Source organism: Microcaecilia unicolor, unplaced genomic scaffold (genome assembly GCF_901765095.1).
Source record: "Microcaecilia unicolor unplaced genomic scaffold, aMicUni1.1, whole genome shotgun sequence".
Lineage (NCBI taxonomy): Eukaryota > Metazoa > Chordata > Amphibia > Gymnophiona > Siphonopidae > Microcaecilia > Microcaecilia unicolor.
The window spans coordinates 98283-221602 of NW_021963096.1; the positions used below are offsets into that span (position 1 = coordinate 98283).

The following is a 123320-nucleotide window of genomic DNA, read 5'->3' on the forward strand; positions in this document are numbered from 1 at the left end:
TACATGGTGATATTGTGGTAGAATGAGGTACATGTATGGTAGGTACAGTTGGGGGGAACTTAGAGGGGGAAAGGGGGAAGAAGAGTTAGGTAATGTCCGTTACGGTCTTTGGTTACATTGTGTCGCAAGTGAAGAGGCATTTTTATGTTGGGTCGGTGGGGTATGCTCTTCTGAACAGGTCTGTCTTTAGTGCTTTCCGAAAATTTAGGTGGTCGAACGTAGTTTTTATTGCTTTTGGCAATTGCCGTTCCATAGTTGTGCGCTTAGGTAGGAAAAGCTGGTTGCATAGGTGGATTTATCCACTCCTAGACTAGGTAAGATAACGTTCAAGCACCTTTCTGACCTCTCTTCAACTAATCCCTTATTTTCTTACACCTGTTAACTCTGTCTTATCTGTCTATATGTTCCATCTTCGCTTACACCCTATGCTGTCTATTAAAATGTTTTATTGTGTATTTTGTTGGCATTATAATGTCGCATACTATGCCATACTTTGTATTGTCATTTGAATATTTTTACTGCTGTAACTGTCTTTTGCTTATGTTTCACTTATTCTTGCTGTACATCGCCTTGAGGGGCCCTTTTACTAAGCCGCGTAGGTGCCTACGTGCGCCCAATGTGCACCCAATTGGAGTTACTGCCCGGTTACCATGTGTCCCTTGTGGTAATTTCAATTTTGGCGTGCATCCGTTACGCGCGTCTGCAAATTGTTTTTATTTTCTGACGCGCGGCAGCTACGTGCGTCAAGTGGAATTTGATGCACGTAGACCCTTACCTTACCGCTAGGTCAATGGCTTGCGATAAGGTCTCAGACCCAAAATGGACACGTGTCATTTTACCACATGTCCATTTTCGGCCCCCCCCCCAAAAGGGCATTTTTTGTAGGTACGCTAAAAAATAATTCTGTGCACACCCTACCCAATCCAACATAAATGCCTGATAGCTGCAACACAACAAAACTAAAGTACATAATGGACATAACACAACTCTTCCGTTGTACGATGTCCTAATGTGGCTGTGCCACATATACATAGTAACATAGTAGATGACGGCAGAAAAAGACCTGCACGGTCCATCCAGTCTGCCCAACAAGATAAACTCATATGTGCTACTTTATGTGTATACCTGACCTTGATTTGTATCTGCCATTTTCAGGGCACAGACCGTAGAAGTCTGCCCAGCACTAGCCCCGCCTCCCACCACTGGCTCCGCCACCCAATCTCGGCTAAGCTTCTGAGGATCCCTTCCTTCTGAACAGGATTCCTTTATGTTTATCCCACGCATGTTTGAATTCTGTTACCGTTTTCATCTCCACCACCTCCCGCGGGAGGGCATTCCAAGTATCCACCACTCTCTCCGTGAAAAAATACTTCCTGACATTTTTCTTGAGTCTGCCCCCCCCCCCCCCCCCCTTCAATCTCATTTCATGTCCTTGTCCTCTCCTGACTTCCCTCTGTCAGCACCTTTCCTTGGTGGTTTCGCAGCCATCCTTTCACCCAATTTGGCCAGATATTTGTCCATACAATACTCTCACGTTGAGATATTCACCAGCAAGTTTTTTTTTTTTTTGTTACATTTGTACCCCATGCTTTCCCACTCATGGCAGGCTCAATGTGGCTTACATGGGGCAATGGAGGGTTAAGTGACTTGCCCAGAGTCACAAGGAGCTGCCTGTGCCTGAAGTGGGAATCCAACTCAGTTCCTCAGGACCAAAGTCCACCACCCTAACCACTAGGCCACTCCTCCACTGTTGCTACTATTTGAGATTCTACATGGAATGTTGCTATTCCACTAGCAGCAACATTCCATGTGGAAGTCGGCCCTTGCAGATCACCAATGTGGCCGCACAGGCTTCTGCTTCTGTGAGTCTGACGTCCTGCACGTACGTACTTGCAGGACGTCAGACTCACAGAAACAGAAGCCTGCGCAGCCTTCTACATGGAATGTTGCTAGTGGAATACTACTACTATTTAGCATTTCTATAGCGCTACAAGGCATACGCAGCGCTGCACAAACATAGAAGAAAGAATGGAATAGCAACATTCCATGTAGAATCTCCAATAGTATCTATTTTATTTTTGTTACATTTGTACCCCGTGCTTTCCCACTCCTGGCAAGCTCAATGCGGCTTACATGGGGCAATGGAGGGTTAAGTGACTTGCCCAGAGTCACAAGGAGCTGCCTGTGCCTGAAGTGGGAATTGAACTCAGTTCCCCAGGACCAAAGTCCACCACCCTAACCACTAGGCCACTCCTGGTGCTTTTATTCCATTAATATGGGGGGAGACAAGAGGGGCCTCCAAGCAGATCAGGCTAACATAACCGCCCTGCTCAGCTTACCATCTGATGTGACCCTCCCTCCAAAGAAAAACTGGTGCTCTCTCCATAAAACAAAAGGGGAATCAACTCAGAAAAATTAATTTACTGACAATTTGAAAGTGCTGTTGCATAGTAACATAGTAACATAGTAGATGACGGCAGAAAAAGACCTGCACGGTCCATCTAGTCTGCCCACGATAAACTCATATGTGTATACCTTACCTTGATTTGTACCTGTCTTTTCCAGGGCACAGACTGTATAAGTCTGTCCAGCAGTATTTCCCGCCTCCCAACCACCAGCCCCGCCTCCCACCACTGGCTCTGGCACAGACTGTATAAGTCTGCCCAGCACCATCCCCGCCTCCCACCACCGGCTCTGCCACCCAATCTCGGCTAAGCTCCTTAGGATCCATTTCTTCTGAACAGGATTCCTTTATGTTTATCCCACTCATGTTTGAATTCCGTTACCATTTTCATTTCCACCACCTCCCGCGGGAGGGCATTCCAAGCATCCACTACTCTCGCCGTGAAAAAATACTTCCTGACATTTTTCTTGAGTCTGCCCCCCTTCAATCTCGTATCTAGTTCTACCGCCTTCCCATCTACGGAAAAGGTTCGTTTGCGGATTAATACCTTTCAAATATTTGAACGTCTGTATCATATCACCCCTGTTTCTCCTTTCCTCCAAGGTATACATGTTCAGGTCATCAAGTCTCTCCTCATAAGTCTTGTAACGCAAATCCCATACCATTTTCGTAGCTTTTCTTTGTACCGCTTCCATTTTTTTAACATCCTTCGCAAAGTACGGCCTCCAAAACTGAACACGGGGGGAGGGCAGACTGTTGTACATGGCGCTTCAAAATTTTGCAAATATTAGTTGATTTACCTTTTTGTTTTGTGTACAGGAGACCGTTTTTTTCTAAAAAAAAAAAAAAAGAAAGAAAAGAGGCAAATGACTTATTTTCAATACTGTTGCTATGAGAAAGAAAAACATTGGCTCTTCCAATGCATAACGCACGATTAATGCTTTTATGAAAAAGGGTTAAACAACCTGAAAAGCTCATGTACTACATTTTTATAGTAAAATGCCCAAATATAAACATAAGTACAATAAATGAGAGAACTTGAAAATGTCACAATATAAACAACTAACCATTAAGCCCGTTAAAACAGGCGAGTTTTTTGTTTTCCTATGGCCTCCCTCCGTCCACCAACCCTGCTCTCTCCCCTGCCCTCCCCCCCCATGTCCAGCAGCCCTCCTCTCTCCCCTGGCCCCCCTGTCCACCAACCCTCCTCTGTCCCCTGCCCTCCCCCCATGTCCAGCAACCCTCCTCTGTCCCCTGCCCTCCCCTCATGTCCAGCAACCCTCCTCTTTCCTATGGCCTCCCCCCATCCACCAACCCCGCTCTCTCCCCTGCCCTCCCCCCCCATGTCCATCAGCCCTCCTCTCTCCCCTGCCCCCCCCCGTCCACCAACCCTCCTCTCTCCCTTGCCCTCCTCCCATGTCCAGCAACCCTCCTCTGTCCCCTGCCCCCCCCGTCCACCAACCCTCCTCTTTCCTATGGCCTCCCCCCATCCACCAACCCCGCTCTCTCCCCTGCCCTCCCCCCCATGTCCAGCAACCCTCCTCTGTCCCCTGCCCTCCCGCCATGTCCAGCAACCCTCCTCTTTCCTATGGCCTCCCCCCATCCACCAACCCCGCTCTCTCCCCTGCCCTCCCCCCCCCATGTCCAGCAACCCTCCTCTTTCCTATGGCCTCCCCCCATCCACCAACCCCGCTCTCTCCCCTGCCCTCCCCCCCCCATGTCCAGCAACCCTCCTCTTTCCTATGGCCTCCCCCCATCCACCAACCCCGCTCTCTCCCCTGCCCTCCCCCCATGTCCAGCAACCCTCCTCTTTCCTATGGCCTCCCCCCATCCACCAACCCCGCTCTCTCCCCTGCCCTCCCCCCATGTCTAGCAACCCTCCTCTTTCCTATGGCCTCCCCCCATCCACCAACCCCGCTCTCTCCCCTGCCCTCCCCCCCCATGTCCATCAGCCCTCCTCTCTCCCCTGCCCCCCCCCCGTCCACCAACCCTCCTCTCTCCCTTGCCCTCCTCCCATGTCCAGCAACCCTCCTCTGTCCCCTGCCCTCCCGCCATGTCCAGCAACCCTCCTCTTTCCTATGGCCTCCCCCCATCCACCAACCCCGCTCTCTCCCCTGCCCTCCCCCCCCCATGTCCAGCAGCCCTCCTCTCTCCCCTGGCCCCCCCATCCACCAACCCTCCTCTCTCCCCTGCCCTCCCCCCATGTCCAGCAACCCTCCTCTGTCCCCTGCCCTCCCCCCATGTCCAGCAACCCTCCTCTTTCCTATGGCCTCCCCCCATCCACCAACCCCGCTCTCTCCCCTGCCCTCCCCCCCCCCCCCATGTCCAGCAGCCCTCCTCTCTCCCCTGGACCCCCGTCCACCAACCCTCCTCTCTCCCCTGCCCTCCCCCCATGTCCAGCAGCCCTCCTCTCTCCCCTGGCCCCCCCATCCACCAACCCTCCTCTCTCCCCTGCCCTCCCCCCATGTCCAGCAACCCTCCTCTGTCCCCTGCCCTCCCCCCATGTCCAGCAACCCTCCTCTTTCCTATGGCCTCCCCCCATCCACCAACCCCGCTCTCTCCCCTGCCCTCCCCCCCCCCATGTCCAGCAGCCCTCCTCTCTCCCCTGGCCCCCCATCCACCAACCCTCCTCTCTCCCCTGCCCTCCCCCCATGTCCAGCAACCCTCCTCGCCGCCGCTCCCGCCCCCCTCCATGCCGGGCCCTCTGCACTGACATGACAGCGTCTCTCACCTCCGTGTGAAAGCGCCGCAGGCAGCAGAAGATCGATCTTCTGCTGCCTGCAGCGCTTTCACACGGAGGTGAGAGGCGCTGTCATGTCAGTGCAAGGGGCCCGGCACAGAGGGAAGCGGCGGCAACGTCGGGGAGGGGGGGCCTTCAATCGTTCCTCCTGCCCCCTCCGATTCCCAAGCCCCGTCCTCTCCACGTACGTTCAGGCTGTTTTGTGTACTCTCCGCCCCTCTCCCCGCCTCTGACTCCTCCTCCTTTCTGATTCTGGAGCTGGTGGAGGCGGGGCTTGGACGCATTTGTGGGTGAGTGGGTCACCTCTCATTTATATAGATTGATACCATAATAGACAGCATAGAATATTCAAACAACAGATATAATATGATGTCTGCATAATACCAGTGAAACATTCAAATAACAGATATGATGTTAATGCTCTATTAAAATTAAGTTGATTAACAAGTGCTTCCTTTGTAAACAGCAGAATAATCAGTTACTCAAGTTTATACCCTGTTTCCCCGAAAGTAAGACATCCCCCGAAAATAAGACCTAGTAGAGGTTTTCCTGAATTGCTAGATACAAGGCCTCCCCTGAAAGTAAGACCTAGCAAATTTTTGTTTGAAAGCAGGGCCGCCGAGAGCTGGACAAGGCCGCCCCACCCGCCCTCCGTCGCTCCCGGAACTAACCTTAAACTCCTCCTTTCACCTTCGCAGCAAGCAGCAGCAGGACAGACCTCTCCTTCTTTCCGTGCCCCGCCCTCGCGGACGTTACATCAGGCGAGGGCGGGACAAGGAAGGAAGGAGTGGCCTGCCCTGCTGTTGCTTGCTGCGAAGGTGAAAGGAGGCGTTTAAGGTTAGTTCCGGGAGCGACGGAGGGCGGGCAGGCCAACCCCGATGTTTCCCCGAAAAATAAGACAGCCCCTGAAATAAGACCTAGCGCATTTCGGGGGGCAAAAATTAATATAAAACAGTGTCTTATTTTCAGGGAAACACGGTAGTTATAGTTGATATACTGCTAATGCAAAACAAATTGATCAATGTGGTTAACAATAAAAAATACTTTATCTTACCACAATATCACTTTGTATTAATTTGTTTACACAGGAGTCTGCAAACGCCTCTCCGGTACTATGTAAGCCACATTGAGCCTACAAATAGGTGGGAAAATGTGGGACACAAATGTAACAAATAAAATTAAATAAATAAATAAAAACACGTGTCTACACTACCACAGACAATTCTTCAGCGCACCTTAGTAAAAGGACCCCTGAGTGAATTCCTTCAAAAAGGCTGTAAATAAATCCTAATCAATAAATGAGCATAAATCTCTGTTTTATTTTATGGCTCCCAGTCCCTTTCTCCAGGTTGTAAAATGAAACTGGAGCAGAAATACCCCCATGCACTGACACGTAGGTTCAAAACCCCTCCCATTCCCTCCTTTTGCCCAGCACAAGATGGCCACCCAGCTGACGTGCTGTGAGCAGGAGCTGCTGCCCTTCCCCTCTGGCTGTCACTGAGGGAGTCCCTGGCCAGCTTCATCATTCCTCTGCCAGCTCCCCGCCTGATCCAGCAGCAGGCAACAGCAGCAGGAAAGCAAAGATCATGGGCACCAAACAGGACGTGGTGGTGATCGGAGGAGGCATCTCAGGTCTGTCCCTTTGCAAGGCTGCTCTGTGTGCTCGCTTTGGGGCTGGTTTAGCTCCTCAGTGGCTGGAGTTTAGGTTCAGTCATGGGAACTGCAAACACACTGTGCAATTCAGGGCAAACTGCAAGTGACAGAGCCCCGGGGAGTGTAGCTGGCATAGTGAGCACGGCAGTGATAATAGCTAATAGCAAGTTTTTCTTTTCTGTGAATTATTGAGCATTGCTAATGTATTAAGGATATTAGGGACTCGGGCAGCCAGGATTTGCCCCCCTCTTTAATTTTAGGTGGTGGAGACTGCAGGGGAAGGAAGGATCCTGTTTTGGGACTATGAAAAGTGCCTGGATTTCCACTGGAAACCTCTCTGGTTACTGCCTGGACGTAGTCCTGCGGTGCAGAAACGTTTGCAACCTTGATAATAAGTCAGTGTCCCCCTTATCAGAATTCAGAAAATTGTGTTTAAAGCAGATATGGGCGAGTCTCTTTGGGACAGATCCAAAGTTCACTGCTTAGAAGAGCCCGGGTGGGGGAGGGACTGCCTCTGCCAGGGAAGACAAAAAAAAACCTCTTTGAGTGTAATATGACAAAGTCCAGATGCAGTCTGTAACCGTACCTGGGAAGTAATAAGGTTACAAATGTCTGACTCCCATTCCTTAACCTCGTTTTCGGGAGACAGATGTGCTGTGTGACCTTGGCTCAGTGTCTCTGGCTCAAGCCACAGGGGTCTCTAGCAGTGCACTCTCTAGTGCAAGGCTTCCGAGCTGTCTCAGGGACCCTACAGCCAGTAAATATGCATGAGATATAAGTCTGCATCTCCGAGTCTTCAATATAGGTAAATTTATCCTCGGCATATTCTTCGGGGATACTGATCAAATGTAGCCCCTCCTCCCCCCCCCCCCCCCCCCCCCCAGAGCACTAGTTGAAGAAAGACTAAGGAGGCTAGGGCTTTTCAGCTTGGAGAAGAGATGGCTGAGGGGAGACATGATAGAGGTATATAAAATAATGAGTGGAGTGGAACAGGTGGATGTGAAGCGTCTGTTCACGCTTTCCTAAAATACTAGGACTAGGGGGCATGCGATGAAACTACAGTGTAGTAAATTTAAAACAAATTGGAGAAACGTTTTCTTCACCCAACGCGTAATTAAACTCTGGAATTCGTTGCCGGAGAACGTGGTAAAGGCGGTTAGCTTGGCAGAGTTTAAAAACGGGTTAGACGGTTTCCTAAAGGACAAGTCCATAAACCACTACTAAATGGACTTGGGAAAGATCCACAATTCCAGGAATAACATGTATAGAATGTTTGTACGTTTGGGAAGCTTGCCAGGTGTCCTTGGCCTGGATTGGCCGCTGTCGTGGACAGGATGCTGGGCTCGAAGGACCCTTGGTCTTTTCCCAGTGTGGCATTACTTATGTACTTATATCTGAGTCTTAGGATGGGATGTTAGCAGGACAAGTGGTAGTGAGTCTGTTGAGGACAGATTTATAAAGCTACACCACTGAGGGCTAATTCATGGTGGAACTGGATCTACTGGATCTGAATGACAAGCTGGGGTTTTTTGTTTCTTTGTTTTTTTTGCAGAGGCACTCCCTGGCACAGAATAAGCGACTTGCTTGCAGGGCCTTGGGATGCTTCTCTTGTATCCTGTACAGGCGACTTATTCCCAGGGGCAAAGAAAATGTTGAGAATTTTGGCCCTAAATAGCAAACTGTGCCACTGTGGATTAATAGTTAACCAGTAGTTATGTGCACAGATAAAGTTTCTTGGCATCGGAACCTCGAAATAATCTTAAACCTTTGTCCTGTCACTACTCGATTTTGCCCTGACTCTCAGAGACGTTCGGGGTCATTTTAAACGGTTGGGGGGGGGGGGGGGGTTCCCTTGGGAGGTGGATGTGCACTGAACTGGGTACCAAACGTGAGATTAAGCCAGGGAGTCATTCAGCCACAAGGAGATTACCCTGTAAACTTGTCAGTTTCTTACAATAACTGTTTCCTTCCCCTTTTTAAAATATTCTGTTATGTAGATATACAATATATTAAAAACTAGTACAAAAAAGGCCCGTTTCTGACACAAATGAAACGGGCGCTAGCAAGGGTTTCCTCGGAGTGTGTATGTTTGAGAGAGTGTGTGTGAGAGTGACTTTGTGAGAGAGAGAGTGAATGTGTGAGTGTGTGTGTGTGACAGAGAGAGAGTGAGTGTGGGTGCGAGTGTGTCTGTGAGAGAGAGAGAGAGTGTGTGGGATAGATAGAGTGTGAGAGTATGTGTGCGATACTGTGAGACCGAGAGAGTGTATGAGATCGAGAGAGTGTTTGAGAGTGACTGTGTGACACATAGAGAGTGAATGTGATACAGTGTGAGACTGTGTGAGAGACAGTGTGTGAGAGTAAGAGAGAGAAAGACACTGACTGTGTGTGTGTGTGAGAGAGAGAGAGTGTGTGTGAAACAATTGTAAGGACACAGCTGTTCTAATAGTTGTACTTTGAATATCCTTTTCAGCTGTCAGTGCTTTATTCATGCTTTATGTGCATGTGTGATGCAAAGATTTGCTCTCCAGCTGTCTGTGCTGTGTTCGTACACACGTGTATTAGTATTATGCCTGCTTGGGGTTCTGATGGGAGATCTGTTTTTCAGCTCTATCTGCTGTATTTATGCTTTACATATATCAATGTGATGCCTATATGGAGCGTAGATTTCAAACGCTTTCAGTAACGTTAAATATTTATATTGCCCAGGAAGAGGAAGTATAACCATTTTAGCAGAGGCTCTAACTTGTTGCAACTCATTGAAGGCAGTGATTTGGAAAAGTTTTGGAGACTGGTGCAAACATGGGATTGTATTTTTATTTGCACATAATCCGACAGAAATGGTTCCATCCACCATAAAATCTGGTTTCTTTCAGTATACATTAAGCATCTTATTCTGTTTACTGCAAGATCTGCAAATGATCCAGATTCTCAAGGAAGACTTCCATCTTGAGTAGAGAGATGTGGTAGCCGTGCTAGTCCGCTTTTTAAGGTAATCAATAGAAATAGAATAAAATCAAAACAAACCAGATGCTAAAGAAGAGATTTAATTTACATAGACATCATATGAAAAATGCCAGATCCAATCAGGATGTCACCTCTGTGGGGCAGCACTTTACAAAACCAGAACACTGTACCAGTGATTTTCTGGTGAGAATACTAAAAGGGAACTTTAAAACAATACAGGAAGGTAAGACACCCACCAGGCAGGATTTAACAAAGATCTGGGGTTTCTAGCCCATTATAAACCATAAAATTCTACTGCTTTGTCACCCTCTTATCACCACCCAGCTCTCCCTGTCCCTCACCTAACCCACCCTCATCCTGTTACACTGTCACTGAAATGCTTTGATGTTTCACTTATATATACTGTCATCTATCAACATTTGCTTATTTCTGATCTGACCAAGAAGGGCAACCTTCGAAAGCTAATCAAGAAATGTTTTAAGTTAGTCCAATAAAAAAGGTATCATCTTATTTTCTTTTCCATGTTTTATTTTATTCTATTTCTATTGATTACCATCAAGGAAGACTGGTTTTATGCATCCCTTCCTAGCACTACACTCTCACAGGTGAAGCACGGATGTATGCCCAGTGCTAGGATACAATCAAATTTTGCTGGCTGCCGTGTTGATGGCTACACAGAGGTCCTTATGATTACAGCCTCCCTTCTTTCTACGGTTCTGTCTGGCATTGTAGAATATATATATTTTTTTGTTGTAGCAGGTATAAAAGTTTTCTGTCTCACTCTGATTCTTCATAGGTTTGTTTTGCTGACAAATCAGATACTGCAGTATCCAGGGTTCCTTAGCATGGAGATAAGGAGGACAGGTTTTCTATTCTGTGTACGTTTTTCACAAATTCTCTTGTACACTACAAGCACAATGAGAATGAAATGGAAGTGAAGATTCTGTCAGGTGCACAGTATTCCCAGGCTGTGATGTTCACTGGGGTCAGGCGTAGTCCTGCCTGAGGTACATTAGTCCTGGGTTGCAACATTTTCCGTGCTCAAGATTGGTCCTGCTTGGTGACATTATTCCTAGGTTGGTTGTGATATTCTCTGGGGTGACATTATTCCTCAGTTATGACACTCCTTGGTTCCAGGAGTGATCCAGCCTTGGTGACATTATTCCTCAGTTGTGACACTCTCAGGTTTTAGGAGTGATCCAGTCTGGTGACATTATTCCTCAGTTGTGACACTCCTTGGTTCCAGGAGTGATCCAGCCTTGGTGACATTATTCCTCAGTTGTGCACTCTCTGGTTCTAGGAGTGATCCAGTCTGGTGACATTATTCCTCAGTTGTGACACTCTCTGGTTTTAGGAGTGATCCAGCCTGGTGACATTACTTCTCAGTTGTGACATTCTCTGTTTCTAGGAGTGATCCAGTCTGGTGACATTATTCCTCAGTTGTGACACTCCTTGGTTCCAGGAGTGATCCAGCCTTGGTGACATTATTCCTCAGTTGTGACACTCTCTGGTTTTAGGAGTGATCCAGTCTGGTGACATTATTCCTCAGTTATGACACTCCTTGGTTCCAGGAGTGATCCAGTCTGGTGACATTATTCCTCAGTTGTGACACTCCTTGGTTCCAAGAGTGATCCAGCCTTGGTGACATTATTCCTCAGTTGTGACACTCTCTGGTTTTAGGAGTGATCCAGCCTGGTGACATTATTCCTGGGTTGTGACACTCGGTAGGAGGACCTTTGCACTGTGTCCGTTGAAACCATCAAACACATCTTGCCCCTGATCTCTGGGAATGCCCTTAGATGTCACTAGAGGAAGTTCTGTGCAGCTCCTTTGTGGAGCGTGAAACTATTCTTTTGCTGTGAAATCCAGCTGTCCCCTGTCACTCTATTCTAACATTTCAAGTCTTTATAAATGCACCAAGTCATATTGAGCCTGCTGTGGTTAATATTTGAAACAATGACTGCCATATTACAGTTGCGTATTCAGTGCCAGCCCTTATCTGGGTGTTTGGTGGGGCCCAGATATTAGCCAGATACCGCCAATATTCAGGGTGACACCCAGTAACTGTCCAGGCATAGTTTGGAGGAGTAGCCTAGTCGCAAGTCACTTAGCCCTCCATTGCCCCAGGTACAAATAAATACCTGTAAATACTATGTAAAAAGGCAGTGTATCGTCCCATTTCCCAAGATTCTACATGGAATGTTGCTAGTGGAGGAGTAGCCTAGTGGTTAGCACAGCGGCCGTTGATCCTGGGGAACTGGGTTTGATTCTTACTGCATCTCCTTGTGACTCTGGGCAAGTCATTTAATCCTCCATTGTAAACTGCTTTGAATGTAGTTGCAAAGACCACAGAAAGGCAGTATATCAAGTCCCATTTCCCTTTCCCTATTTCAGATTCTAAATGGAATGTTGCTACTATCTAAGATTCTAAATGGAATGTTGCTACTGTTTGAGATATTGCATGGAATGTTGGCTACTGTTTGAGATTCTGTTGTTACTATTTGAGATTCTAGACGGAATGTTGCTAGTGGAGGAGTAGCCTAGTGGTTAGCACAGTGGCCCTTGATCCTGGGGAACTGGATTCAATTCCCACTGCAGCTCCTTGTGTGACTCTGGGTAAATCACTTAACCCTCCATTGCCCCAGGTACAAATATGTACCTGTATATTCTATGTAAACCCTTTGAATGTAGTTGCAAAAAACAAAAAACCCAGATAAAGGCAGTATATCAAGTCCCATTCCCTTTATATATGGTCCTACTCTCCAGGTAACTTATTCAGGCATTGCCCTATACTATGTGGTTCTGCTAAGTTAAAAAAAAAGATTCTAAGCAGATTACAAACAAGAATTCCTTCATTCAGGAGAATTACAATTAAAAAAAATACATCATACAAACTAGCTTAAATTGTAATCCTAAGTACACAGGAAGCCAGTGTAGCTCCCTTATTAAGGGGGATGCTCTTGCATACTTTCCCAAACCATAAATCTTGTAGCTGTATTCTGCAAGAATGGAAGAGTGGCCTAGTGGTTAGAGCACTGGTCTTGCAATCCAGAGGTGGCTGGTTCAAATCCCACTGCTGCTCCTTGTGATCTTGGGCACATTGCCTCAGGTACAAACTTAGATTGTGAGCCCTCCTTGGACTGAGAAATATCCTGAGTACCTGAATGTAACTCACCTTGAGCTACTACTGAAAAAGGTGTGAGCAAAATCTAAATAAATCTTTGCTCCAAATACTTTGTAGCAAGACCCCCCCAGAGAGCAGTTGCAGTAATCAAAACTGCCAGAGTCACTGTTCTAAAATGATTTGGGTGGAGCTTAGAGCAAATCACTCTTCACTGCCGTAATCAGAAACAAACTTTTTTTTATAAGGTCTTCACTTGTAATTCAAAAGTTAAACCTGAATCGATGATAACTCCCAACACTTTTGAACGACCTTCAATCACTACTATCTCACCTGTTCCCAATTCCAAACTCTTCGCTGGCAACGTCTCATAATCTCCAAACCAGACAACCCTAGTCTTTAGTCTATTCAGTTTTAAAAAAACGAACCTTGGCTCAATTATCGGTCTTAATAACGATTTCCTTCAAAAATATCATAGTGACTTCAGACTTTTCCCGAGCTTCACGTAAGAGAAAAATATCATCAGCATATGAAGAGAACATTACTCCCAAAGTAGGCAGTACAGTTTCCATTGTACTCCAGTAGATATTAAACCGAGAGGGTGATAACAGTGACCCCTGGGGGACTCCGCAATCTGCATTCTACTGTGCGAGTAACTTAAGAGTCCTTTCTTACTCTGCCAAAACTCACTAAATCATTTTAATTCTGTCCCGTTCACGCCAATCTAAGCCTTCTCAGCAATTGATCATGATTCGCCTCATCAAAGGTGGTTGAAATATCAAATTGTAACAGAATCATTTGCTTTCCCTTATCAAGAGTCAGCCTAATTTCTGTCACCATTTTCAGCTGCAAAGTTTCGGTACTGTGAAACGTCTAAAGCACTTGGAGTATTGTGTTCAGTTTTGGAAGCTGTATCTTGCTAAAGATGTAAAAAGACTGGAAGTGGTGCAAAGAAAAGCTACGAAAATGGTATGGGATTTGTGTTGCAAACTGTACGAGGAGAGACTTGCTGACATGAACACGTATACCTTGGAGGAAAGGATACGAGATAGACGTTCAAATATTTGAAAGGTATTAATCCGCAAACGAACCTTTTCTGGAGACGGGAAGGCGATAGAACTAGAGGACATGAATTGAGGTGGAAGGGGGGCAGACTCAGGACTAATGTCAGGAAGTATTTTTTCACAGAGAGGGTGGTGGATATGTGAAATGCCCTCCCGCGGGAGGTGGTGGAGATGAAAATGGTAATGGAATTCAAACATGGGTGGGATAAACACAAAGGAATCCTGTTTAGAAGGATCTATGGAATCTTAGCGAACATTGGGTGGCGAAGGGAGCTGGGCAGACTTCTACAGTCTACGCCCTGATTGTGACTGAATAGATAGGGATGGGCTGGAGTGTAAATTTTAAGGAGCTTCGATGTTAGCTTCAGAACTTAGTACAAGAACAGTGCTGGGCGGACTTCTACAGTCTGTGCCCTGAGAAAGGCAAGGACAAATCAAACTCAGGTCTACATATAAAGTATCACATACCATGTAAAATGAGTTTATCTTGGGCAGACTGGATGGACCATTCAGGTCTTTATCTGCTGTCATTTACTATGTTACTATGTTACTTTTTGGGGTTCTACATGGAATGTTGCTACTAGCTGGGATTCCAGAATCTTGTAACTCTTTAGGATTCCAGAATCTTCAGAACTTTTCGTATAAGAACAGTGCTGGGCAGACTTTTACAGTCTATGCCCTGAGAATGGCAAGGACAAATCAAACCCGGATCTAAAGTATCACATACCATGTAAAATGAGTTTATCTTGTTGGGCAGACTGGATGGACCGTACAGGTCTTTATCTGCCGTCATTTACTATGTTACTATGTGAAGAACATCAAATCTACTCAAGTAATCACAAAGTTGAGTATTCACCACAAATTCAATAAGTTTAGCAAACGATGGTATGCTTACCTCTGGTCTATAATTCTTGGGTTTAGACAAATCTACCCCATTGAATATCAGACCCAGTTTTGCCCCTGACTGCCCTGGCACTAACTGGATGTTGCCATAGTGGGTCTGCATGGATATTCAGAGGCAATATTGGGTATGTGCCGCTTGGTCCAGTCAGCATGATTTGCTTGGTTAAACGGCTTTGAATACCAACCCTGTCGTTTCCAAACTCTGGGTAACTGCACAGTGGCGTAGCCAGAAAAGTTTAACAGGAGGTGTATCTCCTGCCCCCTGGGCGTAGCCAGACAACAGATTTTGGGTGGGCCTAGGCAAGAAGTGGGTGGGAACCAAGTGTTCCCCCTCCCCTTCATCCACCAAAAAATATCTCAGCTGGCAGGAAAACGCTTCTTTCCACCTTGGAAGTCTGCAGCAGACATGCCCTGAAAACTGAGCATGCGCAGGTGCCGGTATCATGGAGAGTAGCGTTTTCGTTACCATCAGGGGGAAGTCTTCAGCTGGTGGAGCTTGGGATCCCCACCAGATACCACTAAACGTGTGCTACTGTTGGGTTGGCCTGAACCCTAAGAGAGTGGGCCGTGGCCCACCCAGGCCCACCCTTGGCTACACCACTGCTCCTGCCCCCCCTCATTCCTCTATACCTTAAAATCACCTCTGCTCCTGTCTTCACTCTTCACCTGGGCAACTGACACACTGGGACTTTCTCACCCTTCACAAAAAAGGAAGTTGCATCAGAAGGGGCGGGATGGTTCAAAGAGAAAGTCCTGGTGCAGGCTGCAAGTGAAGGTGATTTTAAAGCATGGGGGTGGGGGGACAGAAAGGTGAATGTAGATCAACTGTCTGGCAGAGGGTGCATCGTGGCCCCTGGGTCCGGGGCAAAAAATGCACCCTACCATTGCTGCTGCCACCTGCCCACCGCTGACTCCTTCACCACCTGCCGCTGCTACTACCGCACCCCGCCTGGTTCAATATTTCTTTTCTTTCCCTCCTCCCCTTGGCAGCGATCCGGCTGCAGGCAGCATCAACAAAGAAATAACTTACCTCTGGCTGTCCTCCGACATGTTTCCTCTGCTGTGTGTCCCGCCTGTGCGGACACAGGAAGTTGTGTCAGAGGAAGCCGGACAAAGCAGAGGGGAGACGTCCGAGGTCAGCTGGAGGCAGGTTGCTTTCTTTTTTGATGCTGCCAATAGCTTGCAGGAACACTGCCGAGGAGAGGACGCTTGGAGGTCAGGCCCAGGGGAATTTTGCCCTCCCTGCCCCACTTCTCGACGGCCCTGGAGTGCGTATGCAACATACACACACACCTTGAATGGATCGCCACTGGAGCTGCAGATTTTCAGATTATTTCTTTTATTTATTTACTAGTAAAAAAGGCCCGTTTCTGACACAAATGAAACGGGTGCTAGCAAGGTTTTCCTCGGCTCCCCTGCAGCCACCCATGTCCAGCGACCCTCCTCTCCCCCTGCGCCCACTGCAGCCACCTATGTCCAGTGAACCTCCTCTCTCCCCTGCCTCCCCTCCAGCCACCCATGTCCAGCGAGCCTCCTCTCTCCCCTGCCCCCCTCCAGCCACCCATGTCCAGCAACCCCATGCCCCCCTGCAGCCACCCATGTCCTGCGACCCTCCTCTCTCCCCTGCCCCCCTGAAGCCACCCATGTCCAGCGACCCTCCTCTCCACCTGTGCTCACTGCAGCCACCTATGTCCAGTGATCCTCCCCTGCCACCCATGTCCAGCGACCCTCCTCTCTCCCCTGCCCACCTGCAGCCACCCATGTCCAGCGACCCCCTGCCTCCCTTGCAGCCACCCATGTCCTGCGACCCTCCTCTCTCCCCTGCCCCCCCTCCAGCCACCCATGTCCAGCGACCCTCCTCTCCACCTGTGCTCACTGCAGCCACCTATGTCCAGTGAACCTCCTCTCTCCCCTGCCACCCATGTCCAGCGACCCTCCTCTCTCCCCTGCCCACCTGCAGCCACCCATGTCCAGCGACCCCCTGCCTCCCCTGCAGCCACCCATGTCCTGCGACCCTCCTCTCCACCTGTGCTCACTGCAGCCACCTATGTCCAGTGAACCTCCTCTCTCCCCTGCCACCCATGTCCAGTGACCCCCTGCCTCCCCTGCAGCCACCCATGTCCTGCGACCCTCCTCTCTCCCCTGCCCCCCCCTCCAGCCACCCATGTCCAGCGACCCTCCTCTGGACATCGATCAGCAGTGAGGCAAGTTTTTTTTCCCGGGTTCTGAAGTTGACATCATAATGGCTATGGTGATGTCAGCCTGATCTATGGAGCCTAGCAGACCAACTCGGAATGAGCCACGGTCCCAGGCAGCAAGTCAGAACGTTGAAGGTGAGAATTATTATATAGGATATTCATTTTGGAATTGTCTCTGGATCACTCCCCTGCCTGGAATCTACTCTGTAACATTCATTGACATCCAGCTCCTATTCTTCCGCTGCTGAAGAGAGATTTCAGTCAAGTAAATTTTAAACTGTGTCTGCGCTGCAGTGCTCCCCAAGATATAGCATTAAACTATGGGCTTCCCAAACCTGTCCTGGGGATCCCAAGCCTGCCGACATTCCAGGATCTCCAGAAAGGATATGCATGAGAGGAATCCTCATGCTGCTTGGTTTCTCTTGGACTTCAACATTTAACCCTTCCTCTCTGTTCACTGTGTCTTTGTACACTGCTTTGCTGTATTGTATCGAAAGACACAAATAAACGAAATAAACGAAACCAGTGGAGAGACCAAGCATATGCTAATTTATCTGTTGCCTATTTATTGTAGATATCTTGAAAATCCAACTGGCTGGGGGATATCCTTAAATGGAGGAACTACATTTTGCATTAAATGCAGAAGGGCGTTGCTAACAACAGGTCTCCCCAGGGTTGAATTTACGTAGGCAATGGGTGTCAGGGGAATCTCTCCCAACCCCACTATGCCCCCCACCACCGCCCCCTATCGCTGCTGCTCAAATTCACCCATCGGCCTCCTTCATATCTCTGTGCTGGCCTCCTGCTTGAGATTTCCTTTACCGTGGAAAACCATACAAGAGGCAACGGTGTGGCCCTCCATGCTGTAGAGCCTATCAGAGTGTGAGGTCAAGGCAGCCCAATGCTGAAACTTCTATCACAATATGCTTCTACTCCTGCAGAGCTGGTGCCGGAAGACAAAATATGATTATCAGAGATGCCAAATCTCACTCATTAGGAACGTATCACATTCATCTTTATTCTCACACTCATTAGGAGTGTGTCACTCATTTGAAGGCTCTCCTACTCTCACAATCTTTGAGCCCAATCTCTCACTTATGAGGAGTGTGTGACACTCATTTGAAGGTGTTATTAGGAAAGGAATGGAGAAAGAGTTATAATGCCTTTGTATTGCTTCATGGTGCGACCGCACCTCGAATATTGTATTCAATTCTGGTCACCGCATCATAGTGGAATTAGAAAAGGTGCAAAGAAGGGCAACGAAAATGGTAAAGGGGATGGGATGACTTCCCTATGAGGAAAGGCTAAAGTGGCTGGGGCTCTTCAGCTTGGAGAAAAGACGGCTGAGGGGAGATATGATAGAGGTCTATAAACTAATCAGTGGAGTGGAAAGGGTAGACGTGATGCGTCTGTTTACTCTTTCCAAAAATACCAAGACTAGGGGGTATTCAATGAAGCTACAAAGTAGTAATTTAAAACAAATTGGAGAAAATCTTTCTTCACTCTGGAATTCATTGCCAGAGAATGTGGTAAATGCGGTTAGCTTTGTGGGGTTTAAAAAAGGTTTGGATAGCTTCCTCAAGTAAAAATCCATAGACCATTATTAAAATGGACTTGGGGAAAATTCACTGCTTATTTCTGGGATAAGCAGCATGAAATGTTTTGTACTTTTTGGGGATCTTGTCAGGTATTTGTGACCTGGATTGGCCGCTGTTGGAAACAGGATGCTGGGCTTGATGGACCTTTGCTCTGTCCCAGTACTCTGTCCCTCTCACGCTCTTTGAGCTTCTCTCTCTCATGAGGAGTGTCTCACACTCATTTGAAGGCTCTCTCTCGTTCTCCGAGCTCCTTCGCTTATTCTTCAGAGCCTCAGTACCAGTGCACTGATCCTGATCAGCAATTTCATGAATTGCAAGCCTAAGAGAAGCTAAGAGTCCGCAGCAGTCAGTAGAAATCTGGGCACCTCCTTTGAAGTCTTCCTTCCCCTGCCCCTGACGCAGCCCTTCTGGGCGAAACACGGCCCGTGTCGGGCAATTTCTTTACACCATCAATAAAGTTTATTTATATCTACTACTGATCTGCTTTTCTGTTTTCCATCTTGGAGTTTGCGGATCGTTTTCCTTGCTGTTTCTTGGAATATGTTTAAGAACAGGATACCCTCACTGACTGCGCCCAAGTGGAATCGTACGCCAAAGGAATTGTAAATGTTTCAGAAAAGTGGCTTTTCCCTGTGGAATGACCCTTGGGTCTTAAAAACATGCATTGAGTGGTGGGGGTGGGGGTGGGGGTGGGGGTGGGGAGGAGCGTGGCACTATAGGATCAGATAATTTGGAGATGGAAAGGGTTGGGAAAACACAGACACGGAGGAAGAGGCGTTATAATATGACATTTTTAATACTGAAATGATACTGAGCTGCTTATGAGAGGTTTTCATTTTCATATGCAAAATGCTTTTTTTTTCATGACTCTATTTTGATTGTATAATTTTGTGATTATTGTTTGCTACGTTGACCTGTGGTAACTGTGTACTTCATTTTTTTTAATTTTTTTAAAATATTCGTATTCCACAACGCTGATCATAACCATCTAATGTGGCAAACAACCTACATGCATAAAACGGAGCTATTTCTGACGAACAAATAAGACAGCAATTAAAATATATTCTAAGGCAGCGATTTTCAACCAGTGTGCCATGTCACATTGGTGTGCCATGGGACTCAGTGGCTGTGGTGGCTACTAGGGGACCCCAAGCCCCACTGGCTAAAGTCCCTGAAAGTGCCCAGAAGCTCCTAAGCACGGCTGGCCAGTCAGCAGCTGCTTCCTGATCCGCCAATGCTCAGTTTTCACATATGTGCAGAATACCAGTGTTGGGGATGGACAAAAATTGTTTTTCTTCTCTGGGTCAGGGTAAGTGAAGTGCCCATCAAAGCTGGTGTTGAGGCTTCTTTCTCCTGCAGCTGACTGCTGGATCTTTCTTTCTTTTTTCTCAATTCTTAGGAGCTCTTACATTTTTTTATCTTGCCTTTATGAAACAACTAGTAAAACAGGCCCATTTCTGACACAAATGAAACGGGCGCTAGCAAGGTTTTCCTCGGAGTGTGTATGTTTGAGAGAGAGAGAGAGAGAGTGTGTGTGTGTGAGAGAGAGAAAGTGTGTGTGAGAGATGGAGTGTGTGTATGAGTGAGAGAGAGAATGAGTGAGAGACAGACAGAGTGTGTGTGTTTGTGTCAGAGAGAGAGAGAGCGTGAGAGACAGAGTGTATGTGTGTGTGAAAATGAGTGTGTGTGTGTGAGAGAGAGAGATAGAGTGTATGTAAGAGAGAGTGTATGTGAGAGACAGAGAGTGAGTATGTGTGTGTGGGGCTCCGAGTTCCATGACCCCCTCCTTCCCTCCCTCCCTCCCTCCCTCTCCTCCCCTCCGAGTTCCAGGCCCCTCCTTCCGTCCGAGGTGCAGCCCCCTTCCCTCCCTCCCTCTTCTCTCCTCTCCCCCTCTCTCTCCTCCCCTCTGAGCTCTTGGCCCCCCCTTCCCTCCGAGTTCCATGCCCCCCTCCCTCTCCTCCCCAGCGTGTTCCATGCCCCCCTTTCCTCGGTATGTTTGAGAGAGAGAGAGTGTGTGGGTGAGAGATGGAGTGTGTATGTGAGAGAGAATGAGTGAGAGAGAGACAGAGTGTGTGTGTTTGTGTCAGAGAGAGTGCGTGTGTGAGTCTGTGTGTGAGAGAGAGAATGTGTGAGAGAGAGTGTATGTGAGAGACAGAGAGTGAGTGTGTGTGTGTGTGAGAAAGTGAAGCCTTCAAGCCTTGAAGCATTCGTGCACTCTGTAAGGCTCCATCTCCTCGATTGACGACACGTAGTTCCAGAACGTTGGAGGTGTGTTCTATTATATAGGATATTATAGATTAGTGGGGTATTTTATTTTTTCAAGTTAAGTGTGTGTGTTAGAGGGGACCAACTCGAGGGGCAGGGTAAGAAGGGGCTGAAGAGGACATATATATCCTTAAAAAAAACTCATGGTGTGCCTTGACAATTTTAGTGCCTTGTCAGTGTGCCGTGAGATGAAAAAGGTTGCAAATCTCTGTTCTAAGGGATAGATATTGAGATGGTGGCAGTCAGTGTATTACTGGCCGCTGATGACTTTATGCCTGGCCATGTCTGGACTCCGGCATTGAATATCCAGGCATAAGTGACCAGCTAAAACGTAGGACCCTGTTTACTAAGCCACGCTAGCATTTTTAGCGCACATTAACCGTGTAGATTCCCATAATATTCCTATGGGTGTTTACACTGTTCACGCTTTCCAAAAATACTAGGACTAGGGGGCATGCGATGAAGCTACAATGTAGTAAATTTAAAATGAATCAGAGAAAATGTTTCTTCACTCAACGTGTAATTAAACTCTGGAATTCGTTGCCAGAGAATGTGGTAAAGGCGGTTAGCTTAGCGGAGTTTAAAAAAGGTTTGGACAGCTTCCTAAAGGAAAAGTCCATAGACAGTTATTAAATAGACTTGGGGAAAATCCACTATTTCTGGGATAAGCAGTATAAAATGTTTTGTACTTTTTTGGGATCTTGCCTATTTGTGACCTGGATTGGCCACTGTTGGAAACAGGATGTTGGGCTTGATGGACCTTTGGTCTTTCCCAGTATGGCAATACTTATGTACTTATGTACACGGTTAGCATGCACTAAAAACACTAGCGCAGCTGAGTAAAGAGGGGCCCTTAACCAATTGCGATATTCAGCACTTAACCAGCTAAGAAGAGCTGCATAACGATAGGTTGTCACTTAAATATTGACTCCGTCCCGGGAATGCCCACAAAATAGCCGGTTCCAGCTTAGGCACTAACCGGGCAATTTCAGCAGGACTATCCAATTAAGTACCACTGAATAGGTCCGGCTGGTCCTGAACAAGCGACTTAAACAGCCAAAAGCTGTTTTTGCCCCTTTAAATCGCTTCGAATACAGACCCCTAAATGTCTCGCCCTAAAACTAGGATGTGTGCACCAACTGCTTCTCAAGTCCTTGGATCCTGTGAGGCCTTGTTATAAGAACATGAGTAGCCCTACAGGGTCAGACCAATGGACCATCTAGCCCAGTATCCTGTTTCCTAAACAGTGGCCAGCCTAGGTCACAAGTACCTGACAGGAACCCAAATCGTGGCAACATTCCATGTAGAACCCCAAAGAATAGCAAGATTCTGGAATCCTAAAGTGTCACAAGATTCCATGCAGAATCTCAAAGAGTAGCAACATTCCATATAGAACCCCCAAAAATAGTAAGATTCTGGAATCCTAAAGTGTCACAAGATTCCATGCAGAATCTCAAAGAGTAGCAACATTCCATATAGAACCCCCAAAAATAGTAAGATTCTGGAATCCTAAAGTGTCACAGGATTCCATGCAGAATCTCAAAGAGTAGCAACATTCCATATAGAACCCCAAAGAATAGCAAGATTCTGGAATCCTAAAGAGTGACAAGATTCCATGTAGAACCCCAAAGAGTAGCAACATTCCATATAGAACCCCAAAGAATAGTAAGGTTCTGGAATCCTAAAGTGTCACAGGATTCCATGCAGAATCTCAAAGAGTAGCAACATTCCATGTAGAAGTAGAACCCCAAAGAATAGCAAGATTCTGGAATCCTAGTCACAAGATTCCATGCAGAATCTCAGAATAACAACATTCCATACTACAAATCCCAGGGCAAGCAGTTGCTTCCCATGTCTGCCTCAATAGCAGACTATGGACTTTTCCTCCAGGAGCATAGGGTGCCTTGGTGCTTGTCAATGAGAAAATAACTGTAGGGTAGGATGTGTAGCACTATAGTGTGGCAGTTAGGTTCCCTCAGCAACTGTTTGGGCAGGACAAGGTGCCTCTGGGAAAGCTGAGCAGTGTCCTGGAAGTTTTCTTCCTCACTCAAAGGCCCATGAGGCTTCCTGTCTGACCCAGGGCGAAGCACAGTTTGAAAAGCAGTCACTTGCCAGCTTGGATTTCTCACTTGTGAGGACAATAATTAGATTTTTCTCCCATTCGAGCAGTAAAAGTAATCACAGCAATGAGTGGCTGCTGTACTGAGGACTTTAATCTAATAGCAGATTTCGGGGTAATTGCATTTACTATTAACTGATGTGTCTGAGGAGATGGAGGGAGGGGGAGGGGACATGTCCACTGGTGCCTTTCTAGAGAAGTGGGAACAAAAGGCAGAGGCATCAAACAGTGCTGACAGATTTGATGCAGTACTGGGTTTACCTCATTGCATGCAGGGATTTGTAGTCTTTCTTTTCTTAGGGAATGTAATGGAGAAATCAGAATTGCAAGTCCCTGCATGCAGTAGGAGAAACCCAGGACTGCATCAACCCTGTCGGGCACGCCTCAGTGTGCAAAGTCACCAGATTTTAACCCCTTCATCCCCAGCAACTTCATTTGTTTGCAGTAAGGAAAACACTATCCCTGATTCTATGAAGAGCACACAAATCTCCAGGTTCAAAATTGTGCGCTACCTTGAGATGTGTGCGCAACTAGATTGGCTAAAGGTCCAATTAGAACCAATAATTGGGCGCTAACAATCAATTAGTGGCATTAATTGGCCACATTTTGGATTTGCCTGCATCTTGCTTGACAGTGCTGTTCCTAGGTTGGCTGCCACCCGGGGCGGATCGCAACTGCACCCCCCCCTTCCGGCGCATCAGCCCCCAGTGCATTACCCCTCCGTGAATCATGACATCCCCCAGCACATCACCCCCCCCTTACGAATCACCGCACTATGAATCATGACACCCCCCTGGTGCATCACCTCTACCCCAGGGGCGTAGCCAGACTTTGGCGGGAGGGGGGTCCAGCGCCCAGGTGAGGGGGCACATTTTAGCCCCCCTGGTGCCGCCGACCCCCCCCCCTGCCATTGCTGGCCAACCCCCCCCCACCGCTGCCACCGCCACCACCAACTTTGCCCCCCCTGCCGCCAACCCTATCAACCCCCCTCCCGCCGCCAACCCTCCCCCGCCGCCGTCGTCACCTACCTTTACTAGCGAGAGACCCCAATCCCCACCAGCCAAGGTCCTCTTGCTTCCCGCGCAAGGCTTCATTCTGTTTCTGACGTCCTGCACGTACAATGTGCAGGATGTCAGAAACAGAACGAAGCCTTGCACGGGAAGCAAGAGGACCTCGGCTGGCGGGGGTTGGGGTCCCCAGCCAGCAAAGGTAGCCCACGGCGGGGGAGGGTTTGTGGCGGGAGGGGGGTCGAGAGGGTCATCAGCAGGGGAGTCCAGGACCAAATCTACGGGGGCCCAGGCCCTGCCTGTGGCCCCACGTAGCTACACCCCTGCTCCACCCCCCCCCACCAAGTACATCACTCTTACCACCTGGGGGTGTAGGGAGCAGTTGCACGGCTGTTGGCTCCACCAGTTCTCTGCTTCGGAACAGGAAGTAAAGTCAGAGGGAGCAGGGATTTGGCGGAGCTGACAGCTGCATGGCTGTTCCCTGTACCCCCTTGCAGCGTGCACACGAGGCAAACTACCCCCACCACCCCGCCATATTGCTAGTTGCTACTTTATAAAGATCGTGCACAAATCTTATAGTGTGCAACTCAGAAGGGGTTGTGGCCATGGGAGGGGCCTTCATCAAATATGCATGCAATATTACCGAAGACCAAGGATTCGGATTTAAATTATGTACCAGGATTTACACCAGCAGGGGCGTAATCGAAAGAGAAGGACGCCCCCATCTTCCGACACAAATCGGGAGATGGGCGTCCGTCTCTCAGGGTTGCCCAAATCGGCATAATTGAAAGCTGATTTTGGGCGTCCTCAACTGCTTTCCATTGCAGGGACAATCAAAGTTCCCGGGGGTGTGTCGGCAGTGTACCGAAGGCGGGACGGTGGCATGCTTAAGAGATGGGCGTCCTCGGCCGATAATGAAAAAAGAATAGCGTCCCTGACGAGCATTTGGCCGACTTTACTTGGTCCAATTGTTTTCACAACCAAGCCTCGAAAAGGTGCCCAAACTGACCAGATGACCACCGGAGGGAATCAGGGATGACCTCCCCTTACTCCCCCAGTGATCAGCAACCCCCTCCCACCCCCCAAAAAATTTTAAAAATATTTTTTTCCAGCCTCTATGCCAGCCTCAAATGTCATACCCAGCTCCATCACAGCACTATGCAGGTCCCTGGAGCAGTTTATAGTGGGTGCAGTGCACTTCAGACAGGCGGACCCAGGCCCCCCCCCCCACCTGTTACACTTGTGGTGGTAAATGTGAGCCCTCAAAAACCCACCTGAAACCCACTGTACCCACATGTAGGTGCCCCCCCTTCACCTTTTAAGGGCTATGGTACTGTACAGTTGTGGGGAGTGTTTTTTTTTTTTTTTGGGGGGGGGGGGTTGAGGGGCTCAGCACCCAAGGTAAGGGAGCTATGCACCTGGGAGCAATTTGTGAAGTCCACTGCAGTGCCCCCTAGGGTGCCCAGTTGGTGTCCTGGCATGTGAGGGGGACCAGTGCACTATGAATGCTGGCTCATCCCACGACCAAATGGCTTGGATTTGGTTGTTTTTGAGATGGGAGTCCTTGGTTTCTATTATCACTGAAAACCCGGGACGACCATCTCTAAGGTCACCCATCCCAACATTTAGGTCGACCATACCCCCCTACCTGTTGCATTTGTGGAGGGAACAGCGAGTTCTTTAAAACCCACTACAAAGTGCCTCCCTTCACCCGTAAGGGCTATGGTAGTGGTGTACAGTTGTGGGTAGTGGGTTTTGGGGGGCTTAGCACACAAGGTAAGGGAGCTATGTTCCTGGGAGCAATTTATGAAGTCCACTGCAGTGCCCCCTAGGGTGCCCGGTTGGTGTCCTGGTATGTCAGGGGGACCAGTGCACTACGAATGCTGGCTCCTCCCACGTCCAAATGGCTTGCATTAGGACATTTTTGACATGAATGTCTTTGGTTTCAAAAATGGCCGAAAGTCAGAAATGTCCATGTCTAGGGACGTCCAAATTTAAGGATCTGGACGTCTCTGACCGTATTTTGGAAACAAAAGATGGACGTCCATCTTGTTTCACAAATACGGGTTTCCCCGCCCCTGGATTTCCCCATTTTGCAAGGATGTCCAAATTGCAACTTGGATGTCCCTTTCGAAAATGCCCCTCCACATTACTAATGGGTCTCCGGTGCCCATTGCTAATATTTACATTCGTATCCCTTAACCCAGCTTAGTGGTTAGTGCACTGGACTTTGATTCTGGGGAACTGGGTTCAATTCCCACTGCAGCTGCTTGTGACCCCGGGCAAGTCACTTAACCCTCCATTACCCCATGTACAAACTTTAGATTGTGAGCCCACTAGGGACAGAAATAGTACCCACATATAGTATATGTAAACCATTTTGGTTGTACCAACAGAAAGGGAAGGGAAATGGGACTTGATATACTGCCTTTCTGAGGTTTTTGCATCTACATTCAAAGTGGTTTACGTATATTCAGGTACTTATTTTGTACCAGGGGCAATGGAGGGTTAAGTGACTTGCCCAGAGTCACAAGAAGTTGCAGTGGGAATTGAACCCAGTTCCCCAGGATCAAAGTCCACTGCACTAACCACTAGGCTACTCCTCCACTCATTCTACCAATAAGAGCCAACCTCATCAGTGATGTCACAATGGCTACCCGATACTTGGCTCACTTCTGATATTGTGATGTCATAAGGGAAAGGGAAATGGGACTTGATATACCGCCTTTCTGAGGTTTTTGCAACTACAGTCAAAGTGGTTTACGTATATTCAGGTACTTATTTTGTACCAGGGGCAATGGAGGGTTAAGTGACTTGCCCAGAGTCACAAGGAGCTGCAGTGGGAATTGAACCCAGTTCTCAAGATCAAAGTCCAGTGCACTAACCACTAGGCTACTCCTCCACTCATTCCACCAATAAGAGCCAACCTCATCAGTGATGTCACAATGGCTTGATTGCCCGATACTTGGCTCACTTCAGATATTGTGATGTCATAAGGGAAAGGAAAATGAGACTTGATATACTACCTTTCTGAGGTTTTATACAACTACATTCAAAGTGGTTAACATATATTAGGGGTTACTTATTTTGTACCGGGGCAATGGAGGGTTAAGTGACTTGCCCAGAGTCACAAGGAGCTGCAGTGGGAATTGAACTCAGTTCCCCAGGATCAAAGTCCACTGCACTAACCACTAGGCTAGGTGTTATATCAAATCCATGACCCTTTACACTTTAGCATACTGGAAAGGCCCAGTGATTGATGATTTTGTTTTTGGCTCTTCCAGCACTTTTTATGGTGCCTGGGTGCAATGGCCCCTTCCCAAGACAACCCCCTCTCAAGGGCCACACACAGCTTCAAATCTGGCCCTTCCAGCTTCGAATTTCACAGCTCAGCTGCACCAGAAGAGAAAGACACCAAAATCCTGGTCAGATTTCTAAGATAAGGTTGTCAATTTTTCAAAAGAGAAAAACCTACCACCTGCATTGTTCTGTACCGCCCCCTCACCCCCTCCCCCACCCCCACCCCATACCACTCTGGTGCAGGCTCAAGAATATCTGTTGAATTCAGTGTGGGCTTACACTCGTGAACACAGTGGGTAATATTGATAGACTCAGTCTGTGCTGGTATACTTCTCCTTTAAATTCGTCTCCTTATTTTCTAACTCCTGTTGCTCTATCTCATCTGCCTATGTGTTCCACCTCTGTTTCCACTCTGTGCTGTCTATTAAAATGTTTTATTGTGTAGTGTGTTGACATTGTAATGTCGCATACTATGCCATACCTTGTTCTATTGTTTGAATATATTTTTACTGCTGTAATTATCTATCGCTTATGTTTGACTTATTCTTGCTGTACACCACCTTGAGTGAATTCCTTCAAAAAGGCAGTAAATAAGTCCTAATAAATAAATACATTTTACCTATGGAAAGTGCTTTACATAAGTACATAAGTATTGCCACACTGGGACAGAGACCAGAGGTCCATCAAGCCCAGCATCCTGTTTCCAACAGTGGCCAATCCAGGTCGCAAATACCTGGCAAGATCCCCAAAAAGCTCAACATATTTTAAGCTGTTTATCCCAGAAATAAGCAGTGGATTTTCCCCAAGTCAATTTAATAATGCTCTATGGACTTTTTTCGTTTAGAAAGCCTTCCAAACTTTTTTAAAACCCCGCTGAGCTAACCGCCTTTACCACATTCTCTGGCAGCGAATTGCAGAGTTTAATTACACGTTGAGTGAAGAAATATTTTCTCCGATTTGTATTAAATTTACTACATTATAGCTTCATCACATGCCCCCTAGTCCTAGTATTTTTGGAAAAAGTAAACAAATGATTCACGTCTACTCGTTCCACTCTTTATTTTATAGACCTCTATCATATCTCCCCTCAGCCGTCTCACAGGTGGTATATAAAGGAGGTGACGCATATTTTTTAAATTAAATTAAACATTTATAACAGTCTGTTGCAATAAGTGAAGGAAGGAAAGGTGGCCTGCTTACTTCTGTGAGTTGACTGGAGCTCTGTCTTGGCTTTCAAGCCCAGTTCACTCTCCCCCCACCTCCTCCCCGATTTAACACATCTCCCAGCATTCCTCCGTCAAATCCCTCCCATCCATGAAGCATATCCCGAATACACATAGCGAAGTGTGCAATTTGCGCTGAAAGAACCATCTACGGTGCTGCTGCTCCTACTAGAGTTACAAGCAAATCTCACCTAATCCTGTTCCATTGGTGCTACCTCAGATTTGGGGAGTTGTAGCTCTGATTATCTAAAGGGGGGGGGGGGGAGGGGAGCATGGATTTAGCTGATGCCTTTGCAGTCGTAGCTCAATGCGAGTTACATTCAGGTGCAGTAATTCATAGTTCATAGTTCACTTTTATTTGATATCCTACCCATAAAAACAGATAAGGAGCAGCATTAGGAGGCCTAAGTTTTAATGCTAACGGAAATCTATTAACACCAACTGCCTACGACACAAAAGGGCCCCTTTTACAAAGGGGGCAAACAATGAGTGAGAGCAGTGCGAGAAGGGTACTGGGAAACTATCAGACACAGAGAGGACCGATTGAGAGCACTCAACATGTAATTAAACTCTGGAATTCAATGGCAGAGAATGTGGTAAAGGCGGTTAGCTTAGCAGGGTTAAAAAAAGGTTTGGATGGCTTCCTAAAGGAAAAGTCCATAGACCGTTATTAAATGGACTTGGGGAAAATCCACTGCTTATTTCTGGGATAAGCAGCATAAAATGTATTGAGTTTTCTGGGATCTTGCCAGGTATTTGTGACCTGGATTGGCCGCTGTTGGAAGCAGGATGCTGGGCTCGATGGACCTTTGGTCTGTCTCAGTATGGCAAAACGTATGTACTAATGTATGGTAGCTTACCAGGACCCCTCTCGCACTCCTCTCACTCAGTTCTCTCTGTGTCTAACTGGTAGCTTCGCAGGACCCTTGCTGATTTAGCATTCGTTGGATCCCCTTCCCTTTAGGGTGGCGGGAAGCTCTCTCCTGGGGAACTAAGTCCACCTGCGGCTTTACTTCCTCTATTCAGATATAAGAAGACCTCCAGGCAGGCAGTCGCCTAGGGCGGCAACCTCTTGGGGGCAGCAAACGGCAGCTACAGCGAATGCACAGCAGGTCCCGGCAGCTGTACAAACTCAAAGAACCTTCAGTGCATAACTTTAATCTGAATTTGTATAGGATGTTTGTACAATGATCTTGATTGTTGAGTTAATTATCATCTTGGGGTGGGGGAGGGCTGAAGATTAAGGAAAGGTGTAAGATTGATAGTCCATCTAGAGTGACCACCACCCCAGTGGCATAGCTATGTGGGGCCACAGGGGCCTGCCCCCCCCCCAATTTCCTCTACTACTATTACTACTTATCATTTCTATAGCGCTACTAGCCGTACGGGCCCCTGGTTTTGGTGGCAGGGGTCCCCAACCCCCGCCAGCTAGTTCAGCGCCGCCACTTTGCCTGCCCTGCTCTCTCTTCTCCTTTTGAGGAGCGTGCAGGACGTGAGGGGGAAGAAAGAGCAGGGCAGGCAATGTGGCAGTACTGGAGACCGGCGCTGGAGAAGGCTTCAGCTGCTGGGGACCCCGCCAGCCAAAGGTATTTGCTGCAGCAGTGGGTGGGAGCGGCAGGGCGGCAGGGGGCAGCAGACCAAAATGTGCCCCCCCCCCAACTCAGGCTCTGGCTCCCTCCCACCACGAGGTCTGGCTACGCCCCTTGTACCTGCTCTGCTTCCAGGCACCCTCTCCTGTTTTTTTCTTTTGTTTCCCAACGCCTTGTAAGCTCGGGCACCCAATGGTTTGAGCTAGTCCTGTTCAGGCTGGTTTGGTAGAAAAGGAACCCTTCCATAGGGGTGTATCTGGGTATTGCTGAACTGGGTTTGCCTTGTCCTTGCCTTGTTTCTAGCACTGGCCTGCTGCCTTCTGGCTTTCAGGGTTCAGGAAAAAAAAAAAGGCACTTTCCCTCCAGAATCCCATTAACCTCCTAGTCCCTCCTTTGGGAAATTGCCAGAGGCAGTCTCGTGCTGATTCTAGACCTCCCTGCAATAGCCAGGGTATCCAGGACAGGGGCCAACTGGCTTTAGTGACAACTGGGTCACATTGGGAAAGGAGTGAGGGATTTTGCCTAGCAGTAGAGACAGGGAAGCACTAGTTTAACTCTGGGGATGGACGTGCTAAAGCATTGCCAGACGACATGAACGTTTGAAACGATGCATTTGTAGACAGCTTCCAGAGATGGTGCACTGAGCGACTTGATCTGTTCCACCTCCTGTGTATGTGCTGCTTTCTCCTTGGACATAGTAACATAGAGGGGCATAATCGAACGTCGCCGGCGAACTATTTCGCCGGCGATCTATTTTGGCAGTGGCGCAACAGCTGGCCGGAACTGTATTATCGAAAAAGATGGCCGGCCATCTTTTTTTCCGATAATACGGTTTAGCCCAGCCAAATGCCAGAGTTCGCCGGGTTTGAAATGGCCGGTTTTGTTTTTCAGCGATAATGGAAAAAAATGCCGGCGATCTCCAACCCAGCGACATCCAAGGCCTACGGTCGTGGGAGGAGCCAGCATTTGTAGTGCACTGGTCCACCTCACATGCCAGGACACCAACCGGGCACCCTAGGGGGCACTTCTAAAAATGTTTTAAAAATACAAAAAAAGCTCCCAGGTGCATAGCTCCCTTACCTTGGGTGCTGAGCCCCCCAAATCCCCCCCCCAAACCCACTCCCCACAACTCTACACCTTATGGGTGAAGGGGGGAACCTACATGTGGGTACAGTGGGTTTTAGGGGGGTTTGGAGGGCTTAACATTTACCACCACAGGTGTAACAGGTGGGGGGAGGGGGGATGGACGTGGGTCTGCCTGCCTGAAGTGCACTGCACCCATTAAAAACTGCTCTAGGAGCATACTGAGCATTTGAGGCTGCCATACAGGCTGGTCAAAAAAGGTTTTGACTTGTATTTTTTTAGTGTGGGAGGGAGTTGGTGACCACTGAGGGACTACGGGGAGATCATCCCCCATTCCCTCCGGTGGTCATCTGATCAGTTGGGGCACCTTTTTGAGGCTTGGTCGTGAAAATAAAAGGACCAAGTAAACCCGGTGAAATACTGCTTAATGCCGCTTTTTTTTTCCATTATCCGCGAAAGCCGGCCATCTGGTAGCCACGCCCATGCCCACCCATGTCCCGCCTTTGCTACGCCGCCGACACGCCCCCTTGAACTTTCGCAGGCGAGGCGACGGGAAAGCGGCGATGCTGTCAAAAAAGCCGCTTTTGATTATACCGATTTCGCCGCTTTTGAGAGATCGCCAGCCATCTCCCGATTTATGTCGGGAAATGGCCGGCGATCACTTTCGAAAATAAGCATGATAGTAACATAGTAAATGACGGCAGATAAAGACCTGAACGGTCCATCCAGTCTGCCCAACAAGGTAAACTCATTTTACATGGTATGTAATACTTTATATGTATATCCGAGTTTGATTTGTCCCTGCCTTTCTCAGGGCACAGACCGTAGAAGTCCGCCCTGCACCGGTTTTAGTTTTATTCACCAAATACCGGTGTCGCCACCCAATCTCTGCTAAGATTCCATAGATCCATTCCTTCTAAACAGGATTCCTTTGTGTTTATCCCACGCATGTTTGAATTCCGTTACCGTTTTCATCTCCACCACCTCCCGCGGGAGGGCATTCCATGTATCTACCACCCTTTCCGTGAAAAAATACTTCCTGACATTACTCCTGAGTCTGTCCCCCTTCAACCTCAATTCATGTCCTCTAGTTCTACCACCTTCCCGTCTCCGGAAAAGGTTCATATGCGGATTAATACCTTTCAAATATTTGAACGTCTGTATCATATCACCCCTGTTTCTCCTTTCCTCCAAGGTATACATGTTCAGGTCGGCAAGTCTCTCCTCATACGGTTTGCAATACAAATCCCATACCATTTTCGTAGCTTTTCTTTGCACCACTTCCAGTCTTTTTACATCTTTAGCCAGATACGGCCTCCAAAACTGAACACAGTACTCCAAGTGGGGCCTCACCAACTTCTTGTAGAGGGGCATCAACACCTCCTTTCTTCTGCTGGTTATACCCCTCTCTATACAGCCTAGCATCCTTCTGGCCACGGCCGTCGCCTTGTCACATTGTTTCTTCACCTTCAGATCCTCGGACACCAACTCCCCAAGGTCTCTCTCTTGAGTCGAGCTTACTAATCTCTCCCCTCCTATTCGGTATCTCTCTTTTGGGTTTCTACACCCCAAATGCATCAATGCAATGGACATGAAGGGAACGCTGTGGGTGGGTGCGGATGTCCTGTAATAGAGGGTCTTCTCCCATCTTCTCATCAATAGGCGGGGGAGCGATGCTCAGTACATCTTTCCCTACGAAGGAGGCTTTGTGAGTAGCAGTTGGCTGAGCAGCCAAGTTAACAATTTTTTTGTTCATCTTGGATGTCGAGCACCATAAATTTCCTCTTACCCCGGGCACCAGGCCAGAGCTCAGACTTCATCTGAACAGTTATGGCTCCTAATGGGAAATGTATTTATTTTTTAATGGGTACTTTTAGCCTACAATTATATAGACAATAATTACAGGATTAAAACTTATTGTATGGTTCCTAAGCAACCTTGTACTTAGCTCTTGAGAACACAGGACAGATTGCCGTTATCTGGAGATTAAAGAAGAGAAAAATGAGAGCTATTATGTAAGAGCAAAAGTCAGGAGTCCCTGCCCTGTTGCAACATGGTACTTCGGGGTTAAAGAACCAACCAGCTCTTCACAAGCAACAAGAAGGGAGATATTCAACATGCCCAGCGCCCCACAGGACTCGATGCCCGATACGGACGGGCAGTCATTTGAAAGGAATGTCATTCGCCAATAAGAGTGCGCACTTTTTCCTGATTGTGTGTGCGTGCTTTACAGTTTGTACATGCGCAATGGTTCACAGAAGAATGCATAAAAAGCGCCCAAAATTGCATGCACAAATTTGGGTGTACGCCCTAATAATCTAATGAGTGTCAATTGGCTTTTTAACAAGCAATTATTGGCTCTAATTGGATTTAATAAGAACTTATGCACGTAAATTTAGGTGCAGGATCCGCTTCTAAATTTTACAAAGGAGTAAAAAAAAAAAAGGGGCGGGGACATGTGAGGATCATGGGCAGGATGGGGGCGTTCCAAGCATTTACCTGCATTGTTTTTGAATATGGGAGATACACACCTAATTTAGGTGCGTACATTTCCACCATGTTTCAGTTGGTGCAAATGGCCACGCCTATAGTTAGGCATGATACCCGGGCATAAACATTATTCTATAAACATAGTGACATAGTAGATGATGGCAGAGAAAGACCTGTACGGTCCATCCAGTCTGCCCAACAAGATAAACTCATTTTACGTGCTACTTTATATGTATACTTGACCTTGATTTCTCCTTGCAACTTTCAGGGCACAGACCGTAGAAGTCTGCCCAATCTCTGTTGAGATTGCTTGGATCCATTCCTTCTAAACAGGATTCCTTTGTGTTTATCCCACAAATGTTTGAATTCCGTTATCGTTTTCATCTCCACCACCTCCCGCGGGAGGACATTCCACATATCCACCACCCTCTCCGTGAAAAAATACTTCCTGACATTACTCCTGAGTCTGCCCCCTTTCAACCTCAATTCATGTCCTCTAGTTCTACTGGTTTCCCATCTCCGGAAAAGGTTTGTTTGCGGATTAATACCTTTCAAATATCATATCACCCCTGTTTCTCCTTTCCTCCAGGGCATACATGTTCAGGTCAGCAAGTCTCTCCTTGTATGTCTTGTAATGCAAATCCTGTACCATTCTCGTAGCTTTTCTTTGCACCGCTTCCATTTTTTTAACATCCTTCGCAAGGTACAGCCCCCAAAACTGAACACAATACTCCAGGTGGGGCCTCACCAACGACTTGTACAGGGGCATCAACACCAGGGCTTGCTGGAGTTGCTGTAGCCACTGCCTTGCTCACAACACCGCGCCGTGAAGACGCACGGGACACACCATCAAGATGCACCGCCAGCGCGTCAGAGCATCCACAACTCCGGGACTTCATTGAAGGAGAAATTCAATGATAAAACAAACAAACAAACAAAAAAAAGAGAGGTCACTGGCAGGTGGGAACTGTCTGGGGGGGGGGGGGGGGTCCTGGTTGGGAATTGTCCCCCCTCAAGTGGGAATTGTTCAGGGGGGAATCACCCTAGATGGGAACTGTCCGGGAGGAATTGGTGGGTGGGAACTGTCCGGGTGGGAACTCTCCGGATACCCGCAAATCTATGTCCCTTTACAGTTGCATGCAAAAGATTTTGCATGCACAATTTATAGAAATAGTAGCCTGGCACCTACAGCAGGCTCAGGCCCACCCTTGGTTACACCACTGGTAGGTGCATTACACTTGACCAAAGTCAAATTGTATGTAATACCATCATTCCACCATCATAGCACCATAGTCCATCCCTGTCCATCAGCTGTTCAGAATGAATAGTGGGCCAGAGTAACGCTATTTATAATAACACCTCCCCTAAACCAGTGTGTCAAACATCTGAATTGTAACATTGTGGTTCCATAACATTTTCGTCCTCAACATGGTCCATGTTTCGCCACGGGGGGGGGGGGGGGGGGGGGGGGGGGGGTGATGTTTCAGCTGTTTTATTAAGGAAGGAGCAACATTTCATTTTTAGATGGAACACAGTGACCCCTAGTGGCCTGAACAAGGAAATCGAATGGTCAAGAATACTTTAAAGTTTCCCACGCTAAGTACAGTATAAAAATACCTAGGGCGCGTGCGTCAACAGTTTTGAAAGAGAGTCTCGGTTGGAGTGAGGCTCCTTCACAGGTTGAAAAAAGCAGTAATGATGATTATGTTAAAATTTGTCGTTGATGATACGTTGAAACCTTCCGCTCAGTGTGCTGCTGCGGCTAAGAAAGCAAATAGAATGTTAGGTATTATTAGGATAGGAATGGAAAACAAAAATGAGGATGTTATAATGCCTTTGTATCGCTCCATGGTGCGACCGCACCTCGAATACTGTGTTCAATTCTGGTCGCCGTATCTCAAAAAAGATATAGTGGAATTAGAAAAGGTGCAGAGAAGGGCGACAAAAATGATAAAGGGGATGGGACGACTTCCCTATGAGGAAAGGCTAAAGTGGCTAGGACTCTTCAGCTTGGAGAAAAGGCAACTGAGGGGAGACATGATAGAGGTCTATAAAATAATGAGTGGAGCTGAACAGGTAGATGTGAAGCGTCTGTTTACACTTTCCAAAAATACTAGGACTAGGGGGCATGCGATGAAGCTACAAAGTAGTAAATTTAAAATGAATCGGAGAAAATGTTTCTTCACTCAACGTGTAATTAAACTCTGGAATTTGTTGCCAGAGAATGTGGTAAAGGCAGTTAGCTTAGCAGAGTTTTAAAAAGGTTTGGGCGGCTTCCTAAAGGAAAAGTCCATAGACCATTATTAAATGGGAAAAGTGCGGGATACAAATCCACTATTTCTGGGATAAGCAGTATAAAATGTTTTGTACTTTTTTGGGGATCTTGCCAGGTATTTGTGACCTGGATTGGCCACTGTTGGAAACTGTTGGAAACAGGATGCTGGGCTTGATGGACCTTTGGTCTGTCCCAGTATGTACTTATGTAAAAGTTAAAAGAATGAGTAGTGTTATAGTGATACATAGAATTTTTCAGTCTAGTTTTCATTTTTTATTTGTTTTTGTGTTATGTTCCAGTTAAGTCCCCCTGAAGACGCCTTTTATGGCGAAGCATGGACCATGTTGAGGACGAAAATTTAATGGAACCACAGTGTTCCTGCAGCTGCTAATGCTGGCTTTCCCCCCAAATGCTCATTTAGACCTGAACTGACCATGCACAGGAGAGCCAGCAATTCTGGTCAAAGCATGCCTGCCAAATTAAGTGCTGCTTGTTCAGCACAGGCGCGACTGAGGCAGGCATCCCCACCAACAAAGCTAGTATTTTATTGTGGCGGAGGGGTGGGGGGAGAAAATATTTGACCTCCTCAGTCCACATTGATCACAATGATCAACACATGTGAACTCTTCCACATGTCACCAGAACTATCCTACTCCATTATGTGTTATAATATGATCGGTCTGTGCCCTGAAAAGGACAGGTACAAATCAAGGTAAGGTATACACATATGAGTTTATCGTGGGCAGACTGGATGGACCGTGCAGGTCTTTTTCTGCCGTCATCTACTATGTTACTATGTATGATCATGTTTTATTATTATCACGCTACCCAAGATTCTTTTGCAATACTAAATGTACACTTTCCTACAAATTTCCACAATTCATGATGTATTGTAAGCCACCCACATTGCGCCTGCAAAAAGGTGGTGAAAATGTGGGATACAAATGCAATAAATAAATAATTTGGGACCCCCCCCCCCCCCCCCCCGAAATGGTCTTCTGCTATGCCCCTGCTTTACTGCCACCTTTTTTTTAAACAAATCTACAGCTCAGAACAGAAGAGAAACATGTCCTCTCTGCAGATGTACTGGGGGAATCTGTTACTTACCAGTACATCCAATGCAGCTGTCATTCATTTTAACACTGCAATGCTGTAGCTTCTTCATATGCTAGCCAGTCATTTCTCTCTAAATATGTTGCTTTCTTACTACCCTGCAAAGCATATTTTTATGCGTGAGGCCGTGGTTTGACCGCCATCACTGCTGTAGGGGCTGTACGCTCTGTGACAGAATCAATTTAGTCTTTACCGGCACTGCAAAATCAATCAGCAGAACCTCTTCTTGTGTTAGGCCTGCAATATAGAGAGAAGTTAGTTTGCGGTCACCATGGCAACCTGAGTGAGGCCTGCTCCAGTCTTAAGCCTCGAGTATTTTGATCTAATAACAAGCCAGGCCCAGGGCCTGAGGCCTCGGAGCAGGAGCCTTCTTTGGCAGCTCCATTTCATTGCGTTGTATTAGCAAATTGATTTGTGTAACATTCAACATAAATTAGAGGCTTGTGAATGAATTATGGCCTTAATTGTTTCTGTCTTGTTTTTACATCCCCTAAGCTGCTGTCTACCTCAATGTCCTGCTTCTGACCAGTCCAGTTTCATTTTCTAGCTTTTGGTCATGTAAAATGTAGTTGAAATCCTGAAATAACTAGTTAAAACGAGGTTGGAAACAGGGGGCGTAGCCAGACCTCGAGGTGGGAGGGGGCCAGATCCCAAGGTGGGGGGGGGCACATTTTGGTCGCCGCCTCGCTGCTGCCCCCCTGCCTCCTCGCTGCCCCTTCCACCGCCCACTGCCGCCGCTGTACATCTTGGCTGGCGGGGGTCCCCAACCCCCGCCAGCTGAAGACAGTCCAGTGCTGGTCTCCGGCGCCGCTGCCGCATTGCCTGCCCTGCTCTCTCTTCCCCTCATGTACGGCACGCTCCTTTTAGTGAAACTGAGCAAATTTGAGGGGGCTCAGGCCCCTGTGGCCCCACCTAGCTACGCCACTGGTTAGAAAAAAAACAACAACACTGCATGTGGTTTATTTATTTTATTTATTTATTATTGCACTTGTATCCCACATTTTCCCACCTATTTGCATGCTCAATGTGGCTTACAAAGACCTGTTATGGCATCGCCATTCCAGGTTAAATAATACAATTGGTGTTACAAAGAAGTCAATGAAGGCAGGGGGTTTGGTCAAGCTTCTGCTACTAACCTACAAATGTACTCGATCTGCAGCCCCTCCTTACCTCTCAACCCTCATCTCCCCTTACGTTCCTACCCGTAACCTCCGCTCTCAAGACAAATCCCTCCTTTCAGTACCCTTCTCCACCACCGCCAACTCCAGGCTCCGCCCTTTCTGCCTCGCCTCACCCCACGCGTGGAACAAACTCCCCGAGCCCATACGTCAGGCCCCCTCCCTGCCCATCTTCAAATCTCTGCTTAAAGCCCACCTCTTCAATGTCGCCTTCGGCACCTAACCTCTACACCTCTACCCAGGAAATCTAGACTGCCCAACTTGACATTTCGTTCTTTAGATTGTAAGCTCATTTGAGCAGGGACCGTCCTTCTTTGTTTATTTTGTACAGCACTGCGTAACCCTAGTAGTGCTCTAGAAATGTTAAGTAGTAGTAGTAGTAGTAGTAGTAATTGTAGGAAGATACATTCTGAGTAAGTTGGGTAGGTGTTGTGTTGTAGTTAGTTAAGGGTTCTCGTGGTAAGCTTTGTTAAAGAGGTAAGTCTTCTAGCAGGAGATTTTGGCATCAACAACATATTAGCACCACACATAATTAAACTGCTACGTATATTGATCCAAGTGGCTATAAAATTAATATGTCAAAATTGGAAAGACTTTACAAAATTAACCTACGAAATGTGGTGGAACTCAGTATGTCTAACAGCTAAATACGAAAAAGTAGCAGCAGAGAAATGTGGTTCCTTCATGACATATGATAAAATTTGGTCTCCGGTGACTAAATATTCATCCAGCTAAATAAATAAAGTACAGGTACTTTTCAAATACTGGCATTAATATTATAACATCTGATATGCATGCATACTTCATACGAATATACATATATGTATATATATATAGTCAGAGTACATTGACCTTTCTGTTAACTGTTATTGTCATTGGTACAAAATTTACAATATGTTATAAAATCAATAAAAACTGATTGAACTAAAAAAAAAGAGGTAAGTCTTCAGGGATTTGCGGAAGTTAGTTCGTTGATCGTTCTCAGGTGAATTGGAAGTGAATTCCATAGCTGCGTGCTCATATAAGAAAAGCTGGTCGCGTGTGATAGTTTGTATTTTAGTCCTTTACAGCTGGGGAAATGTAGGTTAAGAAAGGTGCGGGAAGATCTCTTAGCATTTCTGGGTGGTAGGTCCACAAGGTCTAGCATGTATGTCTGGGCATCTCCGTAAATGATTTTGTGAACAATCGTGCAGATCTTGAATGTGATACATTCTTTAAGTGGGAGCCAGTGTAATTTCTTTCTTAGGGGTTTTGCACTTTCATATTTTGTTTTCCCAAATATGAGTCTAGCTGCGGTATTTTGGGCTGTTTGAAGTTTTTTGATGGTCTGTTCTTTACAGCCTGACTCTTCTTCCCCTCCAGAGAGAAATTGCCACTCCTGGTTTTAAAATTCTCCTACCACTGCCTGTATCAATTCTGTATTTTGGGGGGAGGGGGGAGCTAGTTTCTCAAACATGGCCCTGGTTTGCAGGAGCGACCCTACTACTACTACTACTATTTAGCATTTCTATAGCGCTACAAGGCATACGCAACGCTGCACAAACATAGTAGAAAGACAGTCCCTGCTCAAAGAGCTTACAATCTAATAGACAAAAAATAAATAAAGTAAGCAAATCAAATCAATTAATGTGAACGGGAAGGAAGAGAGGAGGGTAGGTGGAGGCGAGTGGTTACAAGTGGTTACGAGTCAAAAGCAATGTTAAAGAGGTGGGCTTTCAGTCTAGATTTAAAGGTGGCCAAGGATGGGGCAAGACGTAGGAGCTCAGGAAGTTTATTCCAGGCGTAGGGTGCAGCGAGACAGAAGGCGCGAAGTCTGGAGTTGGCAGTAGTGGAGAAGGGAACAGATAAGAAGGAATTATCCATGGAGCGGAGTGCACGGGAAGGGGTGTAGGGAAGGACGAGTGTGGAGAGATACTGGGGAGCAGCAGAGTGAGTACATTTATAGGTTAGTAGAAGAAGTTTGAACAGGATGTGAAAACGGATAGGGAGCCAGTGAAGTGACTTGAGGAGAGGGGTAGTATGAGTAAAGTGACCCTGGCGGAAGATGAGACGGGCAGCAGAGTTTTGAACCGACTGGAGAGGGGAGAGGTGACTGAGTGGGAGGCCAGCAAGAAGCCAGATTCCCTGGTTCTCTGACCTTCAGCTTTCCCTCCATTCGAAGTCAGTTGCAGTCAGACTGACCATTTTCTTTTCCCTATTTCTTTTTCTAGGTGTATCGTTTTACACTTTTGGAAATGTAAAGGCGGGAGGTCAGCTAAGACCTGGAGGGATTTGCCTTTTCATGCTTTGCAAAAGTCATTTCTGCAAAGGCAGGCTCCAGAAGTGAAAATGAGCTTAGAGGGAGAGGTAGCGGCAGCCTGTGCAGACAGAAGAAAAGCAAGCATGGAGGAATCGAAACTGCATCTGGGCACAGCTTGCTTGAGCAAGAGGGAGAGGGAGGGTGAGCCTGGGAGCTCGGGCTGTGCTAACCCTCAAGCCAATGTCATTCAAGGCAGTGTTTATCACAGCGCTTGCCAGAAGAAATAGGCCTACTGCACTGGAAATGCAGGGGAGGGAGATGGACTGCCCAAGATCACAGCTGGTCTCCTGTACTGCACTAGACTCTCTTGCTTGTGAAATATTTGTAGGAAGGTTTTTTTAAATGAGTAATGAGCAGTGATCAGTGGCCTAGTGGTTAGGGTGGTGGACTTTGGTCCTGAGGAACTGAGTTTGATTCCCACTTCAGGCACAGGCAGCTCCTTGTGACTCTGGGCAAGTCACTTAACCCTCCATTGCCCCATGTAAGCCGCATTGAGCCTGCCATGAGTGGGAAAGTGCGGGGTACAAATGTAACAAAAAAACACTGGAGCTTCTATTCTTAGGTAGTTATAAACTGTGAAATCAGCTGGTCGATACTCAAAATGATTTAACCAGCCGGAAACGGTCACTGATTGGTTAAATCGCTTTTTTCGGGGCTGTCCGTTAATTTTCAGCAGCATTTGACCGGTTATCGCCACTGAAAATTAGCGATTAGCGCCTAAGTGAAAACTGGCCATTTGAGGGGGCATTTCTGGGGGGGGGGGGGTGGGCAGAGTTCAATTCAATTTGAATTAGGTCTTATATGCCTAATATTTTCAAATAATTTTCCAGAGAAGGGGAACTGGTAAAGCTAAAGGACATAAATTGTCAGGAAGTATTTTTTCACTGAGAGAGTGGTGGATGCTTGGAATGCCCTCCCGCGGGAGGTGGTGGAAATGAAAACAGTAACGGAATTCAAACATGCGTGGGATAAGCATAAAGGAATCCTGTTCAGAAGGAATGGATCCTCAGGAGCTTAGTCAAGATCGGGAGGCAGGGCTGGTGGTTGGGAGGCGGGGATAGTGCTGGGCAGACTTATACAGTCTGTGCCAGAGCCGGTGGTGGGAGGCGGGGCTGGTGGTTGGGAGGCGGGGATAGTGCTGGGCAGACTTATACAGTCTGTGCCAGAGCCAGTGGTGGGAGGCGGGGCTGGTGGTTGGGAGGCAGGGATAGTGCTGGACAGACTTATACGGTCTGTGCCTGTGCCAGAGCCGGTGGTGGGAGGAGGGGCTGGTGGTTGGGAGGCGGGGATAGTGCTGGGCAGACTTATACGGTCTGTGCCAGAGCCGGTGGTGGGAGGAGGGGCTGGTGGTTGGGAGGCGGGGATAGTGCTGGGCAGACTTATACAGTCTGTGCCAGAGCCGGTGGTGGGAGGCGGGGCTGGTGGTTGGGAGGCAGGGATAGTGCTGGACAGACTTATACGGTCTGTGCCTGTGCCAGAGCCGGTGGTGGGAGGAGGGGCTGGTGGTTGGGAGGCGGGGATAGTGCTGGGCAGTTGGGAGGCAGGGATAGTGCTGGGCAGACTTATACGGTCTGTGCCTGTGCCAGAGCCGGTGGTGGGAGGAGGGGCTGGTGGTTGGGAGGCGGGGATAGTGCTGGGCAGACTTATACGGTCTGTGCCAGAGCCGGTGGTGGGAGGAGGGGCTGGTGGTTGGGAGGCGGGGATAGTGCTGGGCAGTTGGGAGGCAGGGATAGTGCTGGGCAGACTTATACGGTCTGTGCCTGTGCCAGAGCCGGTGGTGGGAGGAGGGGCTGGTGGTTGGGAGGCAGGGATAGTGCTGGGCAGACTTATACGGTCTGTGCCAGAGCCGGTGGTGGGAGGAGGGGCTGGTGGTTGGGAGGCAGGGATAGTGCTGGGCAGACTTATACGGTCTGCCAGAGCCGGTGGTGGGAGGAGGGGCTGGTGGTTGGGAGGCGGGGATAGTGCTGGGCAGACTTATACGGTCTGTGCCAGAGCCGGTGGTGGGAGGAGGGGCTGGTGGTTGGGAGGCGGGGATAGTGCTGGGCAGACTTATACAGTCTGTGCCAGAGCCGGTGGTGGGAGGCGGGGCTGGTGGTTGGGAGGCAGGGATAGTGCTGGACAGACTTGTACGGTCTGTGCCAGAGCCGGTGGTTGGGAGGCAGGGATAGTGCTGGGCAGATTTATACGGTCTGTGCCTGTGCCAGAGCCGGTGGTGGGAGGAGGGGCTGGTGGTTGGGAGGCGGGGATAGTGCTGGGCAGACTTATACGGTCTGTGCCAGAGCCGGTGGTGGGAGGAGGGGCTGGTGGTTGGGAGGTGGGGATAGTGCTGGGCAGTTGAGAGGCAGGGATAGTGCTGGGCAGACTTATACGGTCTGTGCCTGTGCCAGAGCCGGTGGTGGGAGGAGGGGCTTGTGGTTGGGAGGCGGGGATAGTGCTGGGCAGACTTATACGGTCTGTGCCAGAGCCGGTGGTGGGAGGAGGGGCTGGTGGTTGGGAGGCGGGGATAGTGCTGGGCAGACTTATATGGTCTGCCAGAGCCGGTGGTGGGAGGAGGGGCTGGTGGTTGGGAGGCGGGGATAGTGCTGGGCAGACTTATACGGTCTGTGCCAGAGCCGGTGGTGGGAGGAGGGGCTGGTGGTTGGGAGGCGGGGATAGTGCTGGGCAGACTTATACAGTCTGTGCCAGAGCCGGTGGTGGGAGGCGGGGCTGGTGGTTGGGAGGCAGGGATAGTGCTGGACAGACTTGTACGGTCTGTGCCAGAGCCGGTGGTTGGGAGGCAGGGATAGTGCTGGGCAGACTTATACGGTCTGTGCCTGTGCCAGAGCCGGTGGTGGGAGGGGCTGGTGGTTGGGAGGCGGGGATAGTGCTGGGCAGTTGGGAGGCAGGGATAGTGCTGGGCAGACTTATACGGTCTGTGCCTGTGCCAGAGCCGGTGGTGGGAGGCGGGGCTGGTAGTTGGGAGGCAGGGATAGTGCTGGACAGACTTGTACGGTCTGTGCCAGAGCCGGTGGTTGGGAGGCAGGGATAGTGCTGGGCAGACTTATACGGTCTGTGCCTGTGCCAGAGCCGGTGGTGGGAGGAGGGGCTGGTGGTTGGGAGGCGGGGATAGTGCTGGGCAGTTGGGAGGCAGGGATAGTGCTGGGCAGACTTATACGGTCTGTGCCTGTGCCAGAGCCGGTGGTGGGAGGAGGGGCTGGTGGTTGGGAGGCGGGGATAGTGCTGGGCAGACTTATACGGTCTGTGCCAGAGCCGGTGGTGGGAGGAGGGGCTGGTGGTTGGGAGGCGGGGATAGTGCTGGGCAGACTTATACGGTCTGTGCCAGAGCCGGTGGTGGGAGGAGGGGCTGGTGGTTGGGAGGCGGGGATAGTGCTGGGCAGACTTATACGGTGTGTGCCAGAGCCGGTGGTGGGAGGCGGGGCTGGTGGTTGGGAGGCAGGGATAGTGCTGGACAGACTTGTACGGTCTGTGCCAGAGCCGGTGGTTGGGAGGCAGGGCTGGTGGTTGGGAGGTGAGGATAGTGCTGGGCAGACTTATACGGTCTGTGCCTGTGCCAGAGCCGGTGGTTGGGAGGTGGGGCTGGTGGTTGGGAGGCGGGGATAGTGCTGGGCAGACTTATACAGTCTGTGCCCTGAAGAGCACAGGTACAAATCAAAGTAGGGTATACACAAAAAGCAGCAAATATGAGTTACCTTGTTGGGCAGACTGGATGGACCGTGCAGGTCTTTTTCTGCCGTCATCTACTATGTTACTATGTAAATTGAAGTTGTGGGCTGGTAGACTCAGAAAATTCTTTTTCGTGGAGAGGGTGGTAGATGCCCTCCCGAGAGAGGTGGGGGAGATCTCTTTTCCTACATGAGCACGCAGCTGTGGAATGCGCTACCAACTCACCTGAAAACAATTAACGAAATAACTAACTTTTGCAAATCTCTGAAAACCTACCTCTTCAACAAGGCCTACCACGAGAATCCATAACTAACTACAACACACCATCATTCTGTTGGATTATTTGTAGTAAATAATCAGCAGATTTTAGTACACACAGCTTCAGCTTTAGAAATGTTAATTTCTTTCTTCATCTCTCTCTCATTCACCCCTGAATAATTCACTGCTGAGTCACTTTAAAGTTGAAGTAACAAAACATCTGTTTACTCACAGTTTGTAGTTAGATTATAATCAGACAGGCTTATATATACATATTACTATACATTTGTATTATCAGCTCCTTCCATGTGCTTAGATGGTAATGGATGCTCACACCACCATAGATCCTCTCAGGTTAGGAGAGATCATGAGCTCCATGTGCTCCATGTGCTGCATGTGCTGCATCTAAACCCCCACAGGAAGTTACATAGCTATGTGACCTCTCTAAGTAATTCACATCAGAGGTCACAGAGTAATCACAGAGAAATAATAGGTGACAGGCAATGCATGCAAAATACAATTACATTCCAACAAACCCCTTCTCATGCATAACTGTCATGCAATTATTTATTCATACAAAGTCCAAGCTTTATACGCAGATTCACAAAATGTTCTCTGGGTAACGGTTTGGTCATGATGTCAGCTGTCATCTCACTGGTGTGACAATAGTGTAGACTGATGACCCCTTCTTTCGCCAACTCTCGCACGTTGTGGTATTTCGTTGCGATGTGCTTGGTGCGTGACTGAACCTTGTCATTCTGTGACAGTCGGATGCAGCTCTGATTATCTTCCATTATCTGGATTGGTCTTTTTTCAGCTATTCCAAAATCCAGCAAAGTTTTTCAATCCACATCAGTTCTCTGCACGCTTCCGATACAGCCACATATTCAGCTTCTGTAGAAGACAAACTCACAATACTTGTTTATGACTGGCCCATGAAATTTGTACATTTCCATACATAAACACATATCCACTTGTGGATTTATAATTAGAATGATCCCCTGCCCAATCTGAATCACAGTAACATATTAGTTTTGGATTACTATTGGCTGAAATCTTTAATTTACAATCAATGGTACCCTTTAAATACCTTACCATCCTTTTAACTGCAGTCCAATCTGATTTGGTAGGTGAGCTGACCCTTCTGCTCAAAATTCCTACTGCATTTGCTATATCAGCCCTGTATGTGGTAGCTAGATATAAAAGCTTACCTATGGCTGATCTATATTGGATGTTATCTGGTAAAGGTTCTCTTACTGTTTCATCCTTCAGAAAATCAGTGATCATGGGAGTGCTTACAACTTGGGCATCTTGCATACCTAAACCTTCAATAAGCTCATTTATTTTCTGCTTCTGGCTTAGAAGATAAGAACCATCATTTTGTTTCTCAATTTCTATACCAAGATAGTATGACACATTACCAAGTTCTTTTATCTCAACATTGTGGTTTAAACATTTTACAATGTCCTTGTACTCTTGCTCACTTTTGCTTGCAATGAGCAGATCATCAACAAAAGCTAAAATGTATGCATATTGTCCATTTGTGCACCTAGTGTACAAGCATTTATCTGCTTCACCTTGCTTAAATCCTAAATTTGTCAATATTTCATGCAATTTATCATCCCAACATTCTGCACTTTGCTTTAATCCACAAAGACCTTTGTTTAATTTACACACTAGCTGTCTTTGTTTGTATTTATGAAACCTGTTGGTTGTTCCATGTACAAGTCTTCAGTTATTTCTCCGTGAAGAAACGCTGTTTTCACATCAATGTGGTTGACTTGCATGCCTTTTGAGACTGCAATGCTCAGAAGTGTTCTGATTGTCGTGTGTTTCACTACAGGTGCAAACACTTCATCAAAATCTTCTCCATATTTTTGAAGATATCCCTTTGCGACTAATCTGGCTTTATACCTTTCCACTTTTCCTTGTGCATTCCTTTTTAACTTGAATACCCATTTGCATCCTATAGCTTTCTTGCCAGGAGGTAATTTTGTAAGAATCCAAGTATTATTTTTATCCAATGCATCAATTTCTTCTTGTGCAGCTTTATGCCATTCAGCAGCTTCTTCTGCTGGCATTTTCTCAATCTCATCCCATGTTAAGGGCTCTTGAGCTTCTGCTGACTTTGTTAGGTAAGACAGTCTTGGGGGTGGAACACCTTTGTTTTCCCTGGATGAGCGTCTGACAACAGGTTGGTCTGACCTTTCCGCATCCTCTAAATCTGAGAGTCCTTCTCCAATTGATTCCCCTTCTCCAACTGTACTGTCTTCTTCAATGATCCTTTCTGTGTCTGCTTCCTCTGCCTGTTCCTCGTTAGATACAGATGAGTTGCGTTCAGACATCTGCCTTGGTATGGCATTTATATACACTGGCATGTCTATTATGGTTCTAGTTTCATATTCTGGATGATAAGGCTCATCTGGGATAATCCAGCCTTTATCAACCCTTTTGTTTTCATCAAAATATGTAACATGTCTTATGCCAACAATGCCAGTTTTCAGATTCAAAATTCTATATCCTTTGTGTCCTGGAGCATAGCCAACTAAAATGCCCCTTTCTGTTGTGGAATCCAGCTTATGCCTTCTTTGCTTTGGTATATGAGCATATGCTGTACTTCCAAATGTTCTTATGTGTGACAGGTTTGGCTTCCTACCATGCCATGTCTCATGTGGTGTGCGCTCAGCGCCTTTAGTTGGCATTCTGTTTTGTAGGTACACTGCTGTGAGAATGGCTTCCCCCCATAGTCTTTTAGGGAGATTGCTATCTGACAGCATACATCTGGTCATTTCCACAAGTGACCTAAATTTTCTCTCTGCAACAGAATTTTGCTCTGGTGTATAAGCTACTGTTGTGATATGCTGAATGCCTTCTTGTTCTAGAAATGTGCGCATGCTTTGTGAAATGAACTCACCACCATTGTCAGTCTGAAGAACCTTTGGTTTTCTTTCAAATTTATTGCTCACCATGGCTACGTATTTCTTCAGCATGTCTGTGACTTGACTTTTTTCTTTCAGCAAATAGGCCACACAATATCTAGAGAAATCATCCAAGAATATTAGCACAAATCTGTTATTTCCCAATGATGGGATATTAAACGGTCCACATAAGTCACTGTGTATTAAGTCCAGCACTTTATTACTCCTACTTCCTGTGTATGCAGGAAATGAGGGTCTCACACCTTTTTGAGTAACACAGTCTATGCATTTCTCCATTTTACCAGCATCTGCACTTATCTGAATGCCGGTGGCCAGTTGCTTACTGTAAAGATCCTGGATCACCTTAGAATCACGATGTCCCAGGCGGCGGTGCCAGATTTCCAGACTACATTTACCATCATTCTTCCTTACTTGCGCCATATGTGAGGCTTCACCTGAAATGCTCAGTTTATAAACATCATTATGCATAAAAGCTTCAGCATACACTTCATCATTTTTAGAGATTGTGCACTTACTGTTTTCAAAATGAATCACAAATCCCTTCTTATCTAATGTAGATACACTAAGCATATTGCAAACTGCTTGGGGAATATACAAGACATCACTTACAGGAATTTCTTTAACTTCATTAGACACTTTGCATTTAAGAATCCAATACCTTTTGCTTGGATCTTAGCAGTCCCTGCGTTTGCAGTTTTAAGAATACCTTCCTCTGGACACATTTCCTGAAAGAAATCCTTAGAATTGGTTAAATGGCATGTGCTCCCCGAATCCAAAATCCAAGTACTTTCATTTGAATTATTATTACCATAGTCATAGATTTTTCTGTCATTAGAAAGCCCTTGTGTTTATCTTTGTCCTTCATACATTTCCTGGTTTGAAAATTCTTTAGTTCCATTGGCTTAGGTGAGCTAGAGGGAGTGTTTTGTGTTTCCTTACACCATTTAGATACATGTCCCTCCTTTCCACATGAGTAGCAAATCAGCTTGCCCTTGGGTGGAGTTTTCCCATAGCTCCGCCTTCCTCTGTTCTTTGCCAAGAAATTTGTTCATTTCTCTCTGACTTGCTTTGAGAACACATCTCCTCAGAATCATTTATTATGCATTCCTGCCTTAGTTTTGATGTTGCCTGTTCAAAAGATTGCCCTTCAATGGCCTCATTTACAGACCTAAAAACATCAAACTTCTTTGATAGTGAGGTAAAAAGAAATGCTCTTTTCAATGCATCACACATGGGAATTCCAGAAAGTTCTAGCTTTTGAAATGAAGACATAAGATACATAATGTGATCATTACATTTACTTTATCCCTTAATTTGGTTTCATTCAACTCTGCCAACCAAATTGGTTGCTGCTTTGCATATGTAGTTGCATACATAGTTCTCAGTTTATATAAAATGTCCTTTGGTGTATCTTTTCCCTCCACTAATATGGCTTGTTTCTCTGAGAGAGCTTCCAAAAGCATGCACTTCACATAATAGTTTGCATTGTCCCATTCAGCCATATTTTCAGCTGTTCTGTCTTGGTCTAAGCATATATCTAATCTTTTTGCTCGAAGGAAACATATGAATCTTAATTCCCACTGCCGATAATTAAACTCAGTTAATTTAGGCACCTTGAGAGAATAGAACAATGGTGAATTTCTTCCCTCAGCCATTTTCTTAGCCTTCTGTCTGCTGTGTGGGGGGAGAGAGAGACAGACTGAATCTTTCCTTTAAAACTTAAGAGAAAAAAATGTGGCCTTTTTTTCTGCCTGGTAATATTTCTCTTCTTTTTCAATTCCTGGACCCTGGGCCCATAACCCTTTTGTTGGATTATTTGTAGTAAATAATCAGCAGATTTTAGTACACACAGCTTCAGCTTTAGAAATGTTAATTTCTTTCTTCATCTCTCTCTCATTCACCCCTGAATAATTCACTGCTGAGTCACTTTAAAGTTGAAGTAACAAAACATCTGTTTACTCACAGTTTGTAGTTAGATTATAATCAGACAGGCTTATATATACATATTACTATACATTTGTATTATCAGCTCCTTCCATGTGCTTAGATGGTAATGGATGCTCACACCACCATAGATCCTCTCAGGTTAGGAGAGATCATGAGCTCCATGTGCTCCATGTGCTGCATGTGCTGCATCTAAACCCCCCACAGGAAGTTACATAGCTATGTGACCTCTCTAAGTAATTCACATCAGAGGTCACAGAGTAATCACAGAGAAATAATAGGTGACAGGCAATGCATGCAAAATACAATTACATTCCAACACATTCCACCCTTACTCTGAATGTCTTCCTTCTATAACTGCTTGATTAAATCTTCTTGTCATCCTTGATATCTTTGTAACACCCAGTGGTGTTCCCAGCCTGGATGGCACCCGGGGCGGATCGCCGATGCGCCCCCCCTCCGGGTGCAGCATGCCCCCCCCCCCCCCGCCTGCAAAATGACACCCCCCCCGGGTGCATGCCGCTGGGGGGGGGATGCCCGGCGCGCGCCTGTGGGCTCCGACTTCGCTAACTTCGCTCGTTCGCTGCAGCTCCCTCTGCCCCAGAACAGGAACCTGCTCCGGGGCAGAGGGAGCTGCAGCGAACGAGCGAAGTTAGCCAAGTCAGAGCCCACAGGCGCACGCTGCGGCACCCCCCAGTGGCGTGCACCTGGGGCGGACCGCCCCCACCGCCCCCCCCCCTTGGTATGCCACTGGTAACACCAATTGTATCTTTTTACCCTGGAATGGCGATGCCATAACAGGTCTTTGTAAGCCACATTGAGCCTGCAAATAGGTGGGAAAATGTGGGATAAAAATGCAATAAATAAATAAATAATTGGAAAATGAATGAAATAAAAAGCAAAACTTAAAGGGTTGCATATGTGTTTGCATGTCAAATGGTGCTTAGATGGTAACTTTGGCTGTATCGACAAAGACCGGCGCTGGGCAGGCTTCTACGGTCTAAGTCCCGCATGGAATGTTGCTATTCTTTGAGATTCTGCATGGAATCTTGTCACTCTTTGGAATTACAGAATCTTGCTATTCTTTGGGGTTCTACATGGAATGTTGCTACCCTGAGATTCTGCATGGAATCTTGTCACTCTTTAGAATTACAGAATCTTGCTATTCTTTGGATTTCTACATGGAATGTTGCTACTCTTTGAGATTCTGCGTGGAATCTTGTCACTCTTTAGGATTCCAGAATCTTGCTATTCTTTGGATTTCTACATGGAATGTTGCTACTCTTTGAGATTCTGCGTGGAATCTTGTCACTCTTTGGAATTCCAGAATCTTGCTATTCTTTGGGGTTCTACATGGAATGTTGCTACCCTGAGATTCTACAAGGAATCTTGTCACTCTTTAGAATTCCAGAATCTTGCTATTTTTGGGGGTTCTGCCATGATTTGGGTTTCTGCCAGGTACTTGTGACCTGGCTTGGCCACTGTTTGGAAACAGGATACTTGGCTAGATGGACCATTGGTCTGACCCAGTATATTCTTACTGAATAAGGTACACCATGTTAATTTGTGGGTTAGCTCTTTAATCTCTGTAACAAGACATTGAGATATAGGCTCCCGATTACACCAGTGTAAAGGTAAGTGTTCAGCTTCTCTGAATTACTATATGGATTATTATGTGAAACAATCATTCAGATGTTCAATAATATTGTGATACCTGGTGAAATTTATAATAGCAAGATCTGAGGAAGAAGGGCAACCTTCGAAAGCTAATCACGAAATGTATTAAGTTATGTCCAATAAAAAAGGTGTCATCTTATTTTCTTTTCCATGTTTTATTTTGTTTTATTGCTATTGATAACCTTTAAGAGTGGACTAACACGGCTACCACACCTCTCTACTTAATAGCAAGAAGAAACTGGTAAAAGGTTAATTCACAAGTGTACGAGAAAAAGAGGGTTTTTCAGACCGATGATGGTGGTGCTGTTCTGAGGTTCTTCCACGTGTGCCATATTTGGAGCCCTGAGGTCTTTTCCCTCGAAGCAGCAAACATTTTGGTGAAATATGAATCAATGATCTTTTGAAGTACTCTGATGTTAGTGATATGATTAGATTCACAGATAATTTAACAGAATTCAGTATTGTGTGAGAACTTACAGAATATTATAATTATTTCGACCATTGCTGTATCTAGACGCTCACGGTAACATCAGGTCTATGGCCTGGTGTAACTGTGGGTACCTGGATTTTAGAAGCCCCAATACTGAGTTGTGATAGTATTTATATAGCAGAAATACTATCACAATTTTTATTTTTGTTACATTTGTACCCCACGCTTTCCCACTCATGGCAGGCTCAATGCGGCTTACATGGGGCAATGGAGGGTTAAGTGACTTGCCCAGAGTCACAAGGAGCTGCCTGTGCCTGAAGTGGGAATCAAACTCAGTTCCTCAGTTCCCCAGGACCAAAGTCCACCACCCTAACCACTAGGCCACTCCTCCACTGTTGCTACTATTTGAGATTATACATGGAATGTTGCTATTCCACTAGCAACATTCCATGTAGAAGTCAGCCCTTGCAGATCACCAATGTGGCCACGCAGGCTTCTGTGAGTCTGACGTCCTGCACGTACGTGCAGGACGTCAGACTCACAGAAACAGAAGCCTGCGCAGCCTTCTACATGGAATGTTGCTAGTGGAATAGCAACATTCCGTGTAGAATCTCCAATAGTAGCAACATTCCATGTAGAATCTCCAATAGTATCTATATTCCATGTAGAATCTCCAATAGTATCTATTTTATTTTTGTTACATTTGTACCCTGCGCTCAGTCCTGTTGGATAATCGAGACTGTATTGTAAATGTAAACTGTTTTGATTGTACCACAGAAAAGCAGTATATCAAATCCCATTACCCATTAGCGCCATGTGCATTGCTGGAGAATGTTCTAAGTTGTGTCACGTGCTCCACCGTGGGACACTGACACCTTGAAGTCACCACTATGATACGTTTTCAGCATTACTCACATACTGAATGTTTTTCATTGGTTGGTCAGGTCTCTCGGCTGCCAAGTTACTGGTGGAGTCAGGACTGAGTGTTGTCGTCTTGGAGGCTCGGGACAGAGTTGGAGGAAGGACCTTCACCATCAAGGTAAGTTTGCTGAATACAGATACCTTGAAGGGCAGTTCTTGAACTGGGTGCCCATATTAACATGCCCCTTTGCGAGCGCAAAGATAGAATCAAAGATAGATGAGTGCTAGTGTGGTGTAGGACATAAAAGCAAAGAAGCATGCATATAGGCGGAGCAAGTGCGGGACATGGGCAGGACAAGGGCGGGGCATAGGCAGAGCAAGGGCAGGGCATGAGTGGAGCAAGGGTGGGACATGGGTGGAGCAAGGGCAGGGCATAGGTGGAGCAAGGGTGGGACATGGGCGGAGCAAGTGCGGGACATGGGCAGGACAAGGGCGGGGCATAGGCAGAGCAAGGGCAGGGCATGAGTGGAGCAAGGGTGGGACATGGGTGGAGCAAGGGCAGGGCATAGGTGGAGCAAGGGTGGGACATGGGTGGAGCAAGGGCAGGACATGGGTGGAGGAAGGGAAGAGCATGGGCAGAGCAAGGGCGGGGCATGGGTGGAACAAGGGTGGGACATGGGTGGAGCAAGGGCAGGACATGGGTGGAGGAAGGGAAGAGCATGGGCAGAGCAAGGGCGGGGCATGGGTGGAACAAGGGCAGGGCATGAGTGGAGCAAGGGTGGGACATGGGTGGAGCAAGGGCAGGGCATGGGTGGAGCAAGGGTGGGACATGGGTGGAGCAAGGGCAGGACATGGGTGGAGGAAGGGAAGAGCATGGGCAGAGCAAGGGCGGGGCATGGGTGGAACAAGGGCAGGGCATGGGAGGAGCAAGGGAAGGACATGGGTTGGGCTCCCACCTACGTATTTAACTTACAGAATACTGCAAGCTACATGCATCCCTACGGTATTTATGTGACCACAGTTCTGCCAGGTCTGTGGATGCATAAAAGTAAGGCACATCGATACAGGATTACGTTAGTATTCTGTAACAGAAGCCAGCCACCTGTTTGCTGTTGTTCAGTAGGTTCTCACTGTGTTGCATTGGGGAACCCATATGGAGGCATCATTTCTAGAACTTCCCCCTGAATGAGGTAATTATCGAAGGCTGTCTAGAGTTACGCACCAGGATGATCTGCGCTGAGCAGAAATTCTATTTCCTCAAGACCCTTCACTGGCTCCCTATCCGTTTTCGCATCCTGTTCAAACTTCTTCTACTAACCTATAAATGTATTCACTCTACTGCTCCCCAGTATCTCTCCACACTCGTCCTTCCCTACACCCCTTCCCGTGCACTCTGCTCCATGGATAAATCCTTCTTATCTGTTCCCTTCTCCACTACTGCCAACTCCAGACTTCGCGCCTTCTGTCTCGCTGCACCCTACGCCTGGAATAAACTTCCTGAGCCCCTACGTCTTGCCCCATCCTTGGCCACCTTTAAATCTAGACTGAAAGCCCACCTCTTTAACATTGCTTTTGACTCGTAACCACTTGTAACCACTCGCCTCCACCTACCCTCCTCTCTTCCTTCCCGTTCACATTAATTGATTTGATTTGCTTACTTTATTTTTTGTCTATTAGATTGTAAGCTCTTTGAGCAGGGACTGTCTTTCTTCTATGTTTGTACAGCGCTGCGTATGCCTTGTAGCGCTATAGAAATGCTAAATACTAGTAGTAGTAGTAGTAGTAGCATCAGGTTCAAAATCCTTGTTCTAGTCTTCAAGGGTCACCTCCTCTCTGTTCCTGCCTATATTCACAGTCCCCTTATTCCTTAGGTCCCTACTCGGAGACTCCGCTCTTCCAATGCCAGCCTCCTTGTGGTTCCTTCCCTTTCTGCCCTTCGCCTCATGATCTCCTCTGCGAAACCACCTTCAGCTACCTTGGCCCCTCCTGGGCACAGTTTAAATCTCTCCTCAAAGCGTTTCTCCTCCATGACGCTTTCAGTCTACTCCTTTCTGATTTCTCTGTCCCGTCTTCCTCTTTTTCCTACTTTCCCTTTTTCGCATGTCTGTTTTAGAATATTGTAATGGAAGTCCAAGAAGTAGGGGTGGACGAAAAAATCTTCACAGCCAGAGGTAGATAAAATCAACTTTATTCAGCACCACTTGTGTGGCTGTGAAGATTCTTTGGTCCGTCCACCCCTACTTCTTGGACTTCCATTTGGATTATATTATGTAGGGGTTTTTTTTTAACCTTGACCTTGGGATGGAAATTTTGTAGTATATCAAGCATTGGAAATAAATAAGTATATATATATCGGCAACTATGTGCATAATTGCTGTTACATAGTAACGTGGAGGGGCATGTTTTCCTCAGAACGCATGACGTCCGGCGAAGGGGTGGGGAAACCCGTATTATCGAAACAAGATGGGTGACCTTAGAGATGGTCGTCCTTAGAGATGGTCGTCCCCGGTTTTCAGTGATAATGGAAACCGAGGACGCCCATCTCAGAAACGACCAAATGCAAGCCCTTTGGTCGTGGGAGGTGCCAGCATTCGTAGTGCACTGGTCCCCCTCACATGCCAGGACACCAACCGGGCACCCTAGGGGGCACTGCAGTGGACTTCAGAAATTGCTCCCAGGTGCATAGCTCCCTTACCGTGTGTGCTGAGCCCCCCCAAAACCCACTCCCCACAACCGTGCAACACTACCATAGCCCTAAGGGGTGAAGGGGGCACCTACATGTGGGTAAAGTGGGTTTCTGAGTGAGGTGGAACAGGTATACATGAATCACTTGTCAGTGGCGTTCCTAGGGGGGCTGACACCCGGGGTGGATCGCCGATGCGTCTCACCCCGCCCCCCCGGGTGCAGCACGACACCCCCCGGTGAAAGGACACCCCCCCCCGGGTGCACGCCGCTGGGGAGGGGGGTGCCGCGCGCCTGTCTGCTTCGTTTGTTTCCATGCTCCCTCTGACCCGGAACAGGAAGTAACCTGTTCCGGGGCAGAGGGAGCACAGAACGAACATAGCGGACAGGCGCGCGACACCCCCCAGCAGCGTGCACCCGGAGCAGACTGCCCCCCCCCCCCTTGGTACGCCACTGTCACTTGTTTACTCTCTCCAAAATACTAGGACTAGGGGGTACACAATGAAGTTACTAAGTAGTAAATTTAAAACAAACCAGAGAAAATATTTCTTCACTCAGTGTGTAAGTAAACTCTGGAAGGATGTGTTGCCAGAGAATGTGGTAAAAGAGTTAGCTTAGCAGGGTTTTAAAAAGATTTGATTACTTCCTAAAAGAAAAGTCCCTAAGCCAGTCCGTTATTAAGATGGACTTGGGAAAATCCACTGCTTATTTCTAGGATAAGCAGCATAAAATCTGTTTTACTGTTTTGGGATCTTGCCAGGTACTTGTGACCTGGCCACTGTTGGAAACAGGATACTGGGCTTGATGGACCTTCGGTCTGTCCCAGTATGGCAACGCTTATGTTCTTCTGTTCTTAAGATACATACAGGAGAGACTGCAGTGGCAGAAAAAATTGTCCAGTCCTGGGGGGGGTCCTTTACTTTAACTGGCCTTGGATTTTAAACATTTGATTTTTAAAAGGACAGCAGAGGCTGGAATGATGCAAACGGACTTGTGGTTGGAGCTGGAATGTCTTTTTTTTTTCTTCTGAAGCAGAGCCCTGAGAAATTTGCCTTGACAACAGGAAGTGGAAGTCTGGTTTTTCCTGCAGTGTGCTTTTCTTAGTCTTTGGTATTTAGAAGTATATAAAACCACTTAATAGGCCAACGGGGAGTCCTGGAAGGAGCAAACACAGGCTGTGCAAAGGGCTTGGAGAGTTAATCCCATAAAACAAAACAGTTGATTCACAGTAGCTCCCTGGCGCAGTCCCCCCCCCCGCCCACTCCGTGAACCTGGAGTGCGGGTTGGGTTCAGAACGTTAAAACAGCAAGAAATGAGGAAAAAGCAGGCCAAAATTTGCTCAGGGATTTCAAGCATGGCGAGGACTGTTAAAATGCTGTTTTATCTGGCAAATCTCACCTGAATTTAGCCAGAGATGATTTCCTCCATACTCTGAGAAATACTGAAAATCCGCCTCAATGGGGAACGAAGGGAAGAATGCTTAGGAGGCCCAGCGGAGAAGGCTGCACAGAGCTTTTCGTCAGTATTGGCCAGAACAGAGGCGATCGCCTTACCCCCACGACGATTCTCAGGCACTAGAAGTGATCGGAGAAGATGATTCTTAAAAAGAACTCATTTTTTGGGTTTTGTTTCAAAATTCTTTTATTAACAATCACAGAAAGATAAACAATTAAGTTTTACGATAAGAATGAACAATTGATCAGAGAGTATAGAAAAGCTCTAATAGAAATTAAGGGGTCTTTCCTGTGCGCTAAGGCCGTTTTTACCACTTGTGTAAAATGGCAAATTTTTTTTTTTTGTATTATTGTTGCTATTAGCGTGCGACCATTATAAAATATTGGCACATGAGCACTTTCCGCCACCTATTTCGTAAGGCAGTAAGAGCTCATGTAGTATTCTAATGTACCTGCACTATTTAATTTAGGAACACCTACTCTCTACCCCCTGACATGCCCTTCAAAAAAAAAAAAACTCCAGAAATTTTAGCTGATGGTTAGCTTTGCAGGGTTTAAAAAAAGTTTGGCTCATTTCCTACAAGAAAAGTCCATAAGCCATTATTAAGATGGACTTGGGGAAATCCACTGCATATTCTGGCAGCATAAAATCTGTTTTACTGTTCTGGGATTTTGCCAGGTATTTGTGACCTGGATTGGCTACTGTTGGAAACAGGATACTGGGCTCGATGGACCTTCAGTCTGTCCCAGTATGGCAATGCTTATGTTCTTAGTGCGCACAGATTTGGCAGCTATGGCCAGGGCCGTCGAGGGGGGAAGGGTGGGGGGCAAGATTCTCCCGGGCCTGGCCTCCAAGGGGGGTCCTGGTGCTGGGGTCTGGCTCTCTCCTGCTTCTGACAGGACCTGGGTGATCACCCGGGTCCCGACAGAAGCAGGAGAAAGACAAGCACCGAGCCCCCCCTTAGAGGTCAGAGGAGCAGACAGGATTCTAAATTGGATTCAGGGGGCCCCTGGTCTGGCTGGCAGGGGTCCCCAAGCCCTGCAAACAGACGCCTTCCTCCAGTACTGTTCTCCGTCGCATTGCCTGCCCTGCTCAGTGCTTCCCCTCATGCCATGCATGCTCAATTTTGATGAAATTGACCCCTCCCTTACTTCCTCAGTGGTCATTGACCCCCCCTCTCCCACCCCCCAAAGACGTGAAAGAAACAATACATGCCAGCCTCTATGACAGCGTCTGATGTTATGGCCAGTCCTATTAGAGCAGTGGCGTAGCTACGTGGGGCCAGGGGGGCCTGAGCCCCCATAGATTTGGCCATGGACCCCCCTGCCGACAACCCACCATCGCCGTCACCTGCCTTTGCTGGTGGGGGACCCCAACCCCCGCCAGCCGAGGTCGCTTTCTTCTCGCAAAAGGTTTCCTTCTGTTTCTGACATCCTGCATGTCCTGGTTGGGGTCCCCCGCCAGCAAAGGTAGGCGACGGTGGGTTGGCGGGGGGAGGGGGGGGTCGAGAGGGTCATCGGCAAGGGGGGGCAAAGTTGTTGTTGGTGGTGGTGGCGGCGGCGGGGTCGGCAATGGCGGGGGGGGGGGGGGGTCGGCGGCGCCAGGGGGGGGCTAAAATGTGCCCCCTCACCTCAGGCTCTGGACCCCCCTCCCGCCGGTCTGGCTACACCCCTGGTGCCAGAAAATAAAAATTATTTTCTGACGCGTGTGGGGGACACATGCTAACATGCATGAAATTACTACCTAGCACACGCAGTAGCCGGGTGGTAACTCAGAACTGATTTGCGTTGGGCACGTGCAGGCCCTTACGGGGCTTAGTAAAAGGACCCCTTAACCCCTCTATTGCCTCAGGTACAAACTTAGAGCGTGAGCTCTCCAGGGACAGGGAAATACCCAGTGTACCTGAACGTAACTCACCTTGAGCTACTAGTAGAAAGGTGTGAGCAAAATCTAAATACATACACTTGATCCAGATTTCATTTGGCTGAATATTGTTTCGTTATCAAAGTCTTCTGTGCTGCCTGCTCAGGAGTCAGAATTAGCACAGCAGGGTCGCTCTTCCCAGAATTACAGTAACTTGAAAAGGGATGAGATTTCAGGTCAGGGAATTCACTCTAGCACCAGGAACACTTTAAAGGGCCCTTTTACAAAGGAGTGCTGAAAAACAGCCTGCGGTAGTGTAGATGCGTGTTTTGGGCGCACGCAGAATCATATTTCAGTGCGCCTGTAAAAAAAATGCCTTTTAAAAATTTTGGCCAGAAATAGACGTGCGGCAAAATGAAAATCGCCACTCATCCATTTTGGGTTTGACACCTTACCGCCAGCCATTGACCTAGCGGTAACGTCTCACGCAGTAACCGGGTGGTAATGGTCTACACACATAGAATGCCAATTACTGCCTGATTACTGCCTGCGTGCCAGAAAATAAAAATATTTTCCAGCATGGTTAGTGGACGCGCGTAAAAAATGAAAGTACCGCAAGGGCCACGCGGTAGCCGGGCGGTAACTCAAAATTGACGTGTGTTGGGCAAGCATAGGCACCTATGCAGCCTATTTTCGAAGGAGAAGGGCGGCCATTTTCCGACACAAATCGGGAGATGGGCGTCCTTCTCTCAGGGCCGGCCAAATCGGCATAATCGAAAGCCGATTTTGGCTGCCTTCAACTGCTTTCCGTCGCAGGGATGCCCAAAGTTCAAGGGGGCGTGTCGGCAGTGTACCGAAGGCAGGATGGGGGCGTGGTTAAGAGATGGCCGTCCTCAGCCGATAATGGAAAAAAGAAGGGCGTCCCTGATGAGCATTCGGCCAACTTTACTTGGTCCCTTTTGTTTCACGACCAAGCCTCGAAAAGGTGCCCCAACTGACCAGATGACCACCGGAGGGAATCGGGGATGACCTCCCCTTACTCCCCCAGTGGTCACCAACCCCCTCCCACCCAAAAAATTAAATTAAAAAACATTTTTTTCTAGCCTCTATGCCAGCCTCAAATGTCATACCCAGCTCCATCACAGCACTATGCAGATCCCTGGAGCAGTTTTTAGTGGGTACTGCAGTGAACTTCAGGCAGGTGGACCCAGGCCCATCCCCCCTCCCTACCTGTTACACTTGTGGTGGTAAATGGGAGCCCTCCAAAACCCACCCGAAACCCAGTGTACCCAAATGTAGGTGCCCCCCTTCATCCCTAAGGGCTATGGTAGTGCTGTAGAGTTGTGGGTAATGGGTTTTGGGGGGGGGGGGGGGGGGCTCAGCACACAAGGTAAGGGAATTATGCAGCTGGGAGCAATTTGTGATGTCCACTGCAGTGCCCCCTAGGGTGTCCGGTTGGTGTCCTGGCATGTGAGGGGGACCAGTGCCCTACGAATGCTAGCTGCACCCATGACCAAAAGCCTTGAATTTGGTCATTTATGAGATGGGCGTCCTCGGTTTGCATTATAGGCGAAAACTGAGGCCGCCCTCTCTAAGGTCGGCGATCTCAACATTTAGGTCGACCTAAATGTTGAGATTTGGCCGGCCCCGACCGTATTATCGAAACAGAAGATGGACGCCCATCTTGTTTCGATAATACGGGTTGCCCCGCCCCTTTATGGAGCCATCCTTAGAGATGGGCGGCCTTATAGATGGGCGCCCCCATTCGATTATGCCCCTCCATGTGGCTTTAGTAAAATGGTCCCTAGGAGAGTTGCGCTGTTGCAATGGCTTTTGGCCAGATTAAACCTTTTAGGAAAGGCAGGTGTACTGTACTGATGAGTAGTACAGGCGATGTTGCTAACACTTTTTCCCGTTTCTCCCGCAGAACAAACAAGTTGAATATGTGGACGTTGGTGGAGCCTACGTGGGACCCACCCAAAACCGTATCCTGCGAGTGGCCAAGGAGCTGGGCGTGCAGACTTATAAAGTGAACGTCCAAGGCAGTTTCCTCGACCATGTGAAGGTGAGAGAGCCTCTCCTGCCCTGGGCTGCCCATCTTTATCAAACAAAACCGGTGGTGGGAGGCAGAGCTGGTGGTTGGGAGGTGGGGATAGTGCTGGGCATACTTATACGGTCTGTGCCAGAGCCGGTGGTGGGAGGCAGGACTGGTAGTTGGGAGGCGGGGATAGTGCTGGGCAGACTTATACGGTCTGTGCCAGAGCCGGTGGTGGGAGGCAGGGCTGGTGGTTGGGGGGCGGGGATAGTGCTGGGCAGACTTATACGGTCTGTGCCAGAGCCGGTGGTGGGAGGCGGGACTGGTGGTTGGGAGGCGGGGATAGTGCTGGGCAGACTTATACGGTCTGTGCCAGAGCCGGTGGTTGGGAGGTGGGGATAGTGCTGGGCAGACTTATACGGTCTGTGCCCTGAAGAGCACAGGTACAAATCAAAGTAGGGTATACACAAAAATTAGCACATATGAGTTTATCTTGTTGGGCAGACTGGATGGACCGTGCAGGTCTTTTTCTGCCGTCATCTACTATGTTACTACAGAAACACGCGCCGACGCCAGCACAGACCCCCCTTTTTGCCACAGCTTCGTAAAAGGGGCCCTAAGGGCCAGATGTACTAAACTTAACGAGCCATTAATGAGCAAGTAGTAAACCCTGGCATGCACTAAAGACTATTTTCCGACGACGGTAGCAGCTAACGAAAACGGAATGCAGATGAGCAAATCGTGTAGAAACCCTATTGTAATGAGATGCACTAACCTTTTCCGATTGCCTTAACGCTGGAAAATCTATCGAGAGGTCTGTACCTCTCGTTGGGGCTGTGTGGGATTGAAAAACTGCTAGAAAAGTAACAAAAACAAAAAACCGGGGGAAAAAAAAGTCAAGTGCTCGTCAGGGACGCCCCGCTTCAAAAAAGACGTCTATATTTGGCCGTCATTCCCCCCCCCCCCCCAGAAGACGCCGCGCTGCTCACCCCCTCCGATGCGGCTCAGTGCAGTTGACGCCCATCCAAGCAATACATCCATTTTGGCCGTCATGCCCCCCCCCCTACACACACACACATGAATTGCAGTTTGTATTTATTTATTTACTTATTTACAGTGTGTTTTTCTAGCAAAAAAGGTGCCGGTACTCAAATGCTAGGCCACCCTTCAGGAGTGGGCTGATCACTGAGGGACCCACCCCATAATAGCCAGGCTCCCTGTAACCAGTCACAATTGATGACAAGACAGAATTGGTGTGTAGAGCCTGTGCTGGGCAGACTTATATGGTCTGTGCCAGAGCCGGTGGTTGGGAGGCGGGGCTGGTGGTTGGGAGGCGGGGATAGTGCTGGGCAGACTTATACGGTCTGTGCCAGAGCCAGTAGTGGGAGGTGGGGCTGGTGTTTGGGAGGCGGGGATAGTGCTGGGCAGACTTATACGGTCTGTGCCAGAGCTGGTGGTAGGTGGCAGGGATAGTGCTGGGCAGACTTATACGGTCTGTGCCAGAGCCGGTGGTGGGAGGCAGGGATAGTGCTGGGCAGACTTATATGGTCTGTGCCAGAGCCGGTGGTTGGGAGGCGGGGCTGGTGGTTGGGAGGCGGGGATAGTGCTGGGCAGACTTATACGGTCTGTGCCAGAGCCAGTAGTGGGAGGTGGGGCTGGTGTTTGGGAGGCGGGGATAGTGCTGGGCAGACTTATATGGTCTGTGCCAGAGCTGGTGGTAGGTGGCAGGGATAGTGCTGGGCAGACTTATACGGTCTGTGCCAGAGCCGGTGGTTGGGAGGCGGGGATAGTGCTGGGCAGACTTATACGGTCTGTGCCAGAGCCGGTGGTTGGGAGGCGGGGCTGGTGGTTGGGAGGCGGGGATAGTGCTGGACAGACTTATACGGTCTGTGTCCTGAAGAGGACAGGTACAAATCAAGGTAAGGTATACACAAAAAGTAGCACATATGAGTTTATCTTGTTGGGCAGACTGGATGGACCGTGCAGGTCTTTTTCTGCCGTCATCTACTATGTTACTATGTAACTCTATCATTAGAACTTGGGTTCTGTGGGTCGATTTTAGCAGACAATGGAAAAGGTGCCGGTACTCAGTACCCCCAAGTACCCCTCAAAAAAAGCCCTGCTTATTTATGACATTTAGATCCTGGATTAAACATGAATTAGGTTGAAATCTAGTTTGGGGGGCATTGCCCCTCACGCATGAACTGCATGTCTGGAAGGGAGAAAGGATGTGTAAAAGATAATTTTGTGGGGGGGTGGATGAGGGGGTACTGGCCCCCCCCAAACGATCTGGAAGAGAAAAGGGAGGGAGATTATTTGTCTTGTGTGGTTTGTATTTTGGGGGATACGGGTGGGAATTGTTCTCGCTGGTGTGGCGGGAATTATCCAGATGGGAATTAGTGGGTGGGAACTGTCCAGGTGGAAACTACTGACCTACAACCCTGAATCCGTTATATTATCGTCAGGACAACTCATTGCGTGCACACGTTTCTTTCAAAATGGCTGAAACAGTACTTGCCATGTTGACAGACTTCCTTCTGCCTCTTTCCACCCTGAATTTTTTTTTGCATGTATATGAAGGGTCAATCTGGAGGCAAAATCATCTGCCATAAAACAATCATCGTGAATTTAAAGACCTTTTCTCTTGTCGGAGAATTCTGAGCATTTACAATCGCCCATCGTTTGTAAGAGAAACTCCCAAGGTGCTCAAAAGAAATATATGCATTCCCAAGGAAAACAAATCTTTGCAGTTCTCCTAGAGGTGAAAAGCCAACCTCACTTGGCAAGCGATACTTCAGTATAAACACAGCTCCTGGCAAAGGAAAAAGCTTAAATAAACATGAACCACGCGCCTGTTCCTCTCAGATCTGCATCTGCAAGTTCCTTGCATGGCGATACTAGCAAAAAAGAAACCGATATTTCATGTCATGAATGAGTCAGGAGATCGGAAGGATGAAGAGCAGCTGATGTTCCCTTCTCTGGAAAAGGGATTAATACCCTTCAAATATTTGAATGTCTGTATCATCTCACTCCTGTCTCTCCTTTCCTCCAATATACATCTTCGGGTCATCAAGTCTCTCCTCATGCGTCTTGCTACGCAAACCCCAAACCATTTTTGACGCTTTTCTCTGAACCGCTTTGAATCGTTTTGCATCCTTAGCAAGGTAACGGCCTCCAAAATTGAATGTAATCACAAAAGAGAGGGTAATACACAAAGCCGTAGCGAGGGGAGCTGACACCCGGGGCGGGTCGCTGCTGCGCACCCCCCCCCCCTGGGTGCAGCACGGCGCACCCTCCTCCCGCTGGAGCGCACCCCCCCCCCCCGGAGCGCATACCTCCCCCCCCGGAGCGCATACCTGCGGCGAGGGACGGGCGGGGGGGCCGATCCGCCCCGACTGCACGTTGCTGGGGTGTGTGGGCTCCGCGCTGGTTCACTGCTCTCTCTGTCCCGGAACAGGAAGTAACCTGTTCCGGGGCAGAAAGGGCAGTGCACCAGCGCAGAGCCGACACCCCCCAGCGGCGTGCACCCGGGGCGGATCACCCCCCCCCCCCCCCGCCCCCCCTTCCTACGCCACTGGTAATACAGCATACAAGCATACAATATAGACAAGAAAAAGCAACACTGGGCCTTCAAGAAAGAGACAATGGCCGTCCTTTATTGTGAAAAAGACCCGACACGGGTCGTGTTTCGGCGCACAAGCGCCTGCCTTAGGGGTCAAAGTGTGTGAAAACAGCGTCTGTTCGGATTGAACAAACGCTCAGTGGTGGCTGGCAATTTACTCAGACCGTCTGAACATTCCTGCTCATATATTGTGAAGACACACTTTGACTACTACTACTACTACTATTTATCATTTCTATAGCGCTACAAGGCATACGCAGCGCTGTACACCATAAACGAAAAGACAGTCCCTGCTCAAAGAGCTCACAATCTAAATATGGAATGTTGCTAGTGGAATAGCAACATTCCATGTAGAATCTCAAATAGTAGCAACATTCCATGTAGAATCTCAAGTAATAGCAACATTCCAGAATCTCAAATAGTAGCAACATTCCTTGTTCCGCTGCCCTAACCACTAGGCTACTCCTCCACTAGCAACATTCTATAACCCCTGAGGCAGGCACTTGTGCGCCGAAACACGGCCCGTTTCGGGTCTTTTTCACAATAAAGGACTGCCATTGTCTCTTTCTTGAAGGCCCAGTGTTGCTTTTTCTTGTCTCTAAAATTGAACACAATACTCCAAGTGGGGTCTCACCAATGACTTGTACAGGGGCATTAACAGCTCCTTTTTTCTGCTGATTATACCCCTTTCTATGCAACCTAGTATTCTTAGTACATACATAAGTATTGCCACACTGGGACAGACCAAAGGTCCATCGAGCCCAGCATCCTGTTTCCAACAGTGGCCAATCCAGGTCATAGATACCTGGCAAGATCCCGAAAAAGTTCAATACATTTTATACTGCTTATCCCAGAAATAAGCAGTGGATTTTCCCCAAGTCATTTTAATAATGGTCTATGGACTTTTCCTTTAGGAAGCTGTTCAGACCTTTTTAAAACCCCGCTAAGCTAACCGCCTTCACCACATTCTCTGGCAACGAATTCCAGAGTTTAATTACATGTTCAGTGAAGAAATATTTTCTCCAATTTGTTTTAAATTTACTACTTTATAGCTTCATCACATGCCCCCTAGTCCTAGTATTTTTGGAAACAGTAAACAAACGATTCGCATCTACCGTTCCACTCCACTCATTATTTTATAGACCTCTATCACATCTCCCCTCAGCCTCCTTTTCTCCAAGCTGAAGAGCCCTAGCCGCTTTAGCCTTTCCCCATAGGGAAGTCGTCTCATCCCCTTTATCATTTTCGTCGCCCTTCTCTGCACCTTTTCTAATTCCACTATATCTTTTTTGAGATACGGCGATCAGAATTGAACACAATATTCGAGTTGTGGTCGCATGTTTCACCGACTTGCAGCTTTATCAAGGATCAACCCCCTTTTTCTTAATGCCAAGCCATGTATGCTGAGATGTTCCTTAGCGTCAAACATCCTTTCAGAAGCATCAAAAATAGCTAAATATTTTATTTTGCCTTTTCCATCTGTGAAGCTTTCTCCAAACGTAAAACTTTGTAAATGTATACCTTAGACATATTGCCCTTGAATCTCACTTTTTTTGGGCCGTCCATCCTTGGAATCTCTAATTTGTACCAGAGGCAACAGAGAGGGAAAATGACTTGCCCAACTTCCCTGGCTCTCAGCCCAGAGCTGCCAAGTAACCCAGCTCCAACAGGGAGACGTTTTGGCCAGTCCTTTCTTTGAACGTATGTCCTAATCTGTTGTTCCTGATACTATCAATTGAAATCAGCACTTTAGGTCCCAGACCACCTTATAATTGAAAGAGAAAAACGCCTAGATTTCGACCCAAATCGGGAGATAGACGTTTATCTCACAAAAACGAATAAATCGGTATAATGGAAAGCCGATTTTGGACGTTTTCAACTGCACTCCATCGCGGAAGCGTACAAAGTTGACGGGGGCGTGTCGGAGGCGTGGCAAAGGTGGAACTGGGGCGTGGTTATCGGCCGAGGAGAGATGGGCGCCTTTCACCGATAATGGAAAAAAAGTATGCGTTTGTAGCTAGAATTTAGGGCACTTTTCCTGGACCCTGTTTTTTCACGAATAAGGCCCCAAAAAGTGCCCTAAATGACCAGATTACCACCAGAAGGAATCGGGGATGACCTCCCCTGACTCCCCCAGTGGTCACTAACCCCCTCCCACCACAAAAAATGATGTTTCACAACTTTTTATTTTCACCCTCAAATGTCATACCCACCTCCCTGGCAGCAGTATGCAGGTCCCTGGAGCAGTTGTTAGGGGTGCAGTGGACTTCAGGCAGGTGGACCCAGGCCCATCCCCCCTACCTGTTACAATTGTGCTGCTTAATGCTTAGTCGTCCAACCCCCCAAACCCACTGTACCCACATGTAGGTGCCCCCCTTCACCCCTTAGGGCTATAGTAATGGTGTAGACATGTGGGCAGTGGGTTTTGAGGAGGATTTGGGGGGCTCAACACACAAGGGAAGGGTGCTATGCACCTGGGAGCTCTTTTACCTTTTTTTTGGTTTTTGTAAAAGTGCCCCCTAGGGTGCCCGGTTGGTGTCCTGGCATGTGAGGGGGACCAGTGCCCTACGACTCCTGGCCCCTCCCACGAACAAATGCCTTGCATTTATTCGTTTTTGAGCTGGGCGCTTTCATTTTCCATTATCGCTGAAAAACAAAAACGCCCAGCTCACAAATTGTTGAATAAAACATGGACGTCTATTTTTTTCTAGAATACGGTTCGGTCCGCCCCTTCACGGACCCGTTCTCGGAGATAAACGCCCATGGAGATAGACGTTTTCGTTCAATTATGCCCCTCATAATGTACCAGGATAGGCTGGCAGAGATCCAGGACTGGCTCAGAATTTCCCTCCTGGAACCGGGTAACTTCTCTACCCATTAAGCTTGTTCATTCAAATCATGTGCTTGCATAGTCCCCCTGCTCACTCACAAACTGTTACTGCCCTCATACCCACAGGGAGGCTCTGTACTTTCCCTGCTACTTCTGGAGAGGTGAAATGATGGTGGGGGAGGGGTCCCTGGTAGGGGGTCCACAAATATATGCTTGCCTAGGGCCCAATATAGTGTTAATCCGGCCCTGCCACCAGGAAAGGTACTATTTTTGGCATGCCAGGGAGGGAGGGAGGGAGGGAATGCATTGCCCCCCCCCCCAGTCCACCTCTGAGCCCTCCTCCCCCCAAAATTGTCTAGCTGGCTATGCCCCTGCCTCAAATGCTGTGCATATCGCATGTCCCAACCAATGACATAGTCAGACAGCAAATCTTTGGTGGGCCAACAGGTAAAATGTCTGTACAAAATGTGCAAAATCAAGCCATTGGGAAGTAGGAGGAGCCAGCATTTTTACTAGACTGGTCCCCCAGACATCCCAGGAAAGCAATAGGGCACTCTAGGGGGCACTGCAATGGACTTCATAAAATGCTCTCAGGTACACAGCTCACCATTGCTCCCTGTCTGCTGAGCCTCCCAAAACCCACTACCCCCAACTGTACACCACTATCATAGCCATTAAAGGTACCTATATGTGGGTACAGTGGGTTTCTGGTGAGTTTTGGAGGGCTCACAGTTTCCACCACAAGTGTAACAGGTAGGGGGAGGTAGAAGCCTGGGTCCGCCTGCCTGAAGTGCACTGCACCCACCACTAGACTACTCCAGGGACCTGCATGTTGTTCTAATGGACCTGAGTATAACATCGGAGGCTGGCCTAAATCACATTTTTGGGGGGTGGGAGGGAGTTAGTGACCACTGGGGGGAGTAAGGAGTGAACAAGGAAACAACAAGTCAAGCGGAAGATATTCAGAAGGACCAGACTGAAGTCACAGATGTTAACAGTCAAAAATGATTTATTAGGAGTAAGGAGTGGTCATCCCTCATTCCTTCCAGTGGTCATTTAGGGCACCTTTTTGTGCCTTATTCATTATAAAAACAGGTCTAGCTCAAAATGTCTTAATTTTAGTCCTGAATGGTTTTGTTTTGTTCCATTATGGCTGAAAAACATTCTTGTGTTAGGAACGCCCAGATCCCGCCCTTAACACGCCTCTGACATGCCCCCTTGTGATATGAACACACTTTGGATGGACTTCATAGAAAAACATCTAAAAATTGGTTTTGAAAATACCAATTTGGATGTTTTTGTGAAAAAAAAAAACCATCCAAAAGCAGATTTATGCCACTTTTCGGACATTTTTCTCCTTTGAAAATGAGCTCCATAATGTCATTTCTTATTCTGTCAAATAAATCAAAGAGCGCTGATCTGGATGGCTCTCAATCTGGGCTTCCTTCTCCTGACACAGTCAGCTCAATGTTCAGCCACACTTACAATCATGAGTTTTGAAAATACCAAATATGCAGTGCCACTATCAGGACATTGACCAGCGCTGAAGAACTGGTAAGGTGGTCAGTGCCAGAATTTATCCAGATAGTGGCAATATTCAGTCTGCTGTTCAGATAATGGATCCAGATAAATTAGGACAGCGTTCTAGATGTCCTAGGTCCAACGGGGGAAGTGGAGAAATCAATCAAGGTTTTAGGAATTATTTTGGATACCATGTTTACTTTGCAACCTGAGATTAATCATGTTATAGAGACGGGTCCCCTGATATTTAGCGATGAGTCTGGATATTCAATGACAGGCTGTATCCACTCCCTCACGTCAGGCCAATGACAAAGAACGCACCCGTGTATCTCGAAAAGAAGCGCCTCTTTTCAGACTTGCTTTTGTAACTGGTTACGTTCATCACGCAGTTTTGGAATGCCTTACCACTTGACGTGAAAAAAATGCGCGACCTAACCAACTTTCGGAAATCACTGAAGACCTCTACCTCTTCAACAGAGCATACCACAACGATCCATCGTATGAACTTTAACGCATTACCGCTTTATCTGTTATTCCGAATGTAATCTCTTTATACCTGATTGCTTAATTTCTACTATGTCTCTCATGTTCGTTATGTAATTGCCAATTGTATCTTTTACTCTGGAATGGCGATAGCCATGACGGAACAACGTAATCCACATTGAGCCTGCAAGTGGGGGGGGGGGGGGGGGAAACGTGGGATACAAATGCAACAATTAAATAAATACATAAATCTTTGTGTTTCAGGGAAAATCCTACCCATTCCAGGGGGCTTTTCCAGCCATTTGGAATCCGCTGGAGTACCTGGACTTCAACAACCTCTGGAGAACAATTGATGAGATGGGTGAAGAGGTATGTTATTGCCGCTGTTTGAATTTCCATGGGGGGCCAGGTCAGCACAGTTTTATTTCTCTGTATTGCTAATTCTGTCATGGTATCATCAGGAAGTATGATCCAGATGGGTCTGGAATCAGCACCCCTATCACTCTAGTGGTAGTAGCTGTTCCAATTAGCCTAAAAGTTTGATTTTGGCTTAGCAAGGAAAGACCTATTCTCTTCCCTCAGCGGTAGTACTTCCCCCTGGCCACTAGAGGGGGCTCATTATAGGCATGAAAGTGGCCCCGATTAATACCACCCCAGTGTTGCCAGGTGGGCGGTTTTCGAATTTTTTGCCCGCGGCGGGTTGCGGTTTTTTGGGCTTCTTTTTTGTCTTTTGGGCGGTTTTTAGGCGGTTTTTTCGGCCGCGGGGGTGGGGTTAGTGACGTTTTGGGCAGGGTTAGTGACGTTCTGGGCGGGGCCGATGACGGGGGAGGCGGGGCCGATGACGGGGGAGACGGGGCCGGTGACGGGGGAGGTGGGGCTGGTGACGGGGAGGCGGGGCCAATGACGGCGGGGGCGGGGTTGATGACGGCGGGGGCGGGGTTGATGACGGCGGGGGCGGGGTGATGACGCGGGGGTGGGGGTGTCAGGGGCGGGGTTTGAGTTTGGGCGGGTTTTGGGCTGGATTTAGGCTGGTTTGGGTGGGAAAAAAATTTTCCACCTGGCAACCCTGTACAACACCTTGCATCCTGCAACTTCCTGTTTTAAGTGTTGGAGAGGAGTGTCCAAGGCTGTATTTCAACTGCAAAAACCTTCCTCAGGAGGTTTGATTGCGTTAAGAGCCTCTCTTTAACTTAGCTACTTGTACCCTGTTTCCCCGAAAGTAAGACATCCCCCAAAAATAAGACCTAGTAGAGGTTTTCCTGAATTGGTAGATATAAGGCCTCCCCCGAAAGTAAGACCTAGCAAATTTTTGTTTGAAAGCAGGGCTGCCGAGAGCCAGACAAGGCCGCCCCCCCCCCACCCGAGGTCACCGGGCCCCCCTCCACCCACCCTCCGTCGCTCCCGGAACTAACCTTAAACGCCTCCTTTCACCTTCGCAGCAAGCAGCAGCAGGGCAGACCTCTCCTTCCTTCCGTGTCCCGCCCTCGCGGACATTACATCAGGCGAGGGCGGGACACGGAAGGAAGGAGTGGCCTGCCCTGCTGCTGCTTGCTGCAAAGGTGAAAGGAGACGTTTAAGGTTAGTTCCGGGAGCGACGGAGGGAGGGCGGGCGGGCCAACCTCGATCCAACCCCGTTGTTTCCCTGAAAAATAAGACAGCCCCTGAAAATAAGACCTAGCGCATTTTGGGGGGCAAAAATTAATATAAGACAGTGTCTTATTTTCGGGGAAACACGGTAGGTTTCCTTACTCCGTACTAGAGAATGACACGGGGACAGAGTTTGTCCCTTTCCCATCCCCATGGTCTCATCTGCAGAAGCCTCCAATACTTATGATTTTATATTTAAGTTTTTCAATGAAAGTATAAAAAGGAACAATATGCTGTGCAACTTTTGTTTATAAAACAATAATTACAACGAGCAGTTATAATAACCCCCCCACCACCACCCTCTACCCTCCCAACCCTACTACTACTACTATTTAGCATTTCTATAGCGCTACAAAGCATATGCAGCGCTGCACAAACATAGAAGAAAGACAGTCCCTGCTCAAAGAGCTTACAATCTAATAGACAAAAAAATAAAGTAAGCAAATCAATTAATGTGTACAGGAAGGAGGAGAGGAGGGTAGGTGGAGGCGAATGGTTACAACTCAAAAGCAATGTTAAAGAGGTGGGCTTTCAGTCTAGATTTAAAGGTGGCCAAGGATGGGGCAAGACTGTCTGAGCAGGAGGAAATCTTCAGCTGGCAGGGTTTGTAGATCCCCTCCTGCTCAGGTATTTAATATTGTGGGCTTGCAGGTGGAGGGAGGGATGAAGAGCAGAGCAGAGGGGGGCTAGGGACGGGGGGGGAGGGCATGAATTCCATGCCCACCCACCTTGGACTCAGGCCCACCCAAAATTGGCTGTCTGGCTACGCCCCTGCTGCGGAGTCGGCACAGGTAGCAATAACTGAATCACTGTAGGCGCCGGGGATGCCCCTAAGGTACACCAGGGAGGGACGGGGTTCAGCGACAGGCGGTCAGATGCTGGGATGCCACGGAGGAGGAGAGATGTTGATGTGGGGTAGGTGAAAAAATCTTTAATTTTTTTTTATTCTCTGGGTTGGGGGGGGGGGGGGGGAGGGCTGTGGCGTACCGGGCTGTGGAAGGGCCCAACTAAGTTAGCTGTGGGCCCATCCAAAATAATGGGTCTGGCTATGCCACTGGTTCACAGCCATGTCTAAAATTAGGTCCACTCTTTACCTGCTGGCATTTAGTTTATTTATTCAGATTTATTTATTTATTGGGATTTATTAACCGCCTTTATGAAGAGATTCACCCAACACCTAGTTGTATGTTCAGCAGCTGAAATTTGAACTTTTTTTCCTGCCTTCACCGCATCCCAAACCATGTCCTTTCTCCAAATCGGGGGTTGTTAACCCAGTCCTCGGGACACATCTAGTCAGTTCAGTTTTCGGGATACCTGTCTCATGCACTTTTATTGTGGGTACCCTGAAAACCTGACTGGCTAGGTGTGTCTCGAGGACCGGGTTAAGAACAGGTGGAGTCAGCCATTTCCAACCCAGTCCTCGGGGCATACCTAGTCCCATCAGGTTTTCAGGATATCCACAATGAATATTCATGTGTTAGATTTGCCTGGAATTGAAACGGTGCATGCAAATCTGTCAGCATTATTTATACATAATAAATGCCACTGCCAAGATTATGCCCAAATATTCAATTCTGGACCATGTCCAGGTACCAGCATTGAGTATCCGGGTATGTGAGGGCCATCAGACAAGGGCCAGTGTTCAGCCAATAGCCGGATAAGCAAAATCAATGAAAGATAGGCCTGTTATTTACCCAAATAAGTGCCGACTTCACCCACACACTATCCGGTTAATGCTCTGGCTTTCAGAGGGAATATTCAGGACTCTATAAGGGTAAGAGCCAATGAATGATCCCTCAGGGCCTGGTCAGCGCGAGTTAAGTGGGGAAAAGTCTCTCTTACCAAAATATAGAACAGGAAAAGTTCTCTACGATGACGAATCACAGAAGGCAAAAGTAGAGACTAATAGACGATTCACCACTGGAGACGTGAGTCCAACAGTCTTTATTATATCAGAGATAACGACCCGACACAGGCCGTGTTTCGACGCTAAAAGTTTTTTTTGCTCTGATAGTTTGTATCCAGCATATTCTGTTTGGTGCTACGTGATCAGTGAGTTGACAACACATATACAAGTAGGACTCTTCGTTTTGCATTCATTACTCGGTGTATTTATTGACCCCTGATGCAGACGCTTTTTAGCGTCGAAACACAGCCTGTGTCGGGTCGTTATCTCTGATATAATAAAGACTGTTGGACTCACGTCTCCAGTGGTGAATCGTCTATTAGTCTCTACTTTTGCTGTCTGTGAAAAGTCTCTCTTACCTGCTTAGCCTGAACCCAAAATGGCCGCATGTATTCATAGAACTTCTCTGAATTTTTCAAGAATAAAATCATGGCTGCCAACTTGACAAATACTTTTGAATATCGGTCTCTTGGCTCTTACGGTTATTCTGTTGAAAGGTTGCGGAGTCTTGGCGCTGGCCTAGTCTTTCATCCTGACAAGCCGAACGTCGGGATTCATTTGTTTGCTCCCTGTGCTCGATGATACTTTGTAGCCAGTATTGTTAGTCCCTGTCGAGAAGGAAGTCCCAGTCTCAGATCCATGGTGATACCCTACTGCCTGGACCTTAAAGGAACACTCTAGAACTAGGTGCTCGCAGGTACGCCCCCTTTTGTGCGTGTAATGCCCAGGGGCTGTTCCATATGAATTTTGACTTAGTGGTAGTTCCTGTCCCTTGCCACTAGAGGGGGCTCATAATGAACAGGAAGGTGGTCCAAGTTAAAATCTATCGGTATCAGGAGCCCCGATTTAATAAAAGTGAGGCCAACCCATCTCCATCTGCACGACCCAAGCTGCAAAGGACTGAAATACAAATCAACGTACGCATCCGGTTTTTCCTACATAAGCACTCAATTGTGGAACGCATTACCAAAAGCCTTGAAAACAACGAACGACCACCTACACTTCCAGAGAACACAAAAAACTTATCTGTTTAAAAAGGCATACCTTACCAACCCAGCATAAATGCCTGATCTCTGCAACACAACAAAACTAAAGAACGTAATGGACAAAACACAACTCTTCCTTTGTACGATTCCCTAGTGTGGCTGGGCCACATGAACTTTATCTTACCACAGCATCACTTTGTATTTGTTTACACCGGAGTCTGTAACGCCTCTCCGGTACTATGTAAGCCACATTGAGCCTACAAATAGGTGGGAAAATGTGGGATACAAATAATAACAAATAAATCACTGCCCTCTTGAAGCGCTATAGTATACAACTGCAAGGGAGCAAATAGATGGGCGGAGCATGGATGAGACATGGGCGGAGCATGGATGGGACGTGGGCAGGGCTTCCAGTTACATGCATAACGTACAGAATACTTGGCCTAGAAGTGCAATTTCAGTGGGTGAGATAGTTGTACTGTCACCAGAGGCATAGCCAGACAACAGATTTCGGGTGGGCCAGGGCAAGAAGTGGCTTTGCACCAAGTGTTCTCCCCCCACCCCAAAGAAAATATCTCAGCTGGTGGGAAAACGCTTCTTTCTACCTTGGCAATTTGCAGCAGGCATGCGCTGAAAACTGAGCATGCACAGGTGCTGATATCGTGGGGAGTAGCATTTTCATTACCATCAGGGGGAAGTCTTCGGCTGGTGGAGCTTGGGAACCTCACCAGCTACCGCTAAACGTGTGCTACTGTCACCCAGGTAGTTGAGAAGGAAGGTTTATGGCTCAGTTCCCCAGCAGAGACCAGTTCTAGCTGAGCTGGAAGACCAGCCGGAGAACGCCAAAAAAAAAAAGAAAGAAAGAAAATTGAGTGTGAATTTTGAAGTTTTGATGTCATGTCTTTGATTCTAGATTCCCATGGATGCTCCTTGGGAGGCTCCTCACGCCGCAGAATGGGACAAGATGTCAATGAAGGATTTCATCAACCACGTTTGCTGGACCAGGTAAAAGGACCTTTTCCATTTCAAGCTCAAAAACAATGAACAAAAACTAAGTAGCTTTCCCTCTTCTGCCTAGTTAAAAGCACACAGAGGGTCTTTGACAAAGGCACGCTTGCGTTTTAGCATACTCTAATGACTAGTGTGCGCTAAATGCAAGAGACACCCATAGGAATATATGGGCGTCTCTAACATTTAGCGCGCGTGCTAAAAACGCTAGTGTTCCTTCGTAAGAGGAGTTTTAAAAAGGTTTGGATGGCTTCCTAAAGGAAAAGTCCATAGACCATCATTAAATTGGACTTGGGGAAAATCCACTATTTCTGGGATAAGCATCATAACATGTTTTGTACTTTTTTGGGATCTTGCCAGATACTCGTCACCTGGATTGGCCACTGTTGGAAACAGGATGCTGGGCTTGATGGACCTGTGGTCTGTCCCAGTATGGCAATACTTCTATACTTATAAGACTTCCATTGCACGAGTGAATGGACCCTGTTCCAAGATGGGACAGAGAGCAACTGAAGAGATTATGTGGACTGAAAGGGAATTCGTTGCCAGAAAATGTGGTAAAGGCGGTTAGCTTAGCAGAGTTTAAAAAGGGTTGGACGGCTTCCTAAAGGAAAAGTCTTAAATTGGACTTGGGGAAAATCCACTATTTCTGGGATAAGCAGCATAAACTGTTTTGTACATTTTTGGGATCTTGCCAGGTATTTGTGACCTGGATTGGCCACTGTTGGAAACAGGATGCTGGGCTTGATGGACTTTTGGTCTGTCCCAGTATGGCAACACTTATGTACTTATGAGGTGTTCCCATGGATGTGTTTAGGTCGGGGGAGCAAAATAGCACAATTCCATTTGATTTTCAATTGTAAGTTTGCCCTTTTCCCCATGCAACTGTTCATTCTGAAACAGAAAGTGTTCTGCATCTTTGAAAAACAAAATCATTAAAGGGGCAGGAAGCATCTACTGAAAGGCAACAACTGGATAACTCTCTTCCTCCTCCCCGAAGCAGTGTGTTTTGATTTCCTTTTTAGTATGTCTACTGCTTAGTTCTGTGCGACAGCTTAAGTGGTAGAAAAAATGGTCACAAAGAAAGATTAAAGAATATTTGTTGGAATCACATTTAGCAGCAAAGACAGACGTGAGTCTGTTGGGATAGGTGTAAAATCAGAAAGGAGTGAATGTAAAGGCAAAGAAGAGAAAGGGGGAAAATGAAACAAAGATCAGATGCCAGACAAGATGTAGAGATGGAAGAAAAGAAGAAAAGACAAAAGAAATAGAAAAGGCCAATGTGGAAAAGAATTTAGGAAAAGACTGATATGTGGAAAGCAGGGGCGTAGCCAGACACCCAATTTTGGGTGGGCCTGGGCCCAAGATGGGTGGGCAGAAGAACCCCACCCCATCCCACAGGTGATGTGGTCTCTCCTTCTCTCGCCTGCATGCCATATATTCTCTCAAACATCTCCCCTCGCCCACATACCTTTTAAACAGCAGATTTTCACCAGCATTGAGCAGCAACTAATACACACTGCTCATGTTGGCCCCACACCCTTCCCTCTGATGCAGCTTCCTGTTTCCGCCTAGGCAGAAATACATCAGAGGGAAGGCTGTGGGGCCTGGGCGAGCAGTATGTATGTCACTGCTCACTGCTACTTACAAGGTATGCAGGAGGGACACTTGTTGGGAGTTTTCGGCTGGTGGGGCTTGGGGATCCCTGCCAGCCACATCATAGGTATGCTGCTACTGGGTGGGCCTGAACCCAAAGTGGGTGGGCCTGGGCCCACCCAAGCCCACCCTTGGCTACGCCACTGGTATGATGTGCAGAAAGTGCTCCCCAATACCTAGCTTACCCCCTCCCCCCCCGCTTTTGCCAACCCGACACATCACTGATCCCAGCCTATAACAGCTCTTCCGCTAGGATAGTAAAAAGCAGCAAAGAAATGTTACTATTACTTCTTCCCCCATGGCTGTCTTACACTGATTTAAAATAATCAAAAGAAAAAGATCGATTCACCTGGGTTCACTGCTTTGGGTAAGAGTTCCTTACTTAGTTCTGTGCCATTGTCCCAATTCCTTCCCTTTTGCTTTTTTTTTCCTTGATCTGCATAAAAAGATCCATCAGTTTTCTCTTTCAGTCTTTAGCTCAGAGTTCCTGCAGAGCTGGCTCAGGTGAGAAGGGTTACACCTACTCCTTCCAACGGTAGGAAGCTATACCCAAAAAAGGTCAGGAAAAAACTGAGATCAAAAAGATATACAAAACAAACAGATATGAAATCTCTGCATACACCGAGAATACTCCCCTGTTTACAAAGCGGTTAGCTACGTGGGGCCAGAGGGGGCCTGGGCCCCCGTAGATTTGGCCCTGGACCCCCCTGCCGACGACCCTCTCGACTCCCCCCCCCCCCGCCACCAACCCGCCGTCACTGTCGCCTGCCTTTGCTGGCGGGGGACCCCAACCTCTGCCAGCCGAGGTCCTCTTCTCGCAAAAGGACGTCAAAAACAGAAGGAAGCCTTTTGCGAGAAGAAGAGGACCTCGGCTGGCAGGAGTTGGGGTCCCCTGCCAGCAAAGGTAGGCAACGGCGGGAGGGGGGTTGAGATGGTCGTCGGCAGGGGAGGGGGGGCAAAGTTGGTGGTGGCGGCGGCAGAGGTGGCAATGGTGGGGTGGGGGGGGGGACTAAAATGTGCCCCCTCACCTCAGGCTCTGGACCCCCCTCCTGCCAAAGTCTGGCTACACCCCTGATTATCATATGTGTTCGTGCTTTATTAACTAAAGTTTCCTCTACAATACTCAAGGTAATTTTTTACCCCACACCTGAGCAGTGATGGAAAACCACTGTGATTATAGGGACCTTGGGAAGCCTTCTAAATGCATTACAAATGTGTCCAAGGTTTGCAGCCGTTGTAACTGAACACAGTGACTTCTTCGCTGGCAACAGCAGTGGAATATTTCCTTTGATGAAAAACCATGAGCTGCTCCATGGGCTGAGTTATGAGGCATGAAACCTTTAGCTAGCTCAGCCGTGCTTAATTGAAACAGCATGTGCCGCTTTGCAGATGAGAAATAGGATGCAGTACAAGCACAGATCCAAAGCTTTAGGAGGGACATCTAGACTGGATGGTCCTGTGCCTCGGTGTGCAGGGCTGGGCCCCACCATTAGACAAAACACCCCCCCTCAACTTTAATATTTAAAAGTATGATGTCCATTTATGCATTGTTGCAAGAAGGGTGGAACTGGGATGATCATGGTTGTTGAGTTTATCAAAATCTCAAGGAGGGAACTAGGGACCCGAAAGCCGCGTAAGCATCTACGCGTGCCCAACGCATGCCAAAATGGAGTTGCCGCCTGGCTACTGCGTGGCTCTTGCGGTAATTTCATTTTTGGCGCGCTTCCGCTACGCATGTCTGAAAAATATTTTTATTTTTGGCGCACGTAGGTCATTACAGCCCGGTTATCACATGAGACTTTACCGCTAGGTCAATGGCTGGCGGTAAGGTCTCAGACCCAAAAAATACGGGCGGCAATTTTCATTTTGCCGCACGTCCATTTTCAGCAAGAATTTTTAAAAAGGCATTTTTTTTACAGGTGCGCTGAAAAATGATTCTGCGCGCGCCCAAAAGACGCATCTACACTACAGCAGACCAAGCACTAACCAGGCAGTAATTGACATTATATGCGCGCTGACGATTACCGCCCAGTTAACACGCAAGATATTATCGCTAAGTCAATGGCTGGCGGTAAGGTCTCAGACCCAAAATGGACGCGGGGCAATTTTGATTTTGCCGCATGTCCGTTTTCGGCAAAAAAAGAGGCCTTTTTTTACAGGCGCGCTGAAAAATAGGTCGGCACGCGCTCAAAACCCGCGCCTACACTACCGCAAGCCATTTTTCAGCGTGCCTTTGTAAAAGGACCCCTTAATTTGGAATCTACAGTCCGTTTAGCTAGCAAGCCATGACGATGTGGATTACACTGTCAAATCATACATACTTTAAAAATACAATAAAAATATTTAATTATAAAAACAATACCATATAAAGCGTTTTAAGAATGGCATCTAAAACCATCATCATACAAAGAAAACAGGCAACAACCACCTCTATGATGTCATAGAACCACTGAACCAATCACTAGTGATTTCCTAGCACTGACCACTTAGGGGTGAATTCTATATATGGTGCCGAAAAAAGTGGAATTCTATAACTGTAGGCGCAACCACTTATGCCATGTCTATGACTGGTGTAAATGGTGGCACCAAAATGCAGGAATTCTATAAAGCACGTGCAAGAACAGTGGGAACGCCCATGACCCGCCCATGACCCACCCATGACCTGCCCCCCACCCATGACCTGCCCATGACCCGCCTATGACCTGCCCATGACCTGCCCATGACCCACCCATGACCTGCCTATGACCTGCCCATGATCCACCCATGACCTGCCTATGACCTGCCCATGACCCACCCATGACCTGCCCATGACCCACCCATGACCTGCCTATGACCTGCCCATGATCCACCCATGACCTGCCTATGACCTGCCCATGACCTGCCCATGGCCCACCCATGACCTGCCTATGACCCAGCCGTGACCTGCCCATGACCCACCCATGACCTGCCCATGACCCACCTATGACCTGCCCATGACCCACCCATGACCCACCCATGACCTGCCCATGACCCACCCATGACCTGCCTATGACCTGCCCATGACCCAGCCGTGACCTGCCCATGACCCACCCATGACCTGCCCATGACCCACCCATGCTTCTCCTAGGTCAACACCCCTATTACAGTTATGCTCAAGAACACTTAGATGCCCAGTTATAGAATAGCACCTAAGTACAATTACACGACTAATTACCGTTTCACTCCCATTTTGACGCTTGACTACTGTTATGTGCCATTTTCATACCTGAAGTTAGGCACTTAGGGGCCCTTTTATGAAAGGGTTGCTGTGTGGAACCCGGAGCTACCGCTGGCAAAGCACGGCTGCCAACAATAGTTCCGCCTCCAGCGCGCGCCATTTCTGGTGTGCTGGAAAATATTTTTCTTATTTTTACCATGGCGGTAACCTGGCAGTAATCGGGCAGCGGTTACTGCTGGGTTACCATGAAAGTCGTTACCGTCACCTCAATGGTTGGCCATAAGAGCTCCACGCCGTATAGCTACACGGTAAAGGCAATCTTACCGCACACCCGTTTTATTTTTAGGAGACTTTTGCCTGCTGCGGTAAAAAGGGCCCTGGCGCACAGGAAAAAACGGCCCCCACCTCTACTGCAGGGCCTTTTTTTACCGCAGCTTGGTAAAAGGACCCCTTAATTTGCACCTAACTCATGGCGCACTTCGTAGAATTAACCTGTTAGTAACAAAACACCTTCCAAAAAGTTCAGTGATGAAGATACTTGAAGATGAGGGAGTGTAAGGCCGAGCGTTCGCCTAGGCGCCCATTACCCTTGCACTAGGACTGTCAGTGTGGTAGAACCCCGAGGGAGAAGCAGAGCTAGTCACCACGCAAACCTATCTTCTGCTCTTTTCCACATGCAGCGCGGCCCGGAGATTTGCGACGCTTTTTGTGAACGTTAACGTGACTTCAGAACCCCATCAAGTGTCCATGCTCTGGTTCCTGTGGTATGCGAAGCTCTGTGGAGGGATCGTAAGGATGTTCTCCATTACCAACGGAGGGCAGGTAAGCAAGACGATCGTGCGTTGTAAAGAACCCACAACTCATTAATTACACCTCGGACGGAAGGAAAGAAAACAGCCCTTGCCACATATTAAATACAACCATTAACATTGCAAATCAGAAAAGAGACTTAACTTGTATCTAAGACACAGGTAGGTTAGACTAGCGTTAATTTAGAGATGCTTTTCACTAATATATCTCTCAGTTAAGAAGGACAGGAACTGTTTATCAGCTCCTGGGTTTCCCCAAAGTAGGGTTACCATATTTGGTCCCCCCCAAAAAGAGGATACATGCCCTGCCCCCCCCCCGCCACCCCCTTTCACACACTACCCCGCCTCCTGTCACATATCGCCCCACCCCTTTCACCCCCCATCCCCGTCACCCCCCTAAGGATATCCTAGCCTCCCCTCCCCTTACCTTACTCTGCTGCCCTGGTGGTCTACTGACCTCTTTCCTGCCCGGAGTGCTGCCCTGCATTCAGTTTCCCTTGCAATGCTGAGTGCTGGTGGTCCCAGCGCTGATTCAAAATGGCCGCCGAGAGTTGAAGCGTATGGCAGAGCAGAGTTAGCCGCTCGGGAATTAAGCTGCCCTCTTTGATATAAAAATTTTGTGTGCTTAATGTTTAAGTATTGTATTGTATTTCTTAATGTCTTGGATCGATTACCTAAATTTGTGGGCGTTAGCTTGGAATATTATTGCGCAGTGTTAATTTACAGAGTCTATTTGGTTCTTACTCTTTAGAGTTGTGTATTATCACTCATAAGTATAAATTATGAATGTTAAAATTGATAAATAAAGAATTAAAAAAAAAAAAAGAAATCTCATTTAAGAGATATCTGGAGGTTTTCTCTTTGAAAGTCACTTTGTATTTACTCTCCCAAAAAGCCTGACTCTTTAGATCTGGAATTTTGAAGGGAGACCACTGCAGAAAGCGTGACCATGCTTGTTTTATTTTTCTCCTATGTTTCCAAACTTGCATGCGATCCCAGGAGAGAAAGTTTGTTGGGGGCTCTGGTCAGATCAGTGAGAAGATTATGGAGCGCTTGGAAGGCCGGGTAAAGCTGGAGAGGCCAGTGGTCAGCATCAACCAGTCCGGAGATGGCGTCATCGTGGAGACCCTGAACCACGAGATACATGAGGTAACTGAGCCAAGCCACAGCCCCGTGGGATCCAAGGGATTGTGGGCTGCAGCTTTTGAGAAGACCAGTTAAAGTTTCCTTCGCCAGGTGGGCCCTTTGCCTCCTCCGTTGCCTTGGCAATTGCTAAAACCAGGGGCGTAGCCAGACAACAGATTTTGGGTGGGCCTAGGCAAGAAGTGGGTGGGCACCAAGTGTTCTCCCCCCCCCCACCCCCCCACCCAAAAAATATCTCAGCTGGTGGGAAAACGCTTCTATCCATCTTGGCAGTCTGCAGAAGGCATGCACTGAAAACTGAGCATGCACAGGTGCCATTATTGTGGAGAGTAGCGTTTTCGTTACCATCAGGGGGAAATTTTGAGCTGGCCAAGCTTGGGATCCTCACCAGCTACTGCTAAACATGTGCTACTGTTGGGCGGGCCTGAGCCCTAAGTGGGTGGGGTTTAGCCACTGGCTAAAACGGCACTGAAATGCAAAGACTGCCCACCCAGATTTTGGTTTTAAAACTTTACACGCACCTCTTGTTTTCTGGGTCTTAGAATGCCCTAGCGATTCCCATTCATTAGCCCATTCCTGTATTCAGCCGGGAATATTCAAGATGCTCCAAGCTGGAGCTTGCTTTCTTTTTGACCCTCAAGGTTTCCTGCTCCCCTTTATTTAATTTAATCAGTCTGTGCAATGCTTTCCTGATCACAAGCATTCAGCGCCGATGTCTCAGCTCACAGGTCATTGTGGACCTGTTGAGGGCAATTAACCCGAGTCCCTGAGGAAAACATTGAAACCCGCGGTGTCGGGCGCAATCAGGGGAAGCCCAAGTGGATTACAGAATTAAGAGACACGGACACGGCTTAAAGACAAGATAAGTTTATCATTATTTGGAGCACATGTAGTTTGAGCACTCTTACGTGTTTGCAATAGCACTTATAAAAAATTAACTAAGGAATAGCCCAATGAAGAGATGCTATGCCACGAGGCAAAAGAATCAATGACATTGTCTTTACAAGTGGTATCTTCTGAGGGTTCCCTTATATAAATATAAGAACGTATCACACTATGAATATGTATATATAAAAACAATGTGTAAAGAGAAAAGTTCAAGGTATTGCTATTTGCAGGCATTGAGTTCATATCTTTGGTTTTGTAGTTTATTCCTGATCTAAAGAACATTCAAAGCAATTAACAATGGTGTAAAACCATCTGAATATAGCTCAAGATGGGCACATGCAAATTAATAAGATACACGTGCTCCCTTTCCTTGTCCAGTAGGTGTCACTATCGAGAGAATGCTGGGACTCGCTATCTCTCTCTAGGGGCTGTGAGCGCTGACTGTACTGTAATATCAGCCCAGCTGCACAGAGAAGCAAAAGCCTGACCCGTTAATAGAAAACCTCATTAACTTTATGCTTCCTCTCTGCACTTTCCTAAATCTTTCCTTCTCTGACTCCATTGTATTACAGTGTTGGTACGTGAAATGTAGTTATTGCACTTTCTAATGTACGCCGGGGTTGGCTGCAGTTGTTGGCAGTGTGCTGTGTATGAAAAAAACATCCCAGTGTCTTTCCTTTTCCTGTAGGGCAAGTATGTAATTTGTGCCATACCCCCAGTCCTGACGACAAAGATTCACTGTAACCCGGAGCTGCCAGCTTTGAGAAACCAGCTGATCCAGCGGCTTCCAATGGGATCCGTCATTAAGTGCATGGTATACTACAAGGAAGCTTTTTGGAGGACAATGGGTGTGTATACCGTAAAGTCAAGGGGACAGATGTGAAATAGACTGCTCCCAGAGTCACACTGCAGCCTTGGGGGAGGGGGGGGGGGAATATTCCGACAGCATGGAAAGCCTTATTAAGGACAGTTTACTCCATAATTTTATGTTTAAAAGAGAAAGTGGAGTGGAGGAGTGGCCTAGTGGTTAGGGTGGTGGATTTTGGTCCTGGGGAACTGGGTTCGATTCCCACTTCAGGCACAGGCAGCTCCTTGTGACTCTGGGCAAGTCACTTAACCCTCCATTGCCCCATGTAAGCCGCATTGAGCCTGCCATGAGAGGGAAAGCACAGGGTACAAATGTAACAAAAATAAAATAGATACTATTGGAGATTCTACATGGAATGTTGCTATTCCACTAGCAATATTCCATGTAGAAGCCTGCGCGGCCACATTGGTGATCTGCAAGGGCCGACTTCTACATGGAATGTTGCTAGTGGAATAGCAACATTCCATGTAGAATCTCAAATAGTAGCAACAGTGGAGGAGTGGCCTAGTGGTTAGGGTGGTGGACTTTGGTCCTGGGGAACTGAGGAACTGAGTTTGATTCCCACTTCAGGCACAGGCAGCTCCTTGTGACTCTGGGCAAGTCACTTAACCCTCCATTGCCCCATGTAAGCCGCATTGAGCCTGTCATGAGTGGGAAAGCGCAGGGTACAAATGTAATAAAAATAAATAAAAAGCAAAACCATGAATGGCATAGGGAAAACAAGTGGTTCCATGAGAGCAGAAATGCCAGTGCTGCAGCTCCAGTCACCAGTGGATATCATAACCCCTTAACGTGGAAAACTCTTTAACTACTGCACTGTCAGCTGTATGGTAATAGAACACTGCAGCGCCAGCTGTTTTGTAGTAAATACAGTGCAGTACCGGCTGTCTTGTAATAAGTACACTGCAGTGCTGGCTGTATTGTAATAGGAACACTGCAGTGCCAGCTGTTTTGTAATAATTACACCGCAGTACCAGCTGTTTTGTAATAAGTACACTGCAGTGCTGGCTGTATTGTAATAGGAACACTGCAGTGACAGCTGTTTTGTAATAATTACAGTACCAGCTGTTTTGTAATAAGTACACTGCAGTGCTGGCTGTATTGTAATAGGAACACTGCAGTGCCAGCTGTTTTGTAATAATTACACCGCAGTACCAGCTGTTTTGTAATAAGTACACTGCAGTGCTGGCTGTATTGTAATAGGAACACTGCAGTGACAGCTGTTTTGTAATAAGTGCACTGCAGTGCTGGCTGTATGGGATAAGGAACATTGCAGTACCAGCAGTTTTGTAATAAGTACACCGCAGTGCGGGCTGTATTGTAATAGGAACACTGCAGTGGCAGCTGTTTTGTAATAAGTACAGTGCAGTACCGGCTGTCTTGTAATAAGTACACTGCAGTGCCAGTTGTTTTGTAATAATTACAGTACCAGCTGTTTTGTAATAAGTACACTGCAGTGCTGGCTGTATGGGATAAGGAACATTGCAGTACCAGCAGTTTTGTAATAAGTACACCGCAGTGCGGGCTGTATTGTAATAGGAACACTGCAGTGCCAGCTGTTTTGTAATAAGTGCACTGCAGTGCTGGCTGTATTGTAATAGGAACACTGCAGTGACAGCTGTTTTGTAATAAGTACAGTGCAGTACCGGCTGTCTTGTAATAAGTACACTGCAGTGCCAGTTGTTTTGTAATAATTACAGTACCAGCTGTTTTGTAATAAGTACACCGCAGTGCGGGCTGTATTGTAATAGGAACACTGCAGTGCCAGCTGTTTTGTAATAATTACACCGCAGTACCAGCTGTTTTGTAATAAGTACACTGCAGTGCTGGCTGTATTGTAATAGGAACACTGCAGTGACAGCTGTTTTGTAATAAGTACACTGCAGTGCTGGCTGTATGAGATAAGGAACATTGCAGTACCAGCAGTTTTGTAATAAGTACACCGCAGTGCGGGCTGTATTGTAATAGGAACACTGCAGTGCCAGCTGTTTTGTAATAAGTGCACTGCAGTGCTGGCTGTATTGTAATAGGAACACTGCAGTGACAGCTGTTTTGCAATAAGTACAGTGCAGTACCGGCTGTCTTGTAATAAGTACACTGCATTGCCAGTTGTTTTGTAATAATTACAGTACCAGCTGTTTTGTAATAAGTACACTGCAGTGCTGGCTGTATGGGATAAGGAACATTGCAGTACCAGCAGTTTTGTAATAAGTACACCGCAGTGCGGGCTGTATTGTAATAGGAACACTGCAGTGACAGCTGTTTTGTAATAAGTACAGTGCAGTACCGGCTGTCTTGTAATAAGTACACTGCAGTGCCAGTTGTTTTGTAATAATTACAGTACCAGCTGTTTTGTAATAAGTACACTGCAGTGCTGGCTGTATGGGATAAGGAACATTGCAGTACCAGCAGTTTTGTAATAAGTACACCGCAGTGCGGGCTGTATTGTAATAGGAACACTGCAGTGCCAGCTGTTTTGTAATAAGTACACTGCAGTGCCGGCTATGTGTTAATCTGCAGTACTGAGGGACTCGGTAGCTCTGTCCCTGGAATGCATTTGATGGGTCACTTATAGTTCATTTTGTGTTCTATCCATTTTCAGACCTGAGGAAAGGTGTGTCAGCTCCCAAAAGCTAGTCTGGTTTGAGGACAGTCCCGGGACAGTTGGAGCTCAGAGGCCTGCAGCACTTATGGCTACACTCTCAGGACGCTCCATATAGCCAATAACCCAGTCCAAACTTAGATGTGTTCAAAACTGTGAAGGGTTTACTATAACTGGGATATTCAGATAACTGGGACAGTCACTTTAGAGCAGGGATGTCCAACCTTGGAATTCCCCAATGAATATGCATGAGATCTATTGACGTACAATGGAGTCAATGCATAAAAATAGATCTCATGCATATTCATTGGGGAAATCCTGAAAACTTGACTGGATTGTGGGCCTTGAGGACTGAGGTTGCACAACCCTGCTTTAGAGACTTGCATTTGCCAGGAAGTTTAAGCAAAGACACTTCCACTCCTTCACGCTCTCTTAGTTTAGTTACGGTGCTTAGAGTAACATAGAGAGGCATAATCGAACGGGGGTGCCCATCTCTAAGAGCGCCCATCTCTGGGGACAGCCCCGGGAAGGGGCAGAGCCAACCGTATTATCGAACAAGGTGGGCATCCATCTTTCGTTTCGATAATACGGTTGGGGCCAACACTACCATAGCCCTTAAAGGGTAACGGGGGGCACCTAGATGTGGGTACAGTGGGTTTCAGGTGGGTTTTGGAGGGCTCACATTTACCAGCACAAATGTAACAGGTAGGGTGGGATGGGCCTGGGTCCGCCTGCCTGAAGTGCACTGCAGTACCCACTAAAAACAGCTCCAGGGACCTGCATAGTGCTGTGATGGAGCTGGGTATGACATTTGAGGCTGGCATAGAGGCTGGAAAAAATGTTTTTTAATGTGTTTTTTGGGTGGGAGGGGGTTGGTGACCACTGGGGGAGTAAGGGGAGGTCATCCCCAATTCCCTCTGGTGGTCATCTGGTCAGTTCGGGCATCTTTTCGAGGCTTGGTCGTGAACAAAAAGGGACCAAGTAAAGTCAGCCAAATGCTCGACAGGGACGCCCTTCTTTTTTCCATTATCGGCCGAGGATGGCCATCTCTTAACCATGCCCCGTCCCGCCTTTGGGTACACTGCCGACACGCCCCCTTGAACTTTGGTCGTCCCCGTGATGGAAAGCAGTTGAGGGCGGCCAAAATTGGCTTTCGATTATGCCGATTTGGCCGACCCTGAGAGAAGGGCGCCCATCTCCCGATTTGTGTCGGAAGATGGGCGCCCTTCTCCTTCGAAAATAAGCAGGATAGTAACATAGTAAATGACGACAGATAAAAACCTGTATGGTCCATCCAGTCTGCCCAACAAGATAAACTCATTTTACATGGTATGCGATACTTTATATGTATACCAGTGTAAACCTGTGTACTACTACTACTATTTAGCATTTCTATAGCGCTGCAAGGCGTACAAAACTGGTTCATCCCCTGAGGGACATCTGCTAGGGAGGGGCATTTGCTTGACACAACATAGGAAATGCTGTTAATAGCGCAGACCTTTTTGAGCGGCTGTGCAATCTTTCAAAAGAGTGCACACTGTCTCCCAGATTCTACATATGGTGCCTAAAAGTGCACGCTGAATCTTTGGCACATGCCCAAGTTGATCAATGAGCCCTTAATGAGCAACAATTGGGCTCTAACAACCCATTACTGCAGTTAATTGGCGTCAATTAGAATTTGAGTGCGCAACTGGCTCGGCACCTAACTCTCACAGTGCATATCTGAAAAGGGGCATGGCCAGGGGGCGTGGCCAGGGGCGTTCCAAAAAGTTGCATGTGGAATTACAGAATTTGCCCACAGTGCCCCTAATTTGGGCACCGGTATTCACAGCTGCTTTTCACAGGCAGAAGTACAGTGTCCAAAATTTAGGTGCTGGATCTGTGTCAAACGCTCTCTTTCTAGAATAGCCCTTAGCGCTGAATTTTGACGTCATCGAATTTTCAGTGTCATTTTCTGAATTCCCTCTTGTGGGTCATGTGTTTACTGTTCATGAAGAGTGTGTCCTGTTTGCAAACAATGTGTACTTGATGGTGTGTGTGTGACTGAACATACAGACGCTATGGAGTGGAGGAGTAGCCTAGTGGTTAGTGCAGCAGACTTTGATCCTCAAAAGAGGACCTTCATCATGAACAGGGCTTACGCTTTCTGAATTAGCGTGTGCTCTTAATGACGTTGTTCCCATATGGAAAAAATCCCAACCCAAAGAAAACATTCCCGCAAATGACACGAGAGAAACATGAACATTTTCGACCTGTGTTTTCCTGATCATAACACTTACTATTTCTGAACATTTTGCCGTTGTTTTAAAGCAGTAGGTAGAGACCCTACCATGTAATGTACTGACAAATGTTCCCGGCATATTGGAACCATGCCATATATGTTGTAACGGGGGGAGGGACACCAGCACGTCTCAAACAACTGAAGACAGAACATATTCCTCCGACCCCACCATCCTCAGGGATATGCCGATGATCACATGCAGACCACGTTCTGTTGTATGTTATGACACAAATTAGGAAGAGCATCGTGTAACTGGAGCTATCTGTAACATAGTAAATGACGGCAGAAAAAGACCTGCATGGTCCATCCAGTCTGCCCAACAAGACAAACTCATATGTGCTACTTTTTGTGTATACCCTACTTTGATTGTACCTGTCCTCTTCAGGGCACAGACTGTATAAGTCTGCCCAGCACTATCCTCGCCTCCCACCACTGGCTAGCTCTGCCACCCAATCTCGGCTAAGCTCCTTCTGTGTCTTAACACACGAAAGAATGTGCACCACTGGTGTAACGACACAATAATTCAGATACCTAATGTTCTTCCGACAGATTCTGTAACGCCCATCTGTTTTTCCACCTGTAACAGGCTACTCCGGTTCTATGATCATCGAGGATGAAGATGCGCCCATTGGGGTTGCGCTGGATGACACCAAGCCTGACGGTTCTGTTCCTGCCATTATGGGGTAATGGGTGATACAGGCTGTATATGTATTTTGTACAGTATTTCATATAGAAGAAAATGCACACAGTGGGCAGAAATAAGCACGTCTGTTATCAGATATAATCTTAGCTTGCAGGATTACTTGCAAAACCGAGTTACCCATCTTTTTTGTCCCATTGTGTCTCTCTGGGATCGTATGCCTTGATTTTCTCTGGGTCTTAAGTAGAGAATGACACGGGGATAAAATATATCCTGTCCTCGCCCCATCCCCGTGGGTTCTGTCTCCGTCCCCATCCCGTCCCCGCAGGCCCCATCTCCGTCCCCACCCCGTCCCCGCAGGCCCCATCTCCGTCCCCACAGGCCCCATCTCCGTCCCCGCCCCGTCCCCGCAGGTTCTGTCCCCATCCCTGCTCCATCCCAGTGGGCTCTGTTCTCATCTGCAGAATCCTCAAACACTTATGATTTTATGTTTAAATCTTTTTATTAAAGTATAAAACGGAACAATATGCTGTGCAACTATTGTGTATAAATCACAAATGGAAAACAATAATAACAATGAGCAACTATAATAAACCCTCCCACCACCACCACCCTCTACCCTTCCAACCCCAACAATAGCTGACTTCTACTACCCAAGGAATCCTAATCCACCCTGTTAAAATGTCCAGGGGTACCAAATACAACCCATTCTGTATGCCCTAGAGGGGAGAAATATGCCCTGTGAAGCACTGTTATGTTTTTTTAATCTGTGGACGAATAAGGAGTCATCAACAATCTCAGGATTCAGTCTAGCTCTCCCGTCTTCCACAGTCCCTCTTGTAATAGAAGATTTCTTCTTAGAAGATGTGCTGGTAGCAGGAATGTACAGGATCCCCCTTGCAAATTTTGCTAGCTGTGGCCAGCATGTTTCTTATTTTTCCAAAAAATAAAAAGATTGTTGTCTGCATCAATCAAACATAAATAACAGTCCAGTTCATTGACAGGCTTCAAAATAAAAAGTGACACGGGGACAGAGTTTGTCCCCGTCCTGACGGGTTCTGTCCTCATTCCTGCTCTGTCCCCGTGGGATCAGTCCCCACCCCATCCCTGTAGGCTCTTTCCCCGTCCCCGTCCCCATCCCCGTAGTTACTGTGGGTTCCCGTCCCTGTGTCATTCTCTAGTCTTAAGTAAGTAAAAATATATTCCTATATCCCGCAAAAAAGTTCTATGCGGACCACATGTCAAGAAACCAGGCAATCCCCGGGAATTAACATCAGTAGAAGAAACTGACATAGAAGGTAGTTCCTAAAATTGAAAGACTAAAGTGTTTTTCTAAATAATACATAGGACCCAAGAGTTCTAATGAGTTGGAAGAGAGTTCCATATTTAGCAGCGAATCCCGTAGAATGTGTGATAACCTTATTGCTGCAATGTCTTCATTGGGGGAGGGGTGGGAATGGGAGTTTGATATACCACGTATATGTGGTTACAATCCTCATGAGGTGGATACCTTTAGGATTTGGAAAACTTAATAATAATGAGTTTCACAATCTATTTTAACCTAATGGCACTTGGAAAACCAATCAAGTTTAAGATATATTACAGATAAAGAATGTTAAAGATTGTAATGCGTAACTTGAATTGGATCCGTGCTTCTATAGGCAATAATGTAATCTGATGAACAATGGGGTAACTCTGTCCATCTACTGAGCAGAAAATATCACAAGAGCTGCCGTACTATGAATGGTCTGCAGCTTCTTTAACAAAAGTTTAGGACAACCCAGAAGGACTATCCTGCTTATTTTCGAAGGAGAAGGCCGGCCACCTTTCGATGCAAATCGGGAGATGGCCGGCCATCTCCTAAACCCGGCCAAATCGGTATAATCGAAAGCCGATTTTGGCCGGCTTCAACTGCTTTCTGTCGCAGGGGCGGCCAAAGTTCAAGGCGGCGTTTCAGGAGGGTACAGAAGGCGGGACGGGGGCGTGGTTACGAGATGGCCGGCTTCGGCCAATAATGGAAAAAAGAAGGCCGGCTCTGACGAGCACTTGGCCGGCTTTACTCGGTCCATTTATTTTTAGGACCAAGCCTCAAAAAAGTGCCCCAACTGACTAGATGACCACCGGAGGGAATTGGGGATCACCTCCCCTTACTCCCCCAGTGGTCACCAACCCTCTCCCACACACAAAAAATATTATAAACATTTTTGTGCCAGCCTCTATGCCAGCCTCAAATGTCATACCCAGCTCCATCACAGCACTATGCAGGTCCCTGGAGTAGTTTTTAGTGGGTACTGCAGTGGACTTCAGGCAGGGAGACCCAGGCCCACCCCCCCTACCTGTTACGCTTGTGGTGATAAACATGAGCCCTCCAAAACCCACCCAAAACCCACTGTACCCACATGTAGGTGCCCCCCTTCACCCATAAGGGCTATGGTAGTGCTGTACAGTTGTGGGTAGTGGGTTTGGAGGGTTTTGGGGGCTCAGTACACAAGGTAAGGGAGCTATGCACCTGGGAGCAATTTCTGAAGTCCACTGCAGTGCCCCCTAGGGTGCCCGGTTGGTGTCCTGGCATGTGAGGGGGACCACTGCACTATAAATGCTGGCTCCTCCCACGACCAAAGGGCTTGGATTTGGCCGGGTTTGAGATGGCCGCCATTAGTTTCCATTATCGGCGGCGATCTCTAATGCCGGCCATCTCTAACGCTGGCCCAAATGTTGAGATTTGGCCAGCCATCTTGTTTCGATAATACGGTCGGGTATGCTGCTTTCCAGGGCCGGCCTTAGAGATGGACGCCCATATAGATGGCCGGCCCCGTTCGATTATGCCCCTCCATATTACAATAGTCAAGTTGAGTTAACAAGAGACTCTGGAGCCGGTCACGTGACGCGATGAGCGGGAGAAGACGCTGAGTGCGCAGCTCCTGCCTTCCCTTAGATTCTTTATCAAAAATTCATCCTAAAAATTGGATACAATACCCCACAAACGAAGGTAAACGAAGAGTGCTTAAAAGGAGAAAAGTTTAATACCAATTTGGAGGAGAATGACATCTAAGATTACCAGAAAAGATAGAGAAAAGACCCGGCCGCCCGATGACAAGATGGCGGCTCCGGCGAGCCCGGGGACATCAGCGGTGGGATCCGCGTGGGCAGCCGAGATTGTTGGGGAGGTTACTCAGGCATTGGAAGCCATATTGGAGAAAAAGCTGGGAGCGCTGGATAACAAACTAGAACAACTACATAATAGCGTAACGCAGATACAATTGGACATGGGACAATATCAACAACGGGCAAGTGATACGGAAGATCGCGTGGACAAAGTGGAAACAGAAGTAAGCCGCTTACAAAAACTAGTAGCTACTTACGCCGATAAAATCGAGGACCTCGAAAACAGATCGAGGCGTAACAATCTTCGCCTCGTGGGGCTTGCTGAAGATTTAGGAGAACGAGACCTGGCCAAATACCTTGAGACGTGGCTTACCAAAGAACTACAACTACCAACGGAGTTGGGCCCGCTGCGAATTGAAAGAGCGCATCGGCTGGGCCTTAAGCAGGGAGCAGAAGGGCGGCCCAGGGTAGTTATTTGTCGCATACTTAATTTTGCCCACAAGGTAGCCATTTTGCAGGCGATGAGAGGTGGAAAAGATCTACACAGTGGCAATAGGAAAGTATTATGCTTTCAAGATTACTCTGCCGCGGTAGCGGCGCAACGAAAGAAATTTTCCCCAGTGTGCTCGGAGTTGATACAGCGAAAAGTTAGATTTGCACTGATGTATCCAGCGAAATTGCGAGTAACACACCAAACGGGAAATAAAATATTTACCACAGCAGAGGAGGCGAAAGAGTTCCTAGATCAACTGGAAGGAGAAAAATGAAGTGCTACTAAGCTCAAATGAAGAATATATAAAATTAGAAGGGATAAATAACCAATGCACCAATTGGGGGCACTAAGCTCAAGAGATCTCAACAGAAAGACAATGATAATTAATAGTATTCTCACCCTGAAGCTGAGACTGTGTTTAACCAACATAGCAGAACAGATATGGGTGTAAACAGTAGAAAACATCAACAGAAAGAATAAAACACAGAATTCAACTATGAACTTGGTCCCAATGGATGAATCTACATTATAAGGGAGGCTGAGCTTACAAAAAAAGGATACAGTAAGACTGAACTGAAATACAGACTGAGCAATTTTGAAGAAGAGCCCCAACTAAACTCACTAATTTAACTATAACAAATATCTTGATTCAATCTGACAGCAGTTAATACAGAGATGAAGAAAGGTATGATGAACAAATTTGTTAAGCTGTTGTTACTATTAAACTAAGCGCAGAATTTTGGATTCAAGATAGGTATGACTATTGTGGAAATAGTAAGACATAAGAAGCAACTTTAAAGAGAGCTTTAAAGAGGATGTTGGGGCTTAGTTGGAAGGACCCAAATCATATACGTGGGACTATAATTGACACAGAAGAAAATGTTATATCCATAGAAGCCCTGGATTACAAATGAAGTTGTCTTATGGCAGGAACGGGACATAGATGATGAAACACTGATCTGGCCGGTGGAAACCATATAGGTTTATGAGAATGATCATCATAGACTTATTGAACTAACCTAATAGCAGATAGTACAAGGATGAAGAGAAGAATGTTGAGTAATTATAAAACACTGCATTGATATTTATGTTAAGTTGCACTGTATGGTTAAAGGTTAAAATGTGTTAGTAATCGATAGAGGGGTCAAAAATATGTAAAAGATTCATCAGCGAGCTAATATATAGAGGGAAACAGTAGGACGAATATATTGCATACAAATGAGAACAGGGGGAAAACAAAAAAAGGGAAAGGCGTCGAAGGTGACCTAATTCCAATAGGAATAGAAGGGGATAGTAGGGGGGGAGAGGGGATTCCCAGGGGAAGGGAAGGGACAGGGGAGGGGGGGAGGGAGGGAGGGTACAGGAGACATTACCAGAAAACACAAGTGATACCTGAAAAGAAAGATAGACTATTCGCCCGATTATTTGAACAGGGGGGGGGGGGCTGGAGGCTGGGCTGGCTCCTCTCGGACATCAAGATCATGTAAATATGGAGATGGAAGGCCAAGGCAGATACACTAATTAAGGTTATTACATGGAATGTTGGGGGCATCCCTTCGCCTATAAAAAGATCAAAAATCTTAAGACACCTCCAAAGGCTTAGGGCTGACATAGCCTTTTTACAAGAGACACATTTAACTGCAGAAGAACATGCTAAATTGAATAAATGGTGGGTGGGGGAATGTATGTCAACAGCAGCGGTGGGGAGAAAAAGGGGAGTAGCAATTCTAATTAGAAAAGGAATAACAAATCACATTCATAAGACAATCCAGGATCCTGAGGGACGTTATGTGTTAGCTATTGTCACAATTAATAGACAAAAACTCTTATTGGGCAGTATATACGCCCCAAATGTCCTAGATCTTAAATTCTACAAAAAATTAGTGGCAAAAATAGCACGTTTAGAATCTATACCAATAATATTAGGAGGAGATTTTAATATGACCTGGGACCCACAAGTGGACCGATCGCACCCTCCGGCAACAATCCACCGTACACAAACTAGAGGACTACCTGAATTGTGCACCACACTAGATCTCATAGATATATGGAGGACGTTGCATCCTGGGATCAGAGAATATACACATATGTCAAGAGCTCATGGTACCTCTTCCAGGATTGACTACCTATTAACATCAAGCACATTATTTCCCACAATTAGAGACGCTGATATAGGACCGTGCGTTATCTCGGATCATGCGACGGTACATATGAATTGGATGGGGGGAGGGGAAGAAGAGAAATTTCGGGGGTGGACGTTCCCAACGTATTTAGTAAATAATGTGAGATTTCGAGAACATTTACAAACGAAATGGGCAGAGTATAAACATTTTAATGAAGACACAGTACTAACTTCAACTAGTTTTTGGGAAGCTGCAAAGGTGGTCTTGCGGGGAGAAACTATCAGTTTTACTACCCAATACAAGCGTGCAAGAGATAGGGAAATCCTGCGATTGGAGAAACAAATGAGAGAAGTAAATAGACATTATGGCTTAAATCCTTGCCCTCGGCTTAGACAGGAGATATTAGAAATACAGGCGACTTATAACTCCTTATTACATGATAGGGAAGTGAAATCCCAAACATATTATAGATTCCAATTGTATAAATTTGGGAATAAGGGAGGGAAACTTCTGGCAAGAGTTATTGCCCCTAGATACGCTTCCAGAAATATCACTAGTATTAAAACACAAGAGGGAAATGTGATACATTCCAATAAAGAAATTAGACAGGTATTTAAAACATATTATCAACACTTATATAGGTCCACAGAACAAGAAGGGCTATCAGGCACGCAATATCTCCAAAACCTTACGATTCCACAGATAAATGAACATGACTGCAATCTACTGAACGCGGAGATTAGTGAGGATGAGATCACATGGGCTATAAGACATAGCAAGATGGGTAAAGCGCCAGGGCCCGATGGATACAAAGCAGAATTTTATAAATTAATGGGAGAGTCGATTGTACCTACATTAACTAAAGTGTTTAAAGAATGGATATCAAAAGGTACATTACCTGAACATTTAAATCTAGCGCGTATAATTGTGTTTCCAAAGCCTAATCGAGATGAGCAACTAGTAACATCGTATCGCCCTATATCGCTTATTAATCATGAAGCAAAACTATTTGCAAAAATTTTAGCAAATAGACTAGGCCGTGTTCTCCCAAAAATAATCCATGAAGCTCAAGTTGGCTTTGTGCAGGGTAGGTCGGTAGCTAGGAATCTCAGACGAATTTTGACATCATTGGAATATTTAGAGCACACTAATGAACAAGCTTTAATGATTAGTTTTGACGCTGAAAAGGCGTTCGACAAAGTGGAATGGTCTTTCTTATATGAGGTGATGGAGGGATATGGTATAAAAGGAGAGTTTGTACAGGCTATTAAAGCTTTATATGCAGACCCTCTAGCGCAGGTAATGGTCAATGGGAACTTATCTGAGGCAATTCATATAGGCAGGGGAACGAGACAAGGCTGCCCGCTATCGCCCTTACTATTTGCACTATATCTAGACCCTCTAATTAGGGATATTCAAGAATGCCCAGCGGTGCCTGGAGTAGACATACAACACCAGCAGTTCAAACTGGCTGCATTTGCAGATGACTTGCTCATTATTGTAAAGAACCCAAGAGAAGCGCTGGGTAATTTATTAGAGATTTTTAGGGAGTTTGGAGACTACTCGGGATTCACGCTAAACCTTGACAAATCAGAGGCCTTAGCTATAAATACAGATGCCCATAGCCTGTGGCCCATAGATTTCCCTCTAAAGCGGGCAACTAAATCTTTTAAATATTTAGGGATTATATTACCGGTAAATACAAGAGATCTCTATGATTTAATGTTAGCAAACTCAAAGAGCAGACCATGCACCAGTTAAACTCTTGGCAAAATCTTACGATATCCTTGACAGGGAGGATATGTTTAACAAGGATGGTAATAATGCCGAGGTGGCTGTATGTTTTACAAGTTCTACCACTAAAACTCAAGCAGACTGACATAAAATACTTTTATAAACTTCTGAGAAAATTCTGTTGGGCTGGGAAAAGGGCCAAACTTCAATTGAAATTCCTGTTAGGAGGGTGGAGACAAGGGGGAATGGGGATTCCAAATATCAAATACTACAATATGGCTTGCCTGCTAAGACAGGTTAGAGATTGGGTAATGAATGCATCGGATCATACACCACTTGAGTATGAGATAGTGTACTTCGCCCCATATAATTATCTAGCGTTATTACATACCCCGAATAAGATACTCCCCCATAGATTTAAACATAGTGTTTTGCTCCAGCCTACTAGGGAAGCGTGGAGATTTATAGGGAAACTTCTGGGGGGAGACCCCTTTAATACAGAGCTATTAACTATAAGGGGCAACCCGATGTTTGTACCGGGGATAGAGAATCAAACTTTTGTCATGTGGGAAAGAAACGGCATAGCAATTATGCAAGATATATTGGGGGGTGATGGGCATATCAAAGCAGTAACACAAATGCAAACTAACGCACAATGGAGGGATTATTTTGCGCATAGCCAACTCACGCACTATGTGCGCACACTAAATACAGATGAGATTAAGAAACACTTAGGTGAGAAAATTAGAAAATTCTTTGAAGAAATAGCTGAGGAGGTGCCATCAATCTCCAGTATACACCTGAAATTGTGGGGACTGATGCCTGAGAGAGAGTTTAGTCAACTCCGTCAGAAATGGGAAACAGATATAGGCAAGGCATTGACAGGTTGGAATATTGTAAAACAAATACAGGATATGCCCAGAATAGTAGGAGGGGCTAACCTAAGGGAATGTGCGTTTCGCATATTGCATAGGGCTTATTTTACCCAGACACAACTATACAAATCAGGGGGCATCCATACCGCTACCTGCCTGAAATGTCAGAGGGCAGATAATACGCTATATCATGCGATATGGGCGTGTCCAATCATAAAAAAATACTGGAGACATATAGCTGTATTTCTATCTACAACTGTCAATTGTGATATTGCATTGAACCCTCTATGTCTAGTGCTAGATAAACATGACGCCTTTCCCAGGCTAAACAAAGATAAAATGATGCTATGCCGCAAAACATGTCTCATTGCCAAGAAATGCATAATGCAGCACTGGACCTCTGCACATCCTCCGACTTTCTGGCATTGGCGGAACCAGGTACATCAATTGCTCACTTGGGAAGCGAGAGAGGCAAAAGGGACATACAAACGCAAAGAGCGTTTTCTAAAAATCTGGGGGTGTTATTTGGATGGGATGACTCACAGAGGGAGAAGTCGAATTCTTAACAATCTGTAATAATATGGTTTTTTTTTTTTTTTTTGTTTGTGTGTTTTTGTTTGGGTGTCAATTGTGATAACAGAAGACATATCTATAGGTAAATAGGGGGGGAGGGGGATATTATGATCAAGATGTGATATTGGATATAATATATAGTCGAAACTGGAGGATAACAAATGAAAAACACATAAGTCATCGGAGGTTGATACTATTACATTTTATTATGTAAATGATGTTAATTTTTACTTTTGGCAATAATATCACAATAATATATCAGTTGTTGGAGGGGAGGAGTGGGGGAGGGAGGGAGGGGAGAAAGGGGAACATGGGGGGGGGGGGGAAAAATTATTACAAACAAGTTGTTGATGATATAATTAGATGACTGCGTTGTATATATACTCATTTTGGTGTTGTATAATGGTCTGTTATTACGATAATATAATAAAAAAAAAGTTGAAACATAACAAGAGACTCTGCAAGACCATTCAAAAGGAGGAAGCATCCAAATATGCTCTAATCCATCTCAACTTTTTTTTTTGTAATACAAAATGATTTTTTAATCACCCTATTTATTTGTAATTCAACAGAGGGAGTCCCTTAAATTATACAGAACTGATGAAACCATCACTGCTTTCCCCTCTTGGGCCCTGGATAGTCCAACCTATCACGTCCAGTTGAAGGTCTTGTAATGCGAACGTTTACCCTCTGTTCTCAAGGCTGTGGCTCTTTAAGGTTTTTTTTTTAATTTTCAGTAAATGGAAAATTCAGGGGGAAGAAAAGATTTTAAAAATGAACCAAACCCAACATGCAAAGGAAGAATGTCATTGTATTAAACTTCCCAGGTGATAAGTTTTGCTTTGAAGCTTCACTTATATATACTATCTGCTACCACATTTGCTTATTTCCGATCTGACCAAGAAGGGCAACCTTCGAAAGCTAATCAAGAAATGTATTAAGTTATGTCCAATAAAAAAAGGTATCATCTTATTTTCTTTTCCATGTTTTATTTTGTTTGATTTCTATTGATAACCCCATTAATGGAAATATTTTTGTTGTTGTTCAGTTTCATCCTGGCAAGAAAAGCGTCTGCTCTGACTCACCTGAGCACTGAGGAAAGGTAAGCACCCCCCAGGAGAGAAGATGGCTGTAGAGAATGGAATATCAATTGGACTTGCTTTTCTTAACACACATTTGTGTTGCTTCTGTATTTGCAAGTGTGGCCTCTGAGTCTGTTGCCCATTCTAGGAAAGCAGTTCACTCCTCATGTGTACCTCAACTTTTGAAAATTGCAGCTCATGTAGAGTTTGCAGTGAGCAGGACAGGACTACCACTAATCATTTCTATAGCACTACCTAGACGTATGCAGTGCTGTGTACACTTTATATGCAAGTATTTTCTCTGTCCCTAGGGGACTTGCAATCTATGGTATTGTACCTGGGACAATGGAGAGTTAGGTGACTTGCCCAGAGTCACAAGGAGCTGCAGTGGGAATCGAACCCAGGTCGCCCAGGATCAAAGTCCGCTGCACTAACCACTAGGCTACTCCTCCACTAGCAACATTCCATGTAGAAGCCTGCCCTTGCCGCGCAGGCTTCTGTTTCTCAGTTCCCCAGGACCAAAGTCCACCACCCTAACCACTAGGCCACTCCTCCACTGTTGCTACTATTGGAGATTCTACATGGAATGTTGCTATTCCACTAGCAACATTCCATGTAGAAGTCAGCCCTTGCAGATCACCAATGTGGCCGCGCAGGCTTCTGCTTCTGTGAGTCTGACGTCCTGCACGTCAGACTCACAGAAACAGAAGCCTGCGCAGCCTTCTACATGGAATGTTGCTAGTGGAACAGCAACATTCCATGTAGAATCTCCAATAGTAGCAACATTCCATGTAGAATCTCCATGTAGAATCTCAAATAGGGAAAAGGGTGGTTGGTTGGGTGATGCTCCAGATTTCACTGTAGCATTGACGCACCTTAAATTTAGATGTCCATAGTTGCACCAGCCATATGCCTAGTCTAACTGTAGGTTCCCAAATGATACAAGGGTGTACGTAACTTACATTATTCTGTAAATGACATGCGCACCTGGGAGCTCCTCCCACGTCCCTTCCATGCTCCGCCCCTTTGCATGTGCATGGTATAACACTTATACATGCCCTTAATCTGCTTACACAAATGGGGCCGGGAAACATCAGCGCTGAGCGCTCTTCTGGGATCAGCAGCCTTTAGAGAATAGCGCGTACCACCAATTCCCATGACTAAAATAAGGTGCCAGGACTTAACGCCTGCTGAATCCAGCGCTCACCTCCTCCCCAGTTCTGTAACGCTGCGTGGAACTTTCGGAAATACCCATCCCATGGCCATACCCCCCCCCCCCTTTTGGGTGGCACATGAGAGAAATTAGGTGCAGTTCTTTATAGAATCGCGCATAGGCATTTGTGCGGGCAACTCCACGCTACTGATTGTTAGCAGTAAATTATTGAGTCTTAGTGGCTCGTTAACTAATTTAGTTGTGCGCACAGCTCAGGGATTGCGCCCAAATTTGAGCGGCCTTTATAGAATCTCCACTTCTGCGCACAAAGGGGTGCGCACCCATGAGCGCCTCATTGTAGAACTGCCCTTTATGTCTACTACTACTATTTCTACTACTATTTAGCATTTCTATAGCGCTACAAAGCGTACGCAGCGCTGCACAAACATAGAAGAAAGACAGTCCCTGCTCAAAGAGCTTACAATCTAGTAGACAAAAAATAAAGCAAACAAATCAATTAATGTGTAGAGAAAAGAGGAGAGGAGGGTAGGTGGAGGCGAGTGGATAGAAGTGGTTACGAGTCAAAAGTATTGTTAAAGAGGTGGGCTTTCAATCTAGATTTAAAGATGGTCAAGGATGGGGCAAGACGTAGGGGCTCAGGAAGTCTATTCCAGGCATAGGGTGCAGCAAGACAGAAGGAGCAAAGTCTGGAGTTGGCAGTAGCGGAGAAGGGAACAGATAAGAAGGATTTATCCAGGGAACGGAGTGCACGGGAAGGGGTGTAGGGAAGGACGAGTGTGGGGAGATACTGGGGAGCAGCAGAGTGAGTACATTTATAGGTTAGTAGAAGAAGTTTGAACAGGATGCGAAAACGGATAGGGAGCCAGTGAAGCGACTTGAGGAGAGGGGTAGTATGAGTAAAGCGACCCTGGTGGAAGACGAGACGGGCAGCAGAGTTTTGAACCGACTGTCGGTAATCTGTTTAATTTTTTTATATTGTATTTCATATTTTCCACAACGGTGCTTCGTGAGAAGCAGAATATTAAGCCAATTGATCAAGTCAAGGAGATGGATAATGTAGTTCTGCTTTGATTTCTGAGATTTTTTTTCTCTGCCCTGTAGGAAGAAGAGAATTTGTCAGCTGTATGCAAAGGTCATGGGAACAGACAAGGCGCTGCACGTAAGAGATGATATTCTCCGCTACCATAAATCGGAATAAAAATCTCTCTCATTTTATATATTTACAGTATTCTTTTAGGTCAATCTTTAAACCCGTGGTCAGCCACGTACGTGCAGGACATCAGACTCACAGAAACAGAAGCCTGCGCAGCCTTCTATATGGAATGTTGCTAGTGGAATAGCAACATTCCGTGTAGAATCTCCAATAGTAGCAACATTCCACATAGAATTTCCATGTAGAATCTCCAATAGTAGCAACATTCCATGTAGAATCTCCAATAGTAGCAACATTCCATGTAGAAGTCGGCCCTTGCAGATCACCAATGTGGCCGCGCAGGCTTCTGCTTCTGTGAGTCTGACATCCTGCACGTACGTGCAGGACATCAGACTCACAGAAGCAGAAGCCTGCGCGGCCTTCTACATGGAATGTTGCTAGTGGAATAGCAACATTCCATGTAGAATCTCCAATAGTAGCAACATTCCATGTAGAATCTCCAATAGTATCTATTTTATTTTTGTTACATTTGTACCCTGCACTTTCCCACTCATGGCAGGCTCAATGCGGCTTACATGGGGCAATGGAGGGTTAAGTGACTTGCCCAGAGTCACAAGGAGATGCCTGTGCCTGAAGTGGGAATCAAACTCAGTTGAGATGTTGCCAGGTTCTTGTGACCTGGATTGGCCACAATGCTTATGTTCTTATATAACTTGTGACTAGGGGGCGGGCAATGAAGTTACTTAGTTTATTTAAAACAGATCAGAGAAAATATTTCTTTACACACTGATTCTGGTCTCCTAGATTGCACACATGATCTAATACCCAGACCTTATAAACCCCATGCATAAACATCCACAAGAGGGCGCTGTGTTTCTGAAATGTCACTGTTCATTGCAAATAAATGTGTGTAATTTACATACACTTAAAGAAAATCAGAAGTTTACCTCCTCAGGGCAAGAGCCTTTGATGTTTTGAACATTGTTGCTGAGTGGTGGAGGTGGAGTTCTGACAAGGTTATTGCTCACTAACTAACACATGCGACCAACTTTTCCTACATGAGCACACAGCTGTGAAATGCACTACCAACGAATTAACTAACTTCCGCAAATCTCTGAAAACATATCTCTTTAACAAGGCTTACCACGATAACCCATAACTAACTATAACATAACACCTACCACCTTTATTCAGAATGTCTCTTTCTATAACTGCTTGACCAAACCTTTTTGTAGCATAGTAACATAGTAGATGACGGCAAAAAAAGACCTGCACGGTCCACCCAGTCTGCCCAACAAGATAAACTCACATGTGCCATTTTTTGTGTATACCTTACCTTGATTTGTACCTGTCTTTTTCAGGGCACAGACCGTATAAATCTGCCCAGCACTATCCCCGCCTCCCAACCACCAGCCCCGCCTCCCACCACCGACTCTGGCACAGACCGTATAAGTCTGCCCAGCACTATCCCCACCTCCCAACCACCAGCCCTGCCTCCCACCACCGGCTAAGCTTCTGGGGATCCCTTCCTTCTGAGGAGGATTCCTTTATGTTTATCCCATGCATGTTTGAATTCCGTTACCGTTTTCCTCTCCACCATCTCCCGCAGGAGGGCATTCCAAGCATCCACCACTCTCTCCGTGAAAAAATACTTCCTGACATTTTTCTTGAGTCTGCCCCCCTTCAATCTCATTTCATGTCCTCTAGTTCTACTGCCTTCCCATCTCCGGAAAAGGTTCGTTTGCGGATTAATATCTTTCAAATATTTGAACGTCTGTATCATATCACCCCTGTTCCTCCTTTCCTCCAGGGTATACATGTTCAGGTCAGCAAGTCTCTCTTCATACGTCTTGTAACACAAATCCCATACCATTCTCGTTGCTTTTTTTTGCACCCCTTCCATTTTTTTCACATCCTTCACAAGATACGGCCTCCAAAATTGAACACAATACTCCAGGTGGGGCCTCACCAATGTCTTATACAGAGGTATTAAAACCTCTTTCTTCTGCTGGTCACACCTCTCTATACAGCCTAGCAATCTTCTCGCTAAGGCCACCGCCTTGTCACACTGTTTCGTCGCCTTCAGGTCCTCAGATACTATCACCCCAAGATCCCTCTCCCCGTCCGTACCTAACAGATTCTCCCCGCCTAACACATACATCTCCCGAGGGTTTCTATTCCCTAAGTGCATCACTTTGCATTTCTTCGCATTGAATTTTAATTGCCAAACGTTAGACCATTCTTCTAGCTTCCGCAGATCTTTTTTCATGCTTTCCACTCCCTCCGGGGTGTCCACTCTGTTGCAAATCTTGGTGTCATCCGCAAAAAGGCAAACTTTACCTTGTAAGCCTTCGGCAATGTCACTCACAAATATATTGAATAGAATCGACCCCAGCACCGATCCCTGAGGCACTCCACTACTCACCTTTCTCTCCTCCGAGCAAACTCCATTTACCACTTGATCTCTTTGTAACACCAATTGTATTCTTTACCCTGGTGTGGCGATGCCATAACAGGTCTTTGTAAGCCACATTGAGCCTGCAAATAGGTGGGAAAATGTGGGATACAAGTGCAATAAATAAATAAATAAATAAATAAATAAATTGCAGAGGCGGGATATTTGGGAGACTATTTGAAGTAGGATGTCGAATTTGTGCAAATAGGTGTTAAAAATGAGTTCACCTTTGGGAGGAGAGGGAGGGAGAGAGCACAATACACTCAAGATAAGATGGAGTGTCTACTCCTGCAGATTCAGGGAGGGGTAAAGGAGCATCCACCAGGCCAGGTGACCAGGGCCGCTGAGAGACTAAGCCAGACCCAGGGCAAGGCCACTGCTGCCACCTCCCCCAGGACCGGCACTGCCAGGCCTCCCCAGGACCACCACGGGCCGCCCCCCGACCGCCGCGTAGCCTGACCACAAAAATTGGGGGGGGGGGGGGGGGGGCGGAGCCCAATGCGTGTGTGTGTGTGGAGGGAATATTTTGCCCCACCTCCCTGCCCTCACCACAACTCTACATACCTTTTCTGGCGGGGGTCCCCATGCCATGCCTAGGGTTACCATATGTCCAGATTTACCCGGACATGTCCTCTTTTTGAGGGCATGTCCTGGCAACTGGGCGAGTTTTGCCAATCTGCCCGTTTGTCCGGATTTCTGGACAAATGGACAGGCTGGTGGGCGTGATATAACCGCCTAAACACTGATTTTTAAACCGGGTTTAGCAGCCATATTTGGCCGTTCGAAAACCTGGCCGAAGATAACCAGCTAAGTCTGAATGTTGACTTAGCTGGTTATCTTCAAACCGGTTAAAAATAAGCCAGATATTCAATGCCGGTCACTGGAAATGGTCCAGCATTGAATATCCAGATTTAGCACCGACTGCGGGAGTTAGCCCTTTCTAACTCCTGCGGTCTTAATATCGACCCCTTGAATTGTGGAGGAGTGGCCTAGTGGTTAGGGTGGTGGACTTGGGTCCTGGGGAACTGAGGAACTGAGTTTGATTCCCACTTCAGGCACAGGCAGCTCCTTGTGACTCTGGGCAAGTCACTTAACCCTCCATTGCCCCATGTAAGCCGCATTGAGCCTGCCATGAGTGGGAAAGTGCGAGGTACAAATGTAACAAAAATAAAATAGATACTATTGGAGATTCTACATGGAATGTTGCTACTATTGGAGATTCTACATGGAATGTTGCTATTCCACTAGCAACATTCCATGTAGAAGGCTGCGCAGGCTTCTGTTTCTGTATGTGCAGGACGTCAGACTCACAGAAGCAGAAGCCTGCGCGGCCACATTGGTGATCTGCAAAGGCCGACTTCTACATGGAATGTTGCTAGTGGAATAGCAACATTCCATGTAGAATCTCAAATAGTAGCAACAGTGGAGGAGTGGCCTAGTGGTTAGGGTGGTGGACTTTGGTCCTGGGGAACTGAGTTCAATTCTCACTTCAGACACAGGCAGCTCCTTGTGACTCTGGGCAAGTCACTTAACCCTCCATTGCCCCATGTAAGCCGCATTGAGCCTGCCATGAGTGGGAAAGCACAGGATACAAATGTAAAATTAAAAAATTACAGTATTCTGTAAATAAGCAGGTAAATGTTGGCCCTAACTATGCCCCACCCTTCTGAATACCCTGTGCATTGATGCACTAACATTAGCATGCAAAGATTATAGAATAGCCATTTACTTATGCATCTGAATGGCAGTATTCTGTAAATTTAAGCATTCCAATGGCACTTAACTTTAAGTGGCCTGTTATAGAATGAGGGTGTGAAAGTATAATTGCTTTTTAAATATCCACCACTCTGTTATTATTGGTGGATGGGATGGGGCATTTATAACTGAGTTTTGGGACTTGTGTTTTGCAGCCGGTGCATTACGAAGAGAAGAACTGGTGTGAGGAGCAGTACTCGGGCGGGTGCTACACATGTTACTTCCCACCGGGGATCATGACCCAGTATGGACGGTATGATAACATTAATGAATTCTTGCTAATGAACTAGTTCCAAGAAGAACAAAAATTTATTTTGTTAAATATTTTATGTTGTTAAATATTCTGAGTAAATAGCCAAAACCTTTTGATGACTGGGAGAACGTAGTAACATAGTAAATGATGGCAGATGAAGACCTGTGTGGCTAGAGTGGTATCTGTTATGCTATGACCTGTTTTATTATGGAGAACCTCGATCGTGACTACAGAGATGGATACAACAGAAATAAACAAACAGTGAGAAAAAGACCATGCACTCTAGAGAGAATGGTATGGGATTTGCGTTACAAGACGTATGAGGAGAGACTTGCTGAACTAAACATGTATACCCTGGAGGAAAGGAGAAACAGGGGTGATATGATACAGACGTGCAAATATTTGAAAGTATGAATCCGCAAACGAACCTTTTCCGGAGATGGGAAGGCGGTAGAACGAGAGGACATGAAATGAGATTGAAGGGGGGCAGACTCAAGAAAAATGTCAGGAAGTATTTCTTCACGGAGAAGAGTGGTGGATGCTTGGAATGCCCTCCCGCGGGAGGTGGTGGAAATGAAAACGGTAACGGAATTCAAACATGCGTGGGTTAAGCATAAAGGAATCCTGTGCCGAAGGAATGGATCCTCAGGAGCTTAGTCAAGATCGGGAGGCGGGGCTGGTGGTTGGGAGGCGGGGATAGGGCTGGGCAGACTTATACGGTCTGTGCCAGAGCCGGTGGTGGGAAGCGGGACTGGTGGTTGGGAGGCGGGGATAGTGCTGGACAGACTTGTATGGTCTGTGCCAGAGCTGGTGGTGGGCAGCGGGACTGGTGGTTGGGAGGCAGGGATAGTGCTGGCTGGACAGACTTGTATGGTCTGTGCCAGAGCCAGTGGTTGGGAGGCAGGGCTGGTGGTTGGGAGGTGAGGATAGTGCTGGGCAGACTTGTACGGTCTGTGCCAGAGCCGGTGGTTGGGAGGCAGGGCTGGTGGTGGGGAGGTGAGGATAGTGCTGGGCAGACTTATACGGTCTGTGCCTGTGCCAGAGCCGGTGGTTAGGAGGTGGGGCTGGTGATTGGGAGGCGGGGATAGTGCGGGGCAGACTTATACGGTCTGTGCCAGAGCTGGTGGTTGGGAGGCAGGGCTGGTGGTGGGGAGGTGAGGATAGTGCTGGGCAGACTTATACGGTCTGTGCCTGTGCCAGAGCCGGTGGTTAGGAGGTGGGGCTGGTGATTGGGAGGCGGGGATAGTGCGGGGCAGACTTATACGGTCTGTGCCAGAGCCGGTGGTTGGGAGGCGGGGCTGGTGGTTGGGAGGCGGGGATAGTGCTGGGCAGTCTTATTCGGTCTGTGCCAGAGCCGGTGGTTGGGAGGCAGGGCTGGTGGTGGGGAGGTGAGGATAGTGCTGGGCAGACTTATACGGTCTGTGCCTGTGCCAGAGCCGGTGGTTGGGAGGTTGGGCTGGTGATTGGGAGGCGGGGATAGTGCGGGGCAGACTTATACGGTCTGTGCCAGAGCCGGTGGTTGGGAGGCGGGGCTGGTGGTTGGGAGGCGGGGATAGTGCTGGGCAGTCTTATTCGGTCTGTGCCGGTGGTTGGGAGGCGGGGATAGTGCTGGGCAGACTTATACGGTCTGTGCCCTGAAGAGCACACGTACAAATCAAAGTAGGGTATACACAAAGAGTAGCACATATGAATTATCTTGTTGGGCGGACTGGATGAACCGTGCAGGTCTTTTTCTGCCGTCATCTACTATGTTACTATGTTAGAGATAAAGTAACCTCTGGGATTCCAGAATGTTGCTGTTCTTTGGGGTTCTACATGGAATGTTGCTACTCTTTGAGATTCTGAATGGAACCTTGTCACTCTTTAGGATTCCAGAATCTTGCTATTCTTTGGGGTTCTACATGAAATGTTGCCACGATTTGGGTTTCTGCCAGGTACTTGTGACCTGGCTTGGCCACTGTTTGGAAAACAGGATATTGCACTAGATGGACCATTGGTCTGACCCAGTATGGCTACTCTTATGTTCTTATGAGGTGTCTGCCCAGGTCGTGACCCCAAACACAGGTTTCATGACCTCATTTAGGGTCTCAACGTTGCTCTACAGAGAGCAATCTTCAGTTGTAAAAGCAAGACTAGAGGACACATTTCCTCAAATATCTTTGAAACATAGAAACATGACGGCAGATAAAGGCCATATGACCCATCCAGTCTGCCCATCCTCTGTAACCCCTAATTCTTCCTGTTCCTAAGCGATCCCACATGCTTATCCCATGAACAGTCCTCGACTCCACCACCTCCACCGGCAGGCCATTCCACTCCTCCACCACCCTTTCTGTGAAATAATACTTCCTTAGGTTACTCCTAAGCCTATTCCCTCTTAACTTTGTCATATGCCCCCTCATTCCAGAGCTCTCCTTCATTTCAAAAAGGCTCTCTTCCTGTACATAAATGCCCTTGAGATATTTAAACGTTTCTATCATGTCTCCTCTCTCCCTCCTCTCTTCCAGTGTATACATGTTGAGGTCCATAAGCCTGTCCCTATAATTTTTGCATCAAGACCGCTTACTAATTTCGTAGCCGCCCTCTGGACCGACTCCATCCTGTTTATATCTTTCCGTAGGTGTGGTCTCCAGAACTGCACACAGTACTCCAAATGAGGCCTCACCAGAGACTTATACAATGGCACTATCAGCTCCTTTTTCCTGCTGGTCATGCCTCTCTTTATGCACCCAAGCATCCTTCTGGCTTTGGCCGTCGCTTTTTCTACCTGTTTGGAAACTTTAAGGTCATCAGACAGAATCACCCCCAAGTCCCGCTGTTCCTTTGTACACTGAAGCACTTCACCCCCTATATTGTACCGTTCCCTCGGATTTTTGCGACCCAAGTGCATGACCCTGCATTTTTTGGGATTAAACCTTAGTTGCCAAATATCGGTCCATTCCTCCAGCTTCGCTAGGTCCTCCCTCATGTCATTCACACCCTCCAGGGTGTCCACCCTGTTGCAGAGTTTAGTATTATCTGCAAAGAGACAAACATTACCAGACAGCCCTTATGCAATATCGCTCACAAAGACGTTAAAAAGAGCCGGCCCTAAGACCGATCCCTGCGGTACTCCACTGACGACATCCTTTTCTTCAGAGCAAGCTCCATTTACCACTACCCTCTGTCTTCTATCATTCAACCAATTTTTAACCCAATCAGTTACTCTATAGGTCCCATACCGAGGGCACTCAATGTTTCTCATTTCAAATGCTCAAGATTAGAGGTAGGGGCGTAGCCAGACTTCGGTGGGAGGGGGGTCCAGAGCCCGAGGTGAGGGGGCGCATTTTAGCCCCCCCGATGCCACCGACACCCCCCACCGCTGCCGCCGCCGCCGCCGCCACCACCACCACATCTTTGCCCCCCCCCCCCCGCCGACGACCCTCTCAACCCCCCCCTCCTGCCGCCAACCCTCACCCGCCGTCGCCTACCTTTGCTGGCGGGGGACCCCAATCCCCACCAGCCGAGGTCCTCTTCTTCCTTCATTCTGTTTCTGAGTCTGACGTCCTGCACATACAACGTGCAGGACATCAGACTCAGAAACAGAACGAAGGAAGAAGAGGACCTCGGTTGGCGGGGATTGGGGTCCCCTGCCAGCAAAGGTAGGCGACGGCGATGGCGGGAGAGGGGGTTGAGAGAGTCGTCGGCAGGGGAGTCCAGGGCCAAATCTACGGGGACCCAGGCCCCCGTGGCCCCATGTAGCTACGCCCCTGATTAGAGGGAGCTGTACTCTACCCTACATGCTTTGTATGGATGCTTAGAACCTGAAGGTCACAAAATAGAGCCACTGTCCTGGGGTCAGTGTGAAGGTCATCTTCCTTCTCTTATCCCTCTTACATCTTCTGTTTAATATTGATTGTATCTAGATCCTGTCATGATGATGTCATAACAACACTCTGTAAGCCACATTGAGCCTGCAAATAGGTGGGATAATGTGGGGTACAAATGCAATAAATAATAAAATAATAATAATCTTCCCCCCTCCTCCCGTTTTCTCCTAGGGACTGTATAACAGTACAATAACATGGCAACAATTTAAAAAACAAGAACCCATTTCCCCATAACTCAGTGTTAGCCACTGAAAAGCAGGGCCAGAATGTAACATACAACATGTAATTTCGTTCGATTCATTCTCATCACACAGTCATGACATGTCTTCCCGTACTGCTTCAGCCTCACACCTCCCACTCACCTTCTCTTATGAGACTTTTCCCAGATTTGCATATTTAATGGTTCTGTGAATAAGTCACAGCTGACTCAGGCCAGAGAACACGTGTGTACCCTCTAACGTAAAGAAGCATTCTCGCCCTACCCCCCATATCAGATATTTTGACAGATTTAGACTTGGGAGGCTCTCTGTAAAGTGTTATTTAAAATTTGCATTACAGGGTCATTCGCAAACCAGTGGGCAGAATCTACTTTGCTGGAACAGAGACAGCAACGCAGTGGAGCGGGTACATGGAAGGAGCTGTGCAGGCTGGAGAGAGAGCAGCCAGAGAGGTATGGAGAGGGGTGAAGATCGCAGTGTGAGAGGACATTCACTGGGAGATGATTTTCAGGCTGCGCTGTACAGCATGTTGTTCAGAACCAAATTCTGTGCTGAGGAAGAGTTTTCGATGTGTTAAAACTGAGGTACCTAGAACAAACCCTAGAGAGTTGGACCACAGGAACATTAAAGTGTACTGTGTGGCATGCTGGTAATTGCTGGACATAGCTAGGACAAGTAACCATGGGGGTCAATATTCAAAGGAGTTTAACAAAACAGGAGAGGCACCTGCACAGTTAATGCCACTGAGTTGGTTGACCATCCAGGTAATGCTGCTAAATATCACCAGTAGCCATCCATTACCTAACTGGTTAGGTTAAGGGCGATCTTGGGGCAGAACTTGGGTAGAGCTATTACTTGATCAGTTAGTGATGATATTCAGTCCACTAACTGGTTAAGCGTATAAAGTTAGGACAGCAAAATGACTGTCCTAACTTATGCGCCAAGTTAACCAGGCACCGGTCTGAATATTGGCTGGTGCCTGGTTAACTTCTGAGTCAGTGCACGCCCTGGATGTTGAGCACCTTGCTGTGGGCTGAAGATTACCCTTGTGGATTACGGAAGTTCTAAGTCTTCCTTTTGACCAACTCAACTTCCTCAACTCTCTCACTACTTTCTCCTAAACGATTCTTTCCTCCAATATAGTTAAGTGGTATCAACTAGTCAAAGCTCACCTGCGGAAACTGATTTTGTGTACTTTCAGATACTGTGTGCTATGGGGAAGATTTCAGAGGAGGACATCTGGATGCCAGAACCGGAGTCTGCGGTAGGCTTTATCCCATTTCTTTCCTCTGAACGGGCTGGAAGAAACCTCCCTCTGAGAAACTCGAGTGCACAAACTATTCTTGAGTGCAGAATAGATAGAGAAAAATGATAGTAAAAAATTTTGAAAGGAACTTTTTTAGACCGATGAGAAAAGTGGAGTCCAATGAACGCTGGCACTAAAAATGTATTACTTGCTGCTAAACTGGGACATTTGAGGTCTTTTTCCTCCTTTTTTAAGAATTTCCAGTAAGAAACAGATCTAATATAATAATTTGCTCCTCCAACATTCCAATGTGTCTCACTGGGATCGTAACCACGTGCTGACATCACTCCTCCAACGTTCTCCGTCCCCCCTCCCTCCCAGTTCCATGGGACCCTGGAACTGGGAGGGAGGGACAGAGGGAGGGGGGACCCTGGAAATAGGAGGGAGGGAGGGGGACATTGGAACTCGGAGGGAGGTGGAGGGGACAGGGGAGAGAAGCTGCACATGGATGGATGGAGGGGGCAGGGCACAGAGGACATTGCCTGCATATGGATGAATGCAGGGGAGGGAGGGGACCCTGAAACTTGGAGGGAGGCAGGGAGGGGACGACCCTCAAACTCAGAGGCAGGGAGGGGACGATCCTGGAACTCGGAGGGAGGGAGGGGGACAACAACCCTGGAACTTGGAGGGAGGGAGGGAGGGAGGGAGGGGGGGAACGACCCTGGAACTCGGAGGGCGGGAGGGAGGGGGGACCCTGGAACTGGGAGGGAGTGGGGTGCCCTGGCACACACACTCATGCTCACACACACACTCTCTCTCACACAGACACACTCGAACCCAGTCTCACTCTCTTTCACACACACACACACACTCACACATTCACACACACTCTCAAACATACACACTCCGAGGAAAACCTTGCTAGCGCCCATTTCATTTGTGTCAGAAATGGGCCTTTTTTACTAGTATTTATTATAACACTAGTAAAAAAGGCCTGTTTCCGAAACAAATGAAACGGGCGCTAGCAAGGTATTGCCTCTCTGCAATTAATGTGTTGAAAGGGATTGTTAGGATAAATGTGTTCTCACCCTCCCTCTATCCGAGTTCCAGGGCCGTTCTCTCCCTCTGTCCCTCCGAGTTCCAGGGCCGTCTCCCCCCTCCCTCCGAGTTCCAAGGTCGTCTCCTCCCTCCCAGTTCCAGGGTCCCCCCTTCCCTCCAAGTTCCAGGGTCCCCCCTTCCCTCCAAGTTCCTGGGTCCCCCTCTCTAAGTTCCAGGGTCCCCCTCTATGTTCCATGGTCCCCCCTCCCTCCCTCCAAGTTCCAGGGTCCCCCCTCCCTCCTTCCCTCTCAGTTCCAGGGTCCCCCCTCCCAGTTCCAGGGACTCACACACCAAGCACCCCTTTTAACATTCATTCAAAAAACCAGGATCCTTCACCCCCACGATCTGTCATCTGTCCCAGCTCCAGCGCATCTCCCCATTCTAGTCCCCGTCCACGGTTGAGCTTCTCTCATGCCACGTTCCTACCGCTTCTAACTTGTTTTCAGCAGTTGCAGTACCAATTCACACAGTGTACTTGCAGCTGCTATAGAGGATTCCCTCTGCCTCCGCATACCGTACCACCCCCCTCTACGTGGCATATGAGTGGTTGTGCGATGCGGTGCGATGCAATTCGGTGAGTGTCATTGCTCTGCCCTTGACATCATTACGTTCCGACGCGAGGGCCGGGCAGACACTCATGGGGAAAAAGCAATCTACACAACTACATCTTCCGGTTTCAGGCTTCTGGCTTCCGGCTTCATTAGAACGTTGGAGGTGCATTTTATATAGAGATATCTGCAAACGTCTGTAAGTGGCTTCTAAGTAACACTTTGAGGCATATTTTCAAAGCACTTTGAGAGGCTAAGTTCCATAGGTTTCTATGGAACTTTGGGAGGCTAAGTGCTTTGAAAATATGCCTCTTTGTGGCCCTTTTAATAAGCGACTAGCTACTAGGACTAGGGGGCATGCGATGAAGCTACAATGTAGTAAAGTTAAAATGAATCGTACAAAAGTTTTCTTTACTCAACATGTAATTAAACTCTGGAATTCGTTGCCAAAGAATGTGGTAAACATGGTTAGCTTAGCAGAGTTTAAAAAAGGTTTGGACGGCTTCCTAAAGAAAAAGTCCATAGACCATTATTTAATGGACTTGGGGAAAATCCACTATTTCTGGGATAAGCAGTATAAAATGTTTTGTACTTTTTTGAGATCTTGCCGAGTATTTGTGACCTGGATTGGCCACTGTTGGAAACAGGATGCTGGGCTCGATGGACCTTTGGTCTTTCCCAGTATGGCAATACTTATGTACTTATGCACTTAAGCGTCTAACCGCCCAATGCACACCAAAATGGAGTTACCGCCCGGCTACTGTGCGGCTCTTGTGGTAATTTCATTTTTGGCATGTGTCCAATTTGCGCGTTAGAAAAATAATTTTTATTTTCGGATGCGCATTTTGGAGGCGTGCCAAGTGGCATTTGACGCGCATAGGTCATTACCGCCTAGTTACCACGTGAGACTTTACCACTAGGTCAATGGCTGGCGGTAAGGTCTCGGACCCAAAATGGACGAGTGCCAATTTTGATTTTGCCGCATGTCCGTTTTTGGCGAAAATTTTAAAAAGGCATTTTTTTGCAGGCCTGCTGAAAAATGGATCTGTGCGTGCCCAAAACTCGAGCCTACACTACCGCAGGCCATTTTTCAGCACGCCTTAGTAAAAAGGACCCCTTTATGAGCAGCCATTTCCACCAACTGAAAAGCGGTGCAAATGTACAAGCCTAAATCGACAGCTTACCCCCCCCCCCCCCATAATATAACAATGCGCGTAAATGATAGGAATGCCCCCGTTCCAACAACGACCCTCCCATTTCTGCGCCGCTTTTTTTTACTTGCGTGTAAAATTTAGGCACGGATACTGCGCCTAAATTTATACACATAAGTTCCAGTTAAATCTAATTAGCGCCAATAATTGCTTGTTAAAAAGTCAATTATTGATTCTGATTAGCTCGTTATTTGATTAAATTGCATGCAGAAATTGGGCTTGCGCCCAAATTTACTTATGCCATTTTTGCGACTTTTATAGAATTAGAGGGTAGGCGTGTAGGGTAGGGGTCCTGTGGGTGACATTTTGCTCACCCATTCCCAGGTCCACCATCTCTTCTCTAGCTGAGGCAGCAAATGCATCTGAATTACGCTGCAGCTCCAACTCCGCGTCCTGAGAAAAGGTGCTGCTTTCTGGAGGACAATGCTGGAGGCTGGAGCTAATCTCTCTCCACTAGTGGCGTAGCTACGTGGGGCCTGAGGGGGCCTGGGCCCCTGTAGATTTGGCCCTGGCCCTGGCCCTCCTACCGACGATCCCCTTGAACCCCCCTCTCGCCATCAACCCTCCCCCACCGTTGCCGCCCGCCCCGCCGCCGCATCAGATACCTTGTTTGCTGGCGGGGGTCCCCGAACCCCGGCAGCCGAAGAGAGTCTTCTTCAGCGCCGGAGTAGCGCCTTCGTTCAACGAAGTTCCTGGTGCGATCAGCTGTTTCTGATGCCTTACGTCCTGCACCGTGTATGTAGCCCCGTGCAGGACGTAAGGCGTCGGAAACAGATGATCGCGGCAGGAACTTTGTTGAACGAAGGCGCTACTCCGGCGCTGAAGAAGACTCTCTTCGGCTGGTGGGGTTCGGGGACCCCTGCCAGCAAACAAGGTATCATACGTCGGAGGGGCAGACGGCGACGGCGGGGGAGGGTTGGTGGCGGGGGGAGTTCAAGGGGATCGTCGGCAGGCCGGCAGGTGAGTCCAATGCGGCGGCGGCGGTTGGGGGGGGTGGCTAAACAGTGCCCCCCCACCTCGGGCTCTGGCCCCCCCCCTCCCGGCGAGATCTAGCTACGCCCCTGCGTCTCCACCCACTACCTACCAAGCTGTGCAACTGTGTATCCAAGCCTGGTCATTGACATTAACTGCTTAGATCGGGGCTTTCGGAACCTATCCTGGGGTCTGCATAGCCAGTCTGGTTTTCAGGAGGTCCGTACTGCATTATCCGAGGCTTAGCATATTCAGATTTATTTTATATATATTCATTGTGGATATCCTTAAAACCCAACTGGCTGGGGGGTTCCCAGGACAGGTTTGGGAAGTCCTAGGGACAGATAAATGTGACTCAAAACTTGACCATGGATAGGGCCAACTGGGGAGAGAACCAGGAGAGAGACACTGTAGCGTGGTAGTATGTAAGCCACATTAAGCCTGCAGATAGGTGGGGAAATGTGGGATACAAATGTAACAAATAAAGAAATAAACTTAGGCGTTGGTATTTACATTTAGTTAGCATAAATGACTGTGACTAAATATAGTCACAGGAAAGGGATCTAGGCATATTTTATAAACCGTGTCAACATTTAGGCGTCTTTTTCTTTTCAGCAACAATTTTTTTAGCTGTGACATATGTTTATAGAATTGCCCTTATAGCGCCAGGACGGACCAAAACGGTCCTGAAACTTAACCGGATAACGGCAATAGTCAGTCCACTATCCGAATAAGTGCGGAAAAAGCTGTCTTAAATTATCCGGATCGTGGACTGAATAGTGACACTCTCCAGATAAGTTCCTGTGCTGACTACCTTATTCATTTATTCAGTACCAGTCACTGTCCAGATAGTTGGACAGGCTATTTTTGCCTGCGGTAGTTGGCGTGTTAAAAAAAAAACATTGCCTGCCGTGGCTGAATATTAGTACATAAGTACATAAGTATTGCCATACTGGGACAGGCCAAAGGTCCATCGAGCCCAGCGTCCTGTTTCCAACAGTGGCCAATCCAGGTCACAAATACCTGGCAAGATCCCAAAAATGTACAAAACATTTTATACTGCTTATCCCAGAATAGTGGATTTTCCCCCCAAGTCCATTAATAACGGTCTATGGACTTTTCCTTTAGGAAGCCGGCCATACCTTTTTTAAACTCCGCTAAGCTAACCACTTTTACCACATTCTCTGGCAACGAATTCCAGAGTTTAAGAGTTCTTTGCTGAAAATTGACTAGCACAATGGGATGTAGGATTGGAGGCTGGGGTGGGTGATGCCGCTGTTGCCTTCCCAGTGCTAATTCTGTGAATTTCCCCTCTTTCTAGGATGTCCCTGCCTTGCCGATTACAAGAACATTTTGGGAGAGGAACTTACCATCTGTGCAGGGACTCTTAAAGCTATTGGAGTTTTCCGTTTTCTTTACCTCAGCAGCCGCTCTGGGGCTTGTGGCCTATAAGAAAGGATTTCGCTTTCGGAATTGACAGAAACACCCCACCGAGAAGCCTTTCTGGGGTTTTTTTATTTACAGCCTAGGCTATGACCTTGGGTTTTGACCCCTTCCTGCCACATCAGCCGCAAAACATAATCATCTGACTTGAAATGGATGGAGCGTTTGCAGATCATACAAATGTTCAAATGAAACAAAAAAGCGATCCAAGTGATAACTGATAGCTTGTATTGTTCTTTCCCGTTGGAGTCGTTGTCCATAAATCTCGGTTTGTGGGGTAGCGTCAGCGCAAAAATATCTTTGCTATTGGAAGGAAACTACATGGTACAGAACTGCTGAAGTACAGGAGAACACTAGAGAAAAGAGATTTCACGCTGGTCTGTGGTTTCCTGCTTTTTAACGTAACACTCCATGAAATAAATCAGTTTTGCACTACTTCAGGTTTACCGCAATGGTTTGTGTCTTTCCTTTCCTGTCTTGCACCAGTGGCATAGCCACAGGTGGGCCTGGGTGGGCCAGGGCCCACCCACTTTGGACTCACAATTGTGACACTCTTGCTGTGGCTGATGGGGATCTCCAAGCCTTGGTAGCTGAAGATTTTCTTTCCTTGGGCAGCCAGCGCTCTTCCAAATGTCAGCCAGCAGCTCTTTTCTTGAGCTGATGCTGAGACCAGCCCTTCTGCACATGCTCAGTTTCCGCACATGCAAAAGCACTGAGCATGCATGGACTGCCAGCAGCAGCATCAGTTTGAGCCAAGTGCTGCTGGCTGCCATTTGGACGAGTGCTGGCTGCTTGAGGAGGAAGAGGAAATCTTCAGCTGGCAGGGTTTGGAATCCCTGCCAGTTCAAGTATTTAATATTTGGGGTTTGTGGGCAGGGAGGGGTGGAGAGAGGACCAAACCAGATGGGGCTGAATTCCATGCCGCCCCACCTTGGGCTTAGGCCCACCCAAAATTGGCCATCTGCTACGCCCCTGCTTTGGCACTGGTGAATTGGTTCTTGATCCAATGAGCAAAGTTGCACCACAAGACTTACTTAGATGGGTAAAAGGGCTGTTTGAATTGGCTCCTCTGCATGCATGTGTTGTTCCACAAGGAGGCGCTCTTTGACACAATGCAAGTAAGTCTGAAAGACTGAGATCGTACTCTATATCAGAACATAGATAGCCATACTGTGTCAGACCAATGGTCCATCTAGCCCAGTATCTGTTTTCCAGTGGTAGCCAATCAGGTCACCTGAGCCTGTACATCTAGCCCCGTCTTTGGCCATTTTCAAGTCCAAAATTAAAGCCCACCGCTTTACCACTGCTTTTGACTCCTAACCACTACTCACTTGCCCTGTCCTTTTACCTCGCCTATTTATTCCTTACCCTTATTTGTTCTGTCTGTTTACCTGTCTTATCTAGATTGCAAGCTCTTTGAAGCAGGGACTGTCCTTTTGTGTACGGTGTAAAGCACTGCGTATGCCTTGTAGTGCTATAGAAATGATAAGTAGTAGTAGTAGTCACAAGTACCTGTCAGAAACCCATTAGTATCAACATTCCAGAATCCCAAAGAGTGACAAGATTCCGGAATCCCAAAGAGTACAAGATTCCGTGCAGAATCTCAAAGAGTAGCAACATTCCGTGTAGAACCCCAAAGAGTAGCAACATTCCATGCTACCATCCCGGAGCAAGCATGGCTTCCCCCATGTCCATCTCAATAACAGACTAAGGACTTTTCCTCCAGGAACTTGTCCAAACCTTTTTTTAAACCCAGATATGCTAACTGCTGTTAACATGTCCTCCGGCAGTGAGTTCCAGAGCTTACTATTCTTTGAGTGAAAAAAATATTTCCTCCTATGTGTTTTAAAAGTATTCATGTGATTTCATTGAGTGTCTCCTGGTCTTTGTACTTTTGAAAGAGTGAAAAATCGATTCACTTTACCTGTTCGGCACCATTCAGGATTTGTAGACCTCAATCATATCCCCCTTCAGCCGTCTCTTTTCCAAGCTGAAGAGCCCTAACCTCTTTAGCCTTTCCTCATATGGGAGGAGTTCCATCCCCTCTATCATTTGGCAGGCCGTGCCAGGGTCTGTGGCGCCCCCCTGCAGGAGATCAGTTGGCGCCCCCCCCCCCCCGCAGACGAACAGTTGGCGCCCCCCCTCCCCTCCGTGAAAATGATCGCTGCCCTCCCGCTCCCATGTCCCAACTGCCCGCCCTCTCTCCCCCCCCCCAATCCCTTTTAAATTTACCAGCGAAGGCGCGCCACAGCGCCAGTGAAGGAGGCGGCGCTCCCGACGTCTCTACTAGTCTTCCCCCTTCGCTCAATGTCCCGCCTTCTTCTGATGTCATTTCCTTGACGTCAGAAGAAGGCGGAACTCTGAGCGAAGGGGGAAGACTAGTAGAGACGTCGGGAGCGCCACCTCCTTCACTGGCGCTGTGGCGCGTCTTCGCTGGTAAATTTAAAAGGGATCTTGGGGGGGAGAAGAGGGCGGAAGTTGGGATGCGGGAGGGCGAGGTAAGCATGGCGCGGCGGGGCGCCCCCAGAGGACGGCGCCCTCCTGCCGTGCTTACCTCGCTTACCGTGTTGGTACGGCCCTGCATTTTGGTCACTCTTCTTTGAACCTTTTCTAATTCTGTTATATCTTTTTTGAACTACAGTGACCAGAATCGAATGCAATACTCAAGGTGAGGTCGCACCATGGAGCGATACAAAGGCATTTATAATATTCTTGGTCTTAGTCTGCATTCCTTTCCTAATAATTCCTAGCATTGATTTGAGAAACTAGAAATAATGTGTGAAAATTGGCCAGGAAAACCAAAAAAATGATCTGAAGACAAAAATTGACATTTTTCTTTTCTATAAACATCCTTAGGAGTTTCCACTTGAATATTACCTTCCAGGCCTGTAAATGTTTTCATTACTGTTCTTGAGTTATCAGGAGGCTTTAATGACACAGAACCCTGAGAAAATCCTGAGGAAAAATCCCCCCTAACGATTGACAAGTGTTTCACATTCTCTCCTTACAGACCCTGGATGGCTTGAATGTTTTATTCTGTGATATCTGTGTTAGTGAAATTCAGACTGGCATTACGTGTAGTGCTGGCTACAGAATGACACGGGGATGGGGACACACGGTAACTGGGGGATGGGGAGAGAGACAGACCCCCCCCCCCCCCTGGGACGGGGTGGGGACAGATCCTTTAGATTGTAAGCTCTTTTGAGCAGGGACTGTCCTTCCCCATGTTTAAACTTGTACAGCGCTGCGTAACCCTGGCAGCGCTATAGAAATGCTAAGTAGTAGTAGTAGTAGATCCTACGGGGACTGGGTGGGGACGGGGACAGATCCCATGAGGATGGGGCGGGGATAGGGACAGAGCCCGTGAGGACAGGGACAAACTTTGTCCCCGTGTCACTTTCTACTTGAAGCCTGTTAATGAATTGGACTATTCAGGGCTGTGCCTAGGTCTCTGGTGACCCCCTGCAGACTATCAGTTGGCGCCCCCCCCCCCCCCCCCCCCGTGTGGCACAAGATGCAAAGGAAATAGGAGCTGATAGATGGAGTGCATCTTTGTGGGATTGCTCAACAAATAGAGGGTTTACAACCACTTAGCTTTCGTGCTTTCATGCTCACTGGGCACATATATCATTCTCAATAGCAATCGTCGTGAAAATGATCGCTCACCACTTGCCACACTGACAGGAATTGTCAGCAATATTCTTAGAAACAAATTGCTATACATTGCAAAATAAGATAGCAGATGTAAATTCTCAAAGTGGACTATTCCAAACACTAAAATAAAATGATTTTTTTTCTACCTTTGTTGTCTGGTGACTTTGTTTTTCTGATCATGCTGGCCCAGTATCTGATTCTGCTGCTATCTGTCCTCTTAACTCTGTTTCCAGGGCTTCCTTTCCATTTATCCAGAATGAATAAGTATAGTGCTTTTGTTGTATTCAAGGGGATGGGATGACTTTCCTATGAGGAAAGGCTAAAGCGGCTAGGGTTCTTCAGCTTGCAGAAAAGATGGCTGAGGGAAGATATGATCGAGGACTATAAAATGAATGGTGGAACAGGTAGACGTGAATCGCTTGTTTACTCTTTCCAAAAATACTAGGACTAGGAGGCACGAAATGAAGCTACAAAGTAGCAAATTTTAAATGAATCGGAGAAAATATTTCTTCACTCAACGTGTAATTAAGCTCTGGCATTCGTTGCCAGAGAATGTAGTAAAAGTAGTTAGCTTAGCGGGGTTTAAAAAAGGTTTGGATGGCTTCCTAAAGGAAAAGTCCATAGACCATTATTAAAATGGACTTGGGGAAAATCCACTGCTTATTTCTAGGATAAGCAGCATAAAATGTATTGTACCTTTTGGGGATCTTGCCAGGTACTTGTGACCTGGATTGGCCACTGTTGGAAACAGGATGCTGGGCTCGATGGACCTTCGGTCTGTCCCAGTATGGCAATACTTATGTACTTAATCCGGTTTCTTTCAGGGGCCATGTCTCCAAATGGGTTAGTTTGGCTCATACCATGACAGGAATGAAACTCACCCCTGCACCAGGATATGTGAAGTATGGTCTCAGTCTCTCAATTCTACTGCTAAGGATCCAATACTTGTATCAGGCCAAAGAGAGCTTCCCTTTGGAGTTCGTAAGATGTAGCTCCCAAACAGCTGGGCAATGCCTCTTTATTGTGAATGTTCTGAAAACGAAGCTGACTTAAGAACGCTGATCTAGTGTCTACACAAAAAGACAGTACAGATGAGGGGCAAAGGTTATATCGAGACCTTCTCCAAGATGGCTTCAGAATGACCTCACTATGTGCCCATTCAGTGTTTTCTAAACACTAGGAACACAAAGACACAGGAGCCCTTTTACTAAGCCGTGTAGGTACCCTACACACAACGTGCTCCAATTCGGAGTTATTGCCTGGCTGCCGCGTGGCCCAGGCGGAAATTTCGATTTTTACGTGCGTCTGCTACGCGCACCTGAAAATAATTTTTGTTTTCTAGCGCACGGCGGAAACCGGGCGGTGATTGTCATTCTACACGCGTAGACCATTACCGCCTGGTTAACGCATGAGACCTTACCACTAGTCAATGGTGGCGGTAAGGTCTGAGGCCCAAAGGGGACGTGTGCCAATTTTTATTTTGCCGTACGTCCATTTTCGGCCAAAAAACGCTGAAAAAATGGACCTGCGTGTGTCCAATACATGCGTCTACAACAGCGCAGGCCATTTTTCAGCGCACCTTAGTAAAAGGATCCCACAGTGCACTGATCACAGAAAGACAACTACCTGGATTTCCGAGACTCTCCCAATCCGAGGACGCTTCAGTTCTCTTCCGTGACCTTGAGAAAGTTGAGATAACTGCAGTGTGGTTGATATCTAAGTGGACAATCTGGGCTGTGAGCTCAAGGTGACCCCCCTTCATGGCTCTGTGGCCAAGGCTTAATGGGGAAGGATTCATTCCCCACCATTCGACCTACAAAACCATTTGCACCCTGACCAAACTGGGAAAATTAAACCTCCTGCAAAAATACAATGTTAACTTCATACTTCAAGTTAGGTTCACATGCAGATTATCTACTTAGCATGTCAATTTAATATGTGTTGCTAAAGTAATACCCCTCATACGTTAAGCTTATTATTCAATATTTGATCATAATACCGAAAGAAGTTGTGTATCCGTAACTCAAGAAATGAAGTCTAGAATCAGAGAAAGTATGGTTCGGTTTTACTGGACAATATTTATTGGCTCTGAATTATTAAGAAACAAAATCATTACAGCTGACAAAACGCATCCAGGTGTCCCATTGAAACAAAACTTGAAAAGACGGTAAAAAGTCACAGAGGCACTTGAGAAAACATCACAGTTCAGAGAAGGCACAAAGCAAAGACACGGATAGCTCTGAATCTGGCACATTTGATATCCAACACAAAAAACAGAAGAAACTAGTCTTCGCAAAAAAGCAAAATTGCAAACGAAGACAGCGAAGATGACTAAGAAAAAATTAAAAATTAAAAATGGAAAAGACAACACATCAGGTAAAAATCCAGTTAAAATACAATTTTAATGGTAAATGAACAAGATGAAAATACTATACAGTTAGAATGTGTACAGCTGTGTTTCGGCCTACAAGGCCTGCATCAGGAGTCTTTCAACATCAGATATGATAAGACGTGTATTCGTCTTTCAATTGTAGATTTTGTTATGAAGCTGTAGCATCTCTTGGATCAGACTACCCGCCAACCCCCGCCAGCCGAAGTCCTCCTCTTCTCTGGCACAGCCGCGTTGCTGATCTGCAAGCAAGGCTTCTGTTTCTGTGAGTCTGACGTCCTGCACGTTGTACGTGCAGGACGTCAGACTCACAGAAACAGAAGCCTTACTTGCAGATCAGCAACGTGGCTGCGCCAGAAAAGAGGACTTCGGCTGGCGGGGTGACCCCTGCCAGCAAAGGTACCCGACAGTGGCGGCATGGGAGGGTTGGTGGCGGAGGGGGGGGAGAGGGTCGGCGGCAGGGGGGGCCAGGGCCAAATGTATGGGGGCCCATGCCCCCGTGGCCCCACGTAGCTATGCCCCTGAGTTGCTGTAAGCTCTACGCGCATGTAGAGTGCACCAAAATGAGACTACCGCCAGGCTAGTGCACTCACCTGGCGGTAATGTCAGATTTGGTGTGTGCCCATAAAGCCTGGATAAATTATTTATTTATTTCATCCTACACACACCAGTTCCGGTGGCGCACGCTAGATCAATGAGTGGCATTAAGGACTTAGGCCAGTTTTGGACAAGCGCTGGTTTCATTTTTACCGCAGGCCCTTTTCCCGTTCCATTAAAAAAACCCATTTTTTTCTATATACGGTAAAACTGGCTCAGCGTGCGCCTAATACACACGCCTACACTACCGCAGGTCCCTTTTTACCATGGTTTAGTAAAAGGGCCCCTAAATGTGGATACTCTGGTGTTATGTGGCCAGGGCCGGTCTTAGCAATTGCGGGACCCTGTGCAGACCAGTTCAGTGGGGCCCCATGCTTGCACCCCCCCCCCACGCCTGCCACCATAGGCCATAATTTATCAGAGTTTAAAAGGAGGTTTAGAGCTCTCAGAAGCCCACCTCACCCCGTACCTTGATGTGCATCCACCACGTTTCAGTAGAGAGCGGCAGACAGTGGCACCGATTTTCATATCCTGTCAGGTGCCAAGCCCAGATCCTCTTCACTGCTGCATCCCGTCATTGCGAAAGCAGGAAGTGACATCAAAAGGGGGTGGGACGCAGCAGTGAGGGCTCTAGGCTCAGCAGCTGACGGGATATGGAAATCACTTCCGCTGCCTGATGCTCTCTACTGAAACGTGGATGCGGCGAGGTGTTCCGAGACAGGAGACAGACGTGCCAGGGATGCGGGGCCCTGTGCGACCGCCCCTATCGCCCATGCCTAAGACCGGCCCTGTATGTGGCCTTAAATAATAGCTGCCTATCG

The 123320-nt window shown here is 47.2% G+C and overlaps 1 protein-coding gene across 1 annotated transcript; it reads left to right on the forward strand.

Annotated features, from left to right (window-relative positions):
• The first annotated feature begins 6577 nt into the window (after positions 1-6577).
• LOC115458927 (amine oxidase [flavin-containing] A-like) lies at positions 6578-116060 on the forward strand. The gene is made up of 15 exons (XM_030188783.1): positions 6578-6776; positions 52442-52536; positions 60286-60423; positions 69114-69218; positions 74302-74393; positions 79929-80070; positions 81057-81206; positions 82777-82936; positions 88426-88522; positions 98431-98484; positions 100740-100797; positions 105157-105254; positions 109682-109793; positions 110543-110605; positions 115738-116060. Exons 1-15 carry the CDS (start codon positions 6731-6733, stop codon positions 115891-115893), a joined length of 1566 nt encoding a protein of 521 aa, XP_030044643.1. The 5' UTR covers positions 6578-6730; the 3' UTR covers positions 115894-116060.
• Positions 116061-123320: the final 7260 nt, after the last annotated feature.

Excerpts from the sequence above, each read along its gene's own strand:
- LOC115458927 (XM_030188783.1), top strand. The coding sequence starts at position 6,731 with ATGGGCACCAAACAGGACGTGGTGGTGATCGGAGGAGGCATCTCAG. Across the intron at positions 81,207-82,776 it reads TGAACCACGAGATACATGAG|GGCAAGTATGTAATTTGTGC; the intron begins GTAACTGAGCCA and ends CTTTTCCTGTAG. Across the intron at positions 100,798-105,156 it reads GAACAGACAAGGCGCTGCAC|CCGGTGCATTACGAAGAGAA; the intron begins GTAAGAGATGAT and ends TGTGTTTTGCAG.